Raw genomic sequence first — 144,179 nt, 5'->3', positions numbered from 1 at the left:
TATCTTCCCTTTCTGGAGTGAATACGTTTCTTTTTTCATAATCACTTGCTCAGACTATTAGCTTGAACAGATATCTTCTCTGTGATTCATCATTGTGTGCGTTTGTGCACGTGTTGTCTCATGACGTCACTATATATTGGTGGGCTAAAACCATGCATCATCTGGTTTTTGACCTGTTACTCCCAAAAAGAAAATCCCCAATATATGTTTGATCATTTAATGCGTGTGTGGGTTGACATCAGATTTGTGAGGGCTGAGAACTTCTCTTCTTTATTTTCTTTGTGTGTGTGTGTGTGAGCATGTGTGCGCATGTGTCTGCAGATATTTATTTAAAATATGCCTTTTCATCCTCTCTAAAGCTTTGTTCTTGAAAATCTTAATTACAAATGCCGAATTTCTGGTCATAAAAAAGCTCTTCTTTCCGGGCTCTTCTTGTTGCATGTTCTTGTCTCATATGTGTCTTTGATGATGCCATTGGGAGCTATGAGATGGGTTTCAAAAGGCTGCTTTCCCAAACAGGATATAGATGATGTGTAGGCCCATGATCTCTGAAGCAAGGATCAAATGGTGTTCTTCCACCCCCTGTGGCTCCCTCCATCTCTATAGGGTGGAGTCCGGATGGATGGCCTGAGAAGGAGGAGTGTGCTTTAAGGTCAAATTGTCATAGCTCCATCACCTTTATTTCCTCTGGTTTTCATAATATGTACAGTCATCTGAAAAACAGATGATGAGGTAGTACTGTTAAAAAACAAAGCATACCCTTACTGCTTCCATTGTAAGTTTTAGCCAGATACTGCTCATCAAATGGATTTGATCAACTAATCATCAGCAAGAGTGAGCATGTCTACAAAAACAGAGGTTTGGCAATTTGCAGTGTGAAACATTGAGGTCTATGTAACATAATGTTAAAATATTGATAAAAACTTTACAAATGATCAGAGGTCAGACTGTGCAGTGTTCACAGAATCTGCAAAACACCCAAGAGCTACATGTCAGACTCTACGGACCTCAGCTTACAACTTAAAATGTTAAAGTTCATGACAGTACAGTTAGAAAAAGACTGGTTGAGTAAGGCTTGTTTGGATTGGTTGCCAGGAGAAAGCCTCTTCTCACTGTTTGCATCTGAACAAATGACAAAAGTTTTAGGCTAATGTCCTTTGGATAGATGGGAATCAACTGGAGATGTTTGGTCACAATACACAGCACCATATTTGGTGGAAACCATACACAAGAAACCATACACAGAATTATAGGGGAGGTGATGATTTGGCTTGTTTTGCATCTACACGACCTGGGCACCCTCCCTTCATTGAGTCGACCAGGAACTTTTTATATCAAAGTTTTCAAGAGTCAATTGTGGTGCCATCTTTACAACTGCTAAACTTTTGACCAAAACTAGATCGCGCAACAGCACAATGGTGGCAAGCACGGCAGCAAATCCACAGAATGGCTGAATGAGAAAAGTATTAAGGTGTTGCAATGACCCAGTCAAAAGTCAGGCCTAAACCTGACTGAAATGCTGCACATAAACAAATGACCACGAGGGTCAAAGAACTGAAGCAACTTGACAAAAAAGTAGGCCAAAAATCCACCACAACAATGTGAGAGATTGATAACGTCAAGGTGGTTCTACAAACTGTTCAAACATGGGGTGTACTTAGTTCTCACAGGACTGCATAGATTCCTGTGAAAACTTTCTTTTTCACATGACTATGAAATCCACATTGTCTCATTCCTGATGTTTTTTTAAAGGGAGTGTTCACTCCAAAATTAAATTTACATGCTTTTCCTCTGGCCTATAGCACTGTTTATCTAAACTGCTTGGGTTGCCTAGTGTTGGATATTTTGCCTGTAGGAAGGAAGGAAGTTAAATGACACTTGCTTGTCAAAGTACAGAATTCTTTTTTAATTAAATCAAATTAAATAAAATTAAAAAAACATCTTAAAACCCTTTCAATACCAGGATACTAAAAAAAACTGATTCCATGGATGTAGTTGGTTGGCCAGTTTCAACCAACCTACATTCACCAACCAAAAGAAGTGTGCAGCTTGCTGATGTTACGATGCAGCTGAGAAAAATGGCGTCACTAGCTTGAATGCATGCTTTGTAAATGTGTTAATTTGCAGTCTGACAACTGCAAGATAAGCTGTGTTATTTTAAAGAGAGTGCAGACATCTCCACAGCACATATCCCAAGACTGGGGAAACTCCATTATAATCTAGTTGGATAAATACCACAACAGACCAGACGAAAAACATGAGCAAAACTGATTTTGGGGTGAAATATCTTTGAAACCAAATCATATCATCTTTCTTCATCATTCGGCACCTCGTTTTGACCCCTACACACAGAACTCTTTAATTATTGTCATAGTTGCATATATAATGGTAAATCATGGCTCTGAAGCCATGTTCAGTCAAACTGTGGTGACAAATGCATATTTCTGGTTTGGATTTGGAAGGAGCCCTCCTGTGTCTTTTCTCTGAAGTTCAGAAACGACTTCAAACACAGAAATACATTATTGACATGGATTTCTTTTGTACCGTTTCTTTTCAGCATTTCTTTCCATAAACATGACTGAATCTGAGACATCTGTCTCAGTGTGGACTCATCAGATGGATCTGTCCTCTGCAGTGCACTCAACATGTGTTTCAGCATTTGTGCAGCTATTGCTTAACAGAGGACAGTGGCACTAGAACTGGCACTGACATCAGGAGCCGTAGAGCAAACGCAAAGACTCATTTGGTTCAGACAGATTTCTCTGCCCAGTGTGGTGGCAACACTTTGGGCAAAGCAATTGGATGTGGCTAATAGGAAGGAGACGGGAGGAGGAGGAGTCACTTTTGCATTAGCAGAATCACATTTTGAGATAGATGCAGCATTCCAGGACCTCTTTATTTGATTACTATAATGTCATAAATGCAAGAATGTACTCTGATAAATGGCAAAAGTAGCTGATGAATTAGTTATTCCCGTCAGCAAATACCCACGCTGGCTTGCCCTCCCTGTCCTCATCCCACGGGCCACATTGCCTCCTCAATCTGCAATATGGAGCATAATTATACTAATTTCTCTCTATTGCATTAGCAAGGGCCTGGAGAAAAGAAAGGCTTTCTTTCTAAGCAGGAGTCTTGACTATGCAGTCAGCCTCCTTCCATGCACCTCAGAGAGCAAGTACAGGGGGAGGCAACATGACCTCTGGTCACCCCCCACCCCCCTCCCAACACACATACACATAACCACCCCTTCATTTGCCTGTACTTCCCTTGCTTGCTTCATTCCCCCCAACTCTTGTCTCTTTTCCTCATTCTGTGTTTTGTTCCCACTGACAGCTTCATCTGATGTGAAATGAAACTTTAATACTCAAAACACAAAAGTGTTTCTGGTACTTGTTAAAATAAAAATTTAGTCTTAGTGTGTGTATTTCCGTGTGTGTATGCATTTGATGTTTCCTTTTCTGTCCTTAGAGGAAGAAATATGAAGTTTTAGTGGCTTGTTTTTATATGCCCTTGAAGACCTTTAACTTTTGTTTCAGCTTGTGTTCAAACAGTCCCACTCCATTAGAAATGTGTCCCTGCTCTATCATAGCAAGGCATTATTCCAAACAGCATAAATTCACATAAATTCATAGCAATCATAACATTAAACTCAAAGCTGGAAAATCTTTTTAGCTGTACAGCTGTTAGGGTCAGTTCTGAAAATGTTCTATTACTTTAAAATTGTCAACTACACCCTAGTCTCACATTAGAAACTATATTTTGAATTTAAATTTTGCTTTAGTGGATAGATATTTATACGAGCAAAATATGATTTAAAAAGATTATACAAAGATACAATTCCTTCTTTCTGTGTTTCCTCCTTAAGAAGAACCAGTCCACCATGACCAGGTCACATCAGATCAGCCTGGTGGATGAGGGACTCTGGGGGACAGTGGGGTGCTGGTAGTGGGAACGCTGCCTCAGTTATGAAAGACGCCATTGTCCTATCTGGCTCGCCAACATAGAAAATGAATAAATCAAAGTGGAGAGATCAAGAGTGGAGGAGAAGAGGGGACGGTGAAAGGGGGGGGGGGGGGGGGGGGGGCTATCTGACATCTGCATTTTTAAACTGGGCATTGAGCTCTGGAAGAATGTTGTTATCATCCACCCGCAATTGCTACAATGGTGAAGAATTCTGCATCACATTATAGCATGTTCAGACATCTGAAAAGCTCTAAATCCCCTCTTTGCCTCACACTCCCTACACCCATGAGATGGGGGTTCTACTTATAACCAGACTGGTATCAAAGTAATCCCTGTTTTGTGGTCATGCCTTTGGTTTTAGGCTTTTTGTAAAGAATAGTCAAAAAAAATAAAAAGAAATTTTTTCAAATGTATATTTTTTTGTCCATAGATGCTATGCATTGTGAAATAATGGAATTACTACAAAGTTTGTTAGTGTAAATAGGTTAAAGTGGAGGTGATTTATATCCACGAGTCTGTAATGATCAATCAGATAGGTCAGCCAGGATGGTTGCAACAGATGCTATTTTTGCCTCCATATCAAGCAGTTGCAGTGATGCATGCAGACACAATTCTATTTCTGTTTATTTGATTGAGGGTTTAGATTTGAAATCAAACAGCAGTTTTCACTGATAATGCATTATTTGGCGTTGGTGCTTTTAGTACCACAAATAGATAGCCTTTTCAGCGGATAAAGCTAACAAGACTTGGATTCATCCATTGAGAATCGTGCTAATGCAATCATCAGAACTCAATATAACTGAAAAAATGTGACTTTCTGGTCAAAAGATCAAAGGATGAACATAGTGAAGTAGCAAAGACAATTTCTTTTTTAAACTCTAGGTAGCCATGACTGTAATATATTTCCAATCTAGCTGAAAAATATTACATTTATTCTTTTTTTTTTCAGTCTCATGCCCTACTCACGGCAGTATTTGCATGCCTTTTTTGTGGATTTCCCATATTTAGCTCACTTTAAGCAACATCAGCAGTTGCTGCTAATCCTGGGGTTTGCAGAGCATATGAAATCCTTCCAAGTAAAAAGCAAAGTCCTTGCCGTTAGACATTTATACTGAATTCAAGGTCAAGTTCAAAGGGTTTTTTTTTATTTTTTTATTTTAAAAACTAAAATCCCTTATTTATTGCATGAGTCTACATCTGTGATAGATTCAAATGTGAGTACAGTATATCATTAGATTTGTATGTGTAGCATTTTGGGGGATATATTGGAGAATTGTTCATTTTCTTGTCTTCATTTCTAAGAGGGGGAAAGATTTTATACAATATAAATGGTTACATGTCAGTGAACTGTCACTGTCTGGTCACTCTACTTGTGAGGGGCGCACAGGGCAGCCAGTCAGTCACCCAGCCTCTGCCTGACCTCTCCAGTTGCACAGCCAGTCCAGACCAGTATACTGGTAGATCCCTTTAACAGCAAGACAGCAGCTGGCTTGCTGATTCAATTCAACATTTAACACAGTGGGACTTTGCTACTGCCTTCAGTCCCAGGTGTGTGTGTGTGTGTGTGTGTGTGTGTGTGTGTGTGTATCTGTGCGTGTGCATGTGTGCATAAATGATGACCACACAATGGTCGCCCTGTGTGACCCTGTGCATCTGTGTCTGCCCGGACAAGCTCCACTGTCCTGCCTGCCGCTGCAGTCTCTCTTCAGTGTTGACGGCATGCTACAGGTGCCCCGCACATCTGGTGCTTCACACGACCAAACACATCTGCTGAGGCACTGATAAGTTAAATTAGGATGGCCCTCAAAGGAATACACTATCAAAATCGGCAGGAACATAACAGAATGCTTTCAGTTGCTACTCTAAGACGTGAGAGAAGTTAAGTGACTTTTTTTTTCTTTTGCTGGACCACAAACGGATTCATTATTTGACCAGGCCACAAGTTCATGACCAGACCTCTGCTCATTAATGAAAGACTGTGTTTGGGGCGGGATTTTGAACAGTCATCACACTGTTATTTCATCTAACACCCCCCTCCCCCCCACACCACCACCATCTTTCAGTACCAAACACATTCTGCACATAATCAATGCTCTGTCTAACAGCAACCTCTGTTTGCTAACTCTGGACAGGCAGAAAAGTTTGGTTGAAAGAAGCCATTTATAGATGTTTTTGTACGCTAAGAGAATATTTGTGAATCATTTGGCTGCTTCTGAAACACAGTGGCACCCTACAGTTGTAGCTGCTCATTTGTGCTTCACTCTGCATACTGCTGTTCAACACATCTTGGCTGCAAATTAGAATATAAACCACTCGCTGGTCGCAAAATAAAAAAAAAAGCCCAGCCCAGCCCAGTTATGCAGTAAGCTATGCAAATAAATCATGTAAGTTAGTTTCATATTTCTAACAAATAAATGCAACAGACAGATCATCATCTCTGATGTGTCACACTGAAATGCAGACCAAAGGTTAAGCTGTTCACAGGTGCACTTCCTCCTTCACCTGCATGAATATTTGCATGAATATCCAATGAGGAACCATCATCTGCGCCACCTGTCATAGTGATCAGTGAGCAAAGCTTGTTGCATGCTTGGTGTTTAATCTCTTCCTCATTAACCTGTGGAACAGGTTTCTTTTTTAAGATACCAGAACTGCTCGGAGAGAAACTCTTATCATCATGTTTAAATGATTTGTCCAAGCTCAGATCACTTTAAAGGAAGTTTTTGCAGCATCGGTAACAAAATGTACGTTGTGTTTTAGGTTGTCATGTCGAGGGGGCTAAATATCTTTACAGAGTTACATTATGAGGGTGCTATTTTATGCAGAAGATATATTAAAAGGTATTATTAGGTTAAGATTTCGGTTAGGGTTGGTAAAAGTTAGGGCTAGGCAAGCAGAAGTTATGGTTGAGGTTAGTCGAAGTGTCCAACGAATTCATATCATTCATCATGTCCTGTGAAGTCATGAAAACAAGGCTTTTTATTCGTCTATGTTATTGTAAGTTCCAGGTTTGGTAGGTCAGGTCAAAGGACCTGACAGTTTGCTGGTGGAATACAGCCTCTAAGCTAGTGCAAGCCCCTTCTCACTCTGGGTGGCCTGTGTTTACGAGTTCAAGGAGCAGGTCATCACTGTGCTGAGAACATGGTCTGTGCAAGGGGACTGTTATTGGGTCATACCCGGAGGAGCAACCAGGAATTTTTTTCCTCGCTGTGCACATCTTAATGTGTGTGTGTGCACACTGACTGATGTGTGTTGATTCAGACTTCCTGTGTGCAACAGTGCGGGGGAACTGGAGGTGGGGGGGGGGAGCTGACCCTCGACCCTGACCACATGTCCCAGTCTGTTGGTTGATCATCCACACTTCCGCTGTGCAGAGGCTCTTTGGGCTAAAGAAACCTCCAAACTCATCAGCACCACTGTTATGATAAGGATGATCAGCAGCATTGTGCAAGTTCACACTTCAAAATAGCTAGTGAAATGTTTCATCACACTGAATAAAACTTTAGACTCTAGAGCCAACGTTGACAGTCAAAAAGCAAACTGGTTCACTTTTATGTTTTTTAGCTGTTCTCTTTCAGTATTTCTCCACATATCCATCAGTACTGTTTCCAGTCATTCCTACTACCCAAACAACTATATAGTCACAGATTTATAAATTTAAAAAAAGCACAACAAAATGCAAGTATATGTTTTTATCATCTAAACAATGTAAATGGTGCTGGTGTACAAATTTAATGCAGTTACTTCTGTTGGATCAGGGTGTCGTCCTTTATTATTATTTCCTGCTGTCGTCGGTCTGTGATTGATGACACCAAGTCAATAATGGATGTTTCACAAGACTCTTCAGATGCTTCTTCTCATGGAGTTGTTTGAAACTCAATTGCTGATGTGGCTGATGCAGAGAAAAGTTTGAGTGCTTTACTAAAACTTTCTGGGAATGTTTTTCTAACAGTATAAGTGTAAACGGCATGTTGGATTATGGATTTTCCAAATTACCTCTTAAGAGCTACATATGTAATAGCCATTCCATTTTGTGAAGCCATGTTGAAAATCAAATGTTTATAGTGTTAGAGGTCATGCTTTACAGTCAACTTAAAGGCCCAATGTCGCAGAGAAGCGAGAATGAGAGATTGTCTTTTTAACTCATCTCCCCACAGCTCATGTGAATAAGGTGTGAAAATTAGCTTGACTGGTTCCAAAAGTTAGGCAGTACATAATAAAGCAGCACAGATGTTGGAGGGGAATCTGACAACCTGACACGCAGTTTGGATAGTCCATAAATCCCGCTTATGTTTCAGCTCCCATGGCAGTGCCTGTCTGACAGTTGTGTGTCAGTGCTGTTAGACGGTTTTCCACCAATTTGCATGGTGAGTCACACACACTGTAGCTTGTAGCACAGCATATTTTGTCACTTTTTCTTTGTCACTCCCACATATATATTTTTTACTTTCTTGGGTATTTGTAACTTTAAACTTTATATATTTTAATATTTACCAGCCAGATAGCATAGCAAAGTCATTTGGTGGGTAGTTGGTGTTACAGGTGTTGGACAGATGTTGTTAAAGGAACTGTATTAAAACTGTGTTCAAAACACTTTTGTAATTTTTTTTAGGTGTGTAGTGTGTTTAATGGATGATATCTAGCTTGGGTAAAATGGTGCTACTAATAAAAGTAATGGATTTTTAGACTGTTTTAGAAGATACTCCGAGAGATTTTACAGAAGTTTCCAACATATGCAGACAATTAATAATATACTCGAAGCGCAAGGTGGGTTGGGATCTGCCAAGCGAGTTAGCATAGCTTCCTGGCTAGCTTGATCTATTTCTTTTTAGCTCCTTAAGGTGACAACAATTAATCATACTGTCAAATACAGTAAATGTTTTCCAATAATAGGTCTACGTGTTTATTTTTAATTTTAAAAAAAAGTTTTTTCCATTCTGAACTTTTTATCTGTTTTAGCCATTTTCAAACCCCGTGTTGATTTTTCAAATACGAAGACGTTAATAATCAACCACGATGCTTGATCACTGGAGACCTTTTAGCCCCCCGGTTTCCCTGGGAACATGCTCATTCCTGTGCTCTCACTCACACAGCAGTAGTCACTGGCTCAGGTCAAACCAACCACAAGGCTTCCTTTGACTACGCCTAATGAGAAGACTATGGTACAGGATTGCAACCAACATAGAGAGGTTTACATCCATTACTTTTCTGCTTATTGGCGAGTGAATCACAGATTATCCAATTATGTACATCTCCGCTTTCCAAGGATTATGCCCACTCCCATTAGTGCACACTATTCTATTAATGTAGTTAAATACAGTTAAATTGTGTAATCACAGAGGCTGCAATTAGTGCAGTATGCTTGTCAATAAAGGGCCTAGTATGTCTGCTGGCAGAGTGCGCTCCCCCTACGACATCCCAATTACTGTAATTAAATGTAGGGGTCTGCATTTTAGTTTATTCAATTTATTTCAACTTATTGGCCCTGGCATTGACTGATGGGTGAAACAGCGGTGGTGTTTGGCTTAAACAGAGAGGGATCTAGTACGATGTGTGAGCAAATTGTCCTACAACTGCTAGGACAATCCACCCAGAAGGTCAAAGGGCAACACATATACAATCAAATGTTTCAGACACAAACACCAACGTTCATTTGCTTTCTTTCCTGAATAATATTCCATGTTTTTCCTTCAGAGCCTGAAATTTGCTTATGTGCAAAGCCAACATTTGTAGGTTGTGGGAGTGTGTTTGGAGTGGCATTTACTGTGTTTATTTGGTCAGGGGTGTCAGACAGATTAGCTGGTGTGTTACAGGTGCTATAAAAGTTGTTGCTTTGGACACGGCTCATGAACAGCATAATGACTCCGGGTTCATGTTAATCTCACCCTGCCTGGCTCCATCTTGGGCTGCTGGACAGTTTAGTTGCCAGGCTCAGCCTAAGCTAAGATGACGCATAGAACAGGACAGCGCTACAGCATTACGCCTACTGGCACAGGTTGGGGAAAAGGCCAGAGCGGGAGGGAAAAAAGAAAAGCCTGAACAAGGAAGAAGCTGAATACTATCATCAAGGTCCTTATTTTTTGTAGTTTTTTTTCATCCATTACTGTTCTCCTTTTTGTCATATGCTTTCCTGTCTTTTATTTACAGATGTTGTAGGTTCAGTTTTTTGTTTTTTGAAATAGTTTTAGATTTAAAAAAAAAAAGAGAATGACTTAGCGCAGAGCAAAGGAGAGCACAAGAATATGGAGAAGAAAAGAGTAAAGGAGAGGGTTCAGTTGCTGTTTTCTGCTCGGGGGGAGGTAAGAGTGTTGAAGAGTACATGCTGTTTGTTTTATTGCCCTTTAGGGGGGGAAAGGAACACAACATTTGTGCTGAATACCAGGAAGCAAATGGCTTGTACCTTGTTTGTGGATGATATTCAACTCTTTGAAAGATCATTACAGGTCAAAGATTTGTTTCTTACTGTCACCCTAGTTTTCTGGTGCATCTGTCTTCCTCCTAGCTGGCCACTGCCTCTCACTATAACTTTTGCAATTGCTGTCTGTATTATCTATCTCCAGCTCATTCTTCAGTTACCTTATTCTGTTTCCCCTCTTTTTATAATCTTAATAAATTATAGCATGATGAGAGCATCAGACATGGTTCCCTAGTGAAGTAGGGCTTTCGGCCAGCCAGCACAAAGTTTGAAAACTTAGATGTAGTTTAGAACCACAGCGTTTATGAGGCAAACACTGGTGTAATCCAAGTAATTGTTTATTACAGACCTCAACCTATGTTATAAGTAATTACTTTCGGGTGCCCCTGCTCTGTAAAAATCAGTTTTGTTTCCTGTCTGGCTGCCTTAACACCAAAATCTAAGCTCCTCCTTTCAAAATGAATGTATTTTATTGCGCCTTGAGAATGACATTACATATAATTGTTGGTTTTCTGTTAGCTACACAGTTGTAAAATACATGCATTTGCTATTAGGGATCATTAGAGCTTTGATGGTGCAGAGCAATTCCTCAGTGACACTCCATCACCTGTGCCCATAAAATTCTGTGTGCCAAGTCAGTGGGGGAGGATTTTTAAATGTGGCATAGGGCTCTAATAGCCACTTCCTTGTGTGAACGGCTGGCCAATTTGCAGTCATGAGCAACATGCACGACATAGCTCTTGAAACACGTTAAAGTGAGTTAGCAGGGATAGGGAGCACGTGAGGGAGGATACGAAGGACGGGAGACAGGAGGAGAAGGTTGCTATCACAACCTGTGGTCCTATTAGGCCCTCGCTAGCTCAAATCAGCAAGGCTGATGTCATATTCATGCCACACATGCATGTAAGTACTCCTCTCACATGTATACAGTAGGCATGTGTGCAGGGATAGCCAAACGTGTGCACTGAAACCCACACAAACTGTGATTACAACAATCACACATGCGCGCACACACTCAGCAGGGGGGGCAGATACCGTTCACACTCTGATTCACTCTGTTGTCCTTCTGTGCTATGTGAAACCGACTGCAACAACAAGTGAGCCTTCAAGTTACTGATACCTGTTCGTTTTTTTTCTTCTGTGTTCTGGGCTTAGTTTCCCTTTTTTTCTCTTTCTGCCTTTGTATATTTTCTTTGGCCAGTTTCTTATCTCCTACTCTTTCATGTTCACGAAGTAGCTAATAAACAGTCAGGGAACATTAAATACAGAGAACATCTTGAGTCGCCCTTCCTTTTGTTGAGACACCAGAATTCAAAAGACACACACATACACGGGATCATTCATACACACGCTGATAAAAAAGACTGTATGGATGACTGTGTACAAATACTGTACACAGAAGTGCAAAGACGCATGTGCACGATTCACACAGCTGCACATGCTTAAGCAAAGCCAGCATCTGTCGCAGATACATCCGTCAGTGCCTTCACATCTGTGTGCTCCAGCTCAAACCTTTGGCTCCAGCCCCCACACCCCGCACACGTTCCCCTCAACCGGGTTTGGCCTCGAGCCACCCTTCCTTATTTCTCCAGCTGAGTGATACATACACTAACCTCAGACAGCCTTACAGTCGTGTAGCCTATTTAAAGTATTCCTAACGGGAATGTGATACAGTAAGTTTTATTTGAAACATCTTTTTTAATTAAAGGGGAGACGTGACAATTCCCTATAACTGCAGTTCTAATGGCCCTAACATGGAATGCCTTTTTTCCCCCCACTGTGACACATGTTCAGGGATTTTCTGGCATGCGCACTGAAGTAGCAAATGTTGTCCAGTGAAAAAAGTCCTTCATCTGTCTGAAACTTGACTTTTCTTTGTAGCAGCCTCATGGACGGGCATGAGTTAAATCACTGATACTGGCTCCTGAAGCCATTGTTTAGAGACAGTGACTGACATATCATATGCAAATCCAGAGCAGTTTCAGTTGTGAATCTAATTTGGATAGATTTTCATTTTGAGAACATTTTTGATGTCTTTTCAAATGTTGTTGCTGAGGCATCGACAGAGGCTGGGTTTTGACTCCTGTAATGATGTTATCCCTACCCCGCGATCATCAGTCATGAGAAAGAGGGAGAGGGAAAGATTGCGAACAGTGTAGAGGAAATTGTGCAGAATGGATCCCATTGTCGTAGCCCCACAGGCCAGAGGGTGCTGTCTCATCCAGGAAAGTATCACCATTTGGACTACGCTCGTGGCCAATTGTGTTTTCTTGGGTGTCTGTGCAAGTGTGTGTTTATTTTTCTGTGAATGCTTGCGTGTGTGTGCGTGTTTGGCTACACGTCCATGTACAGTATGTGTTAATGTGTTTCTTCCCAGACATATCACCATGGCAACTGCTCTTTTTGGTTGTTCACATGCGATGTGACACCAGCTGACACCACCACATGAGCATGTGAAGCTTCTTACAAGCTCATTTGTAAACTTGTCTTTCATTATTGTTGCATCTAGAGGTATTTCCATATGTTGGCCGTGCAACCGGGAGCGTATGTGGAATTGCGTATGCGTGTTGGTGGGCGGATGGGTTTGCAAGAGATGGCTAATGTGAATTTATGTACTTGTGGTGAAATTATTACAGATTACCATAATCATATCTGGCTGTGACGTGACATTGATTTCCGGCCAGCTCTTTTTTTTATGCATGTCAGCAAACCCATTCCCTCTTGGCTCGCCCTTTTAAACTGGTGTCCATTGTGTGATCGTACCTGGTTTCAGGATATTTGAGCCAAGGGAAAAATCAGCCTTTAATAAGTAAAGGGAAAGATTTAAACTGCCAACATGGCAGTACACTGTTCAGCTGGCGAGCTGACAGCCAGCGAAAGAAGGATGGGATTAGAACCTAAGCAAAAATAAGAGGGATTTTTCTCCCAGGCCTCCTGTTGACAGCATGTAAGAATGTACATGTGAGAATGTGAAGACGCACTGCACCAACGCAACCTTGCAAAGTATGGAAAACATCCCGATAACAGGCTTCCAGGTCACGTGACCAGTAGCTACATCAGTAGCCACATTAACATTAGGACCCTTACCTATCTTGTTATTCCCCTACACTTTTGCTGCTGTGCTTTACCGGGTGCTAGTAGTTGTATGTTTTGTTGTATGTGAATCACAAGTCTGAGCTGAGTGGAGCTTGGTAGGGAGGAGGCTCCAGCATGTTGGAAAGCACAGAACTAACGGCGCCAACTCCAATGAGAGAAGAATTATAGCTCCAGCTTCCCTGAAATCAAATAAATAATCTTTCCCTTATTTATTTACTCAGACTCTCTTTCTGATTTGTAGCCTCTTAATTATTCTACTTGAGTAATTGACCGTGGTTTTCTTGTCACACTTTGCTTTCCCTCCTTGTACAAACTTCACTGCTGATATTCAGACACACACCTGTCACCTGTTTCTTTCATTTATATCGACGTCTGGATATTTCGTCATTAAATTAATTGCAACCAGCCGGTCTATAGCAATGTAAATTCATTGTTAGGGCATTTATGCAGCAGCAGGCTTTGCTATTCCTACGCATGAGCACCGACAGAGGCAAAAACATTCAGCCAGCCTATAAACACACACACACACACACACACACACACACACACACACACACACACACACACACACACACACACACACATTCACACAGGTCCCAAGTAGCAACAGTGTTGCACCTATCAGAGCCTCTTGGCCATGTGTTGAGTGCAATAATGGTAAAGGCAATGACAGGCTCAGCTCATACTCTCAGTAAGGCTCCCCAAGTGCTAGGTGTGGAAAGGTGTCTGGCAAAACGCCTGACCACAGCACTCAAAGAGCACTTTGTCTGCACACCTCACACCCACCGTACCTGCTCATGTTGGGGTAACAGCCCAATGTTGTCACACAGTTGATTTAATAAAATTGGATCCTCAAAATGAGTCTTCTAGTGTTTCAGGGGCGCAATATTCGTAATGGAAACATATACTCCGCCACCCGTACCCCCACTTTGGCTTTACAGGCACCCTTCCAGAGTAAGAATGAGCAGGGGAGACCCGGGTAAACGGATACTTCCCCACTATGAGCCCAGTAGTCTGGGTATGGCACAAGTAAACCCACATCCATTGCAGGCTCATATCTAGCAACAGTCCTTGGCATTGCTGGAGCTCACAGAGTTGTTAAATGATGATTACTTAAACAGAAAAAGTCCCAAATGAAAATAAAGGTAGCGGCAGTGGAGCTGAGGTGTGGCTGTGGTTTTGTAAGTTGGTTTTGGGATTTTCGGGGAATCTGTTTAGTCTCGCGTAGCTGAGACTAGTGCACAAGCTTTGAGAATGTTTACAGTAATTACATTTTATAATAAGTCCAAAGCCAAGTTTGATTTACTGAATTTATGCATATTTTTCGCCAAAAGCTTGGAATGCAGGAGGATGATCAAATTGCCAAAAGGGTTGGCAGCAGCTGAGCTTGTGAACACAGAGCAGTGTGACATTTCCTGGAAATAAATTTACTTTGATGACGCATTTTTAAATAAGACTTAAACACATGAAAATAAATATGAAATGGAAAATATGTTCTTCATACGCTCTGTGTGAAAAACTTTTTTAAGGTGCAAAGACAAGAAGATGCTACTTTTGTAAGAAAAAAAAATTAGCCTGACTCTGGAGCTCCGAATCAATCAGTGCACATATATGCTATCGTTTATCTGGAAATCTACAATCGCTACTGGGTGTTATTACTCAAAAGGTAATGTATTAAACAAAAACATTATTTTATTTTATTTTTTTAAACTGATGCATTAATGAAATGCTCTTTGAAGAAAATACTAATTGCATTGCTTTTGCATTAACTCATAACATGACCTGAGATGCTCTGTCAGATAATTACCAGGTAACAAGATAAACCTTAGGCTACAGTTTCACACACTAGCACAAATGCCTATCCTAATGAGGACACACACAGAGAATTGTTCTGTTTTAAGTTTTAACACATAGCTGACAGCAGGCCTGAAAACCAGACCAAAGATCCCTTGACAGCTATCACCACGGCAGTTCTGCTGTAGAAAACAAACACAGGTAAAAGTGGAGGCTAGAATGCTACAAGCCTAACATGTTTCCTTTTCTTTGTGTTATGATCCTGCCTGTGCATATGCTTGCAAAGAATCAATCTAGTGCTATCAAGAGTTGGTTTTGGCCTGGACACTGTTTGCACTTTGCGGTTATGTTTTTAATCTTTTGAGCAATAAACATAAAACTATGTCCATAGCTCCAATAGTTTTGGACACTACTTTTCTCCTCCCTGCACAAAAACCAAAATAAGTTGATTGTAACACAAGTGTGTTTGAAACCCTCTCCCCAAAAAAGCATGTTTGATGACTTAAATCATACAGCCAAACAATCAATGAGCATATACAATGGCAAGGCAACCGTTATCTGTCTTTTTCAGTTCAAAGGAGTTCCTTTAAGAGTATTGATCAGATTTTACTGCACATAATGATCACCTAATTGGTTCACCGAAACTGTGCTCAAGGTCACAGTTTCCCTTTTATGGGCATTTTTCTATTGTTTCCTAATTATAACCCTCATCCTCCTGACATAGCTACTAAATAATATTCATTTTAAACCATTTAGCAAAGTCATTAACTTAATATTCTCAATGTTAAATTAGTTTTTTTTTTCCTTGCACAGCATTGTATCCTGTTAGATGAAGATAACGTCCTGTTTGTTACTATCATGGAGAGAGTCATCCTATTCGTTGACGCCAACATTAGAAAGGCTTGAATGGAGCCTTGCTACCAATATAGTCAGAGATATGAAATGCTGATACATTCCTATATTTTCATGGTTTTCTAGCCCTGAAGCCATTTGGAGATGAGCTAGATCTGTGCCATTTTTTTTTTTTCATTTAACCTGTATTTAACCAGGTTATTACCATTGAGATCTAAGATTTCATTAACAAGGGACACCTGGCCAAGAAGGGAGCAACACTGATACACAGAAACACATCATACTCAATTAACAACATTAAAACTCACTCACATAAAACACTTGCACACAGACAAGTTAAACTGTAATGATATCACCAGATCTTTAAACATCTTTACTGTAAGAAGGGCGTGAAGCAAAGTTCAGATTGATATGACAGTCGTGTTGATTTCTCAGCTTCATTTCTCATGTGTGTGCAATATAACAATGTATGAAGTATTTATCTACTTCATACATTACAGTTATCTGTAAACTGCAATGAGCCGGATGAGCTATAGTGTCGTCTACATCCTCTGTTGTTGTTACTGCACCTAATTTAGCGCAGTTTGCATGGCATTTTTCTGTAATCACATTACAGAAAAACATAATGTGACGACAATAACATCTTGTTTTGTAACTTATTACACTGCTTACAATTCAGTCTGCTAATTCAGCAGTAATGGTCCTAAAATGTGGAATAAATTAGGACGCTGCTCAGCATATTTCTGGCCACTGTTAGGATAGGTGGCATTACACATAACAGACTCCCAGTTTCATGTTCTAATAATATAGTGATTTTATCAACAGATGATGATCCATATGTCTTTTCCACGCTATTCTTCTATATATATATATACTGTGTCTTGGAGTGATTTCCTCTCTCTTGGAACACACTTTTGCCAGCAGCCACCCAGCACTTTATATAGCCATTTGCACATTTGACAATGTAACTGCAACATGTTTTTCTTTATCATTTAATCCTTAATGTTACCAGAAATGCCCCTGGTTCCTTCAAGCACTGCTGTGGCTCAGGAGGTAGAGCAGGTTGTTTAATACGGTTCGTGGGTCCATCGCCACCTTGTTTGAGAGAGATCACCTTGTCCATGAGTGCTATAAAATATTTTGGTTATGTTTAGGTTTTTTACACACAGATAAAAAGAGAAAGCACAAAGTTACATTTTTATACAAAGGCCAGTCAATGGAAATGATTGCAGGCAAACAGAAAAGCCACTAGTGGGGTAAACAGTTTTTTACAGCCACCATAAAACATCTAATGTTGTATAATGTTTAATAATGCGTGACATTATTAAAGTTTCATGTGAAAAGTGTCATTTAAATTTGAAGATCTAGAATAATACATACATTGTTACCATCTTAAATTCAGCTCTTTGAGTTTCAGGATTTTGGTTTGTTGCTATTTAATATTCAAAAACAAAGGCAAACGCTGCCACTCATAGATGGCTTCTTTAGGTAAATACACTATGCTTTCTCCCATCTTGTTAAATTGTGCAAAATATTAACACACCCATTTTTTCCCTTCTTCTGTGTATAACAACACTTATTTTTTATTTTCTAGTTTTTCTATTACCGTAATACTAAATATGATAGCAGCATAGGCATTTTAAAAAACTACAATTATTAAGCCATGCAGTCAGATTACTCTCACAGGGTGGGGGTAGCATAATGGTCACTTGGTAAACAGGTAAACACCCTGCTGAAATGTGTATTTGTTTACCCGCCAAGGTGTGTTGACACGCACATATTGCCACAGGGCTCTTAGGAAGGGGTGGGGTGTCACAGGCTTATTTATGCATCCATGTGTGTGGTACGGGGTCGTTAAAAAACACACATTATGGATGGAAAGTGGGTGTAACAGAGACACCTTTTTAAAATGAAGGAAAATGGTCCTTAACTGCTGGAAAGTTTCCTCAAAACAGTGTAATTTCTAAATCAGTTACTTTTAAAAAATGGTCTTAATTTACACATTTTCATTCCAGAAAATTAGGTTGAAGCAGTGAAGAGTCTTTGATCATGTGATTGAGATTAGAAATAACAGGGCTGGCTGTGAGTTTCACACAGCTTGTTCCATAAATGGAAAAACCTTATTCACTCCAGAGCAATTTGCTATCTTTAAATGTGTTCATCTTAAACTTGGTCTCTGTTTTGTGCTTACAGCATGTTCGAATGATGTAGATGGATTTGTGAGGTTAAATCTTGAGGCCTTCAACGTGGAGGTTTACTTCCATAATTACACTTTGCAGGGTTATTCGTGTATTTTATGGGTCTGAACTTGTGACCCTGGATGCATCGTGGAACAATTTATGATTTCTATTTCTTTCCCCCTGTACATGATAAACATCTGCAAACCTCCCCAGAGCTGGCGACGATGACAGCTTACAGAGAAAGAGTTTTGTTTTTTTTTAAATGAGAATAGCAGAAATCTCTCTTTTCCTCTCTACCTCCCTTGTGCCTTCCTTGTCCTCTTATCCCTCTCTTCTTCTTCACTTCCATGTGTTTCTGTAGTCTTTGGAGTCTGGAGACAGAGTGGGGGGACAGATCCTGCTGCACATCTGAAGTTTATTTGGTCTCCCCCTAGGGAGCGTGGTGAATCTCTGCATTTCAAGGAAATTGCCAGCACTTTTTGGTCAGCTTGGCACACTGTCAAACACACAGTACACACACACATTTATATATATATTCTCACTCCCAGTGGCAAAGTTTCTCCAGCTTTGCAGCCCTCAGCATCCAGCCCATATTATTTTAATATACATTCCCGTTGTTTTAACATTTATGTAAACACACGATGCTTGAATTGTAATTTTGATACCTGCATTTTTTGTTTTTTGTTTTAAAGTTGCACTTTTGAAGGTCATAAGTAAACAATATATACATCGAGTAAGCTGGTGTCAAAGCAGATCTAAAAGCTGCACAAAACAAATGAAATTCAGATTGAAAAGATGAGATGGATGCTACCAAACTGCAGTAGATTGCTCATATTCTAATGTACAAATACTGTATAACCACACAATAACATACAGTACCGCTGCCAGCTTGCCACGCTGCCATTTTTCTCATTTTTCTTTGTTTAAATGAGGAACACAATTAGTTGTTTTTTTGTCAGATGGACACGTTGGATTGTTGCCAATGTTTCTACCTCACTCCTACCCTCATTTGTGCTCCAGACTTCCAGCTGGTGGAGGGTGGACACGAAGACAAAAATTATGCCATCTCCCTGCTCAAACACTGACTTCTTCCATTTCCTGCTATCCTCTCTAGATCCAGCACCCATCCCCCCTCTCCCTGCCTCTACTCCCCACCTGGCTGTCATTGAGGTTTCCATCTACGGGTGGTGGGGGCTTCAAATGCAGAGGCAGACAATCAGACGCAGGTGTCTCCTCTAGTGACCCGGATGTACTTATCCCCCGATGCCTGGTGACCCTGACAGGAAGTGATTCGCTGGCCAAGTGACCTCCCCTGGTGGCCCTTCCTGTCCCCGTGTTGCCTCTCAGGAAGGAAGGATGCGGTTTGTTGTCCTCAGGCGCCTCTCTCTCACTCTCCTGTCCTCAGCCTGACGAGAGAAACTCGATTATTGATTCCAGGCTCGTCTCTCCTCGTCCTGTCTTTTTTTTATTCTTCTTTTTCTGTCTGCTCCATTCTTCATCTCTTTCTCTCTTGTCTCAGCACCCACTTTATTTTCTTTTGACATCATGCCTTTCTTCTTTTGTTACTTTTTCCCCGTCCGTACGAGATGTGAGTAAACACTGCGGACACAGGCAAACCACACCGTCCCCGATCCCATTCAATTACACTCAGGGGGCTAACAAGTCTTTTGATTTATAGGCTCCGCTTTATTTTATTTCTGACACTGATTTATTTATTTGTTTTACTGTTATTTTATTGCCCATACATTCACATTAAATATGGCAGTCAATTCATGTGGTGGAGAACTTCCAAGGTCAGGCTTCTGGGTTTAGTCTGCTCTAAAATGAAGTGCATGCACACTGCAGATTAAAGACACCATTTGGTCATATTTAGGACGGGGACTTCCAGGCAGAGACAGAGACAGAGACCTCACTAACAACATCAAACACTGTTTTTGTTGTTCTTGGCTGTAGATTAAGAACAGGAACTTAAACCAACAAGGTGGAAAGGTCATGAAAAATCATTGCCATTGTTTGTTAATCTTGTATCTGTCAAGCAACAATGTCCAGGCCAGGAAAAACCTTATCTCCTGAGGACTTTCACTGCTTTCCAATGTGAGCATAGAGATTAATTTATAATAATTTGTTTGGTGTAACGATGGCGACAAAACCGTTTTTATGTTTTATTATAGTAGAATATTTCTCTTTGTCACTTGTTAATTAACATTTTGTAATTTCTGTCTTCAGCTGTAATAGTTTTATTGTTTTTGGCAATGTGCCTTCAGTATGTTTATGGTTTTAATTATTAAATGCATTAACATCAAAAAATAATAAAGTTAAACCTTTTGTGAGCTTGTCCTAATTGTGTCCTAATTGTGTCTTTTTGTAGTTTTAATATTAAGGGGGGAAAAAAGTAGAAACAGAAAAAGCTAACAGCAGAATATGATTTGTATCAGTTCAGGCAGCTTCAGCTGTAACTTATCATTTATTAGTTAATGCTTCTTTACTTTCTTTAAATACAAATTAAAATATAATTGTCACTCCTGTCATAACAAATACTATAACAACTAACAATTGTCACATAATGAGAATAAATTTGTGTTTCTAAAACATTTGGATCTAATTTTTAAAAAAATGACTGCAAAACCCAGCAAAACTGAATTATGTCTAGTCCATTCTCGTTTTCTTTGTGTTGTTAACGGAGACAATAAATGGATTTAGCTGTTAATGGGGTGCTCGATTCTTTGTTTTCTAAACGGCAACATAACGTGTTCCAAAAGAGACGGGAGAATAACAGGACAGCAGGGAGAGAGTGTGAAGTGAGATGCTGTAGTCCCACAGGTGTTTTTCTCTCCTCTGTAATGTCAGTCTGCAACTTTATTGCCACCTAGTGGGAGTGGATGTTTACTGTTTTTAGACCATGGCGGTTTTAATTCATTTATAGCTGTTAAACGTAGATGGTCTGTTTAAAGTTGAGGTAAAGCAGTGAAATAATTAAGCCCAGAATAAGTGTTCAGATCAGCAGTTTCTTACCATCATTGCCTATGTCAGCAAACTGCTGGTCTGTGACAGTGAATTTTTCCAGCTGAGCTCCTCTGTCAAGTCCTCCAGTAAATCTCCAACCAGTGAGTTCACATCTGGAGTCTGAGTGGGGAGATACACATCAGCGGGCCTTCGGGCGATGAGCTGGGGCTGAGGAGCACATCTCCACAGTTGCAGAGGATCAAGAACACTCAAAATGAATAAATGTCAAAAGGCAGTACTTTTGTAAGAGCGGGGAGGGGAATACACAAAGGAGGGTAAGGGTACAAGGACAGAAAATCCTGTAAAAGCAAGGGAGGATTTATTTGGCTACATTTGTCTAATTGGTTTTACGTTTGTGTCCACTGGCAACTAATGAAGTGTGTAACTGCTGAGTTTTATGTCATTTCTGCATTTTTCCGAGAGACGCAGAATGCAGAACTCAATTGAAAAAAGGAGAGTTAAATCAGCTAATTTAAAACCACACGTAGCACATCCTGCCACTCCTTACTGTATTTAACAGATGTTAGGCAAACTGAATTTGAACCTGTTTCATCCATTTAAAGCTATTTTAGGTTTTCACACTCTAAACGTCAAGCTTACATTTGAAGATTTTTAAAAAATGCTTTCATCTACTTCTTCCATCTTCATACCTATCTTCCATCTCTTTTAACCCTATCAAGTTATAAATGGTCATCCCTCTGACCTTCACCATTCTGTTTTGTACATCTTTCTTCAGCCATAGCTAAGGAGGTATGCAACAACAAAGCTCTGCTGTGGTCAGACGGCATCTGTCCTTTTAATAATCCTGGCTTTATAACTACACATCAAAGCGTTAAAGGCTAACATAATTGAGTTAACGAGTGTGTTTGGTATGTAAACCGATCCATTTTCCCTGTTAGGACTGTGGTCACAGTGTGTTGACCACAGATAGAGACAAACAGAGAGACAGAGAAGGAGTGAGAAGGCCCTAAAGCCTTGCAACAACTGTAGATTCATGCTGTGGGTCTGGCAAGCTCCACAGCACTCTGGGCCAGCACCAAGCTAATGAAAAAACAACACAAGGGTAATGCTGGTGTGGAGTTGGGATCGCAGCACCGCGCACACGGCACAACTGCCCCGGTCTGCACTGGCACTGGCCGCAGCGCCAGTTGTCACGGCCTTAATCCTGCCTGCTGAATGACCTCATCATTGCCTGCCTGCCTTGCTCAAACAGCAATAGAATGACCTCACCGACTCAACACACTCACACAATCACATGCAAAGTAGGCTAATAGGCTGGTGTAATATCCAAAACATGCAAAACCAGAATAGATTAGACTTCTTTTTTCTTTTCTTTTTTTTTTTAGATCATTTTAATGTTCAGCGTGAGAGTTCTACCTCCAGCTGATAAAGTGGAGGTGAATTAGTTTTATTTTGAGTATTTGGGGTAAAATTTATTCATTGTTTTTTATCATTCAATTTAAGCCCATAATAAAGTTTTGGCAGTAAGAAATGTGAACTCATTGAACTAGTAAATGAAACAGGATGAATACATGTTTTTTAAAGATTAGAGATAAAGTGTTGTGAACGAGTGTTTGCCCCCTTCCTTCTTATTTTTCCATTTTTGTCACAGACCATCAACTACATTTTATTAAACAAAGATAACCCGAGAAAATTGAAAATGCACTTTTTAAATGATGATCTTATTTATTTAGAGAAAAACTTTATTCAAGCCTACCTGGCTCTATGTCAGGTAGAAACACATGATGCAAAACACACTCTCCTCTGCAGAATTGTTTTAATTCGGCCACATTGGAGAGATTTTGAGCATGAACAGTCTGTTTAAGGTCATGCCAAAGCATCTCAATTGGATTTAAGTCCAGACTTTGACTTGGCCGGACCAAAACCTTCATTTTGTTTAGCTTTTTTTTTTCAGTTAGCAATTGAGAGACAGACGTGCTGGTGTGTTTCAGCTTATTGTGCTGCTGTACGTCCTGACATTCTCCTTCAGGTACAATTCTTGGTAGAGAGCAGAATTCATGGTTCATCCATTTGGGCAAGTTCAGTCCAGGTGCTAAAGCAGCAAAGCAGCCCCAGACCATCACACTACCACCACCATGTTTGACTGCTTGACTATCGGTGCGATGCCATTTTTATGAAATGTGAGATGGGTTGCTTTTTGAGATCTTTTAGGCTACTTCACTTTCTCAAACAGGTTCTATTTAAGCAGTTTGTTAATTCAACAGGTCTGGCAGTAATCAAGTCTGAGTGCTGCTAGTGAAACTGAATGCACCTTTTCAAAAAGAATGGAGCTAATCACAGGTAAATCATGATTTAACAACAGGGGGCAGTCACTTTCTCACACGGGGCCAGGTAGGTTTGGATAGTTTGCTCCCTTGAAAAATGAAATCATCATTTATGAACTGCATTTTTGATTTAATCTGGTTATCCTGGTCTAATTGTAAAAGTATCTGATGATCTGATATATGGGCAAAAAAATAAGATAAAATAGGACAATCAGAATCATGGCAAATACTTTTTCACAGCACTCTATACTTGTGCAAACTTTTCCTTGAGCGTCCTTGAAAGTGACAAATACGACAAAACACATGATGCAAGTTTACTGCACTCGTATTAAATAAGATCCTGTCCTGCACATACAGCCCAAATGATCATGAACATAGCTATTAACAGACATAAACACAGATGTACCTGCTGTCCATGAACATATATCCACACACAGACACACTTGTCTGTGATGAAAATAAAGAGACACTTGCTCTGTTGGCACCTCCTCCAATCACACAGGCCGCCTCCACTCCTTCATCCCAGCTGTCACAACTGCAAAAACTCTACAAATACACACGCGCACTCTTGCATATTCACACTCACCCACACACACCACTTTTCCTGCTCACACCTTTTCCCGCTCACCATGGCTCTCTCCAGTTGGTGCTCGTGTGCCCACTCTCAGCTGCAGCTTGTATGTAAAGTTTATGTTTGTGTGCATGTGCCATGTCTTTTATTGACGTGGTTCCAGCTGCGTGCAGACACAAAGAACCCACCTCTGCTCCTGAAGCAGTAGAGTGGACAAAGAGTTGCCGCCTTGAAGTTGTGAAAAATTACAGCCACCTAAAAGTCAGTCTGCTCTGTGTCTGAAAGAGGGGAAAGTATTGAAATGGCATCGGGTAATTTTGCATCTCCTTGTTGTGAATCTCTGCTTTTTCTCTGCTTTACACACCCTTATATTTTTGCTCCATGTGTCCAACCTGATACAGCTCACCTACTGAGTTAATTTTGGGCCACTGGATCTTATGATTAGTGCGTGTGAAATCACTCCTGTGCTTACTATGCATGTTTTCGTCTGTGTGTGTGTGAGAGTGAGTAAGTGCAACAACAAATGCTTCCTGTTTGACAGCAACACCATGTGCAAGGTCATAAATCTGATCACCAGAGCAGCAGATACAGTGACAGTGTTGCTCGCAGGAAGCACCCTGGATTAGCAAGGATTTATGGATGGACTTTGGATAACACAACCCATCACTTGTGAATGCACCCAGTATCCTGTTTCTTAAGATGGCAGACTGGGATTTTTGCAAGTGAAAAGAAAAGTGACTTGATACTTCAAATCCACGAAAATAGAAAATGCTCAGACTGAATTCAGCTTTAGTAACTATCTGCAATTGAATAGGGGAACTGAAATAAGGAGCAGATATCTGGGAGGGGAGTTGGGCCTCTGTTAGTGATTATTGCCCATGTGGAGTTTTTTCCATTTTGGTACCCTGGCTCAGACTCTTATGTCTGGATCTTTTAAAGGGTCCAGTGAGGTTTGGGCATGTCTGATTTTCAACACTTCAGAATAAACTTTTCTACAGCTCCCTGAGGCCTTACTAATGCAGGCCCCCTGTTGACTTGCAGCAAAATTGAAAAAGAAAAAAACACAACTGTGAAAACTAGAGGTGGAAATTGCATGTGTGACACTGGGATGATGTGGTGACGTCTTTGGAAAGGTAATAATTATCGTTGTCACCTTCGTTTTTTATGATGCCAAGGAAAGAGAATTAAAACAGTTTCAGGATGACAGGTTTGAAGCGGATGCTTGGCTTAATTTGTTTACCACATTAAAAGAATTGAGGCATTGAAGGACATGATTGTGCCATGGCAATTTCAAGCAGCCTTAGCACATTGTTTCTGCAAAGCACCGTTTCTTTGCAATTTCTCAGCTAAAGTACACAAAGGTTTATAAGTAGAGAAAAGTTAACAAAATGACCTTATGGCTGCAAAGAAACTGCATTAAAATTCAACTGAAATATCAGGATTTCACATTAGATATTCATGGTGTTAGTCAGACTATCCATCTAAAATATTTTCATTTGTAGTGAACCGGGCCAGAATCAGCCCGCCAAAGGCTGTCAAAGTGAAGAAGGGCATGAATTTTAGACTTTTAACTGTATTTTCAAAGGTTTTACAATTTTTTCTACTGATAAAACTAAAACCATTCATGTCACACCAAAGTAAATAACTAATAGATAAACAATGAAATAGCAGAAGGTTCCTGTTTTCTATAATATTATCTAATAAAGAAATGTGTGATTTTTAGAAACAAAGACAAAAAGAGGACATCAACACATCTGTATAATTGCCGGACAGTCAGCACAAATAGATAGTAGAACTTTTTTTTTTTTTTTTACAGTTTAGGCCCAAAGCAGCATTTCTTTCTCATGTAGAAAAACTGAGATGTACTCCTGAAATTGCACTTGTTTTTTATTTTAGAATATGTCTAAACTTATTTGCACTGACATAAAGAGGAGTTTTTCTGACCGTTACAATGCTTTACTCTGTTGGGAAACCTCAGGTCTGTCCTTGGTAATATGCTAACACACACACACACACATAATTATTGCAAACAGTCACAACAGCACTCCCTGATGGCCGGAGCCTCCGCCCTCCTCCAGAAGGGCAATTCACTCCCCCACACAGTGCCCAAACCATTAACCCAGCCTCACTTCAAAACATGATTATGCCAGAACAAGCCTGATCCACAGAGGCTGACACCCCAAAACCCAGGCAGGACCCAAGTGATAAACTTCCAGCTTACTGGTGCCAGAAACCACAGGACATCCTCAGTCGTCCCTGTCCATACTCCAGTGGATCAAAGCTGTTTTCCTGGCATGTGGAAGCGCTCCTGATAGGTGATTTTAATATTGTGGTTTAATGGTCTATGAATTTGAATTTATTTTTGAAAATCAGACAAAGTGTCTTCAATATTTTTTTTAAGAAATCAGAAAAAGAGTCCTAAAATACTGACAGCTAATGGAAACCTGGAACACAGAAAGGATTCATAAGTAATAAATGAAAAAGGTTGGGGAACATCGCTACATAACAGTGTCAAAATAATCCAATAATACCTCTTTTTAATGTGTGTGTCCTGTAAGTATAAAGCTGTTTCCCTCACTAACTTATAACATGTGGCAAATGTCATGGAGTAAAAAGAAGGATAAGACTTATGGAATTATAGTTGAAGTAAAGCATTCCTTGAGTATTTAAATATCTATAATAAAAACTGTTCTGTTCATATTATACTTGTGCACTCTTTCTTAATGTTTTTTATTAAAATATATTTGATATAACCACATACAAACAACTAGCACCCACCCATACTTTTCTCTGAGACACACATATACACTCAGTGTGTTTTTCTCATTTAAGTTGCCTCGGGGAGCGAATAAGTGCCAGGCAGTACCAGTCCACTGTCGGCTGCTCTCGCCAAGGCCTGACAAACAGGGGTTCGGGCTGGCAAGATGCCCCCTGCCCCCTCTTGCAGCACTCAGGCCACAGGCAGCTGACAGAAGAAGCAGCCAAAAGATCAACAGTTGCTGTGACTTTGGTTGAGCGACTGGCCAGGCTGCTGCACGCCACCCAGCACACACTCAGGGCACCTGACCCTGAGTAAACTGACAAATGCCAAACATTTGGGTGTGCCTGCAGAGTGATGTGACCCTGAGGGTTCGATGACCTTACTGCACCAGGTACCCAGACACATACAAAACTACAGGTATTATTTTAACACTTTTTCCCCCTTTTTTGTCTGTCTTTCAAGCTCTCGACCAGCTATATTCCACTTGCAATCTCCCACACAGTAATCATCATGGAGCAAATCTAATGGCCCTTGCACCAGGGAAAGCGTGCTGTAATTTGTGCCTGATTACCATGTTTATGTGACTGGATGCTGTTTTACAGTGCGCGATACTTAAACAAGTGCTTGAAATTAACGTCTGGTTTGTTACTTTCAGCAAAGAAAAAATACACTCGCTTCATTAGGTTTCTCTGAACTGCCTCCACATTTTGTATTCATGGGCCTTGGCACAGAAACTCATAAACATGCACAAGCATATGGCACCCTAACTATACATTATAGCCTCTCGATGTAAAGTACAGTCGTTAGACATATTTAACTTATCTTGACAAGGATGTTAATTTTCCTGAAAGCAGGGATGGATTCCAGTGACCTTCCCTATTGACGTCCCTAATTCCCTCCAAAATGCCCAGCTGTTGCCACAGCAGACAGCTGCTTTGGGGGCAGAAGGAATCTCAGCTGTTGACGGGAGCTGTGCAAAAAGGTTGGTGGATTTTCGGGTTTGTATTCCCCCCAAATCCACTTACTGCCCTGCATGAAGCTGGGTGGAAAAATGCTGACAGACAGCAAACTGAGGGACGGAAAGCAGAGGCTACAGCTGTCCGTGTGTTTACAACCAAACTACTCTGTTTCTACCCCCAGCTCAAAAACGACTGACTTTTGAGTTGGGGGTCAAATTAAGAGACATCCCCAAATAATCTGTGGGATATAATTTGGCTTGATGGGAAATTCAGTATTGGGGATTCAAAAATAAAGAAAGGAAGAGATTAATTTGCCATTTTAGCAGCAAAAGTTTACTACAGTTATGTCAAAACCACTTAGGGATCAGCTAAATTCCAAATGCAGTGATTTCAATACACTGATCCCTCTATACATGTGACTCATAACCTGTTTAATGCTCTGTTGTTTCTTTCTGGGTTGATTTTCAGTTGTAACTTGCATATCTAAAATGTGACTTCCTCTGTGGAAAATTCAGCCTGATATTACAATTACGGACGCACACTGAAAAGCTGAGGGGATAATGAGAGCTCACTTTGACTCCCTGATGTGGGCATCAAATAATGTCTCTGGGCTATGATTGCCATTAATAGACTAATGAGCCTGGACAGTCTGGAAAATGAACGGAAAGAAAACTGCTGCGGAAGTCATGCTGCGGAAGGAAAAACTATTATATGAATTAGAAAGGGCACGGGTTAGTTCAGAGAGGATCAAGTGACCATCATTTACCATTCTTGATTATGGAGGCAACTGAAAAACCTACTGTAGTTTGGACAGAAGCAACCAGTAGTACTGATATATAAGCCAGACTCATGCAACAGTAGCAACTCTTTTTATTTTACTCCTAATAGTGATCTAATATAGTCGTTTCTCAATTTCTAAAACTCACACATTTAAATCAATCATATTCATTTTCTAGAAATCAAAGTATAAAGTGCAACTGTAGGTCTGAGTTTTAAGCTCTATGACTTTGTTTCTTATTGCTATACCGCCCTCTTGCGACGCATTGTTGAAATCACGTTTCAGCTGTTTTTCTTTTGATTATTCATGTATAAGAGAACCTTTTAAAATTATTTGTACTGACCTGCAGCCACACGCCATGTATACACAGAGAGAGAGAGAGAGAGAGAGAGAGAGAGAGAGAGAGAGAGAGAGAGAGAGAGATACATACCAAACAAACAAAAAATCTAAGCTAATCATCAGTATAATACATGGAAATGTTGGCGCACTCACCTTAAAACGGCTTCTGTAACACAAAGTAGGGTAAGCTTATTACTAAAAAAGCAAAACTAGCTGCTTTAAAAGCAGTTCTGTTTTAAAGTATAATGCAAATTATTATGAGGCTTTACAACATATCACCTTTATTACATAAAAATCAGACTGCTGACAGAGAAATATCTGAATGCTCTGTACTTTAGCACACACTGACCCAAAGTCCTGCAAATATCAAGGTTTCATTGAACGCAAAAATTCGTTTTTAGGTGGAAGAATTCCTTGCACACAAATCTGTAGCAAAGCTGTGCCGCTGATATTTTATTTTTTTATTTTTGTTGTTGTTGTTGTTCCTTCTCTTCTTTTTCAGGACCACGGAGAGTGCCCCTGACCCCGTCGATTGGAGGTTATGCGTTTGGAAGTCACGTGATTGTGTTTAAACCTGAAAATCCCCCCTCCTCTCTAAATCGACTTCAGCTCTGCCCCCTTCGGCTTTGCCGTTACTACGCGCAGTGCTGAAGCTGCTGTCCTGGAAAGAGCAACCTATCAAGAGCAGGAAGCGGCAGATCAACAACGGAAGCGACAGCGATTTGCGACAAATTCACTCCTACTTTGAGTGGAAAGGTGTCGAGGAACATGCGTTTAACGCACAGGTGAAAAAAAATCACCTGATTTAACTTCTTCGCTGCTCCAACTTTTCAGCCCTACCTTGCGCAGATTCCGGTTAGATTTGCTTTTTGTTTGTTTGTGTCTGTTGAGAATAGTTTTTTTTTTAAAGAAACAAACAAACTATAAAATCTTGAGACATGTCTCGCAAGAAGGCAGTCAAAGGCAAAGCAGCGACCAGCAGCCCGTCCGCGGGCAGCCCCTCCGGGAAAGGGACCGGGAAATCTGCGAGAGGAAGCCCGGGCATCGTTCAGATGAATGGTGTAGTCCATCCCAGCAGACCGTCCATCAGCAACAGCAGCGAGTTTTATGACATCGCTTTCAAGGTAAAGGTGTCCACCGATGTTACTCAGTCAACCCAAGTCACGCAAAAGTCGACTGTGTTGGAGGACTTTGCATGAAAACATGAAAGGGTGCGGTGGGGTATAATTTGGGAAACAACACACCTACGAAGGTCAAAAACTAAATATCGAGCAAATGATATGCATGCTTTTGTGTATGTGTGTGTATTTTAGGCACGATAAACCCGATTGTAGTCTACTTTATCCCTGCTGCTGCCGTTGTCCTGCCCAGCTTTCATTGTCTTCCGTTTTACCACCACCTTTATCATTTAAACAGCAGCGAACCCGCGATAGCAGCTGTGTCAATAAACAATCGATAACCCGGAGAAGGGGCGCATCGCACTACAACAGCCAACCAACAAATTATTTGCTCCTTCCGTGCAACCGGTTAATAGCACGTTTTCCTCAGAAGCAGGATGAGTTGTTGGTATACACAACCTAGTGTGAGGGTACTGGGTGTGAGCTGCCACTTCACCTCAACACAAACACAGATTTACACCCACAGATTCCCTGTGTGTACTCCCAGCGTAGCTTCAAGGGGCCCTTGCCACCTACTCCGTGTTTTTGAAGCAGCTGTTTGATGTGAGAGGAGAGATGGCTTTGTGTTGCTTTTTTTCCATTTGAAAGAATGGATTGTTCCATGTAAGCCACTTAAATGAAGGGCTTCTACTTCCATATTTTCAAAAGGTTGGATTAACCTGTTTCAGTTTGGGCTCAGATTTCTACTGGTGAAAATCTCTACTGCCTGGGTTTTCTTCAGTAGCATCATATGCTGCCACACTGATTTCCTACAGCTCTGACAAGTGCTTTCGAAATTCTCTCTAATCCTTCTCTTTTGATTTCTTTTGATAATTCAGCACTGGATTATAGTCCAACCTGTAGATTCAAGGTTAGCAGCAGGCTTTTGAGAGATTGCACTGTACCTCTATCTGATCGTGCTCTAAAAAGTGTCATTTGTCGGGCATTTTGCCATGTTCCATGTATTATGGCTCTCTCTGGTCAATAATCACATTAAATATAAGAGAGACAGAGAATCCAAGCACCTTCTCTTACACACTCCTTCAAAGGTCTGAATATGGGTGAAGCTTCTGAGGGAGGGGTCATAAAAGAAACAAGATTTTTAAAGATAAAAAGAAGTGGGAGCAACTCCTTTTTTTTTTTTTTATTCTCCTTCCTGGTTCTTTCGTGTCCTCTCTGCTTCCTCTCTACGGACCCAGGACGCGCTTTTAATTTCCATACTCCAGGTCCCAAAGTGCCTCAGCTAAACTGATAATAGTAATCACATAAAACCTTTAACCCAATCACAGCTCTGAATAAAAAGAGAAATGTACAGCTCGCTTTTCTGCAATAAAGTTAGCCGCGTACGAATACATCATGCACTTACAGAAAGGCTTTAAGGACATCAACTGGCCGCAGCAAGGAGTCACACATTCATCCACGTACACCTTCTTCCGTGGCCAAGCACCAGAATACCAGGACTGATTTAGCCGAATGATTCAGATGCGGCGATGACAAACAATCAGACGCTGATAGTTAATTAAACAAATGAGCAACAGCTCCCTCCTGTTCATGCTAATTATTTCAGTTATTTCTGGCATTTACTTTTTTTGGGGGGGGGGAGGGGGATCATATCCCTCGCATGCCTCTAACTCACTCCTGCTGGAATACCTGTGCAGGTGATGCTGGTTGGAGATTCTGGTGTGGGGAAAACCTGTCTTCTGGTCCGATTCAAAGACGGCGCTTTCCTGGCCGGCAGCTTCATCTCCACTGTGGGCATCGACTTTAGGGTGAGTTTAAATCACGAGAGCCAAACAAAAACGAACATAAACCAATTCCCTGCACACATGCACTTTCATACACACTTTCAGATTGTGTTGTTTCTAAATGGGGCCATATTCTAATGGGATTTTCTTTTTAAAGCTATTTAGTCACTTTACATGTCCCAGAACTCTGACTATCTCCTGTGTGAGATGTCTCACAAGATAAGATATTGATTTCTTAAATTAGTTCGACATGCTTTAGTTTTTTAGTCTCCCTGGGCAATCACAGTGCCTATCATGTGCCAGTTTCATGGTCCCACATGGGCAACTATAGAGAAATTTATCCATGTCTTCATTTGATCACATTCAGATGTCTATGCATGTGACAGAAACAGGTGTTCACTTAGGTGATACTGAGAATCATATTTGCAAAAATGTGCTACTTTTAATCATTAAGTCATAAAATGCTTTGTTCTGTTTGATGCACATAGATTAAAATAAAAGTAGAAACAGCTATATCTTTTTGCTGTATATTCCTTTTCTTGATAGAATCAGACAGATACAGTTGTGGTCAGTTTACTTGTTATCAGAATGATTGTTGTAATAATTTTGGGTGCTTTTAAAAGATTTGAACTGTTCTTTTTCCAGGATGCAATAATTATGCAGCACACATCTTTAATTACTTTTTTAAAAAACAAGAATTGGGTGTGCAATTTGAAATTTTGGGGGGGCTTTTCTCTTCTCCACACACATTTTAAAGTATACATACAGGCTTAAATACACACACTTACTAATTGATGCTGAAGGCAATAAAACATTTTTTAACTTGACAAGGCCCAGGCTTATTAACATCATCGTGATCATGATTGACTGCAACTGGTAGGTTCTCTTTGCCAGCATAAAAGGATTTGTTTGACAGAATTTATTGGACTGATGTACTCAGAACAATGGGAAAGTCCAAGCAACTCAGTGAAGAGCTAAGAAGGAGAATTCTAGCTTTACTTTTGGTCACAATGACGAGATGTATGTTTAAAAGATGATAAAAGTGAGGCTTTCGCCAGCTGTCAAGCAAGGTGGTGGCACTGGATCATTGCACAAGGTGTATGGAATAACGAAAAAAGAGAACTACCTCCAAATTCTTCAATTTCACTTCAAATCAACAGCTAGACAGTTGAAACTTGAGACGATCAATAAGATTATTGAATGGCCATCCTAAAGCTCTGACCTCAACCCTACAGAAACTGAATTTGTGGACTACGCTAAAAATCCAGGACTGTGATGAGAAACCAATTGATTGAAATTGCCCCTACCATTTCTGTCAAGAAGAACATTCATGCCCATGATGAGTGACTGCAAATCAGTTCAAACTCCACATGTAACCGAGAATAACGTAAAAATAAATCTTTACATGTTCATGCTGAGATATTTTTTGCTTGTTTTTGACTAATTAGGTTCACTGGCGATAGTTCAGCAACATGGCTGGGTACAAAAAGCAGTTGTAGGAAAGTTTGGTAAGGTTTGCCGTTGTGTTAAATGTACCCCAAAGCACTTTACACATCCAGTCATCCACCCATTCACACACTGGTGATGGCAAGCTACATTGTAGCCACAGCCACCCTGGGACGCACTGACAGAGGCGAGGCTGCCGGACACTGGCGCCACCGGGCCCTCTAACCACCACCAGTAGGCAATGGGTGAAGCGTCTTGCCCAAGGACACAACGACTGAAACTGTCCAAGCCGGGGCTCGAACCGGCAACCTTCCGATTACAAGGCGAACTCCCAACTCTTGAGCCACAATCGCCCCAGTTTAAAGAGTAAACTGAAATTTGTCGGAGAATTGAGATGTGATTAATGTGACTGCAAGTCATCACTACATCTACAAATTCTTTACCATAGAAAGACACAAATTTATATACTGTAAGCACTTTCCCCAGAAAGTAGTGTCATCAATACTATACTACTGTAAGCACTTTTTTATTATAAGCATGTGCACACACTGCTGATCTACTTGTAGCAGCTGTGTTGCTTTCAGTCTGTATTATGTGTTTAATCTCTTATTTCTCTAAAATTAAAGCTTTTTAGTTTTAGCTTGCTTTGTAAAATCACCGACAGGGTTTAAATGCAATTCTGTTTATGTCACAGGTTGCACGGCTTCCCAACTTTTTTGGGGGAACAGGATTATAATATTACATAAATGTACAGCAGTCTAGTAATTTATGTTTGTGTGTGTCCCTGTGTGTGGTAAACTAAATATCCAACCATTGTATAGTCCCGTGTGGGCTGGACGAGTTTGTGGGTGGGTGAGCGGTTGAATTATTTACTTATGCAATGTCTCTTATGACACTTATAGCACCGTAATGCTGATGCACATTTAGGCCTCTCCAAGTACAGAGGAGGCCTCTGTCTGCTACATTTAATGCTAATGGAGGAAAAAGAACCGGACGCATAAAGTTTAGCACTTACTCAGCTCTTTTGCCTTATTGACTTATTATTTAATCGCAGTGTAGCACAGAGCTGTATTACGTGAATAATGATCTCTCATCAAAGCTCCCTTTGTCTTCTACATGGTTTCACGTTAAGCAGTTCAGTTCTTGAAACAGATCGCCCAGGACTCACGAGGATCGTCTGCAGTTCTATTTCTCTTATTATATTTTGTTGGGGTTTTTAAAAATTTACGTTTAAAACAGATCACCGAATGATTATAATTACATAATCTCTTAAAACTGGACACGGATATCTATGTAAACATGAATGTGAACTTGTTTAAACAGTGACAACAGTGAGCGGCTTATCTGTTTGTTTTTAAGAGAAAGACCAGGACTTTGTTGAGTTGGAGGGAAAACTTGAAGGTCTGTGGTGTTTGTCTTCCCATGGAGAATACACAGAGAAAGGAAGAAGGATGGGGAGTGATTCTTATTTTTAGGACAGACAGTTTTGATCCCCTTTAGTTGGTGGGAAAGAGAGGCAATTTGCTTCGTATGGGGATTTGATCCAGTTCTCACTTCAAAGCTCTCCAGCAAGACGCAATGTTTTCCTTTCCCCTCTTGTTTATTGCATTCTCATCTCATTTAAACCTCAACATGTTCTCGGGATTAGAGTTGCACTAGTACACAGTTTGGCTTAAGATACAGTGAGTGTGAATGCAAAATGTGCTGCATCTCTGCATTTGTGTTTCGCTTCAAAAATCCATGCAGGATGCTTATAAAGGATTAAATTACAGATAAGAGTGAAAGGTTAGACCGTACCTTGCTTACTGTCATAACACAAATGGGAAGCAGACATAGCTCTCTATTTCACACTCATGGCGATGATATGATATCAACCCTACCAGGTTAATAGGGTGAATTCAAGTCTCTAGCTGCCTAATGAATCACACCAAGAAATGTTTGTGTCGCAGATGTATCACTGGATCCAGAAATGCGTAATTCTGTCTTTCAAATGCGTTTCTACTTTCACATCACTGTTTTGCACATGTAAAAGTTTTTAGGAACTAAAATTTTAACCAGAGAAGTTCAGTTTTCAGGGTAATGAACTGTCTCTTGTTATAGTTCAATTGAAATTGAAAATTTGCATAAAAGTGGGACAAGTGATCATCTTCAGAGTCAGTGCGTTGACAGTTAATACAAGTGCTAATGGATCGAGACTTTGCAGGTATTAGTGTGTGTAAATGACTTGTTACCCAAGCAAAAATTAATTATGACAGATATTAAATGATTGTTTTCAGAAATCACACGAAATAAATTTTGATATTTTACTTTCATACACTGTGTTGCTAAAAGTTTTTGTCTACTGTCTGATGTCAGCCCACCCTTTGCTGAAACAGCTTCAACTCTTCTGGGAAGTCTTCTATCAGGTTGTGGTTAGGACTAAACTGTAAAGGCCACTCAAGTTCTTTCAAACTAAACTCATTCATTCATGTCTTTATGGGCCTTGCTTTGTGCACTGGTGCGAAGTCATGTTGGAACAGGAAGAGCTCATCCCCGAACTGTTAGCACAAAGTTGGGAGCATGAAATTTTCCAAAATGTGGTATGCTGAAGCATAGGAGTTCCTTTCACTTGAACTAAGAGGCTAAGATGAACTCCTGAAACACGACCGCACCACAATCCCCCCTGCATCAATCTTTACATTTGGCACAATGCAGTGAGACAGCACAGTTCTCCTGGCAACCTCCAAACTCAGACTCGTCCATCAGATGGCCAGACAGAGACGCGTTATTTGCCACTTCAGAGAATTCGTCTCCGCTGCTCTAGAGTCCAGTGCCGGCATGCTTTCTAGCACTGCATCTGACATTTTGCAGTGTATTTTATGACGTAAGGTTTGGACACAGCCATAGAAACCCTTTCCATGAAGCTCTCTACACACTGTTCTTGAGCTAACCTGGAGGTCACATGACGTTTGGAGATCTGTAATGATTGACTGCGCATCAGCATCCCCTGACCCCCGCTCTACCACTTCCTCACTGAGTTGCTATTGTTTCCTATCGATTCCACTTTGTTACAATGCCACTAACAGTTGACTGTGTGGAATATTTATAAATTTCTCAATGAGAAATTTCACGATTGGACTTGTTACACAATGGCTTTCTAACACAGTACTGCTGAGTGACACATTCTTTCACAAATGTTTGTAGAACCAGTGTGCATGCCTAGGTGCTTGTTTTTATACACCTGTGGCCACGGAAGTTACTAGAATGACTGGAATGGGTGAGTGACAGCTTTTACAATATAGTGTATGTTTGTGATTTACACATTTGCCTAACAAGCAAATGATTCCTGGTTTGATCCTGTGAGAAATTTTGGTGTCGCATCAGAAAGGGCATTTGACATTAAAATCTGCCAAATTAAACAGTCTACCTAACAAGAGGCAAAGCAACTAAGGAAAAAAATCACAGCATAATAACTGGAATATTATTACAAAAAGTCAAAACAATGGACAAACAAAAAAACAGCAAGGTTTTTGTTTCAAATTCTTCTGGAGACGTCTCATCTTTTTCAACTCTCTTATCAATCTCCCTCTGCGCCATCTGTGAAAATCTACTGTCCTGCATTGTTATATCGCTGAAAAGCATGTGAAGCTCCTCTTGGTTGTGACTTGAGCCCAACTAGAATTGCCATGTGCATGTAATATGCCAATATTAGGAGGTGCACAACACCAAAGTGCAGAAGAAAGCATGCACTGTGCACAAGGTTAACAGAAGTGAGCATAAACTACCTGTATTAGTATTAAGTCCATCAATCTATCACCAAACAGTATTTAGCATGTCAGCCTGTACGTCTCTGTCTGTTGCAATGAGATTTTCATGCACTGAGAAACCAATATCAACTGTAATTGTTCACATCCATCATACATTAAGTTTTCCTTCATTTTCCTGTCACTTCCCTCACTGGCATCCCGTTTGGCATTTCATGCATATTCTTGCTAAAAAATAATGTTTTGTTTATCCTTTTAAATGCTGGAGCCTGAAGGGATGCATTTTTTTTTCAGGTTTAACTCAATCCCACAGTTCCAAATAGCAACAGGGAATTTATCTGAATTTAATTCAGTTTTATTTTTATAATGCCAATTTACAACAACAGTTGCCTCAAGGAGCTTTATATTGCAAGGTAAAATCCCTACAATATTAGAGAGAGATCCCCAACATTCAGATAATCCACTATGAGCAAGGACTTGGCAACTGTGGGAAGGAAAAACTCTTTTAACCGGAAGAGCCCACTGCCTTATCGGGCTCAAGAATGGGCAACCATCTGCTGCGACCAGCTGGGGGATAAGTGGAAATTATAAAAGCTAGAGAAAGAAAACAAAAGTTAACAAAATGTATTTATAGCTTAGATAAGAAATGTTGTCTGAATGAAGAAACAAAGGGAAATGATGCCAGAGAGAAAAAGAAACACAAAATGCTCAAAAAGAAGCCATTACTCCAACAAACCTTCCTTTTATGCCTGTACTTGGAAAAACAACCTTTCCTGCTGCTTCTTTTTCACAATGTATTTCATTTAAGGACAACAGAGAGAAGGAATACTTCAATCCTTCATTTGACAGAGTGGTTGAGAGAAGAGCATCACTTCTCACCTCTAGTAAGAGACAAGGGAGCGGCTCTCAGCTGTCAGTTATGTCTGCTGCACCCAAAGTGATAGATCTCTTATGCAACCACAGATTTCGCCTCGGCTGGGCAGTAGTTTCATTTTTCAGCATGTATTTCTATAGTAGTGAAATGAGATATGGGATGTTTATATGAAGTTTATATGGATATAGTTTAATGTTGTATTACCTAACCTGTTCTTCTGTAACTGTGTGCTTGTGTTTCTGTCCTCCCTCACATTCTCCGAACAGCCAAAGCCCAGTTGAAGAATTCATGATTATCTCAATATTTAAAGCTATATGTTGACTCAGTGTGACAGTAATATGTGTGGGAAGAACACAGGTTCAGCAGCCATTGTTTGGACTATGTTTCTCTTATCCCCTTGCACTTACGGTGCTAGAATTAGACAAAAAGGGTTAAACATACTGAGCGGAAACACCTGATCAGTGAAATTGTCATTTTTAAGAAAATGTCTTAAAAAAATATGTCATAAGACCTATATTGCCTATAACTCCTGACTAACGTTTTCTCATTCAATGGGCTTAAAATTAATGTTTCTTTTTCAGTTTGTGGTGATCTGCAAATTGTGCTTTACAGTGTGTGTGAATTTATGAATCATCCTTACCGACTGATATGCATATGTCTGATCTCTGAACAAAATTTCCAAGGGGCTCATCTCGTACTGGCATGTGGGCTAACCAGTATACTGAAAGTTGCCCAGTGAGCTAGGAACAGATCATTTTAACTCTGGGGGTTGGTCATATGGCCTTATGTCACTACATTTCAAAGAAACTTGCAATAATTATATAATTGATGATTTATATTTAAGGCGTCCTTATTGGAGATTGCAACTTGCAGGCATCAGCATCTATAAGTGAGCTGCTGTCACTGATGTCATATTACCTAATTTGAAGTGTGAATCTACTGAGGTGCCAGCAGCTGGAAGGTTATATTGCAGTATTAGTGACGCATTATATACAGCTTAATGCTTTAGTTTAATAGTGACAAAGTTAATGTCAAATGTCATTTGGATCCCCCCTCTCCATCCCCACACACTTGATTGTGACCACAGCTGGCAAATGCTCTAGCAATACTCGATGAGTTATTTGTTGACTTTTGGGGTATCACATCACCAGCTGCTAGCATCCCTTCTTCTTGTGCCTTTGTAGCCTTATTGTAGTTGCTGGTGTGCCTTTTTTCCTTTAAGTAATGAACAGTTGCAAAGAATGTTGCTTTGCTGGAGGTTTTTAAAGTAACCTCCTTTATAGCTAGTAAATTGCCATTGGAGACTGACACCCAGCTCTCGCTCTCAGACATAGCTGGGCTTGGTCATTATTGTGTATGCACGCAGATTTTTGTACAATACAATACAACTTTATTTATATAGCACATTTGAAACTGAAGGTACACGAAAGTGCTTCACAACAAGGTTAAAACATAAATCAGATGGTTCTAACATCACATTTTTCTGCTCTGCTGGAGCACTTAAAGCACTTTAAAGAAGCAGTTTTTTCTATGTATGTATGTATTTGGCATGCAGACTGGAGCAGTCAAGGATCAAACCACTAACCTTCCAATTAGTGTATGACCTGCTCTACCTCTTGAGCTACAGCTACCCCATATAATACTGGTATTTTAATTATACCAGTATTATCGTGGACTTTATGATATGGCACAGCCCTAATAAATATCTTTATTTCTGAGGATTAAATCAGTTACAACTGACCACAGACTACAGCCCAGAACAGATGAAATATCACAACACAGTCTCAGTTCTCCAGTGTTCTAGTAGCGCTCTGTCTAGGAGTGGTCTATAAAATGTCCCTGACACATTTAAGAGACATGGATCACATCTTGAATACTAATTAATGTCTTCCTGCTTGTAGTCTGTATTGTACTTAAGACCTTTTATCAGTGCAGTGCAACTCTAGGCAAGATTCATTCATGCTCTTCAGCTACAATGGATGAGTCCATGGTTATCACTGCGTTATGGGATGCACAAATATCGTTGCAGTAGCCCTGTCCTGGTAAACACTTTAATGCGTGTAAGAGAGTCAACCATGTTTTTTTGTGAGTCATAGAAAACCAACCTCTTTCTGAGCTGGATAAAAGAATGAAATGAATAATAGGTTGTGTTTTTGGTGGGGGGGGTTAAATAACACACCATGTTACATAATGCATTTACTATACTTCAAAATAACTAAAACACAAAGTACTGTCTTTGCCTTCGTAAAGCTGCTTTCAACCGCTTCCTTATTGACAGGGCGTGGCCGAAGCGGGTGGCTCTGCATGTTTGATTTGGCTGGTGTTTATGGCGGATGCTCAAGGAGGATCTCTCGCTTGTTACGCAAATATGTAAACCAGTACACCGTGGAGCCACCTGCCCCTTACTGTATACTAATCATTATTCTTATCTGTAAATGTTCTCTAATATCCTCCTCCACTATCTTTTCCGCTTGCCTACAGACGTCACCTGGCACTTTCTCATTTGTACTAATGAACCTCAGACTCACGTGTGTCAGGATTTTCATACCTCACTGATGACGGAGAAGTATGTAAACATCAAGCTTCCATTTTTAAGTGCAGCAGGCGTGATTCGCACATTCACCAGGGAACAACATTGATTCATATTTCACTTTCCGCTGATGTTATTTGTGGTAGTACTTAATATGTGCAACATATGGGGGTGGGGTCTATGATGCAGGCAAACTGCAGAGACTTCCTACTACTGTTATAAAGACAACGAGAGGTAGGCTCACTTTTATCTAAGTTAATGTGGATAATGGAGACATTTTTGTAATTGAAGGATTTCTTACAAAAGCTGGTATAGTCATTATCTTACACTGTGTCCATTTACCTTCATTTATCTCATGGGAATTGCCCAGTTAATTTTACTGAATTAGTCATCAGCAGCAATTTATTTATAATTTATCTTTTTTCATCTGTGAACAGAGCAGATGTTGAATAATTCAAAGAAGTCTAGTCTTATTATGAAGGTAGTGCTGAGGATTGTCTGTTAAAGTGTGTGCATTTACGTGACAGTGAAGATGGGTGTGTTCCTCCTGCCAATGCAGAAAGCACAGAGATATGACAGAGGCAGCGGCAGCACAGAGAGCTGAGAGAGAAGGTCAGTGGTGTTACAGAGGATTTGAATCAGCTGTAAATTATGTTGTCATCTTGGCACAGGAACAAAACATATCAATGAGTATGAATATGTTACATAATGAGGATGAAATGTAATGATTAATAGGGATTAGAATATTTCTCTGTGCTTTAGTCATTTCGTCTGTGAAATGTCAGAAATATCTATATTTTAAAACAGGACCTTGAATGAAATGCACTGAAACCAAGTCTTATTCGTGTCTTAAAAGCGAGGAGTCTTACCACGATGCAGAGGCCTGAACAGTACATGATTATTTTAAGTTGCTGCCATGGCTCAGACTTGTTTCAGCACATACCATGTCAAAGCAAATATCCTGGTTAGATTTTTTTTTCCCCGGCTCAGACTGTGATTGGTAGGTATTCACTGTTACTGAAAGGATTGCGTTGCTTCTGGTCGAGTCACTTGGCAATAATAATTTGGCCCTTCCAAAAGTCACTCAGGTCAGCACGCCTGCCTATTTTCCTCACTTCCCATGGGCTGAGAATGATAACGACTGTTCTTTTATGTGGTATTCAGACTTGGAAAAAGCACACATTCTGAAGTAGAAGTACAGCTACTAGAATAAAGAAATACTCCAGTAGAAGTTGATAAAAATAATAATAGTAGATGGATGAAAACTTTAGTCATTTTTTAATTCTGATAGTTGTAAACGAAAAACAGAAATGTGTTTTAGAAAAACATCTATAAAACAAAAAAAAATGGCATAAATATTGATTAGGCAAATCTGAGATGGTCTCAGGGACAATCCAGCACATACTGTAACAGCAGTGTGTACAATGCAAGCAGGCAGGGCATAACCAAGTGGCCAGCATAGTGTACAGGAACATGTATGATAAGTATGGCCAGGAAGCCCCATGGTCAAAATGGGATAATAGGGTGGTTGAGAATAACGAGTTAAGATCCAGACATAGTAGTGGTGGACAAGCAGAGGAAGAAGACTGTAGTAGCAGAGGTAGTTACACGAAGTGATAGCAACAAGAGGAAGAAGGAATAAAAGATACTCGAGAAACCCGAGAAGGGAGCCAGAAAAGATGTGGACGGTAAAAGCAATAGTGCTACCCTTAATTATCAGAGTACTTGGAGTAGTGACCCCCAAAATGGGTAAGTCGCTCAAGCAGATTCCAGGAATGACATCTCTGCCCAGAAAAGTGCAGCCCTATAAACATCAAAGATACTGTGCAGGACCCTCAAGCTTGAAGGATAAAGACCACCCACAGGGCGAGTGGGAAATTTTTATATATTTTATATATAGCTACAACAGAACCGAAAGGGAATTTACAATGGAAAATCCCACAGTATCAAAGCCTGAAGGCGGCTCATCAGATCATAAAGTGTGACCACAAGCATGTTAATTGTTTTTTCACCACTGATAGAGCCATGCACCATGAATTTGTCCCCCACAGTCAGACTGTCAATGCAGAGTTGTAGAACGTCCTGAGGCATGTGAAGAACATTTGCCACAAATGACCTGAGATGTGATGCGTGCCCATGTATGCGCCCACTCACTGTTTTGAGCAGTGATCGCAGTGCATAAGATATCAGGTCCTAAAACACATGCTCAGTGCAGCTTTACTACAAAGATGCTGAATGCTTAAAGCGTTGTTTTTTTTTGTTTTTTTTTAACCAGTTCCCTTTTGATTTAAAGTCATTTCATGTCATTGTGACCTTTCTAATTCTTAATGGAACTAGAAGTGTAATAGCTGATTTACTGTCTGACCTCTCACTCCAATAATACTGAGCCAGTCAACACACCTTTATGTGGTTGTCTTCGGTAGTTTGCAGTTGCACTGGAAGGCATATTTTAATCTGTGGTCAGTTGTTTTGATAGCAGCTTTATAGGTAAATGGGACATGCTCAACAGTCGGTTTATCAATCTTAAATTGACATTTTAGTGTGATTATCAGGCAGCGTTATCTTTCCAAGTAGATAATTGTGTTACGGACACACACATATGTACGCAAAATGTACAACAGCAACCTGATAACGATGCTCAATAGGTGTGACGACTGTTAAGGAACCAGGGGAGATAAACGCAGGCAGCAGACTGTGTGTCTTACATCAGTGTTTGCACATACGCTGCAGGTGGGCTGTTCTAAAGCAACATTTTTTTATAAAAAATAGGCTGCAAAGAAAAAAAACGCGCAATATTTTTAGCAAGCTTTAAAAAATGCAAGTGAGATAATAAAGAAAACATTTTTTCAACATTAATCAACATTAGTTCATCTGAAACAGTTTCTTATGACTTCATTAATTGACCTTTTTTCTTTTTCTATTGAATGTGTGAATTTGTCACATTGTAAAATGACACGTTAAGTAACTGCAGAAAGTACATTTTCTTTACTTTTCTTTATATTTTCAAATCTGTTCTATTTTATCCTTTAACTCCACTAAGTTTGAGGATTTAGTATATCATTTTTAAATATAGCTAATAGTAAATTTTACAGATTCGGATAATAAAAAGTATAATAGATGGGATGTGTGGCATCAGCACTAATGCAAATGGTCTGTTTTGAGCAAATAGAGTGCTGACCATGAAGCAATGTTGTTGACTCACCAGTCATTGAATGTTCTTACCCTGATGCAGGGCTATCACAGAGAGACGGACAACCATGGGCAATTTAGATTCACCAGTTAAACTGAAACCAGATCCATTAATATTATAATTAAAAGTAATATATATGATTATTTAAGAACTTCTCAACAAAAATAATTACATCCCTCTGAACACACAACTTTCACATGAATCAACAGACACATTCATGCTCATGGTGTGAGCCACCGTCCTTAACACCGGTGAGTCATGAGCCAGACCATCTCAGCAAAGGCACTCTGAAATAGACTAAATAAGTACAAGTATGATATGAATCATTTTACTTTAATGCTGGATGTGTATGTGTGCGTGTATTTACCCATTATTGACTGCAGGTTGCCTTTGACTTCTGTCGTCAGTGTACACACTTCATAGCTGCTGATTGTTGACCTTACTGAGTGCATTATTATGCACTGCATTTTAAGTGTGTGTGTAATGGCTAAAAACTGTTTTATGCAAAGTAAGATGAGGTCATCATCTTTAGATGGCGTTGGGATGGTGACTCATGCAACAAGTGGATGTTAGTCATCACATCATTACAGCAACTCAGTTGGTCCTCAGGAGAAGTAATAACATATTTTTGATAATAATTTTGCTCCAGTGATGTGAAATACCCCTACTTTCTGTTCTGTTGTGTTTTTGCTGTTGTTTTTCTGGGGGAAAAATACATGTAATTGTTTGCAACTCCTGAATGCATTACACATCTTTACTTGTAATATTTAAGTTCTTTAGATGATTCAAACCTTTTCTAAACTTCTGCTTCTGCTGTTTTCTCAAGTGGTCAGAATTTTGTATAAAATGTGAGAGTCTATTGAAAGAAAGCAATGAAAAGATGAAAGCAAGACAGCAGGGAGAGACGCATCTTTGGCATGTGAGAGGCTGATAACGGACCCATCATAAAAATCAAGCTGTGGCTTGATGATTGCATCTTCTTTTCTGAAAGCTTCCGCTTCTCTTTGATGTATCACCTGTCAGTGTGCATGTCACTGACAGTGCATTGCCTCTCTGATAATGGTCTCTTTGCATCTGTCTGTCAGTAGTTTCCAGCATCTATACTTTTTTTTATTATTTATTTTTGGGTAGTTTGTGTCAAGATGCCTGAGTGATTTCTCCATTATCCACTCTCCCGCCTGCCAGTTTGTCTGCCCGCCTGCCTTTTCTGAGTAGGTGGAATTAAAGTGCCAAGCATAGTCATGCACTGCAAATGGCAGTAATGGGGTTTTTTTCTTTCTGCTTTAAAAATAATTTGAATCAAGATGAACTGGGCCCTAAAATGCATATTTGGACACATTAAAAACGAGAACTAAAACAGAGAACCAATATGCATGAATCTTTATAAGTAAAATTTTGTGCAACTGTTGGCAAAATGTTACCAAAGTTAACTGAGAAGAAGGTTAAGGTTAGTGGAATTCCTTATGTTTTGCATACTTGTAGAGAAGTAAGCAAAGGGCGAAGATCAAAGATTTGGGCACTACAAGAGATTTGATGGCTCAGAAGAGTTTTATAAAGATCACTAACTTAAACTAGAGCTTAGACGACATTTGAGGAGTCACTCTGCAGTCGTGGGTTCCTCTACAAAGCTGCCTAGCATTCGAAATGTATTTGCTGTAACTGACACCCACAAAGCTGGAGAAGACAATTATACAACAAGGAGGTGTTTTTAGCAGTCATAGTGAATCTTAAGTGACTGTTATTAGAAATATTGGAGCTCTGGTGCACTGGGCAGCAACACCTGCACATAGAAGACCGAGTCATGAGAAGAAAAGCTCAATAACAGGAGTTTGCAAATAAATATCTAAATGAGCCTGAAGCTTTTCCTGTATTCAGAAGTTAAAACTGAATTTTCCATCATCATATGTTTGGATATAAAAAGGAAGAAAGCTACACCCCATGGGGGGAATTGATCATTCGTTGTTTGTGTTGCAGCCATTGACGTGAGGTACATTTCACCAACATCTTCTGGAAGCAAATATCACACTGTCTGTATTTTAAAGGTTCTGCTTTTGCCATGGTTTTCACAATCCTGGGACCTAAACGCCATCAAAAAAAATCTGCCGCCAGACATTAGAAGAGTAATACATATGAGAGGCGCCCAAGAATCTAACAGAAGTGCAATGCTTTTGCAGGAAAAGTAGGAAAAAAATCCCCCAAACAAAACTAGAAGTGAAATACTTCTAAATGCTACAAAAAGATTCTCCACGCTGTGATTTTTGCAGAAGGTAGCGCTACTGAGATCTACAAATCTTTTCCTTTTAGGCTTTTTCCCATTTTCTTATTTTGAAACTGTAAAAGACAGAGAGAAAAGTGTTTTGCTCAAAAAGAGCTTTTTTGGAAATCGACTCATTATTCGCACCCTGGGTTGTGACTGTAAATGCGCATGAAAATACCTCTTTGCTTGCTTGTCACTGTTTATGTTGTAGGGCTAAGATATTTAGCTGTGTTTTATATGAGTCCCAGTCCCTGCTAAATGAAAAGTATTGGGCGAGGGTTCACACCTGCCTGGAGATGTTTGTAATTAATGGCAAGCAGCTTTGCCACCTGCTGCCCTAATGTCACTCCGATCTAGAGAGGCGAGCCCTGAGGAGCACGATGAATATTTAATGATGACATGAAAGAGGTGGGGGGTGAATTGTTTGACTGTGGAAGCATCAGTCAACAAGCTATGAGAGACAGAGATTGTTAAGCAAGATAAAGCAAAGGAAGATGGTCATTTTGTTCTATGTCTGTCTGTCTCATTTTTGTGAGTGTGATATTTGTCAAATCTCAAACACCTTGAGGGACCTTCTTGTGGTTTAGTTGAACTCCAGAATGAACTTGTCAGAATTTGTTGTGGTGTCATGTGAAGGTCACGGTGACCTAACAAAACACATTTTTGATCTGCTTTGCAATTCAACGACAGGGGAATTATTATTTGTGTCATCCCAGCATGTGAAAATACCAAGAGATAACCCTGACAGGGGACATGTGTTCAAGTCTGTGTAGATTTGGTGTATTTTTGTATTTTGTTCCATACTGAACTACGTTTTGTTTTTGATGATTTGGTTCATGCAACCAAATCAAGGAGCAACATGGGGAAATCAATATCATTAATAGCAAAGTAGTGATATCACAAATCTAAAAGTTTTCACAAAAATTCTTCTTGTTTTGCCTGAGCAATATAAGCTAAAGATGATGCATCAAGGGCAAAGTATGACTTTTTTTTTCTTTTTTAAATTGGAAAAGTCCTTCTCTTATAAGAGTCCTAGATATGAAATCCTGAGGCTTTACACTTCTTGGAATGCAAATCTAAAAAGTTAGCCAGGAAAAAAAAGTGCCTTAAGTTGATCTACTGGGACTACATGCCTCCATGTCGTGCATTTTAACCAATGCTGTACTGACAAAATTGGAATTTATTCTTTGCCAGATAGATCCCAGGCTCTTTCCTTGATGTATTTTTGTTTTGTTTTGTTCACCTGTGATTTTCCTCAGCACATTGAAGAAGCATACTTAATGGCAGCAGTAATAACAGTTTGCTGCATTTTGCAGGTTTTCATCTGAAATGCCCCCGAGGCCTTCTGCTCTTTCAATTAGTCTCAGTCTCGAACTTCGTCTGGTCACCCAAGTGGAAAAGTCAATAACAGCAAAGGTTCCCGTTAACCCACTGAATATATACAGTCACAGGTGCTTTAACGGGTGGACTTTTTCAATCAAAGTCATGCACAAAAATGTACTTCTTATTTTCAGGCACCTCATGTTACTGCTTCACTGCTTTGCAGACATTTGGAAGCATACAGGTAAAAACATTATTGCCGCAGCAGCTATGGCCTTGCTGTTAATTGTGCAAGGTCAGCAAGTTTAGCCCATCCATGAATGAATCCCATATTGTCTATAAGTTGCACAGTGTTTGTGTGTCTGGTGTAATGTAATTTATTGTGTTTTCTGTGTCTTCAAGAGGTTTTTTTTTCATTGCATTTTAATAAAAAGTCCAATATTTTTGAATTGTATCTTGTGGCTTAAAAATGCTGATCAAGCTCTACTCTGAATGTGGAGGAGAAGAAAGGATCTGTGTGTTCAGTTATGCTTCAATAACATGATATTTATAAAGCATCATTTATTCCCTTAAAAAGTTAAATGTGTGCAGTCAGCCTTAAATAACAGAGCTCTTGCTGTGCCCAATTCACTCACACTCCATTATGATGATTACACTTTACGCTGAGATACTAAGGAGTTACAGATTGGCATAAAGTAAATGTCAACGATGAAAGCTAGCAATGTAAACTTGCCACCAGCTCAGTCCCTATTTTGACTTCTGACTTCAGAGCTGCCTTAATTTTCCGTGGAATAGATTCAACAACACGCTCAAAATATTCCTTAGAGAATTTAATTGAGGTACTGTTATGTAATTTACTGATTAGTTATGTGTGTCAAAGAGCGGCTGAACAGGTGTACCTAATAAAGTGGCTGGTGAGTATGTATCGTCTTTTGGCTAATCCAGTGTGCTGAAATCAAATTTCAATTTGAATGTAATGTTGTGCTACACCGGTTTTAGCTGTATACATCAGTGACTTCTTTGTAGCTTCCACAACACAGATATAACTTCAGATGTGAACTGAAAAAGATGCCGCGATGACATGAAGTCTTCTATTTTACATTCACAAAGGGATAACTAGTTAAATCTTTGCCCTTTTGTAGCGGACAAACTTTTTGGGGGTTGCATGAGGAAAAGTATTCAGTGCAGAATGAGCCACTGTGGTGACCCCCTGTGAAGGAGGAAGAAACCAAAAGTATCTCTTTCTTCTGCTTTCTGTAATAGCAGGACTGGATGTTTTTGTGCAGCATGTGTGAGAACATGCAGCATATCTCTGTCAACATAACTCAGAGAGCTTGACAGCTTGGAGTTGAGTTGACTGTAGAGTCCTGCCTTTCTGTACTGTATGCCAACATGCAGTTTTTAGCTGATTACCCCAGGGATTTTATTTCTGGTGTCTGTTTTGATGGCAGGGGCCCACGTGCATCACATTAAAGAACAGAAAAATATTTGTTTCTGACATTGATGATCTTAACTTGAGTTCCAGTCACCACTGCATTCTACATTGATTTACTCTCTTTTACATATGGGTTGTATCACCTGTCTCATGCGTAACCTTTTTGTAGACATCATGCTCCTGTTAGCAGTCTCATGCTACAGTCATTAATGTTTTATTGGCTCACACTTCAGAAAGCTCCTCATACATTTGTAATTTATGATCCCTGTAAGGTGCTGTTAGTCATTCTGTACTAATGTGTACGTTCTCACTCATGAACCGTTGGGGAAAAGAATACATCCAGCATCTGACTGGTCAAGAGGTTTGCATTTGAAGACGTCCTCTGCTTGGAGGGTGATTGAAGCTGACCTAAAAAGTATAGCAAGCTTCTCAACTTCTCAAGCCTCCTGTGAGCCAATTGTAATTACACAGAGCAGAGCTGTGTCAGGCTGTAAGTTGTAGCTTTAGAAAAGTCTAAAGGATGGTGGAAACTGTGTCTGCCAGAGTGGGATTGACACTCTTTAATCTACAATACCTACATTTTCTGTCCCACAAAATGTGATTCTGTTATATAAGCTGCTCAAATATATTATATTTTATCCAGCTCACTGTTTCATTACATTCTGTTCTGCCTGATTTTCCTATTAACAAATCCAACATAATTATCAGTGCAATCAAGCCTCAAGAGTAACCACCCAAAATACTCAGCCCAGTGTTATCGTGAGTCTTTTTTTATGGGTCACTAAATATTCATGAACCCTCCAAGCACATTACAGATAGTTTTTAGACACAACAACAACAGGGACGTGGTCCTTTGAGACTAATTCCTATCAGAAAACACTTAGAAAGTAGCTTCAAGCTTGAGTTCCCCATGAATATGTATGGCGTTCCTTCTTTGTGACTCTCAGGGAGGTAGATCAACTGAAGACATTAACAAGGACCATATCTATTTCTAAGTGCCCTGCTGGAGGATTAGCAGCATCTAGTCAGGGCTGAATATCTTGGGTTTCTCCTCAGGGATCAGGGAATTAGAAGGTCATCAGCAACTCTCAGAATATCCCAGAGGGGATGATGTTAGGAGGAGGCTTTTCAGCATTGCCACAGCACCGACTGATATAATGCACATTGGCATAGTAGAACAATGAAGGGCATCTTGACCTCCTCTAGCAGACATTAACTCACAGAAAACAGAAATTCAATGTGAAGAAATGCAGTGCTGTGTCCTATGTCTCTTTATATTTTCCTTCCTAGTAGCCTGTCTTTCTTTTCGTTTTTCTTTGGACATTGGCTACTTTTTCAGTTTCAAAATGGTTATTTAATTATTTTTTTTAAAATTCTTTGTTAAACCACTAAACACTGACTTATGAATCATTCAAGCATAAAAAGCACCTAAATTGAAATATTTGCCCCTGTGACCACAGTAACAGTGGTGTTTTAATGCATCTGACACACACACACACACACACACACACACACACACACACACACACACACACACACACACACACACACACACCATATGGCTATTTCTCTGAGGACATTAATGAATGCACTCCTAGGCCACTAACTCTCTGCTAAAACCCACACTGTACCTCACAAAGAGAGCCATATGAGTAAAAAAATTAATGATCACGAAAGCTTCAGATACATATAGGTAACATAAGGGATGACTTACATGTTTAAAATAACAGAATTTTTAGTAACAGGAAATAAAAAAACAGATGGAGTAAGAAGAATTAAAGTAATAAGAAATCATAGAAAGGGTTTGAAGGGAGGCATGATGTAAAGCTAAGTAGGAAATATAAATGAAAGAAAAAGGGATGGAGATGAATAAAAAATGAAGAGAAACATGGAAAAATTTGGAAGGGGAAAAAGAAAGTAATTAAAGAGAGAATAAGTGAAAGAAGAGAAAAGTAAAATGTGGAGATAGATGCAAAACTGAAAGGAAATAAAGTAGGAAAAAGGAAACATTGGAAAAAGTAGGAAAAGTTAATTCCTTGTGTGTGTGTGTGTGTGTGTGTGTGTGTGTGTGTGTGTGTGTGTGTGTGTGTGTGTGTGTGTGTGTGTGTGTGTGTGTGTGATTTCAGTTTTAGGTCATTTCACTACAACTTGTGATTTTAGTTGAAATGTTCACTAACCTTGAACTTCTTTCTGGTGTAGCAGCTGATTTAAGTTTGGGTACTCTCGAGTAATAAAATACGTCACAGATGTCAAGCAGTGTGTTTCAGTGTACAGGGAATTTTTTCATTTGGACTACCTGGTATGAGTTTTTCCCCTTTTTTTGGATCCATCACTTGAGTTTACAAACATTTTTCAGCATTTGGTAAGCTAGCTATAGTTTCAACTGAGGAGCAGTGAATCGAGAGCTAGATTACTTCCTTGTTTCATCTCGGAAAAAATATAGCTGATTTCCTCCAACTTGTACAGACTCTTATTCATTGCATTTAATGTGTTAGATGCCCTGTCGAGTAGCTACAACCTATAATCAGTATAAAGTAAAATCTTTATTTTATTTTTTTGTCATTAACACTGTGAGTTGAGAGTTGTTTTTTGTCTCAGTAGTGCTTCTGTTTTCTAATCTAAAGTAGGGTAATAGCAAGAAAAGACAGACAATAAACAATGTATTTTAATGTTGCTCATATTTATCTTCCTCCATTCAGTGTTTACCAGGTTCAAATGAACTATAAAAGTCGTCTGATCCCTCCAAGCATCTGATCCCTTGTTTTAAAGAAAACTTTGATTTTCCAAAATGTTTCCTACTGTTTGCATTAAGTGACTGAACAGTCAGTGCTTATCATTTTTCTCCAGGTTTCCCAGCACAAAGAGGCTGAGATGAATATTGGCACCTCCATGCCTGAGAAACATGGTCTTTAGGTAACTCATACAGAGTGTGTTACCCACTCTTTATGAGCTACTGCCTTAGGTGGAGGAGTTAGAGTATATCAGGGTTTTGTTAATGTGTGGCAGAAAAGCAATGGGGCATTGACAAATGGATGGTAGCAGCATATTCAGTGACACAAACAATGTACACGTATACAGTGCAGTGAAGAAAAAGCTGAGTGTGTCGGTAATGCCGTCGATTTACCCTTGACCTATGCCCACAATCTGTGGGTAGTGACGGAAAGAATGAGGTCGTGGATCCTTAAAATACAGGGAAGAGCTTCCTCCAGGTTTTGTCGGACCTCACCCTTTGAAATACTTTGTGGGGGGACTTTGTCTTTTAGTAGGGACTCACTGCAGAGCCTTCTGTATAAAAATGAGCCAGCTACTGTTTTGGTTTGTTTTGTTTTTTTTCCTTTTTTTGCATGGAGATTCTGGGGCAGACCAAGGACACCCTTGACTGGCTTGAGAATGCTTCAATTTTTCTGAGAGCTAGAGGAGGTGGGTGAGAAGAGAGAAGTCTGGGCAAAGCTTCCCAGACATACATGGATGGATGGATGATGGGGTGGCAATGGCAGGTGGTCAGTTCTCCTACTAAAGTAGATCTAAAGATCTAGTCTAATGACTAAAGTCACTCAAAATATAGACTGTAGAAATTGTGTCCCATAAGTCTGAGCTTTGTGGTGTTGGTGAAATGTCTTGATGACTACTAGAATAAATGTTGTGACACTTCTTGCTGACTTTTGTTCCTCTCAGGAAGAAAAGTACTAACTCTGGTGAAAAGTATCATTTTTACTAGCTGGTTTTTTTTGGGGGGGGGGTTTGGGTTTTTTTTTTTAAAGTCGATGATTCAACAAGTGTAGATGGTTCACCACCACGTGACTGGTATGAAGTTCTTTTTATGAAATGCTGTTAGTTTTACCAGATATAGCAAAATTTTAACTTTTGTCTCATCAGTCCACAGAATACCTTCCCAAAAGTCTTTGGGATCATCATGATGAGGTTCTTAGGTCAAAATTCATGATTCAACAATAACCTGAACACGATACAACACGACTTAGGCTACGTTCACACTGCAGGCGAAAGCTCATCAAATCCGATTTTTTTTTACCCATATCCGATAGGGCTGAACGATTATGGAAAATAATCTAATTGCGATTTTTTGCCCCAATATTGCGATTGCGATGCGATATGTGATTATTTTTTAAGGTCTTTGTCTTCTGTATTATTAAACAAAGACAAGCAATACATCATATAGTATGGCCAATACTATATTACATTAATTTTAAACTGTTCTTTCCTGGAAGACAGACCTCTGTTATGATGACATGAGGTGATGCATGAATTGATGACTGACATTTTTATTTAACTTCTTCAATCACAACAGTATATTTGAACATACACAATAGTTTATTTTTAGCTTACAAACATCTGAGCATAAAGTGCTGACAAGGAACCCTGGTGTAAACATTAAAATGAAAGTCAGTACAATGTGCAGATTGCAGAAATATACATAAAAAAAATCAGTGGCTTTACCACACTCAGTTTTTCGACATCTGTGAACTACTAGACAGTCATTCAATTAAAAAATAATATTAAATAAATAAAACTAATAAATAAAAAATACACACATCTTACTGATCTCTGCAGTCAGTAACATTACACATAAAGTGCAAACATAATAGCAATTGTATAAACACACACACAAACACGCCTTTAAAATTTAAAGGCGTGAAATTGGACGGTCTAGCCTTCTGATTAGCGTCACCGCTGTCTCGGTGGAGTTTAATAAACTCGGCCGTCTGCTTCTTGCTATCTAAAATATAACCAGACACTGGCGTAAATTCTCGACTGTCTCATACTTCTGTTTAATAAGTTTTCTGTTTGACGTTTAGTCAGCTGTGTGAAAACCAAGGAGGAACCCACCCGGGGGATTAATAAAGTTTTATTTTATCTAATCTAATAACTTTAATCTCAGCCAAACCGATTTACTCACGAACAAACAAAACACTGAAAAAAGCCCAACAATAACATTTTTAGGTTGTCTAAGTGACTTATATATTACGTTTAACCCGAGCAGCGAAACTCCGCGGTGATCTGAAAATGATGTGCCGGGAGTTGTGCCGTTCTCGGCCGCATCAGTAACCCTCGAGCTCCCGGCTAGCTGTCGAGCTGGTGGGTAGCAGACGCCTCTGAAAACGTCGAAGCACTTTTGCAAATATGGGATATCTTGATAAACCGAGCAGATATTTGATGTTTACACAACTACTTTCTCGCCTGAAAATATTTTAAAAGTTTATTTTGTGACCCAGAAAGATTAGTATGAGTAATTTTAAAACTTAGTAGCGGCCGCCATTGTTGGAAACTGGAGTTTGGCTGGGCCGCGCTATGAATTCTGGGATATGGTAGTAATTTGGACAGCCTTCGGCGCGTCGCTGTGACGTAATCGGTCTACAAATGCGGCCTCAGGAGGATGCAGCCCATGAATTTGGACATGTCCAGAGTATAATCGCAGCCTTTGCGGTTAGAAAATTGCACTTGATCATGTCGCGATATTATCGCAAATGCGATATATCGTTCAGCCCTAATATCCGATCATGGTATGACAGTGTGAACGGCACAAACCCGATATTTTCAAATCCAATCTGGGTCACTTTCGTATGTGGTACTGAATCCGATACATATCTGATGTTTTAGAAAGCGACTGCTGTTTGAATGGTCATGTCGCATTAAAGCAGTCTTTTCCGTCACTGGCACAAGACAGACGCTAATTGTCAGCGCCCGATAAGATCGTGAACGCTTCCTGGCCATCCAGTGTAGATGTTAGTAAAACTGTTGGGAAGACATTTTATTTGTACCGTATAATCTGCAGATACTGACAGAAATCTGCAACTATCCTTTGAAGCACCGCTCCTCTCTAAAACAGCAATAAGGATAAATATTAGGCCATATGTAAATAACAAAATAACTTTATAACTTAAAGCAAAATTGTGAAACGTAAAGTCTGAAACAAGTCTTTATATTAAGGGCCATCAGTCAAACAATACTGTTTGACTTCTAAACAGAAGGCGTTGTGTGTGACGTCTTCTTTTGCACATGCGGGCCGCTTTGAGGGTTCACACTACAGCACGTTTGCTGTCCCATTTTATTTGTAGTGTGAACAAGCAGACAAAACAATTGGATTTGATCAAAAAATCAGAATTGAGCATTAAGACCTGCAGTGTGAACGTAGCCTGAGACAAGGTCTGCAGTTCTTTAGATGTTATTGGAATAAGGTTGGTAGGGCAGCCAAGGCCTGTCAAGGACATTGTTTCTTTAGATCATGGTATGACGTGTTCCTTTTTTAGATCTTTTAGCCTAGTTCACTTTGTCCGAATGGTTTTATTTATTACTTTATTTACATGATGATCATGGAAGAAAGCGCGCGGAAAAACTGTGACGTTTACTCTTAGGTCAGGTGGACTACACAGTCCACAGTACGTCCACAGTCAGGTGCACATATGGACTACAGTGACTAGTGTTGATCATTGGGTTAAAAATAAATATTTCTGTAAATGAGTCATGATTTTATTTTATTTTTTATTTTATTTTTTTGAACCAAATCTTTTTTTGTATAATTTTGACAAAACAGAAACCTGATGGAAGGGTGTGAAACCGGCTGTCAAGACCAGGTCAACCTCAAACCTGCCAGGTCCATTTGGCTGAGCATCACTGAGCTGTGTGTTAGAGCAGATTGAATCAGATCAGTGGAGTGTCTCCATAAGATTAATAAAAAAAAAAGGCAGGTAAGGAGAGCAAAGGGGTTAATCCTCTGGAGGAAAAAGGCGAGGCTGCTTCAAAAAGGGGGCAAAGTAAGGTGCACACATGCAATATTGATTGAGTGGAGAGGAGACTGTGGAAGGAAGAGACTAGAGGATGCTCTACACATACACACATCAGGGTGCTTGTGCCATATACAGAAAAATATTGTTGCAAGTTGGAAAACATGCCTAAATTTAGGTACTGTCATTTACATCACTGCTTACCTACATCATTTCTATCTTTCATTTTCAGAATAAAGTGCTGAACATTGATGGAGTCAAGGTGAAGCTCCAGGTAAGAAATCTAATTTATTAAGATAATATTCTAAAAACATAGTCTGGTATATAACCTGTCCCTACAAAGGTGGAGATTATTGACAGACATCTTGAAATGCCATATTTATTTACTGTTAAATAAACACGTTGATAGGTTGAAGTCATTATCATAGGTCTGTCATAGCGAGTAGAAAACATTACTGCCATTGGAGCCAAACTCTGGGGAGATACAGCGCTGATGGGGGAAAAAGACTTAATGAGCCAATTCCACTAAGATTGGAAAACTTAGTATCAGCCAGGTGATTTCTGTTCAGTGTTATGACCCTGACTGAGGTAAAAAAATAAATCTGACAAAAGAAATTTTTACTACTGTATATATCCAATCTATGGTATGAGCTTCAAGCTGCAAATTGGGTAATATTTCTATACTAATGATTATGGACCAAATTACAAATAGAGGTGGTTGCAGTGACCAAAGATGTTTTGGCATCTTTTAGTGAAATGGCCTGTGACTGGTTTGGTTTAACCAATCATATCAATATTTTTACAAACCTTGCTTCCAGCAACAACTTTTGATACTCAGTATAGACAACCTCCCTAGCAACAGATAGAAGACTGATGAAACTGACTAGCTGGTGATAAAATATGAGCTTGAATTGGAATTAATTTACACAGTACCCACATTTTTCCAATGTACAGAAAGTTGACTTTAATTAATACCATCGTTTTTTGTTGTATGTGAAAAGTACAAAGGAAATTATTTGCACACTAGCCAGAACAATTCTGCCGGTGTTATTGAGAGCTACCAGTCCTTTTCAGTGCTGTGTTAGTAAGATAGTTTGAGTCCCATAGATCTAATTACCATATTCTATGCTTATCCAAAATCACAGAGTGAATTGAATGGGTGGTTTCACAGTGAGTGCCTTCCAGCTGAGTGAGCAAACATAAGGCTTATTAAAAAGACTGAAACTTCTTCTTCTATTTCAATGATCACCTCTCTCTCTAATTATCTGCAGATCTGGGACACAGCTGGACAAGAGCGGTTCCGCAGTGTCACTCATGCCTACTACCGTGATGCCCACGGTGAGACACACACAAATACACACTTTAATATCTTTTCCTGATTATTATACTAATGATTTAACTTTGTTCTTGTCAAAATGTGTTATTATATGCAGCTGCCATTCAGCCATTATGCAATGAAAGCCAGTGAATTTGTATGCAAATTGCGAACTTTATTTTTCCTCCCATTACATGAATATTTTGCGACTGGCATTGGATTCGAGTTCATACACTGCACACAATGAAAGGGAGTGTTGATGTTTTCAAAGACAATGCATTGCCATCAAACTAAACTTTTACAGCAGTTGTATTTCACAGCCTTTTTCGTATCAAAGCTTTTGTTCCACACTGCAGAATTGTCAAGCGCTGAAGCTTTATAACACTTCAGCTGAGATAGAAGGGCAGCAATTTCAGGATTCGGGGACTCTCTGATGATATGTAATCAGTCATCACATATGGGTGTGAGTCAGCGTGTGTTTATGTCTACTTTGTATTCATCTTGACGGCATTAGTCACTATGTAAGTTAATTAGAAAGCTCTTAGTTGTGACATTACATTGAGTTATCATGGAGTTGGTAATCATGTTAAAAGTCTTTTTTGGAAGTGTCTTTGATCAAATGTGAATAACCTGGTGCATGATACACTAAATCTGAACAAACATACTCTGATTTCTCAGGCTTTTACCTATCCAGGATCTTATCCTTACTAAATAATGTTCACCAAGGAATTACTAAATAAAAATTACTGTTTAATTCAGATTTCTAAGCAGACCTAACCTGTCTTTGAGTAAGTAAATATCAGCTCTGCTTCTATGTTTTGTTTTGTTTTTTCTGCTTGATATTCACTGAATGTTTCAGTATGTGTTTGTGATTTTGTGCACTTATGTGACTGCATCACTTCCTTTCATCTTATAATCTCTGGTCATTTGGGGATTCTTGTGGGATCAACCATCTGGGTCAGTGTGCCTGTTTAAATCAATTTAAGTTTGTGGAACTTAAGCTGGGGTTTGGTTTGGTGTATGACCAACTATGCATAAATGATAGAACAAAATCATCTGTTTCCGTGTATTATCTATGCTAGGGTTTGGCGGTCAGCCTGCGTAATTACACCAGTTTCACCGAATCGTCTCTGTCTCCTGTAATAAGGGGACCCTAACAGACTTTTAGCAGGGTAAGTTCCAGGCAAGATGCCCTGGGGACATATCTTGTTTTCTCAAAACCACATCACGCATGTCTGGAATGTAGCCTTACTCGTCTTTGTGTCGGAATTCTGTTATTTTTCCATTACTGCCGTGGAGCAAATGAGAGAATGTTCCAACATCCTAATCAACTTTAGGTTCTTTTAATGCCGCTCTAAGAGCGTGTGTGAGACAAGAATTTAATAAAGCCTGAACTGCTATTGGAGAAAAATATCCAGGATGTGATGTGAATATTAAATTTTTTTTGTGGCCACTGCAGCATTAATAAAACTGTGACAGGTTCATTGAAATAGTGTAGACTTTTCTTTGCACAAAACTCTCTTTGTGCCTATTGGCACACACCTTCACACATCGCTTCAAAACTCATGTTGATACCAAGCCTATAAGTGCTGCTGACTGAATCTGTGCAACGTTGTTTAATCTGAACAAACTCCCATTTCAGGACCAGACTGTCAGTCGATTTTTGAAGTCTCTGAAGCGTTGTGCAAAAGGTCTGCTGTAGTGGTTCCCCAGCTTTCCAAAGCTCACACAGTTTGATCTCCCTGTCTGTCTTCATGCTGTGTTCTGTGCTTCCCCCAAAGCCTGCAAACAAACCAAAGTTATTTCCAGCAGTGTAACTTTTTTCTGCTTCTTCATGTAACCAGGCAGCTGTTGCAGGTTTTGTGTTATTTCTGACTGTTTTGAAGCTGCTTTATACGTCTGTCTACGTCAATGTACTGCTAATGCAAAGAGACCTTGGGGCAAGGCTATGACTGAAATGGTACATAAATGTTTAAGTGCTTTACAGCACAAGGCGTTTTATTTTAATTAATTTTGCAACTATATGCAAGCTGTGTACCACAAGATTAAATGTTTATAAAACATGTTCAATTTTCTTTTCCAAATGTTAAATCTTTAAAGTCCTGCATTAAATTGACTCGTCTTTAAGGTGGTATCCATGGGTAGCTTGGCACCACTCCCACAGCTCCTGTGTTTTGGATCACTCTGTGGAATTCTTGTTCTGAAATCTTGCTTACAGACAACAAATATCAACTTTTGTGTCAGATTGGTCCAACCACATTGTTGAAGATCATCACTGAGAAAGAGAACTGCTTCTCTGACTACAACCTAGAGACTAAACCCCAGCCTTCAACTGAAGAGCAGAATTCTCGAGCCCAAAGACAGCGCTCATGCTCTGTATTTATTTCTGCATGCACAGGCACATTCATTGTGAAGTCGTCCACCAGGGTCAGACTTTTAATGTTTTCTTAATGCTTCAGTTCTACTGTAACATCACAAGGCATCATTAATAAAGCAGTTTGAGCCTAACAAACATCATCACTACTCACCAACCTGGCGTCTGTATCATCTTCCTTAAAATGCAGTCATAATATAGATGCAGTCAGAATGGGGTGATCCGAAAACTGCAGCGATGCTTGAAGCGGTCAGCATGTGCACAAGGAGACAAGCAAATTAGATATGAATTTTGGTGGAGTTGCAGATCTTTTTGACCAAACCTTATACTATATCCAATGCCAAAATCCACACAAGAAAATTGTCAAAGTCCCCCAAAAAACTGATCAGACCCACAGGAAACTGTAATTGTTTTATGATTTATTTGTGACATTTTGGCATTTCCATGTATTTCCACTTCATTCAGTTTGGAAAAGTCAAACAATTCCTTCTCCTCCCTGTTTACACTCGGTGGATTTGCACTCCTTCATGAAGCTGAAATGGACAATTATAAATGAAGCCATTTGTCAGTGAAATAATATTTAGGCTATCGGAGTAGAGCTGGAGCCAGGGGCTCCACAGCTAAGGTAGCAACGCAGAGAGAGAAGTGTAGGAGCATAAAGAGACTCTGAATTAGGAATTGTTCTGCAAGAGGACATGGAGAGAACAGCGGGATTATTTTAGATGTTGGTGGATAGGCAGCGTATTTGGTGTGTGGGAGAAAAATGCAGACAGTCATCAGGTTTTTTTTTTTTTTAGCTCAATTCAAAAGAAATCTGTGGTTATTGTTTCAGCACTGGGACATTTCCTGTAGTTAAGTTAAAGCAAGGCATACAAATTTTATCTACACAAGCACTGCATTAAAACCAAGATCAGAACAAGTTATGAATTAAAGACAGACAGACACAGAACAGAAGAGGTGGGCTAAAACAGAAGACTGGTGCATTTCAGTATTAAAAACTTAATTTGTCCAAGCTACATCTCTAAATTATATACAGGCCATTTGGTGTAGAAAAAGGGATTAGTTAATCCAGTTATTTCAGACTGCATAAAAAGTAACTCCTCAGTGGGGAATCACACTTGGAGCTGCCGAACAGACTCTTAAATACACTGATAAGCTCCAAATGCCCTCAGCTGTCTCAGATGGAAGGACACCAATCTTCTGCAACATTTTTACCACTGTCAGATCTATGTATGCCTGTCGTTCACTTTTTTTGCTTTGTGATGGACAATTTTATACCAGCTTTTACAACAAAACCTCCAAAAATGCTCCTATTTGGTCATCTGTCTTTTTTATAATTTATAAATAATGGAACACCTTTTAGAAAAGAGTACAAAGTCATGTACAACCTTTCCCCAAAAACCATTTATTTCTATTACTGAGTCCATCCAGAAATGATGAGTGAGGAAAGAAGTTGTATTTGTATGTGTAGTGAGTCCACAATCTCAAAGCTGGTTTGGACACTGATTCAAGGTGGTGTACTGTTCACTTGGACAAGAAACTAAGTCAATGGGCCATACTGGAACTGAGTCTAAATACACATCAGGGAGTAATGCAAGGTCCGATAGTAATGGGACAGGGAAGAGAATGGATACAAGAAAGAATAACCTTCAAAATATAAGAGGAATCAACAGAAATAAAGAAATTCACCTACACAAACAAGAAGAGCCAGGCAGGCAGAAAAACATCTCAAGGGTAGAGCCAATAAAAGTCTAAAAATACAAATTTTACAGCATAAACTGTGACGTGAAAGTTGTGAGTATGCTTTCATAATAAAGATTCTTCCGTTACCTATTAGTCTACCTCTGTCTTGGAGCCACAGTGATGGGAAGTGGTCCCCTATTTCATCTTAATAGCTTGGCTGTTTTTCTTTAATTGTTGCTTTTTATCAGTTCCCTTCTTCTATCCTCACAATCTCTTCATTTAAAGCTTAGCTTGACTGTGCCATGTGTTCTACAGTGCAAAAACCTTCAGATTTGTGAGGGGAAGATACTAACCAAACACCTGAAGCTGACACCTGCTGGCATTTTAACATTAGTAATAGAAAAAAGCTGGATAAGATGTTGAATTCAGATAGCAGAAAGATATCCAATAAAACAGAGACTTGCAGGTTATGATTTTAATGTGTCCTGACTTCATCCACTTAGTGGTGACCAATTGCAAAGGAGTGAGAAACACCTGCAGCACAAGTCTGGCAGACCTCAGCTTTGTTGCATAGCTGTCAGTCCTCATCGTGTTCATCCCTCCTTGGGCGCTGCCTTTCTCAGCTGCAGTGTCTCTTTTTCTTGAGTATCTTCAGGTAAACTGCTACATAGAGTTAGAACAGCTTAGGGGCTCTCTGTATTTCATTTATATTCATTAGAATCCTTGAAAATATTAAACTTTTATATGTTTTTGTTTGCAAAATTAAGTTTGTACTCACATGAAGTTAATGCATCAAGGTTAAAGACAGTTGTTTTTTTTTAATGCCACAACTTTCTACATGGCATCTTTTGCTTTGTTTCTTTCAGCTCTTCTCTTGCTGTATGACGTCACCAACAAATCATCCTTTGACAACATACAGGTTAGTCATTCTCTTGATTAAATAATTGTGTCCATAAAACAAAATAGTACTCACTTTTATGCAAGTACATAGTATGACTGCATCACATGTCCATTCCAAAATTCACCTTAAAAGTAGTGCATGTAAGTGATCAGAGTCGAGGATGAGAGGAAGCTGCTAGTGAAGATGTCTGGGGTGGGTCTGGGACACGGGTTTCGATGCCTGACGTGTGCTTTTCAGTAGTCTTTAAAAAGTGAAAGGATGTGGCTGGATCAGGGCCACAAATGTCAAAAAATTATCTGCGACATCTCTTACATTATTCATCGTCACTGGAATAAGTGGAAGTACAATCTGACTTTGTAATGCTGAACAACATCATGACCAAATGGCAATCAGGAAAATGGAGATTGATTACTATGTCATTGTAATTTGTGGTGGGGTGGTTGGGGGAAGGCATTATGGAGTTCTTCCCATACTGTCCAGTGGGAAAAGTATGAATGAGGTCTGTGCAAAGGGGAGACTTGAATGAAATAACTAATCGGATCAGGAATATGAAGGAAGACTGAAAGTTAGGGTAGCATGGTTACCTTATTGTCTAAACTTTGTGATATTTCTCAGGAATAAAATTCAGGACGATTTAATTATTAGGTGAAAAATATTTTTTACAAATGTAGTTAACTTAGTTTCTTTTATGAATCACTAGGGGGGCATCTGTCGGCTACACTTGGCCTTATCGTTAGGCATCTAGGCCAGTACCACTAATAATGGCCAGCAGGTCAATATTAGTATTTCTGCAAGGTCATCTTAAAATTCTCTTTTTGTCTACTAGGAAGTAATGGATGCACTCGGACAGCAGGAGCACTCAGAACAGATTAGTTGATGAAGGATTAAATTAATAATAATCACATGACCACTTGTGTATATGAAACCATTTATTATTGTTTGTAATGAGACCAATTCAATCCAGAACTTGTTGTGGGCTTATAGTTTTGCTTAAACACAGCAGTTAGATCCAGTCAGTCTCATATGACACTGTTGAAATCCCAAATTGCAGCATAGTGTTTTCTTCCCTGAACTTTCTGTATTGATTCATAGATTTCAGAACAAAACTGATATTTTCTGTCATATAATAATTATGTTATATACTGCGTTAAAAGAACAAGCAAAACTCTTTCAGTTAGAAATCAAAAAAGAAATGCCAGCAGCACAGCAGGGGAGGACATGAAAAGATGCAAAAGTCTATAAAGAAAACAATTTGTTCCAATATTTAAATGGGAAAAATAGTTTTCACTGATGTTAAGAGCACAGGCTAAACAATTACTCATTCATTATCAAAAATAAATTTAAATTATTTGACAATTTGACACCAGTAAAAGTGAAATAACTGTCAGAAAGGGCTGCAAAATGGCAGCTTTTACAGAAACCTCTATTTCACCATTTACCCTCCTCAGCAACAACAGTTGTCAAAAGAGGTAGAGCTGTGTCAGCTGGTGTCACTTTGTAATCATAGCACTTGTTCCCCTCTGTGTAATAAGTATAACCTGCAGCACAAGGGGACACAATTTGCAATTGCTTTAATTTACAGTGACCAAAAAAGGATTCATTCAGTGCACCAAAGGGCTTGTTAAGGCACGAAGAGCCTGTTTGTTACCAGCCTGTGCTAGAGAAATGTGATGTGCCTATCTGCCCTGTGAGATCACTGAAGCAGGAATGATGCTTTTCAAGTCCAGATTTGAACAACAGCTAAAGTGAGAGTGGGGGTTGGGGGGGTTATGTGAGTGCAGAATCAAGAGAGGAAGGACTGATACGTTGGCAAAATAGTAACACAGGGGAGTACGAGTAGCAAACTGTCAGCTATCTGACACAAAATCTAGCTAGAACAGGCCTCTGGCCCTTGTCTTCATGGTCCAACACACAGTGCTACGGGCTATTTTTTTATATGGAAGTCTTTACTGTCCCAACAATCTTCACCCATGGGTATACCTGCATACTCCTCTAACCTGCTGTGTATCAAATTTGACTTTTTAACCACATATTTACTGTATATATTTCATATATAGATATATTAGCACAAAATAACAAATTGCTAAAGAAATTTCTTAAACCCAGTGTAAGACTTTCTAAATTTATTTAACAAAGATAAAGGACAACACTCAGATTTGAAGACTGCAAACTGATTAGAAAATATTTAAAAGGGAGTGCAGCAGGAGTGTAAAATGGATCTCTGTATTAATTGTGACATTAATTGTGCCAAAAGTTTGCACTTCTTACTGCATTACTTTGAAAAACTAAGCATATATTATTCAGTGAAGTGCATGTACAAACATACCATATTTGAGAACGACTATAAATGAGCCTGGAAGCACTTTATTTTAGTAAACTAAGTGAGACGGGTTGTGTGGACTTATTGTTGTACTGTTGTGAGAGGCTGTGGAGCATTTGTGTGTTTGTTTCGATTATTAGCTTATCATTTACTGTTCGGGCCAACTTGGATCAAATTCCACAGTTTGTGGCCTATGAGCAAATATAAGTTTGAGACCTCTAGCTTAGTGAGCTGCAAACATTATTACATGTATACATTGTAAGCTTGGTGTAAAATGATAGATGAATGGTGTCAGTTCACTTCAGGTAATGGATCTGTGGATGTGTCAGGTTTCATAGCAGCTTGTTAAAAAAACAAATGTGTAAAATTGCCTCAAAAAGGTCAGAGAGATCACCAAAGGCAGTCTGATTTATTCTTTGGAGAGTATGGATATCTGCTTTTTTTTTATGGAGCTACAGTCTGAGTAGAAAACCAGCCCCTTTACGTGATTTAAATATAACTCAACAATTTTCCAAGTTGAACAAATGGAGCAATTCACAGTATGGCCTTCCAAAAATCAAAATCTGCCACTGTTTTCGTCAAGTCTCCCACTTGTTTTTGCTCTTACCTAATTAAAACTCCCTATTTGTCTTGTTCATACGAGACTATTTTTACTTTTTAGAGTTGTAAATTAGGGCTGAACGATTATGGAAAATAATCTAATTGCGATTTTTTGCCCCAATATTGCGATTGCGATGCGATATGCGATTATTTTTTAAGGTATTTGTCTTCTGTATTATTAAACAAAGACAAGCAATACATCATATAGTATGGCCAATACTATATTACATTAATTTTAAACTGTTCTTTCCTGGAAGACAGACCTCTGTTATGATGACATGAGGTGATGCATGAATTGATGACTGACATTTTTATTTAACTTCTTCAATCACAACAGTATATTTGAACATACACAATAGTTTATTTTTAGCTTACAAACATCTGAGCATAAAGTGCTGACAAGGAACCCTGGTGTAAACATTAAAATGAAAGTCAGTACAATGTGCAGATTGCAGAAATATACATAAAAAAAAATCAGTGGCTTTACCACACTCAGTTTTTCGACATCTGTGAACTACTAGACAGTCATTCAATTAAAAAAATATTATTAAATAAATAAAACTAATAAATAAAAAATACACACATCTTACTGATCTCTGTAGTCAGTAACATTACACATAAAGTGCAAACATAATAGCAATTGTATAAACACACACACAAACACGCCTTTAAAGTTTAAAGGCGTGAAATTGGACGGTCTAGTTCTGATTAGCGTCACCGCTGTCTCGGTGGAGTTTAATAAACTCGGCCGTCTGCTTCTTGCTATCTAAAATATAACCAGACACTGGCGTAAATTCTCGACTGTCTCATACTTCTGTTTAATAAGTTTTCTGTTTGACGTTTAGTCAGCTGTGTGAAAACCAAGGAGGAACCCACCCGGGGGATTAATAAAGTTTTATTTTATCCAATCTAATAACTTTAATCTCAGCCAAACCGATTTACTCACGAACAAACAAAACACTGAAAAAAGCCCAACAATAACATTTTTAGGTTGTCTAAGTGACTTATATATTACGTTTAACCCGAGCAGCGAAACTCCGCGGTGATCTGAAAATGATGTGCCGGGAGTTGTGCCGTTCTCGGCCGCATCAGTAACCCTCGAGCTCCCGGCTAGCTGTCGAGCTGGTGGGTAGCAGACGCCTCTGAAAACGTCGAAGCACTTTTGCAAATATGGGATATCTTGATAAACCGAGCAGATATTTGATGTTTACACAACTACTTTCTCGCCTGAAAATATTTTAAAAGTTTATTTTGTGACCCAGAAAGATTAGTATGAGTAATTTTAAAACTTAGTAGCGGCCGCCATTGCTGGAAACTGGAGTTTGGCTGGGCCGCGCTATGAATTCTGGGATATGGTAGTAATTTGGACAGCCTTCGGCGCGTCGCTGTGACGTAATCGGTCTACAAATGCGGCCTCAGGAGGATGCAGCCCATGAATTGTATAATATAATCGCAGTATAATCGCAGCCTTTGCGGTTAGAAAATTGCACTTGATCATGTCGCGATATTATCGCAAATGCGATATATCGTTCAGCCCTATTGTAAATGTAGGCACAAATAGTATGATAAGCAAAGTTAAATGAACAGCTTGACTTTCTGTCTATTTTTGGTTGTTTCACAGCTTGGTGGAGTCCCCCCCACCACCACCGCCCCCGAGATTGTTGACGTTTATTTAATACAGTTATAGTCTCCTACTGATACATTTACACTAATCCTCTGAGGCACAGATTGACAAGTCCTTCCCCACCCTGCTCAGCCTTCTCCCTCCCTGTTTCATATCCTTCCACCACTCTCACACTCAGTCAGTGTCTATTACAGGCAGGAGATATGTTGGCGGTAAGCTGCAGATTCCTGCTGGCATACTGCTGCCTAACGAGCACTAACTCATGTTAATGAACACTAATGGTGATGAATGCCACTCTGAAGGAGAAGCAGAAATGAGATAGGCAAATAGTTCTCCTTTTCTCGTGCCCTCAGAACCACTCCCCTCTGCAGTGTTTCGAGGACACAATTACAGCAGCACATTAACATCATTCGAGCTGTCCATCATCTCTGAGAGAAAGACTCAACATGTAAGGCAATAGAAGTCCAATCAGCTCATCTCATGAATGTTCCAGCCGCTGTCACTTGGATTATGTTTTAAGTGGTTTGAAGATAAAGTCAAATTCATCCACAAATGATTTCTTGTATGTGCGCTGCATCATAAACATCTGGCTGTTTCAGAGTTACTCAGGTGTTTCACGCCGTCCTGGCAAGCGCTATCAATCAGTGGTTTGTTTATATAATACACAGTGGCAAGTAACGCAAGTCTTTATTTTTGCAGAACTACACAACCCATTTAGTAAGATGATGAATGCCTTCTTGTCAGAAGTGGTGCTTCAGGGAGACTATAAAAGTCTATTTAGACCTCTGCCGCAAATTATTTGTCTGGGCTTGTGTTTTAAATAGCAGCCTGGCTCCTGTGGTGCCATCGTTCAGGAGTAAGATCATTTGCTCTTTGTGGGAATTAGAGTGTCCTATCGAAATTATTCACTCCTGTCTGTTTGTCTGTTAACCATCTAGTCATGAGAGATTTCTCCTCATCATTAACATCTGGGGCTAACAAAAAAGTTGGTCTTAAAATAGATATTCAGTTATTATTAGACCATTATAACAGCATGAGGTCAGGGCAAAATCGATTAACATTGGTAGGTTAACATTTATGCTTTTTCTTTTGCAAGTCTATATTTTTATTCTGGGATTCCTCTAAAGAAACTTTGCATAATTCATAGTTTTAAAAAATGTCTCACAGCCTCTCAGTTAATCATCTGTCCTAAACAGAGATGTTTTAACTTCTCTCTCTTAAATGTCCGCTTTCTAAGTAGCTGCAACAGAGGCAAACTAACTGTAAGTGTTCTTAAGACCTATTTTCTCTTTGTTAAAACAAAATCCATACTTGGATTTACACACTGCAGTCGCTTCAACACTTTTTCTACCTGAAGGGAAGCGTCTGTCAGTGAAATAGTTACATGGCTGCTTGGATACATAAAATAAGTAAGTTTACTTAACAGTTATATCTAACATAGCCTCATTAACTTTCTGTTACAGTTACCAGTTTTACACATGTACAGTAAGCTGTGTATTAATTCAAGGAATTTAAAATAAATTTCCTTTACATGGAGCCAATTCACAGCAGCAGTTGCCTCGAAGCACTTTATATTCTAGGATTAAAAGCTCTACAATATTAGAAAGAAACCCTGAAAATCAAAATGAGCAAGCAGTTGGCAACAAAGGGAAAGAAAAACACCCTTTTAACAGGAAAAAACTTTCTGCATAACGATGCTTAGTGTAGCCAAGTACAGGATAGGGTAGGGGAAATTAAAGTAAGATGGAGAGAATGGGCCAATAGCTAGATTCGCAGGAGGGATAAAGGGAGTTGCGTGGAGAAGAATGACTGGAGCCACAGGTAAAGTTGCTATGAATTGTATTAAACTATTTAGCAACAATTTAACAGCATTTTATGAACAGGAATGAAAACATAAAATAAAATACAGTGACAGCAATAATAATAACAGTCAGAATCCTATCTGAGCTCAGATATGTCAGTCTTGCCGGCTTAATAGTCAGTGTTCAGTCAAGTCAAATCCAACAGGTCAAAAGTTTGTGATTGGTGCGATTTCGTCCTACCGCACTGTTGCAATTGTTCGTGAGAGAAGAGCAACCTGCCCTTCTGGGCCAACTCAGAATGGCTGTGGTTCGGTTCGGTTCAAAGGGAAAGGCTCGCCATCTTCCTCGTCAGGAAGAGATCCAGGTCTCACGATCCCATAAAAAAACCTAGCCTGTAAACAACAGGACTATTACTAATTCAGTTCACACTCTAATGATATACATGGCCATATGTAAATAATGTAAGTGCTATAACAAAACAAGCACAAAACATTAATTCTAATTTCTAACTATAGTCTATACAGTGCATCTTAATCATGAATGCACTCTTTAAATCACAATCAGCTTATTCTATCGTCAAGGTGCACATTTCTATCAGAAATCAGAAATAAACCATAAACTATGGTAGATTATTTTTTTACAGTATTGCCCTTTAACTGAATTACAGGAGCATTGCTTTACACTGCATAGCAATGAAGCAATATATTATTTACACTCAATGTACAGAATAAAATTACCAAAAGAATATACAAAAACCCACAGGCTGTAGTTTTACAGTATGTGGTAACGTATCAGCACAGTAAGAATACACACGGACATCTATCCAGTGCCGCTCGAGCATCAAATGTAACAAAATAAAGTAGATTCATGACCTTTAAGATCAACATTAACTTATTCCATCATCTAATTTTAGTGCATTTAATATTCAACAAGTAATACTAGAACATCATCAGCACACAAGCTGAGTGCTCAAAATGGCTGAACTCAGTGAGAAACCCGTGTGTTCTCCCACAGTGAAAACGTGGTCAGCTACAGCTATGAGCATTAGGCTAGTTAGCTTTTCAATTAGCCTGATTCGCCCAGTCCCAGTTTAACTCACCAGCACACTTCTAATGTTCAACTCTCAGAGAGGATCTTGTTCAACTCTCAGAGAGGATCTTGTTCAACTCTCAGAGAGGATCTTGTTCAACTCTCAGAGAGGATCTTGTTCAACTCTCAGAGAGGATCTTGTTCAACTCTCAGAGAGGATCTTGTCCACTTCATCCGCTCCCGCGCAGATCTACAACATTGAAATCGGGCCATTATATTCCCTGTTAACTTCTTGTTAGCTTTTTAGCTTCAAGGTTAGCTTAACAGCTTCTGACTCACCGCGATGGTTTCAAGGTCCGAAATGTTCACAATAAATCAGGTCCGTTTCTCCAAGGTCCATGCAGATCTCCGGTATGGATATTTGCTCAATTTATCAAGTTAATAGTTATTTTCCAGCGAAAAGCTTGGCGGTGAAAATCAGTGATGGTCTCGTGCACCTCCGTCTCTCTCTGTGTCTGAGCACGTGACGGTACAGAGCAGGGGAAGGCGGGGCTTGTTCCTTCCTAACCAGTAGGGGTGTTAAATATACTCTTTGGGTTTTATTCTTATATTTATAGTATTTATCTTTTATTATTGATTTATTTTTGATCAACTCAGTGATTAACAGAGTAATGATAAATCCCAATTAACAATAACATGTTGTAGTGCATTACTGAGTCGTGTAAACTCACTGGGTTACATCAGGGAGGGCCAGCCAGCCACCAAGACTGGTTTAGGATGAGGGGAAGAATGAAGACGAAAGACTCAGTGCATTGTGGGAAATGACCCAGCAGCCTACACCAACTAAAGCGTAACTAAGGGAGGATTCAGGGTCACCTGATCAACCCTAACTATATGCTTTATCTAAAAGGAAAGTTTTAAGACTAATCTTAAAAGTAGAGAGGGTGTCTGTCTCCTGAATCCAAGCTGAGAGCTGGTCCCATGCTAGAGTGACCTCCAGTCACTCTAGGAACCAAAAGTAAGCCAGCACTGTGAGAGCGAAGTGATCTGTGAGGATAATAAGATGCTATGCAGTCTTTAAGATATGACAGGGGCCTGATTATTTAACATTTTGTATGTGACGACGAGAAGGATGTAAAATTCAAGTCAGAATTTAACAAAGGGCCCATAAAGAGCAGCTAAAATGGGAGAAATGTGCTCTCTTTCTAGTCCCTGTCAAAATATGACTTCTGAGATTATTCAAGTATTCTGATCCTGATACTCTCGCTGCAGCATTGTCGATCCACTGAAGGCTTTCAGGCAGCTTTTAGAGCGAGCTGATGGTAATAAATTACTGTAGTCCAACCTAGAAGTAATAAATGTGGGAACTAAGTTTTCAGCATCACTCTGTTTCTATTTTTATTTATTGCACAAATGATACAGGCAGGCCCTGTATACTTGCTTGATGTGCACGCTGAAGGGTATATCCTAAACAAAAAAGACTCAGAGATTCCTCACAGTGGTACTGGCCAAGGTAATGCCATCCAGAGTAAATATCTGGTTAGACACTATGTTTCTAAGAAGCAACCAAAGGGTCACTAGTTTGATTCCAGCCAGAGACACAAATCCCTTCAGGGTTGCATCAAGAAGGGCATCTGGCGTAAAACTCTGTCAAATCAAACATGCAGGGCTATCCACTGTGGCCACCCCTTGTGACAAGGGAGCCTCCGAAAGTGACATTTGAGTTAGACTCAGAAGTCAATGGACTGGAAAGAGAGAGACCAGGTGTATTAACAATCAACATGGCTTGCATTTATTTCATGGGATCTATACCGCTTCTAATCCTGCAGTTTTATTTCAAACTTAAAATATTAAATCCCATAGCTTTCTGATAACCTTAGAATTGATCAGTCCCCTGACAGGGATCAAAATTAATCTCTCCAAAGGCACATGGTGTCTGTTGGGATATTGACTATGCAGATCAGTCGCTCTAGCCTAGATTGAAATTCATTTTCCGCAAATGAAATGTAATGTTTCTTATTGAACAGTCTGGCTTTGGTACTGATCATTGAAAGATTAATTACCATCTAACTGCACTCGCACTGCCGATGTCCAAATGCCTGATCATGCTTACATGTCTGCATTGTAGAAACACAATGAAAGCAACGAGGGGGATTAAACCTTCATCTGTCTGTCTTCATTCATCTCTCTCGTTGCGTCCCCGGGGCATGGATTGGCTTCAAATGAAATGGCCGCCTGCCTACCACATTGCTGTTCACTAAATGTCATGGCACCACTGCACCAGATGGTGATGAGAGAAACTGTCATTAAATAATGCAGTGATGTGAAGTCAAATACCATTCATTTCACAGTCTGTGGAGACTTTTGGCATTTGTGAAACGACCTGTTTCAAGCTTCCAGGTGTTTTATGTTGTTGTGCTTTGAAATCATCCTGATTATTCTGCACAGTCGGTTCCTCTGCAACCTAGTTACCTTGTCGCTCAGACATCACCTTTAAATTGGCGTCCTGCGTGGAACATTATTAGTATGTCAGCTCCATTGCTTCCGCAGATTACTGTAGTCATATATATGATGCAGCCAGTGGACCGTGGATCTGCCAAGGCAAAGCGCCAGAGGAAAAAATGATGTACCATTGTTCAGGCAGCTGCTTTCTGTGGACATTTCCATTTACTTTGATGTCGGCCCCAAAGTGACAAAACAAATGGGGGCACTTACAGTACGTGCACACAAGCAATGTAAGATGAATGAAGACTCAAGATTTAAGTCGCTTGCTATTTGTTGTTGTTGAAGCAATTCCAGAAGAAGTGATATGACCAGAACCCCAGCGGATGGATTTATGTTACAGGTGCCTCGTTAAAATAGCTTCAAAATCAGTGATTCTATAGGCCCTTTTTCTCTTCCTCATCTCACCATTTTTTGTTATATAACACCACATTTGTGCACCAGAAAGCTCCTTTTATGGTCGTCTGAGTGTATTGAAACTCTGCTGAAAGAAGCTCTTTACCTGTGAGGGGGCTGGCAGGTCAAAGGTCAAAGCCGTTTATCATATATTTTCAGAAGAGAAATATGATTCGTTGGCTGCCACTGTCTCTCCTTTAGCTTCCTCAAAAAGCATCATTACCCACTTGGAAGTTAAAGTAAAGAAAACAACTTAGTCATAAATGAAAGTACTCAATTCTCCTGTTATTATATCAACATTAAAGATTGTACAAGAAGTACAGGCATGCCTTTGCTGCATTCACACTTTCCTTGGCATAAAATATCTTCATCTGAAGGGATATATAGTTTATTTAGGATTTGCTTTAAGGAGAAAAGAAAAGAAAGAAAAAACCCAAACAAAGGGTTGAAAAAATTGGGGAAGGTTTTTTTTTTTATATTACATTTTGTGTGAAATGTGTTTGCCCAGGGTGAGTCATGCACTTACCTTACACATTGTTTGTCTGTGTCTGTATCGTTTTATCTTCAGATAATGTCATTTTCTGTCACACTTTTGTCTTTTTTGGAGGGTTGTATCGCTACCCTGCATGAACAAAGGCAGAGGTGTCATTGTGTTTGTTGTGGTTATTCTGGCTTTTTATCACATTGGTGCTGTCCTTTTATCATCCAGACAGAGGGACCTCACACTGTTTGTTTTTCGATTATTTGTTTAAGCAGAAGAGAGCTGTCGTTAAAACACACTCGCACACATACATGAATTTGTGATGACGTGAATTTAGAACAACACTATTAAATCAGTCAAAGCACAAAAACAAACAGCAATCAAAAGGAAATTGTTAGCACTTCACGGGCTGATTATCCGTTGTTTCTGGAACAGCTTGTGGCTCTTGTTTTTAAAAAAGATCTCTTTTTTTTGCACGTTTTTAAAGATACCAGAAAGCAAACACTGGATTCATTTAATACAGCGTTTAAGTAGCTAACATCTTAGTATTCGTGCAAAGAAAAGCAACCCTCATACTATAAGCCAGACATGGAGACACTGTTTTTTCTCGCTTAGAAAATGAAAACAAAATTGCTGAAATTTACACAATAATTTGGTTGACCTGAAAGTTGAAAAATTAATAGAGGATGTATAAAAGAATACCTCTCAAAGGCTTAAAAGAACCAGAAGATTTAAACGTTTAATTACAGTGCTATACGTGTTTGCTACCACCTACAATATGTGTTTACACAACACAGCTTAGATTTCTCTTATTGTCTCATGTGTTAATTAGCCTGCAGCGTGTCAAGGCAGTCGTACCGAATCAAAGATGTTCTGTCTTTAAAACAGAAGTATCTCAGCATAGGCCAAAGTCTTCCCACACAGACTGACCCCATATCAATGTCTCAAAGTCAGCTAAATTTATATGTGGCTTAAGGTGTTTGTGGAGCTTTTCTACACGTTTAACTCTTTGTTTTATCACTTCCTATCAGATCAACTTAAATAAAATATGTCCTTAGATTGTTCTTTATTTTTCATCTCGACTAATAATAAAACTAATTTTGGCCAAAAGTTCAATTTTTAAAGTTGACAATAACTAAACTATGAAAACGGGCACAAAGATAAACCTGATGGAAGACACAGAGGGAAATGGAGATGAAGGCTAAACAACAAGGGAGAAAGGATAACCTGAAGCTCTGAACTATAAGCAATAATAACTAAAAAACAAAAACTAGACTGCAAAAGGTATTAAAACTAAAACTAACAAAACCTTGGAATAAAAAGATGGCAAAACCAACAGGGAATAGCTACTAGAACAACAAACTCCATAAATAATAAGTAAACCAAAAGTCAAGCAGAACAGGCCCTAAAAGTTCATAATATGGCACCCATTCAGTTTTTATATACCATCATGCATGCCATTAAATTTGTTTCTCCTCCACAGACACCTACTCCCTCCCTAACCCTGGTTTTGCCCACAGTTTTCTTTTTCTTTTTCTCCCCACTTCCACAAAGTCTTTCTTATAGGGGTTAATTTTATACTGTAGGGTCTTTACCTTACAGTATAAAGTGCCTTAAAGTGATTATTTATACAGCACCAACTCACAACAACAACAAACTTGAATGTATTCGAATTGAATTGGATAAACAAAAGAAATTGAATTGAACTTAACTGGTGGATTACCGCAAGTCAAATTCCTGTCATGAGGTAATATTAATTCATTGTGATGAAAATCTAGCAAAGTGGCACATTTGCAGATAAATGACTTTTGTTCTTTTTCTATTGCAGCTTTGGGAACCTTAATCCCCTTTGCAGTGAGTCAGTATTTTACTGCCACTTGGCATTTTGAACACTCAATTTCTTTCTCTTCAGAACATACTGAAACCTTAAATTACAGATTTTTCTCTTCGTTAGTCATGCATGCATAATTTGAAGAAACACAGGTCCATTTACAAGACTGGTGCCATCGAGTGCACTGACAGGGTTTAAGAATTGATTTAAATTGCTCCTCCAATAACTTCTTTTTCATAACCAATTGTTCAAATCCGGGTCCTGAGGGGACCAGAGCATACCTCAGCTGTCATACCAGCCGAAGTAGGCTACACCCGGGATAGGTCGCCAGTGTATTGCAAGGCTACAGAGAAACAGAAAACCACTCACATACACACCTACGGCCAATACAGAATCACCACTTAAACTAACAAGCATGGGAGGAAACCTGAGACACAGGCAACAGTGCTAACTACTGCACCACCTTGATTTGAGAATTTGTGTGAACAAATGCAGTAAAACATTATTTGACTTTACCTTTTCTTACTGTGAACTGAACAATCAGCCAATCACAGAGAAGCAAGGGAGTACATATAAACACGTAGACCTGGTAAAGACGACTTAAGTTTAAAACAAGATGGGGCTAAAAGGACTTAAGTGGCATGGATGATTTTGCCAGATGGACTGCTATGAGTATTTCAGATACTGATCTACTGTGATTTTTTTTTCCCCACACAAGCATCTCTAGGCTTTACATAGACTAGTCTGAAAAAGAGGAAATATCCAGCAAACCACAGTTCTCTGGTCAAAAGTGCTTTGTTGATGGTAGAGGTCGGAGGAGAATGGCCAGGCTGCTTTGAGCTTACAGAAAGGCAACGGTAACTCAATTCAGTTCAATTCAGTTTTCTTTCTATAGCGCCAAATGACAACTCTATATTGTATTTTATATTGTAAGGTAAAGACCTTCTCTACACAGATGGTCTCCACAGTCACACAATGTCAATCGAAATACCTTTCTATCCAAAAACCTTGAAACGGAAGATTCGCATCATATAGTTGCTGCAACAAATCTGCAGCGACTGTGTCAATATGAGCCAAAATCTCTTAGGAACATTTCCAGCACCTTGTTGAATCTGAGCTGCAACACATTGAGGCAGTTTGAATGCAAAAGGGGGGTCCAACCCAGTACTAGCACGGTGTTCCTAAAAAGGTGGCCAATGATGAGTGTGTGTTTTTATGCTTGTTGTGCTTACACTTTGAGATCTTGCCGTGAAGAGCAAGAAGCTTTTACTATATGCATTTTCTTTTCTTTCTTTCTTTTTGTTTTTGTTCTAGATCAATAGAACAATTCAGGCAATTCAGAGGAATTTATGTTCTACGTAGAGGGCCAAGCTGAATCCCATAAATGTTCTTAAAGGAGAGATTTAAAAAGTGGAAAGCAAGAGAAAGTAAAAATGTTATATACTTCACTCATATGTCATATACAAGACTTGATGCCCCATTTCCCTGTTAAATTACAGTGTAATCTGGTATATCTCAGAACAGCTATTTATAACTGTAAAATATAAAAGCACCATGCAATATAGAATATAACTTTCAATAAGGATAACACCATGTGTTTGGCTGCCATAATACCATCATATTAGTGTTCCTGCTGTAATCTCCATCTACAGTATATTGTTGGTTGCTTGTACTCATAAAACCTAAACATGAGCAGTCTAATGAGTGTTTGCACTCATCAGCCACACTTCCTCCGGTGACAGCAATATTTTACAACAAGCTTTCAATTTTATTAACTTTGCTCTAAAAAATGTCGTGTGACTTCTCAATGAGATTATATAGTTGATGCTTGTTGACATTTAGTGCTGTTTAACTGGATTCATAAAGAGCAGCACACTGCTGTACATGATTTCAGCTGCAGTTTGGTGCGGTGTATGTCAACTTGGAAACGAAAGAGACAAAAGTTAAGGTCAGCAAATGTGTTTATCGGCTCGAGTGCAAAAACAACTTGGAGGAGAGCGTCACTCTTACTCATGCTCATATTCACTACGACTGCCGCTTTTCAAAGCACATCAGTCATCCCGACATGTCTCACACCCATGTTTGCTGGCAGATGTACACGTCAGCTGCTCTTTTATAAACATGAAAGCCTTTCTCTTCCCTGTCAGGCAACAGACGTCAACTTACAGGCCTGTCGTTGTCAGTGTCTTTTTCTTTCTTTCTTTCTTTCTTTCTTCTTTTTAATTGTCAAGTTTTATAACACACCAGTTGCTTGTTAAATTGGTTTTATTCACTAATCTAAATAGTGTATTCCCTTACAGTCTAAATCTACCGAAGATGGCACATGCAATGAGTTATTCATAAAAGCCAACAATAAATTTCGCCAACAATAAAACCACTTTGTATTATTATTGTTGTTATTATGCATCGCACGTGCATGCAGATTTGTTTCTGCGTGCACGTGTGACAGGATTGCCCCAAGTGTGACAGGATTTCAGTGTGTCCTCCCCGCGTGTCAGGCGGTGCCACAGTGTCACAGCTGCATAAACCTCCTCTCAGGGGAGAAGCCCTATTTTCTCTTTGCGCTCCTGTGGGTTGGTTCATTTTGACTCTGCCTGTTGTTGAGAGCAGATTTCTCCCCTCTCTTGTCTCTTGGTGTTACACTCTGATCAAAGCTTGGCAAGAATAGCGTTGTCACCCATAGCAAATCTGCTTAGACAAAAGTGCAGCAGAGGAAAAGTTGGGTCAAACTTCGAGGCTCCTTGAGGATTGTCACCTTCATTATTATATGCAAAGAGATTCTGCATATTGTATTGGGAGTAACTAATGTGTTATTGGTGTTAATGTATGGTATTTATTACACAGGTTTTGGGGCTTTTATTGTTCCTTTATTTTGGAGCCTCAGTTTAGCATTAGAGCAGTAACTATTTTGTTTATTGAGTCAGAAGTCACCAATCTAAAATGAGAATTTTGTCATCAGTATCCGTAGACCGTGTTAGGGCATCATAACATCACACCTCCTCAACTAAAACACAAAAAACTAATTCAGAACAGTGGGTTTGAATCCACTGGACTTTCTGTGTGGAGTTTGCATGTTCTCTCCAGGTACTTCGTCTTCATTTCACAGTCCAAAGACAACTTTTTATGTAGACTAATAGATCAATAACTCCAAATTTTAGGAATCCTAACTTTAAGTGGTCCGTAAAATGTATGGATTGTATATTCTGAATTTGAGCAGGCTGAGGAATCTTGTGATGAATGCTGATATTGTGAATAAAAATGACATCACCACCCCACACTACTGCAGTTGTAGTTTTTAATGGGTTGGTTTGTTTTTGCTGTAAGACACACAGCTAATCCCACAATATTTTAATACGGCAGTAGCATATGTGCGATTTTATTTCTAAGGAAGAATTCAAATTTCCAATCAGTCTTTCTAAAGAAGAGAGAGAGAGAGAGAATGAACAGCTGACCAGGCTGGTCCAGTATCCTGGAGTAGTACACATACCTGCTGTCTCCTGTGACAACAAAAGAAAAACAGATGCAACATCAGAAGTACCCTCACATACCTCTGCCAGTGACAACTTGTCTTTGCCAATGTCACAACGCAGCCACCAGCAGCTGTGTGCCTGGCTTCATATTTTCCTTCCTCTTTGATATAGATCCTTTGGTGTTTGACTTGTCTTTTACTGTCCTTTTCTCCATCTTTCTAAGAACATCGTTACTGGCTCTTCAATTGTTTGATTAACCCTGACACTTGGCATTGCAGCTGTATGAAATATTTGATGGAAAATAGCAGGTAATAATTTGTTGCCTGGAGCATTTTAGAAACCAGTGGGCATTTTAATTCATTAGAGCTCAAGTGAACAAAAATCAGAGGTGCTATTTATGAAACATGAATCATGTTTCTTGCTCATTTTGACTGGGTTGCTTACAAACAAACAGAAAAGCACAACAAAAACAATAGAATCCAGTTCCATCTGATTTGTCACATAATTTATGGACTTTTTAATGTCAGAAAAACAAAGAGAAAATGTATTACCTCCTCTCGCGCCATGCCACGATCTCACTGACATTTGGTTCCCTAAGCATTTGGCCAGAGATCCTGGTATTAGTCTTGAATAAAAGATGAAGTGAGCCCTGAGACTTCCCCAGCAGCCGCTGACAATATTATTTGGAAGCTGGTATTTATCTGCTTAATATTTAATTAGATAAATAAATGGATTCTTTTCAAAAAACGTTGCACTATCTGCACATATGCCTTGATGCTGGTAAGAACTAATGATAAAAGGTGCTTAATGTATGTAATGTTATTATTTAGTATTTTTTTGATTTAAAAATTGACTTAATTATAGTATAAATTATGTGTGTAGTTACACTTAGAGTGCTTTGTTTGCTGGAAAAGATTAGATTTATTAAAGTATACGAAGCAACAACAGAAAATTTTGTTTTTTCACTTTCTTTTACTTTCAGTTGCTTTCACAGTATCTACCTAAAAAGCTTGTGCTAGTCTTCTTTCTTTTCTATGTTGTGCTATGTCTAATTCCCTTTCATCTCTACAATGAAGGTAAAGCCACTATAGCCACATGAATTTGTTTTATGCCCGGTTAAATTAACTGCTATTGTCCTTTAAGTCTGTTTAATATTTTATTCCTAGCTTTAGCCCCAGGCATTAGCAGACTACTCCTGCTAACTAAAAGTGATTTGGCAATCATAAACTGGAATCCTTTGTAGTTTTTCCAGCTTTATTTTTATTGAGTGATGTGCTGTTACAGTTGTTACACTATTAGTTTTACAGTTAAAAGCTCTTGTTGCATACAGTTAGGACACACTATCTGCCTTGAACGTTGACCTTCTTGTTGTAATGTTTAGCTTCCACTGAGATTTGTGGGTCAGAAAAGCTCAACTTGCCTGTATCCTGTAGCCAGATGCAGTAGGACTTTCTGGTATTCTTGGAATGCATTTCACATACTGGACACTAAATCACATTTTCTGGAATACTAAATGCTATGTTAGTGGGACTAGAAATGCACCTAGAATCTATTGATTTGCCACATTGATTCATTTTGTTTTCTGCTGCATCATTGCATGCATATTTCCTCTGCTGCAACGAAAACACAAAAGAAGACTGCAGTTCTCCAGGATGAAAGTGACAAGTGGCATCATGATCAATGATTACATCCGTGAAATGACCCATGAGGCGATGTGCTATGAACAGCCAAATGATCTAATTACAAGCTATGGTTCATCACCAGTAATCACAGCATATGGAGAGAATCACTCAGAGGCAGGCTGTCAGATTTTATCCTGCAGAGGGTTGCTTGTAGTTGTGGGAGGATGAAAGTTTGCACGGCCGGGAGGTAGATAACAATAACCAAAGGCCAAATGCATGATCCAATATTTTGATAAATATTGTATTGAACAGAGGTTACATCATACAAACATAAGCGACTTTCAAAGGATGCACAGAATTCAAAGATGCTTCATTTTCAGAGACAAGCAGTTGTAGCAGCTGACCTAAGCAATATGTGAAACCTTGACAAAAAAGTTGAATTATGCATGAAGCAAGTGATTAGCTACATGGAAGGTGTTCCTCTGAAACATTTCCCCCCCTCAGTACTATGCTGAAGATCACTGGTGATGCAAATTCAAATCCAGCCCAGTCTTTTTTATCTTTCTTAAAATAGCAAAGGGCTCAGGGCTCTGATTAAAGAATCTTGGAGCCACCATCAGCTTTCTCAAATCACCAGACCTCGCTGACCTCATTAACTCTGAAGCCCATCAAAACACAAATGAGATTCAGCATTGATTTTGAGACAACCCATTAAACTGGTGAGATGACAAAGGCTGTACCGGTGAACAAAGGGAGTCTACTCAGTAGTTTCTTTGTGTACAGATGTAGCTTAAATAGCTTTCACTCAGTTTACCAGTTCCCACAAAACACTATTTGAAATGTAAGACTAATTCTTTTTATGTATGTCCCAAAAGGAGCTGCTTGGCCACGAAGAGCCGTACCATGAAGCTCCTGGCCCACAATCTTCTATTTTTTTTCTTTCTTTCTTTTTTGTGCTGATCTTAGTGCAAGTGGAGTTTTGGAACTGTACAGTTATTGAGTCAACTGAGCTTTGGGGACTTTTACACAGTATACACCTCAGTACTTGTAATCTTACATGGTCTTTCTTTTTGTGGCTGTGTTGCTGTGGTTCCTAAACGTTTCTACTTTGCAATAATACCACTTACAGCTGATCATCTGGGATTAGGGAAGGAAGGGAAGAAATTCCAGAAACAACAAGTCAACATCTGAATTCAAAGATTAAGAAATTTGGTCCGTTTATTATAGCTAAGATATTTTTGGCTTTTGACTCAATGTCAGGATATTCCAGAAAAATGTTGAGTATAGACAGTCGATGTAGAAAAATAGAACAATAGATGTTCTCCTCCCCCTTTTGAGGTGCCTATAGCTCAGGGGAATAAAGCTGGTTATCTACTAATTGAAAGGTTGGTGGTTCAGTTCCTGGCTGCTCCACTTGCCAAAGCTTTCTTGGACAAGATATTGAACCTCAAGTTGCTCTCTGATGTGTTCAGTGGGGTGTAAGATAAGATAAGATAACCTTTATTAGTCCCACACGTGGGAAATTTGTTTTGTCACAGCAGGAAGTGGACAGTGCAAAAGTTATGAGGCAAAAATTAGAATACAATAAGAATAAATACAGTACACAACTGTACAGAATAGAATAAAATAAAATACTATATACAGTAGAATAAAATAAAATAAATATACAATAAGATAAAAATAGAATACAAATACAAATACTATATACAACTGAGTAAAAATACAACGATGTGGATGTTAGTTAGAAAGCTCTTAGGCATTGGGTTGTGTGAATGTGCCAAGCTGTATAAAGCACAAGTGCTCCAGTAGAGTAGAAAAGCTCTATATAAGTCATTTATCATTGACTCATATTAAAAAGTGGACAGTATGGTGGGATGGCAGTAGAGTGAAATCCACATCTTTTTGAATGCAGCTGCGCATGTGAGCCTGGTCATGTTCTATTTCCAGAAGCACGTTGGTCACAAGGTGAGGCAGGCAACTGCTTGGGGCCTTACCCCCAAAGGATGGTAATGTGCAAAGTATCCAATGAGTAGGAGAGACCTGACCTCCCTTAGGGGCTTAGTTTACTTTGACGTTTAATATTTGTTAATTGACCTAACAGAGCAGGCAAGTGTGTTTAGCTCTGCTGGCCATGATGCGACTGAATCTAATGTGGGCATTGCTGGGAGTCAGAGATGAGTAACTGGTTTATTAGCATATCTAACAGGCTGAAATATAATAGAGGGTGGTGGTTACAGTATTAACACTTTTTTAACCAGTATACTTAGTCTTGAGCATTGTTGCTGAAGTAAAATGGTTTCTTCCATTCTTCCAGTCTTACCTGACATTTTGTAGGACTTTTGGCGACAGTGCTGTCATGTTATTTATAATGAGCTCTAGTTAGAAGGCTCCCCCGTGAATTTTCACCACTGTCTGTTTCACTACTGTAGCTTAAACTGATGGGAATAATTATGAGGTATACACTAGAGGGAACGATTCTTAGTTGGCTTCATTCAGTATGATAATCTCACCTTATATAATTTGAAGTTCATTTAATATACTGGATGTAATCTCATTAAATATGATTTGAAGTTCACTTAATATGCTACATGTATCCTCTGTGGGAAAACTACTGTAGCTGCCTTTATTGTGTGCCTTAGTGAGTGAACTCTGTTTAACCCTGTGCCTTAAGAATTGCAAGCCTTATTTGTTGGCCCCAGCACAGTAGACAGGCCTCGGAGGAAGGCTGTCATACAGTCAGTGGGCAGAACACACTGGGAAGCATGCTGAACATATTGGGAGTTCCCAACCCTGATGGGAGCTGTTGTGTAGTTGCCATGCTGAATGCAACAGTAAGGCCGAGTTATGCCTGATTAGTACTCAAATATTGTGAGAGGACCGGTCTACTTATTCCATGGTGGAGGAATTTGGGATCATTTTTGATTTTTTCTAACAATTCATATCATAATAGTCTACAATTCATGTTTGCAGAAGGCTACCCAGATGTATTCTGAATGTCTTGATACAATTTAAAACACATATACTCTGTGTGGTATATATTTTTACGAGACATAAATAACTTAATTCAAATTATTTAATAGACTAGTCGCTACCTGTCCCCTCAGTCATGGCCTCTTCATGCTTATCATTATCAGCAGTGTCAGATGGGTTTATCTGCTGCTCCAAAGCTACCACAAAATTCTATTATAGGGGAGTTATTCAATATCACATAGATCCTACTGGAACCTTTAAATTAAGTTTTTTTTTAACTTAAAATGGTAGGCCATCTGTGATTCATCTCGTACCTACTGGGCTGCGCAAAATAAACTAGGCTAATAACCTCAGTTATATGTATTGGTATTATATCAAACGTTGTACTAGCCTTGTAGCCTAAGCTGATAACACAAAATTTCATCCACATTTCCTCGTTCCCAGCTGCAACTGGGATCTGTCTTCTGGTAAACAGGTCGGTTCACATAGCATATTTGACAGCATCTTCCTCCAACGCCCCTATGAGAAATCGCTCAGATGATAGAATTCATCTGATTTACTATGATGCTGTTAGATGAATGGAGATAGTGGAAAAAATAAAGTAGTTGTCAGAACTAATTTTTCCCACTCATCCGTCTCAAAAGAGAGGTGAACATAAACCAGCCCATCAGCAATCAGCCCGACTGTCCTGATTAGTCAGCTGTCCCTACATATTGTGACTGATTAGGATTCACATATCGTCTGTGCTTGTGTACAATATATTTGTTGTGCTTTTTTTCTTTGTAACAAAGAAATCGGAGCCAGTGGCTCCTGTCTCCCTCTGCCTTTTGCTTGTCCTTCGTCTGTCTCTCACTCACTTTGCTTGCTTAAGGTTTGACGTCCCGGGATCACTTTGTTGTCGCTTTACTGTTCCTTCTGCTTCTTTTCTTAGGTGACTCTGCTTTTATCAGGAGAAGCTCAATAAACTGCATTGCAACAAACTCTGCTTTTCTCCAAAAACCTGAATTTTTGTTTTAGTTGTTTTCCTTTTAAAAGACATCAAAAAAGCTGAATCCAAAACTGGGGAGACAAAGTTTATCGTTTAGGTTCCAGATTTTTGAATAAACAAAACTGTTGCATACCAAGAAGTCACATCAAGGCGACACATACGGTTTATAGTGGATTTACATGAAACCTGCTTATAGTCTCCCTCGGCCATATGCTGGCACACAGAGCCGCTGAGAAATTCCTTTACAAATGCAGTGTCATCAGCAGACTTAACTGTAGTTGTCTAAGTGGGACCACTAAACAAAAAAAGGATTGATCACCTGCAGAAACTTATGCAGAATAACTCGCTGTGGGTACAATTAGGCATTGTGCTGAGACGGCGAGGAATATTTCAGCAGGTGTTTGTTTGAGCTAACTAATTGCTCATTAACAGTGAACGGACGGTTCAGCAGCTGTCGAAGCTCACACAGTAAGAAAGGCTGTTTGTTCCCCTGGATGACTTTCTCTCCCCACGGCACATATTACAGTTAAACCACGATGCAGCTGATTTTAACTGATGATGATATTTTTTACAATCTTACTATACAGTTTGTTAAAATCTTAAAATATTGCGATTCCCCAGATCCTCTGTCCTCTTTCTTTACCCTTTATTTTTGTCACTCTTTGTGATTAGATTTAATGTTTGAGCTTGTCCTTGCGAAGTCCCAGACAGGGTTTGCTTTTTCGGAGTCCTTCCATATGCATACCACACATTTATCCTTGTCTCTTCTTTTCTTGTGTTTATCAGGCATGGCTGACTGAGATCCACGAATACGCCCAACAAGATGTAGTGCTCATGCTGCTTGGAAACAAGGCAAGGCACTGAAATTCTTTCATAGCGGTAACAGTTTTTTACACATGCGTTGCAATACCGAACTTTTCTAGAGATTACCTGAGTGAGCTGCCAGCTCACATGTACAAAACCCATCTGACAGGGATATGATAGTGGCACAGATAATTGCCCTTTGGATACACAGTGAGTGGGCATGTGGAAATACTTTAAACACATGTGTTACATGTTTGAAAGGACAGCTTTGGGCAATAATCTGACCTGATTTGTGCTTAAAGGTACTCAATCTGACACTCACAGAAGTCCCATCATTTTTATACACACCCATTACTGTGGCACCTAATGTAAATTCTTCCACTATCAAGTTAGCACCTGACAATGAAACTGTTGGGTCTTGCCTTTGGTTTAAAGCCTTTAATAGGGCTTGGAAGTGAGGGACAATATAATGCACACTTGATTTTTGAACTGGATTTTGTCTTTTATGGGATTTGTTAATAACGACAAATACCAAAACACACACAAAAAAGTTCTCTAATGTTGCATCTAAGAAAATTCAGAAAAAATAAGTATCGTTGTATTTCTAAGTATCAGTAATAATTTGCTGCTCCAACAGACGCATGCTTAGCATCAACTGATGTCTGTGCTTAAGCACAACTACTTGCTAAAGCTGTTTGAAGCTCAGTCAGTTGATTATTGGTGACATTTGCTTAAAAACCTGTTTTTTTTTTATGTATCCTTTATTTAGCCATGAGGGTCCAGTTGAAATACAACATCTCTTCTGCCAATGAGTCCTGAGTCATTCTGTGTGCGCACACATCTAATAACTGTCAATCAAATTTGCAAATATTAGCGAAACACATTTTCTGGAACTGTCATTCTTTCTAAGCAGAGAACAGATGTCTGTGGCTCAGAGCTCTGTCTACTTTCAGTCACCTAACGTGCCATAACAGCCTTTTAATAGCATCCCGAGACTTCTTAGCTGCCATCGGATCAGAACAAGGCTTATATATGGCAAAAAGCCTGCAATTGGTGAAAGCATATTTGGCGCTGATGCTGATGGTTGCTTGATGCTGGATTGTAACCTTGTTTTTCCTGTCTCATCAGGCTGATGCCACTCATGACAGGGTGGTGAAGAGAGAAGATGGTGAGAGACTTGCTAAGGTGAAGAACTAAGATGCATGGGGATTTGTTTAGCTGTGTCATAGTCTGAAGGTCCACACAATATAAACAGAAATTTTGCCCCAATCTTTTTCTAAACAGTGAAGACATTAATTTTTCTGTATATGTGCTTTTCCAAAGGGATTTATATGGCTGATTGGATTTTTATGGCAAGCATGAGGATTATAAATATTACAGAAATGTGTGATTATCTGGAGATCCGTTTGCATTCTCACTCTAGCTCTTTATCTGAGATTTCCTTCTGCTGTTAGGAAACGGAAGATAAGACTCGGATGTGTTTTCTCCCCCATAGATAATAAAAATGTGATAGTCAGTATTTACTCTGTAGAATTGTGTCTTATGGCTCATCGTGTTTTATGAGCTTCTGCATAACATGTATCGACTGTCAGTCATCCCCAGTTTTATAGCTCTTTCTTCAGTGCGACTGCAAATCCTTGCACTGCCTCAAAACCAAGTGCACTGAAAAAAAAGGTAAACTGCCAAGCAATTCTTTTTAGAAATGGCAGCAATAAAGTGCCAATAAGTAACTCGGGGCTCAGCCTGGAAGGAAAAAGACACATCAGTTATCATCTCTGTTTGCTGATACAAATTTGCCTGCAGAGGGAAAGCATGGAGATGGCACCGAGCTGGATTATCTACAAGTGAACAAGTGTGAAGCTGCTGGGCACTACATTTTTATGCAGTTTTTATCCACCAGTCACAATTTGTTCTTTCAAGCTTAATCCTGCTGTGTTAACTTTTTATACATACACTTATAGGCCATTTCATGAGATTTCTTATTAACGCAAATATCTAATGCAACTCGGTACATTCAGGCATGTAGACATTGTCAAGACAAAGTTCAAACCGAGCATCAGACCGGGAGGTAACTTTGAGGCATGGTTGTTAGTGTGTTTTCAGAAACTGCTGATCTACTGGAATTTTACCACACAGCTCCCTCTCGAGTTTACAGAGAAAGGTGTGAAAAAGAGAAACTATCCAGTGAGCGCTATCTTGGTAAAAATGCCTTGTTTTTGTCAGAGGTCAGAGAAGAATGGCCAGACTGCTTAGAGCTGATAGGAAGGCAACAGTAACTGAAAAAAACACTTGTTAAAACCAAGGTGTGCGGAACAGAATCTCTGAGTGGACGGCATTGCGAAATTTGAAGTAGATGGGCTACACTTGGAATGGGAAACTGAGGCTACAAATTTTACAGGCTGACCAAAATTGGACAGCAGAAGATTGGAAAAAATATTTCCTGGTTTGAGTCTTGATTTCTGCTGCAACATTCATTTGGTAAAAACTAAATGGCTCCTACCTTCTATAACCATTCAGGCGTCTGTTGGTGTAGTAATGGTCCACGGGATATATTTCAGCACATTTTTAATTCATCCATCCATTTGCTTCCGCTTATCCTTTTCAGGGTCGGTGGGGGGCACTGGAGCCTATCCCAGCTGTCTTAGGGCCAGAGGCAGGGTACACCCTGGACAGGTCGCCAGTTTGTCACAGGGCTAACACATAGACAGAGACAACCAATCACACTCACATCTAATTTAGTGCTTCCAATTAACCTAACCCCACTAACTGCATGTCTTTGGACTGTGGGAGGAAGCCAGAGCACCCAGGGAGAACCCATGCAAACTCCACCCTGGCCTGAACTCAGGACCTTCTTGCTGTGAGACAATAGTCCTGACCACCATGCCACCTGTTTTTAATCAAGTCAAGCATTTTTTTTTTTTAAACAGCACAACCTACCTGAGTGTTATTGCTAACCATATCCTGCCCATCTTCTGATGGCTCAGACTGGTTTTTGGAACATGACAATGATTTCACTGTGCTCAAATGGCTTCGAAAGTCACCAGATCTCAATCCAATAGAGCACCTTTGGGATACGGTGGAACAGATGTTTTGCATCAAATCACAAATCAAAATTTAGGAAATTCAGACCTTAGCAATGTTTCAATGCAGCACATGGCTGAATGTTTGCCATAAATGGCAAACAGATTAATGGACAGGTTTGCAGTTTATTATGACTGTAAACATCTTTCTCCAGTGTCTTGAGCTCCTCTGCTCAAAGCTGCTTCTTAAAAAATTAAGAAAGAAAAGATTATTTTTTTGAGGTTTTAGTACAAACATCACAGAGAGCACAAAAAAAGCACTTTGCATTAAGATTCATTGCTTTGGCTCTGCAGGAATTCGGAGTTCCCTTCATGGAGACCAGCGCCAGGTCAGGCCTCAATGTAGAGCTGGCTTTCACTGCTGTGGCCAAGTAAGTATATTTCTCTTTGCAAGTGTCAGGGATTATATAAAGGATGTATGAATATAAAATGTGGTTTTTAATTTAAAACATTTAGTATTTTCATATAAACATGGACGTCAATGTGGAGTCAAAAAGATTTGTTACTCGTGTAAATGCTTCCTTGAAGTTGCAAATGTTTCAATAAAGATCTGAAGTACAGATTTAAATAATAGTTTTCCCTTACTAGTGTTTATTTTTGTCTTTATTTGGCTAAAAGAATGGCAGAAAGTCAGGTGGTTACACAATATTAAATTTTTTGCCTACCTCTGACTTCTGCTTGTTCTCCCCTTTTCTGCACGGGCTTTCTCTCACAGTCCAGTTTTAGTATTTCAGTCTGAGCATTTTCTAATCTGTCCATAGGTATGAATGTGAATCTCCTGTGTTAGTTGACTGACAGCCAATTCAGTCAACTAACACAGGATTTTCAAAAATAGGTTAATGTGTGTAAAGGTCCTTTACCTCAATATCCTCTTCCTTTTCCTCAGGGAGCTGAAGCACAGGTCCATGAAGGATCCCAGTGAGAAGTTTAAGCTCCATGAGTACGTGAACAAGGAAATGAAGGGCACTGGCTGCTGCCGGTCTTAAAAGCCTGCCCCAGTCACTCTTTGGCTCTGTGTGTGTGTGTGTGTGTGTGTGTGTGTGTGTGTGTGTGTGTGTGTGTGTGTGTGTGTGTGTGTGTGTGTGTGTGTGTGTGTGCCACTTATTTCCATACTGTACATGTTCATATCTGGTGTGATCAGAAAGGAGGAGTCAGCTCCAGCGAGGTATAAACCCGTTCGACCTTCTGCTCGTCCATTTTCAGATGTCATTGTGTCAGTACACACAATCTCACTGTTGTCCTCACTAGTCTCGTTGCCTTCCTGCATCATGTGTATGTGCGTCTTGCTTTTCCCCACCCATCTCCTTCTGTAGCTGTAAATGTAGCCCAAGGTTATAATTGGCAAAAGGCAAAGATGGCACACCTCAGTTATTACCCTTTTTCAACTGCAGCTACACAATTATCTTCACCGTTGCCTGGTGTCCTTCTTTTATTTTGAAGGGTCTTTTTTGTTTTGTTTGTTGCAGAGATAAAATGCATGTTTTTAAAGCAGTTTAATTTCTGCATATAATTATTGTGTTAGATGCAACTGTCATTTTCTTCGGATGTTACGGATGAATGTTCAAATAGTAAATGTGTAGTGAAGTGTCCTCTGTACAGTTTGTGGTCAAATCAATGATTCAACAGGCTCCCTGGAGCCGGGTTAGCTCACCAGCATAAATTTAGTCTGTTTCAGCTGTGGATTTGGGGGTGGGGGGGATTTGTATTATTTTAACACAAAAATCTAGTAAAAGCAAATGGGTGTCGCTATTTTGGATACAATGAGCATTAACAGCATTCAGATATGAATCCATATTAATATAATGTTTAAACAAATTTAGACATTTGAGTTTTGAAGAGCTGTAATGCAACCACTGTTCCTGATCTGTATTTTTTGTTAAATTATTAAAAACAGATAGTCAAACACACTGTATGCAATATACAGGAATATAAAATTGGGCTTTTTTTGGTCATTATGGTGTAAATACTACTTTTTTTTTCTGCATGTAAAATAGTTTGGATAGAAGAGAACAGCACTTTAGATAGGAATAAGAGCATGGGAATGAAGTGAGAAATAAAGAGCTATAGAGACCTGAAGTATTGTACATGAAACATCTGTAATTTTTTTTTATTTCTCTGTTTGTTTCTTTTTTGTTTGTTTTTTGAAATCCATGCAAATCATGACAGTGTATTTAAATGCTGAGTTTTGAGCCACCTCTCATTTCTTTATATTTTGCAGGGAAATAGCTGCAGTGATTTATCGAAACGTGCAAACATACATTGAAATACTGTATATAAGTCAAACACAGAGATCATAGAATTCTAACAAGCTGGAAGTCTCTTTAGATAATCATTGGGAATAGTTCTTTAGGGGTCTTGAAGGACATTTGAAGCTCTTCTTTGGATGTTGGATCCCTTTTGTTCTGTTTTTTGTCAAGATGATCCCTCACTGCTTCAGTAAAGTTGACCTCCAGTCTTGGCAGTGTGTTTGGGATCATTTCCATGCTAAAACTTGAAGCCAACACCCCTGACTTATATGCAGCATCAGTGCCAATGACAGAGCCTCCACCATGTTTTACACTTGGCTGTAGATGCTCACTGTTATCTCTTGACCTCCTTAACACATATTAATCAATTTAACCAAAAATTTCAAATTTGCATTCATCACTTCAAACCTGATTTTCAGTCCATTTGTTAGATAATATGATATCACCACCCTGACCTTCAAATACTGTTCATCTGCTTCTTCTTCTAATTGTCCAGTTTCCTCAGTATTTTTAAGGACATCTGCACACTATACTGAGATAAGCTAGGTTTTCAGCTATAGCCCTTGAGAAATCAACTCAATCTTGTTGATGCAAAAATAATATTTTTATGCCCATCTTTGTTTATCTTTGGCATTTTTGGATTCAACTAAAGAAATGGGAACAATTGATGTGTTTTTGCAACAGTAACATCGAAGCTAAAGATACAATTTTTAAAAAAGCCTTTTGCCTTCATCCTTTGAGTTGCATTAGTTTGTGCCTTTTTAAATGCTTCAATAATTTAAATCATTTTTTCTATAGCAAAAAGCAACAAAATGCTATTTTGTGATGTCAGGTACAAGAATTGGACTGAAAATGGGTGAAAATGCAGCCAATCTCCAGAAAACAATAACAGAAAACCTGGAGAACTAATCCTCAAGACCACCTTAAAAACAAGAAAGTCTGGGTCTTTGGAAGTAGATTAAAAGGAAATGACCGATGACTCAAAACCTTTGCACAGTACTGCATGTATGTGTTTTCTGTACATTCGTATATAAATTGGGTATATAGTGCCATGTTTTCTTAACATTTTGAGCAGTATGTCACCTTTAATCAGTTAACAGTATTTAACTTATAATTAATATAAGAATCACAGATGACATTTTATATACTGTTGCTTAGAAAGACTCCATCTCAGTCACAGAAACCACATACTGTACTGCACTTACTGTACATGCCCATGTTTCTTTCTTTTAGCCTTGAAGTTAAGAGTATTGTTTATTTGGTTTACTACTTTTCAGTGTGTAACTTCTTTCTTGTAACTTAAAACTACAATAAAAAAAAATATGTATACATCATATTTCTCTTACACAAATTCTCTTCTTGGACAGTTACACAATACAAAGCATGCAATTACAGATCACTGAGCGCAGCAGAGAGCATGTGCGTGTTCACGCTGATTGACGTCAGCTCTTCAGGTTTGAACAAATTGTGCGACAGTCCAATGACAGTAGTGCTCAAACCTTGTTGTGCCTTTCTCCTAGGGCTGCTTTCACAAATCACTTAAAGTGTAGACCAGCAATCACTGGTTTGATGAAGTTAAGCTGCTGGAGCCTTTTTTAGTCTAAAGCCTTTCCTATGTCTCCCTCTGCTGGATAATAACTCATGACATAAAGGAAATATTTAAATAGTTGTGTATATATAGAAGAAGCAGTAAGGCTAGGCAGTACTTAGTTGTTACATTGATTACATCTGTGCTAACAAAAAAAAAGCAAAAATTGTTTATTCTACCTGTGTGGCACATAGAAAATTAGACAGTTTAAAAAAAATAAATACATTCAGAATTACACATATTTTTACAGAAAGTCTAATATAAAATAATGTATGTATACCACCTTAATGATGTTAACATGCAGTTTGATGTCAGATAAATCTGTTTTGGTCTGCATATAATTGGTCAGAAGTTTGCAGTTCATACATCTGAAATGTAATCTTGTTACTGATGACAGAACACTACACTGAAATCTCGTGAGCAGCAGCCGTTCTAACTCCAAGTTTACAGACACACACACATCTGCACATTCAGTGTAAATGTCCTGTTTCAAGTATGAAAGTAAGTCAGACCACATAGCAGATGAGTTAGCTAACATTCATGGCTCCCCACGAAACGTGTCTGGCACATCATGTAGGTGAGGCTGACGAAGACGACAGGCAGAGACAAAAGGGTAACTGCTGGAATGCCAAATAATCAAAGCTGTGTCACCGTGAGGCTGTTTTCTATGTGAGCCTTCAGTTTTCGTAAGTGCTTCTATTACAAGATGTCAAGGTTTTTTTCTTCTTCCAGCGGCAGTTTCTATATTCCTCACCCTGCACCAAGTTCTTCGTCCTCATCACGGTTTGTGCTTAAAATATGCCTCCACTGTAGAAAAGGAGAAAGAAAATAGAGCCACATGAGTTAAGAAAATAGTGGCACGTTCTTCTATGTATTAAAAAACGATTTACAGTATTGTGCAAAAGTCTTGAGCCACTCCTTATTTCTTTATATTTTGCTTCCAAGGACCCGACTTTGTTTCATTCTTTCTAAAGATCTTCTTTTGACATCAGCTGCTTTTTCACTCACTTTAAGTCCAGGTCTTGTTCTTGACCTGAAGAATATCTTATGTTTTGTTTCGCGAAACCATTCAAGACTAACCTGTTACTCTTTCAAGCATTATAAGGCATTTAGGACATGAGCCGGTGCTGTCTCTGCACATAACAGACTAGAACCAATTTAAAATTTGTTACCATTTCTTTTGTTGAATCTTAACAAATGCCAAAGATAACACAGTTTGACAGGTACAAAATAGTATTTATGTACTAATAAGGTGATTCCCAAAGAGCTTTGAGCTAAAAAGTGTACACAACAGTGTAAGTTTCTACAACCAAGCTCTGTCATGGTTTTCAGCCAGTTGTGTGTCAGATTTTGTCAAAATTGGTGGAAATATGAGCCTTGCATCAGATTGGCGATCTGTCCAGGGTGTACCCTGACTCTTGCCCTATACCTGCTCCAGTCCACCCACAACCCTAATAAGGATGAGCAGAAAAGGATGTTTGGATGGATGGACGATGGAATTATGAACACAGAAAAGTATCTGATTTTGATCCACTGTGCAATACTATCTAGAAATTGTCAGATTGGCAGCAGCTTCATTTTTCACTGCAAGTGCAGTAAAAGCATACCTTTGATAGAAAACACACAATGGGACAGTATCAGCCATGGATTGGCCTCCCCAGAGCCCGGAGGTCAACGTTACTGAATCAGTGTGAGATCATCTCAACAAAGAATGGAACAAAAGCCAGCCAACATCCAAAGAAGAGCTTTGAACATCCTTAAAGAAGCATTGAGAACAATTCCTGATAACTATTTACACAGCACTTTTTTGTATCTTTGCACATTTCCTAGCAAAATATTAAAAAATGAGGGGTGGATCAAGACTTTTGCACAGCACTGTATGTGTTTTGTAATTTTTTTTTATTTTAACCTGCATACTCCTGAGGCAGCATTGGTCTGTTAATAACTGTAAGGAAAGCAGTGATCCATTCTTTCTGCTCCACTTCGGTCTCACATGCAAAGAGGAACTTCCTATCTGGGGTCACTATTGTTATTCCAAATGGCCAATGGTAACCCTGGATAGTGGAAGGGAGGTTGGGAAGCACAATGTAGCCATTTTCCTGACTACCGATGAAGACCTCACCACGTGCATAGGCATCCTACAAGCAGAGAGAGAAGCAGTTTTAATGTATGTAATGTAGTTTTATGTACCTGAATCAAACTTAAATTCAGAAGAGTTAATGGATATGGAAATTGCTTCATTAAAGTATAAAAACACACAAAACGTGTGAATAAAATCAAAGGCGCTGTGCTAAAGGCTACTTGCACAAATTCTGGGTCATGGTCTCTTAAAAACAAGAATTGACTGTAGAGAAACATCACAGCACCATCTGCTGGTCACAGTGTGTAATTAAAATTATTTTCATATGTTTTACTGGTGAAACTTTACTACCAGTGGATCCTTGAAATACAAGAGCCTCCTGTCATCCATCGTAAACCACCTCTTCTTGAAGCCCTCTGTGTGCTGCAGGACAGAAAACAAGACATCGAAGTCATCTTGACGGCATCACTGTGATTTTTTTATTTTATTTTTCTCCTGTGCTATATGATCGGCAATTTATCTACACAAAACAAAATCACCTTTGGACCAGTCTTCTCCATGTAGCCCTCTTTTAGGTAGTTTCTGGTTACCTTTGGCAGCAGCTGCACAAAGAAAAAGAAACATACTCAATCATTTCAGGAAAACGTTTGATTTGTTGTTCGTTTCTTTTTTAACTGTATATGTGCGCATGCTTATATTAAACTGACTACTGGTTTGCAGTTAAACCACATTGAGAAGTTGTTGTGATTTAGTGTTTTACATAAATAAAACTGAATTGAATTGAATTTGACATTTTAGAAATAAATACAGTTTACCGAGCTGTACTGAAGTTAAAAACACCTGCAAAAGGTTTAAATTAAACCTCTACATGAGCTTAAATCATGAGTACAGCAACCAGATTGAAGCACAAAAGATGCCATTATTGTGTGCAATATTACCTTCATAATGACAAGTTCAAAAGAAAAGGAAAAACTTGTCTTCAGCCACCTTAGTTGTAGCTGCCTTCATGCAGGAGCCCATATATGAGAGCACTTACTCACCTCAGAGTTTAGAGCTAGAGGAAAAGCCACCTGCAGGTAGCGCAATCGAGCTGCTCTGATGCCATTGAACCAGTCCACTATTTCCTTAAGAGAAGGACATAAGGAAGTATAATGGCTAAGTTACACATTATCATGTCATTTAAACCATTGGTCCCATCCCCAATTAACTCCACTAACAAGGTAACTTCTTAAAAATGCTTTGTAAGAAAACCATCTGAAACTAAGCTATTGGCAAATATATTGGTCACTATTTTTAATTAAACAGATCCCTGTGATGCTCTTACTAAAGTAAATTTGTTACATGTTGAATTGTAATTGCCAACCTTTTCCTCTAGAGGGACACATTAACTTTCCCAAGCTCACGATTTCCCATCTGAAACACCAAACGGGGCATGTCAACTCACCTTTCCATCCTCGTGGTAAACAAAGACATTCCTAGTGCTGTTGTCCTTTAAGTAGGTTATCTGCAGGCCATGGGCAGTGCCCATTTTGGATGGCTGGAAAGTGGCATTCAAAGTATTGATCTTCATAATCGCTTTAGGCTCTTTGGCCTGCAGAAAGTAAAGACTTTTTGTTAAACATTCTCGCCATTATCAAGGCTGTTTTTGCACATTAATAACCAATTGTAGACTAGGTGATAACCACATTTGCCAAAACACACAGGCTCCTTATTTATACAACTTCATATATTACAAAGAGAAAAATCAGGACATGTATGAAGTGATAGAGTGTAAGCAAAACAGACAGAACTCACGTCATGCTTGTTAAAGTATTTAAGCACACCCTCTCGCTCGGACAGAATAAATTTTCGGCTTAGGTATTGTCCATTGTCTCTGCCACGTTTCCACAGAAACCCTTCTCTGTAGCCTGCCAGGAGGAGAGAAACACAGGTTGGGGGTGAAAGCAAAACAACTTTTATTAATGCTGAAAATCTCAGACACACATCTAAGAAATGTCCACAAATAAACAAACTGTTATTAACTTGATAATCAGATAGATAAATGTGCACTGGGTGATTTAGAGCAAGAAGAAAACTGTCACTTTTAAGGCTGATCCATTTACATTATAAAACAATGATAGCCTCTCTGCATATACTGTAGCATTGGCATTTGTTTTGGACCTTTGTTTCTGACCCTGTTCAGTGTTCAGTTCCCATCGCTTATGTTCATGCTATGTTTCAAATAAAATCTAAAATTATATGGTTTAATTTGCTTTGCCAGGTTAACTCCTACTATTTTGATATATTTAGACAGAAATTGTTCTGAAGAGTTGCAGCAATTGCACAATACACAAAGCTTTTATATCCACTTGCCATTAAAAAAAAAAAAAATTGACTCATGCCGCCTTACACTCATGGCTGACACTTTAATTCCAGAAAGCAAGTACGGAAATCCCTAAACCCACATTGTCTTGCTAAATAGGTTTAAACTAATCCAAATGCTAAAGAAAACATAAGTTATATTATTGCACAACCACGTCTTGTGGTTACTCATCCGGTGAATTAAACGCCTATTACACAATCGCTTGAAGAGCTAACCAGTAACAACATTGGTGGAGGCCACTGAAAGACATACTGATGACCTTGTGCTTGTGTGTGTACCCTTTTAGTATTTGTGACCACTGTTCTAAGAACCTCAGTAATGGCTTTTACTATACATAAATAATTAAGCTTCTACTGATCTACAAGCCTGAAAATGACTGAAACAAATATGCTAGCACACACACTAAGCACGTTTGTTTCATAGCTGTAACTGAACAATCGGGAGCAGTGAATGACTCCACTTATTTTTAGTCATACCTAAATAATCATGTCAATCATTCACCTATTTTCTCCTCCCCACAAACACATAGACACACACACAGTAGTAGATGGTCCTATTCTTGACCATGGCCACACACAAAACCGTAATAACATTATTCTCATACAGACAATTAAAACTGAAACACTAAGGAAATATAAAATGCACCCAAATAACAGAGAGCTAGATCCTGATGCTGAAGTTGATACGAAATCAAAAAACACTTGGGTATTGTTCCTCAGCTGTTACTCTACCAACACTGTGATGCTACAACGCAATCGCCATAGTCACACGTGAACTACAAAGTTTCCCCATTTTTACATGTAGCACTCAAAAGGCTAATTAGGCAGCCAAGTGTTTAAGGGTGCATACTACGTGAGCAAATGGTCTTAATCAAAATTAAATGGAAATCTGACTGGATATGAATAGCTGCATGTGTTCCTAGTAATATATTACATTGATTCGTCAGAAACAACGAAAACTACTTCCCCCGCAAGAAACTGTACCAAAAAAAAAAAAAAAAAAAAAAGCACCTCAGTTAATTGCTGCTGCTGCATGAGGTTAAATACATTGCTATAGAGGCCAGAGGCTTCAAAATAAGAGGAGGATGTGCCAGAAATTTATACAGTAAATTACAGTACCTAGAATTATGGTACACCTGCATCTTTCTTCACTTTCCTACTTAAATATGCATTTTGAGTCACAAATAGAACCTATTGCTGTGGCTGAGCAATAGCTCCCTTTTGCTTGGAAGAGCAAAGGGAGTTTCGGATGGCAGTGTCCGTCTCTCTCCAGATCCTGCACAGATGAATACTGCATGTTTTGGCATAAAATCTATGTGCGCTGTTGTATACAATGCTCATGCACAAAAGAGGGCATTCTTCCTCCACGGCAGGCACGCATATTCACATGCTCTAAACCTCTGCACAGCACAACACAAGGGAGCATTGACAGAGAGACAAAGTTTGACTGTCATGAGACTATGATAACAGGGCTTTATATTCTCTACCTGCAACTGAGAAGACTTTTAGTTTCTGCATGCAAACATCCATATGTGTGCCAGGATCTTAGCCCAGACTCAAATCTGCGGTCTACATTTTAAATATGTTCAGCTGACCTGACTAACACGAGACCAGAGCAATTAGTTACAAACCTTCCTGCTTGCCTTGCACATCTACTCTGCAGCACTAACAATACAACGCACAATACACTTCAGATTGTATATTGGCGCACAACAAAAGCAAATCTTAAGCTTTATGCTAATTTTTAAATGCACGAGGTTCCTCAGAGACACCCAGTGACAACCTCATACGACTTAGTTAAAAGGGAACTGTGTTGATTTTACCCATCACATTCTGCTTCCTCATCATGTGGACTACAGCATGTGAACCTACCATCTGTGATGCTGCCCTACTACAAATTCTAAGACACAATCGCACACACACACCTTCTGAAGGTGTGGTTTTGAGTAACAAAGTATTGTATTATATAATGTACAATTTTTTTTTTAACTGCTTTCTGTCGGGTTGAACAAAATTTAACTTGCCTTGTTTCCTGTTTTCCAAACAGACGTTACCAGGGGAAGCAGTCTTTCAAGCTTGATAGTATGTATGGTTTGTGACCATCATTTCTTATCTGGGTAACATATACACACGTCTGACAGCTTCCCATTTCCTCAGACTTTGCTCAACTCTGAGTAGTTGCTAAAGAGAAGAGTGGATTTCTCAGAACTTAGCAGCATTGTAACATTGTGGGGTAGGCCTATCCTTTATGTGTGGCTCTTTTAAATAAGATCCTATGAATAGGTATGAACACACAACACAAGATCCCCATTGCCCTGAAAAACAAGACAGCCTGCTCTGGAAAAAAAGGTCTAATCACAATAAAAATACTTCAAATTACTCCGTTCTACTAAATCATTTATCTCAAAGAGTGCCGGGTTAACTATTCACACATTAACCTCAACTTTTTGCCCATTTTCAGCACTTATATTCTGTATCTAAACATTTCATACAGTGTCCAAAAAAGTTGTAAATATTAAAATAAATAATAATTTATTGTCATTAATACAACTACGCCTATCTTTTTGGCACCGAGTTTGGTGAAAACCATACATGCACTGTGTATAAAGGTCTTAAAACAATATATAAATAAATAGTTACCAACAGTTCAGACATTGGTTAGAAAGAATAAAGATGTATAAAGATAACAATTGAATAACTGGAGTTTTGTTTTTATATAAATAAAGTTTCTCCTGTCATCGGTGTTAAATATATCATCTGCTTTAAATATCTTAAAGTGCATTTTATTGCTTTTAGCATGGATTCAATTCAAATACATTTTCTGTTTGCTATTTTATTTAGGTTTTGTGAATCGACTGCATACTGCCCTTGCGACTGTAGAAAAAAAGCAATTTTTATGCCATGATTTAAACAGCATAGGGATTTTCTGCTACACACCCAGCGATGCAATGCACCTCATTTTACAATCATGGCCATTGTGCAACTCAACAGACGATACTGACGATATGAAATGAGAACTCTAAATGTAACGTCCACTAATGAGGGTGTGTCCATATTATTCAGAGAAGTGAATAAGAGAAGATTGTTTTGGAAACGCTACATAATCTTCGCATCATAATCTTAGCTGTGTCATACATTCGTGCATGCGAAAATCACAATAGTCATAACAGGCAGACTCATAGTAGTCCAGTCTTGGCATTTGCACACTCATTGCCAGTCAGTGGCAGAGGCGTCCGTTATTGATTAACTGAGTCTGGTTTCCACTGGTGCTTCTTTGTCTCTTATGAGACTGCATTGGGCAATTAGCCAGACGTCCATTATGAAAGGGACATGATTCAGCACAAAAGGCATGGATAAGTGTTCACACATTAAGTTTGAGTTTAGATAAACTAAAATGAGAAAAGGGTGTTTTGGTAATTAGTGAGAAACGAGAATAAAAAGGATCTGTAGGGCAGAAAAAGACCGTTTTCTTCACTTGATGACATACCCTCATTGTCTCTGCAACATAAGCCATGCTGACACACCATCTATCTCTAAACAGCTGAGCTGGGCTATGTAAATGAGCACTGGGTGATGGTGCCTGGTGGACCATGACTATTTATTTCCTATTACACCCTTTGATGCCATTACCAAGTCACATAGTACCTCCTGCAACAACTGCACCTGCCAACATCTCACCAATTAAGCTGATATATCTCATTTCTGTTTTTATGCCCTTCAATTATTTTCTTTATTCCCAAAATCCTGAATTATTACTTGAAGTGGAGGTGGTAAAGTGGCGTGCTTTCTGTCCTCGATCCTTGTTTGGGTTAATAGATGACGCTTTCTCGCTGATTCAATCAACACTGAATGGGTGGTGCAGCGTAAGACGCAGAAATACATCTTCTTTTGGTCATGTAAAAGGGTATAACTATATGCATATAACTGTGCACAGGTATGTTGTATTCTTACCTGCCGAGTAGGGTTCCTGCTTTTCCATGCACAAAAACTCCTTCCTCTCGTACTTGGCTCGGATCCACTGATCCCGCAGGACCCTGCAGAACGGAGGCTGTTAGACACTCAGCTCTGCCTGGGTTTGATGTTTACTTCATGCCTCAGCTAATTTGTTGTAAACATCTCATTAACTTGCGCAGATGCCGACCCTCGTGGATTCATTTTGTGCAAACATCTATCAAATACAACCTCATCATCTTGTAATTATCATTTGTGTCTCCCTTGTCCTGTTTCAAACATAATAACGATTAGATGGTGTGTGATGTTCTTTAGCGTCATATTCTTCTCCTTTTTTCCATTTTCTGTATTTTTTGGTTCCCTTAATAATAATAATCATAATAATTGCACTTGTATGCATCTTCTCAGTATGTTCAAACTGCTGCGGTATTACTGTGTGTGCAGCTCTTCACTGTAGTAAATGGATCTGCCTTTTTCATCCCTATTTTCTTCACTCATCAGTCACCCCTCCAAAACACAACACATGCCCGTTTAGACTTTCTGACATGACAGGTCACTGTGGTGCTGTTCAAAATTGTTATTTATATCGCTGAACAGTTAAGAAGAAACCCTCGTGCTGAATTGCTGCTTCCTGTTCATACTACAGGAACTGGGCATTCTTATCAATGTCATCCTGCCAAACCAAAACCACTTGTTAATGAAGACATCCATTTTCCCAACAGCTGCAGGCTTAAAGGCACCATTGCTAATATTTACTGCATAAAATAACAATTAATTTAGAGCATATATAGAGAGCAATTTACTAGTTTTAATAGTTTTCAATACTTATTACTAAAAACAAAAACAGTTTCTGTCATATCCCACTGCTTTGTGCTTATCCATGTTGCAGTCATAATAAGAAAATGGAAACCTTCTTTCAATTTAAAAGGTTTTACATATCAAGACATAATAAAAAATAATCTGGTCCTTAGCCTGTGTTAAAATGATCATCATCACCCCTTTGTCACTGTGCTCGACTGTTGGTTTGGTGTGTTTGTGCTGAGGTGCTGCGTTTATTTTTTTTACCAAACATAGTTCTTGGCATTATGGCCAGACTTTTGACTTTTGGTTTCATCTGTCCAAAAGGCATTGTTCAGGAAGATTTCTGGTATGCTCAGATGCAACTTTGCAAACATAAGCCATGAAGGCGGCATCAAGGCGACCCTTCTAAAGTGCCATATTTCTTTTGTTTTTCTAATTTTCTACTGTCATGTACTTTAACATTTAACATGGTTGGCAAGAGGTCTTACAATGTTTTCCACTTGTGAAGAATCTTTCTCACTCTAGGAAGATGGACTTGAAATTGTTAGAAAATGACCTCATAACCCTTTCCAGACTAGTGGGCAGCAACAATTGCTTCTATAACATCACTGCAAATGCCTTTCATCTTGGGCATTGTGTCAGTGCGTATCTGAATGATCCAGAACAACAAGCTGCCAAAACTTCTTTGTTTGAGGTGCTCACACTTACTGATGATCAATCAATCAAGTTCATTTGATTAGTAGAACCTGTGTGCTACCTTCCCTCTCAATCCCTAAGGTTATACTTTCACACGGCTTCTGCAATTTGGCTTAATCTTTGTTAAATATACAATGGCACAGTGCAGTATGTCGTGTATTGTAGCTTGTCTGAGGTTGTATTTACCAAATTTCAAGATTTGCTGAGGAACATAATATTTTTTATTATGTACTAATGTGTAAAACCTTCGAAGTGAAAGAGGGTGTACTTTCTTTACATTTTGACTGCGTATTTAGAGGTGACTCAAACATAAAGTGGAACAAAAGAGGATGGATTACTTACGTGCAATCCTTGAAGGTGGGGCAGTAGTAAAAGGCAGGAACTAGCTGTTCATATATGGCTTTGGCAGCATTGTTACCAACAGAGTCCATAAACTGTGGAGGAGGGGAAAAAACATTCACTCTATAAGGAATATCTGTTTGTGTTCACAGCTTTCTGTAGATATTCAAAATGCTGTGCTTGGAGCTCAGTGTTAGTTTGGCTGACTCTTTGCCCAAAGTTTGACTGCTGCACTTTTGTGTCTTCGTATTTAAAATTGAGGATGCTGCTCAGCACGCAGAGAAGTATACACAGACACGCCTTTGCATAAGTACACAAAGAAGCTGGTTGTGTCCGTCAGCTGCTGGCCCATTTCTTTTAGTCCAAGCTTAATTCATATAGATGACCTTTATTATTTTTTCAAGCAGAGATGCAGGGGGAAGTGTGGGAGACAGAAAGATAGCTGCTCATAGATGCTTGAGAGAGATGGGTGCAGATGTGATTTCAAGCCTGATTGCTGATCCCCACTTACTAGAGGATCTCCTACTGGGTTTCTCACCTCCAACTCAGAAGGGGTCCAGGGATCCAGAATAAGAGATTTGACCTTGCTGATCTGAGCAATGTTTCGATGGAGGCCTGAGCAGCTGTGACACACAAACACGCCAAGGGTGTACGATGCCCACTCTGGGCCTGTAATGCAGGATAAAGAGGTATATGACCACACACACACACAAAATATTTTACCTTACGTAACTGCCACACTGAAAAATTCCTGACAGACACTAATGGTTCCAAATAGTAACTGGGAAAAGTGGTTATCACAGGCAAATAGAACAACCATTGCTGTAGTTGATTAAGATTTCAAATAAACACAAATATGTTACAAATGTCGCCTGAGAAAGAACAGAAATCAGCACAGGCAGAAGCATAACAAGATTAAGACAAGCCAACGATAAAAGCTTGGTTGTTTCTCGGTCATTCTGCCTCGTCGTCTTTAACATAAGCAGATGATCAGCGCACAGCATAAATAGATTTCCACATATGCTCACTATAGTATACACAGGAAGTTACTAGTGCGCAATAAGCTTGTTTCTAGGACCTAAATTTAGGCAGCCTAAATCTTCAGTATTTATATCAAGACCCCGTGTTTTTAATAAGCGTCTGTATGCAGGAATAGATACATAAATACACATCACATTCACCTTTAACATGAATGCTTAAGCAAAGGTTTAAAAGTTGAAAAGCAGGGAAAGAAAAAACTTCAGAGTTTTATGTATACCACACACTCTTCTTTTCTTTTTTTTAACTCATGCAGTATGACAAGCTGCACTAAATGTTTTTAAATTTAGTACAGAGAACAAACGCTGAGCAGGGTTATAATACAGTGAAGGTGTGAGGAGATGCAGATATATTTCGAAGTTTAATTTTTAGCGTCATTGCACTGACCAGCGTGAGGCTATATTATACCTGCCATTGTGGTTATTTTGTAACTGAACCGCAGAACTGGGGCAACAAGATTGGTGTCAGCATTCAGCAGCCTTTAAACCGTCTCTGAGGAAGGCAAAGCCGCACACATGCAAGAGAGCATGAGAACAAAGAGCTCGATTACTTCCTCGAGCATAATTTAAAAACTGTGCACATGCGAAACCGTGTATCTGTAACACTGAGACAAGATGCTGCCGCGTGGTTAGCAAGTCCCACGCCGACTCACCCTCTCGGTCTAACACTGAAGTCATTCTACACAGAAAGTGTAATGCACGCAGAGCCTAAAAATATATTTAAAAATGTATGAGTGTGTTCAAAACTTAGAGCTGAAAGAAAGGACTCCAAGAGAACTGCAGCCGTGTTTATTACTGGTATTTTAATATGATGCTCTCATGTGCTTGTCGCCTTCCACACAAGAGAATCTTGAAGGCTGCAGAGTAGATAAGTGAAAGTAAATTTCACAAGCAACACCTTTTTGAAAATGCATGCATGCTCTCATATACTGAGCTGCAGATTTGATTAATGTTAAACAACTAGGTGTGTTCCTCAGGGTGTGTGACCACATGTCTGCAAGCTGAAGAAGAAAACCAACCACGTACATAAACACCCATTTGGCTACTTAGCATGAACAGTAAAAATAATAAAAAAAAATTTTTACTGAAACTACTGAAAACCTCCGACTGACAGTATTGGTTGTTGTTGTGTTTTGTTTTTTTTTATCAGAACTCACAAACGTATTGCATCAGTGTGAAAATCTTCATTGTGTCAACTATCGCACAGGTGTCATAACTGCCCGAGAAGAGAAACTAAAGCAGTTACGTTCGTGTGTCTCAGTTGGGATTGCCACAGAATGTATGAACACTCTTAAAACTGGATGTCCAGCATCTGAGAGTGACTCCACTCCTCCAGCCTACCTGCAGCTCCACAGTCGGCACAGTTCCCATTCCCAGGTTTGTCCAGAAGCGCTTTCACACGCTGTCTGATCATTTCGTGATCGGAGGTCATTTAAGTTTAACCTATTTTGCTCCGACGCCTGATCAACCCCTAAAATCCTCCAGCAGTCTTGCATAGAAAGTAGCCCAGATACTGTGGCCGGACGAACTGAAGTAAATTCGCAGGGCGTCAGAGCGCGCTTGGCCAAACAGGAGCGGTGTCGAATTTAGGTGGTGCCTCGATGAGAAGAAGAAAAAAAATGAAGCACGTTCAGCGTTGTGTAGATGCTTTAACACTGAAACAGCAAATGCAAACACAACTCTTCTTTGTTTATTTGGAGGGAGACCTCCAGTGGTCATAATGGAGACTTACGCAGAGTGGAACCACCCATATTTGACCTCTTCCTCGCTATTTCACTTCACTACAAAATGTAGTCTGCCAGATCAGTCATTCAAATCTACTAACAAACTCGGCAGGACCGGTCACACAGAAAAGAACAATTTAGATCAAGGTTTGATTAATTTAAATATGCTAGGGACAAACTGATTTTAATGTGTATAATAACTGCATTTCTTTTAGATCTGTTCCATTAGACTGTACAGAGGTACATTGTAAGCTGACTCACTGGCAGTTTACTGGACATCCTCATTAATAAAATTCGTTTCACCGCACCATTTCCTGTTAAAGAAGATTAAGACTGCATGAAATTTACTATAATCGTGATAGAAAATTTCATGGGAAAAGGGAAATATGTGAAGAAGGAGCCTATTTTTTACAAACCCATCCAACTATACCAGGAATTATATGCTGAAAGGAGGTAATAAAGGAAGTAATGAGGAAAGTTTCCTCAGTATTTAGAAATTTTGACTTTACAATGTTGTCACATAGATGCTTCTGGGTGATGTCACTCAGGCAGGAACCTCCTAAGCAAAACTGATTATTCCACCACACCCTGAATGTCAGCAAAGGCCTCTTTTTCCTTGTCCCTTTCTCTTTTCCTGTGGCTGTAAGGCCTGTGCTCTTAAAACAGGAACCATTAGGAAATGATCAATAACAGTATGGCACAAGGCCTTTCACATTGTTAAAGTTTTATTTTTCAAAATGTCTAAAAATTCAAGACAAGGTAAAAAGAAGACACGCTCGAAGACTGGTCGATCTGTATGCAGAGCAAGCTCAACCTAAAAAGACACATACTGGTCTAGCTTTCCAAAATAAACTTATACAAAACATGGAAAAAAAATGTTGCACAAAGAGCACTATTAAAGAAATGTCCATGTTGGCTACAATGCAGATGAGTGAATTCTGTTGAGCCCACATGAATACTGAGGAATCAAGAAACGAAGCCGATTCGGCACCATGAGAGATCGCGTACAGTACGAAAACCCGTCTATCGAGAGGAGTTGGAGCTGGAACGAGAGCGGTGACGCCTACGACCGGGAGATCTGGAGCGAGAGCGGCGGCGTGCTGGCGATCGCCTCCTTGGGGAGCGGGACCTGCAAAAACGTAAATCAATAAGTAAGTGTGGAAGGGCATGTAGGCCTGATAAAAAACACAAATGTCAAACACGAATGGAAACAGTAACTGGTCGAATCATTCATAGTACCTTCTCCTCATGCGCGGTGGGCTGCGACGCCACATAGGTGGTGGCGGGGGCATTCTGCGGGGTGGAGATGGTCTACGGGGTGGAGGGCGGACTCGCTGAGGCAGCACAGCACAAGCAGTGATTTCCTGTCCATCAATCTGACCTATTCGTAAGAGTCAACAAAGAGTTACCCAACACGAACGCAAGTCTGTCTAGATTAATCTTCCATGACGAAGCCACAGAACTACCCACATACCTCCGTCCATGTGTTTGAGTGCCTTCTGGGCCTCCTCGGGGGTCTCAAACTCCACATAAGCACAGCCCCTGTGCAGGTGCGGGTGGAGTCTGTCCATTGGCATGTCGACTCCTTTGATTGTCCCATAAGTAGAAAAGATTTCCTGGATATGTTCCTGTTAAACAAAGACATAGCTGTTAACATAAAAACCTTTGTGTTCTAAAAATATAAAATTTAAATTAAAATAATTACATTATGTAGGGAAAGTTTTTATTTTCAATTCCATTTTTGTAATATATCTATATTATGGCTAAAGCAGTTTCTGGATTGATGCAAACTGCATTTTGTTGCCTTGTACTTGTGACATGTGCAATGACAATAAAGTAGAATTCTATTCTATTCTTATTTACATAGCACTAAATTACAACAACAGTTGCCTTAAGGTGCTTTATACTGCAAGGTAAAGACCTTATAAAAATATAGAGAAATAGGATTACCACCTATGAGCAAGCACTTTGGTGACAGCGGGAAAGAAAAACTCCCTTTAAACAGGAAGAAACCTATGGCAGAACTAAGCTCAGGGAAAGACAGACATCTGCCAAAACCAGTTGTGGGTGAGGGGAGGAAGACAGTACAAGAACATGCTGTGGAGGAGAGCAGTTATTTAATAAAAACTAATTACTAAATGTAGAGTTATGTATAAATATCAGGTGGGGGAAAAAGCCAGTGAAGAAGAAACCCAGAGAAGCCTAGGGAAAATAAGAACTAAACCTTATTAGAGAAAAAAGCCGAAATGGGCAGTAAAACATGAGATGCTTTTACCCGGAACAATCTGACAGCTGTAACATTCACACTTAGTGTTCTGATTTTTACATCAGGAATTTTGTCACTAATAAGCGATGCCCCAAAACACCCAAATTTCACTTTTAGGCAACTATCTGTCAGTTAAGCTAAAGTACTGTACTGGTGTGCAGCTGGTATTACAGAGGAATGTAGAAAAATCAGTGACAACATGTTGCCACAGCTTTAAAGCCCAACCAATGTATGATTTGTCAGATCAGTACTGATATTTGGCGATTTAAAATCCTTACTAAGAAAAGTGCAGTCACAAATGTGTTTTACTGTTACAAGTTGTCGCCTGTTTACACTAATGGACTCTAGATCGCCTGGTTAATGTGTTGCAAATAGGAAAGTTGCAGTGTGCCCTCTGGTGGACAAACTATTTAATCCCAACAGTAATAACATGCTTGAAGGATGTTTCCTGTGTCTCCATTTATGTCAAACACCAACACAATATATCAGTATATTTATACTGATATCAATATACCCCCTCTTTAAATCAATATACAGAAGGTCGTCTAATTATTGGGGTTTTCTATCTATTATTGTTAGGCCTTATAATATAAAGTAACTTGAGCCGACTGTAGTTGTAATTTGGTGCTAAATAAATTTAATTTAATGTAATTTCAACCCTTAGCTGCATAGTGTGTTATCGCCTGTTTTCCCCTCCAGTGTGAGTGGTCCTCAGGTCTCCCTTTTGCTATAAAAACCAACCTTGGTGACATTCCTGGTGAGCCTCCCCAAGTAAACTTTAGTTGGTTTAGGTGTTGGGCTTCTTTTCCGGCGTTCCTTGTCATCTCTGGTCTTTTGTGTTTTAGAGCTGGAAAATCACAAGCAAAACACTAAATAACCAAGACTCAAACAAGAGAACATACAACACATCATTGTGCACAATTACCAAGCAGTTGCATTGGATGAAGAGACTTACACAGAGCGGGAGCGGCGACGGTTATCGTGGCGTCTGCGGCTGGGGCTCGGAGAACCCGAGGAGCTGGAAGACGAAGAGGATCGGGAGCTAGAAGAGCCGGAGCGGCTGGAACCAGACGAGCTGGATCCGCTTGAAGAACCTGAGCTGGAACCAGAACTGCTGCTCGAAGAAGAGCTAGATCTGGTGACAATCAATAAAAAAGAGAAATATATGAGGAAAGAGGACAGATTTTTATTTTCAACACTGGGATAAAGGATCCCATTAAGAGGGCAAACCTGCTGCTGCTGCTGCCAGTGGATGCGCTGCGGCGTTTCCTTGCTTTCTCTCGTCCTCTCTCCTTCTCTCCTTCCTTTGTTCCAGGCTTTTCTTTGCCTCTGTCTTTTGTTTTTTCATCCTCCTTCCGCTTTGTAGGTGAGGGTGCCCTTAGATGAGAGGAAAGCCACTGTTATTTTGATATGTTTACGTTAAAAATAGCACAAAGTTTGCTACTTTAAGATTATTTTCACTGCAAATAAATATATTTTTACTAAATGCTTAATTGAAAAGTTGACAGAAAATAGAGCTCAACATATTTCACGGTTCTAAAGATAAAAGCTTTTTAAAACACAAAGGTTTTTGTTAACAGCTATGTCTTTGTTTAACAGGAACATATCCGGGAAATAAATTGTATTTTAGGTCATATGTTTTCTGTTAGGTAGTTACTGTTTCAGAACAAAATAACAATTAACTGTACTGAGGAAATAATACAAGTTTTTCTAAACTTACAATACTTGAACAATTCGTAACGAGCAGCAGCCTCAAATCTCTTGATCTACAATTAGAACATCCTTTTGACATGTTTAAATTTGTATTAATTCGCCCATTTTCTCTACAAGCTTTAATTTTTGCCTCCAACTGCTGGAGCCCATACCAGCTGTTACAGGCCAAAAGGCAGGGTACACCTAGAAAGCCTATCACAGGGCAGAGACAGACACCGATTCATACATTCACATCTATGGCCGATTAAGAAACATCGGCCATGTATGCAAGAAAATGCCTTCCTGTGTTTTTTGGTTGTGGGAGGAACCCACTCAGACATGGGGAGAGAACATGCTAACTTCACACAGCAAGGCCCCAGCCAGCGCATTCAATGGCAGGACTTTAAATGGTAAAATCTTAAATGGCCTGCATTTGTATAGCGCTTTACTCAGTCACTAAGGACCCCAAAGCGTTTTACACTACATTCAGTCATTCACACACACATTCACACACTGGTGATGGCAAGCTACATTGTAGCCACAGCTGCCCTGGGGCGCACTGACAGAGGCGAGGCTGCCGGACACTGGCGCCACCGGGCCCTCTGACCACCACCAGTAGGCAAACTCAAACATGGGGCTAGTATCTTGCCCAAGGATATTTGGCATGCAGCCAGGAGGAAGCCTGGGATCGAACCACCTTCTGACCTGCTCTGCCACCTGAGCTACAGCCACCCTTTAGTTATTGCTTTGAAGTAACAGTGCTAACCACTGCACCTCTGTGCGGCCACTTCTGTGTCCATTTAGTTTTCATTAACAAGTATGGAATTTAATTCTCCCTATACATCTAAGTACTAAGCGGTCTGATATTGGAACCTTTAAATGCTTGGTGTCTATGGATGTCTTCTTTTCTTGAATGTTTTCAGGTTAATGCAGGTTAATGTTATATTACTACCATCAGAGTCATTCAGGTTCTGTATTTTTCATTATGTTTTGCTACTACAGTTTTCTTCAGTTTTTTTTTCGTTTTCCGTTTAATTTAGTTTAGGTTTCCTGGGTATGTCTGCATGTTTAATATACCCATTAATTTAATTTGAGCTTTCTTTATTCTCTTACCGTCTACATGTTCTCCTTCATTACATCTATGAACATTCTTTATGGTCTTACTCTTTTCCTGTCTAATTTTGTTGACCCCGGGGTTTTAAACTCATCCACCATCACTTCCTCTACGTTTTTATAATCTGGCAGGTATTTGTCACGTGCAGATTACATTATTATGATGTAAGCAACATTTTGTGTGTGTGGGTGGGGGGGGAGAATCTCCAATATATATGTAGAACAAAGCCTCTTGCCTTGTATTAACAGAAATTAATGGACATTATTTAAATAGTTTTAGAATTATTTGTCTTCTTATTAGATTTTTATAGTCAACTTTCCATAATAACATTGTTTATCAAGGGAAAATAATCATTAAAGTAAACTAGTTGACTTCACATCTAACATCTTGAGCACGAACGCGCCGCCATTGAATTTCATTCAAACAAGAAGAAAGCGACGCGCGAGCTGCTGTTTCACCCAAAACCGACTTCAACTGCGATTAGAAAATGTCGCATAATTTTCCGCATAAGCCTAAATACGTTTTCGGGTTTAAAAAAAGCTCAACTAAAGATAAATAAAAGGTTAAACTTACATGATTTCCAAAGGAGCTAGGCGCAGTTCGACCACTTGCGGCCTGAGAAAACGTCGCACGGTGATGACGATAAGCGGAAGTTACGTGACCACCTGAGCGCCACTTACAACTCATTTGTTTATTTTACATTTTTTGACGACAAAATGTGAGTTTGTAAGTGAGCGCGTGTGCGACCCAGCGCACTCGTGGAATAACCTTGTTGTTTCGTCGAGCTGCGTGAAATGAAATAACCGAACAGGAAGCATCGATCGAGCTTCCTTCTTCTAGATCAAGTGAGTGCATCACTTTCTAAGGATACTGTGCTAGCTGAGGTGGTTACCCCGCGCAGCTAACACGGAGTTACTGTACAACACTACCTTCGCACTCAGCAATAAAATGCCATTGTTTAAAAAATAATCCTACATAGGGTAATCCTACCCTATGTTTTTCTTCTTGAGGAAATTTTAATTAAATTTAAAAAGCACACAGCTTTGTTCCTAGAAGAACTTACAAAAAGAAGAAATAAATAAAAAACTGTTTCTTATGCGCTGGATTTATAGTTGGTTGTATTTCATATTTATATGATAATGTAAGATATTGGCAGTGTTTTCAGTTTCCTCCGTTTAGCCAGTAAGTTGATCTTTTTGTTATGACAGCCACATTTCCAAAGAAGTTTCCTGATTTTGTAGTTTAGCTTGACATGATGATGTCTTTTATATTAGCAGGAAGAATTCATAATGACATTCAAAGTATCTGAGATGTGAGGTAATCATATCCTCCTCTATAATGGACATTTGTTTTCGATCTATGTCTTTTGACTTATTTGAGTTACCCTACTAAGTTCTAATGTATTAAACCGAGGACATCCTGGGCTTTCCATCGATATCTCACATGTTTGGGTGGCCACTTTTAGCTCCAAAGAGGATAATTACAATTTACTATATTATCATATGTGTATTACATTTGTGCTATGAAGAGTGTTATGACAAAGTATTTGCCCCCTTCCTGATTGTAAGAAATTAGAAAGGAGGCAAATACTTTTTCACAATATGTGGATTTTTAGTTTTTTAATTTCAAAGCTATTGCCAAGGCTGCTATTACCCTACACCTCTAACATTGTTACAGAGATCCCACTTTCCTATATTATTATACATATTATTATTATTAATAATAATATTATTAAAGATACTCTAAATTTCACTTTTTTATGACAGGTCAGAACAGGTGAATTCACCATGGGCCGGCTCGATGATGCTGCAAAGCACAAAGTGGTAGAGCTGCGAAAGGCTGGCCTGAGTTTCCGTAAAATCAAAGCTGTGCTGGAGCTGGAGAACATTAAGGTTTCCGCTCAGGCCATCTACTTGTTCCTGAGAGAGTTCCAGGGGAGGCCGCCAGGGAGGGTGAGACCTGTAGAGCCTGGAAGTAGCACATCACCAGCACAGGTGCAAGCTCAAACTGGAGCAGTACAGCAGAGCTGGAGTAACATTCAAATCCGAAACCTATTACGGGATTCATCTCAACGTCTTGGCTTCCCAGCTGCTGCTGACTTTGCTAAACAGACTCCCACCAGCTCAGAGGGCTCTTCCTCCGGGGAAACCAGTGGAGGCAACAGGAAAGAACAGCAACCTGAAGAACATAAGGATGAAAATGATATCCAGATTGTCAGTGTCACGTCACTTGCACAGCAGAGCCAACAAAGAGCTCCCCAGTCCACTCTACCAAGGTCAGAAACCTGTGCTATGACTTCCACACCAGCAGTGAGGCGGAGAGTCACACCTTCTCCAGCCACTAGTTCAATGCTGGCAGCTCGAAAGAGAATTTTGGATAAAGCATTGTCACACAGATTGAAGGTACCTAAGCATTAGTGTACTGATGTGTACTTAGTGTCATAATCCCAGTTGTACCTCTTATATTTACTCTTCAGGTGCATGGAATCTGTGTAATTTACCATAAACTAGCCTCCAAATATTATTCAGTCTTTCATACGTTGTTTTTCACCAGTTTTCAACAGTGGCATCATTGTTAAGGAGAGATCCATCAAGTGTCCAGGGCACTGACATGAGGAATGCTGTGCCACAGCCACCTGAAACCTACGATCTGACCACTGAAAAGGTGAGATACATTTAGCTTTAGCTAACACTTAGCTTTTGAATCCCTTTTACTAAACAAAGATGTGAGTTTATCACCATCAGAGAGTACCTGTTAAATCATAGGCTTTATTTCTCCTTACACAATTTTAGCTGTCACCTCATGGGAGTGATATGGTCGGGTCTTTAGACTCTTTATCGCCACTTTTATTTCTCTTAAAACATTTCTGTGTTTTGTATTTGGTAAATTTTTTGCTTGACCCAAAAAAAAAAATTGTTATTTTCTGATCTGAGTCTGGGAGCCTGGCCATACAAACATCATCTGTTGTTGAGCTTTTTGTTAGTACGACTGCAATGTGAACACCATTTTAAATGAAATGTTTTCAATGTTACACAGACTGTTACAGGGAATCAGCCTGGAAGTAGCAGCGCTCCTAGACGTTCTCTCACCCAGAGACCAGGGCTATCTGTTCGTTCCCTTCCTCCTCCCCCTCATCCTCCTCCTCGAGTTGGGATTCGTCTTTCTAACCGACCACAAGCACCTTTAACATCTGCGTCTCCCGGGGGCGCTGTTATCCGCATACAGGCCCCCGGGAGTCAGGGTGCTCCTCGTACTGAAGGGAACCCAAGTCCACAGCAGGCAGCCCAGGACGCTGGAGTCAGAAGCGGTTTCCAGGATCAGATTCAGAGTTTGGGCTCTGAAGTGCGCAGCTTGGGCCTGGCAGTGAAGATGCTTGTAGAGCAGCAGTGCCGTCTGGAGAGGGAGCAGTCGCAGCAGACCCAAATTCAGAAGCAGATCCTCAACACTCTACAGACCATTGCAACCAAAATGAGTCATGGTAGCAGTGTTCAAAAGCAGAAAAACAAGACTCCTTCACCCTCTGCTTTGGCAGCAGCTTCTGCCTCTACCTCGTTTAACCAAGACACCTTCAGTTTTAGTCAAGGCACTTACACTCAGTGTAGCCAAACCCAGCCTAGCTACAGCTCTTTAGAAGGTTTAGAAAATGTGGAGGCCTTTAAATTGCCGGGACTCAGTCCTACAACCGTGAATGGGTTTCCACCATGTAGCAATACTGAAAGCCTTCCTCTTACTCACACCCCTTCTCAAACACAACCTTATTCAGCTGCATATATTCAGCAGACCAGTCAACCACTCATGCCTCCCTACACGCAATCATATGTCTCCACATACAGCATACAGTCACATCCTCAGACTTTCAGAGCATTGGAGAGTAAAACATCGGAATTCCAAAGCAGCTGCTCAACAAGGACTTTCCAGGACTGCAGCGTTTCCACTCAACCAGTGCTGAACTCGGACCACTCTTCACAGGACCAGCAGATCAATATTATCAAAGTGGAAGGACCATAGATGGCTTTAGATTCCACACACTGTTTGAGGACCACGAGGGCTTTGATGTACTTTTTTTTAGAGTGACTGTAGCATTATGAACATGTTTTCAAATATAACAATAAACAATGTAGCAAGTTTTTTTTTTTTTTCCCCAAAGGGAGAGGGTACAATCAGCAATAGGATACTACAATCTTTTAGTAAATATTATAATTTGTATTTGCTACAGGCAACAAATAATTCAGACATTTTAAATGACATGTTTATCTTATATCACCATTACTGGCATTATCAACTGTTAATTTTCATACATCTGCGCAAACTGATTATAAAACACAAGGACCTTATTATGATCCAAAGCATGCTTCCATTTCACTATTTTAGAGATGACAAGCCATTCTCATATAAAACTGAGAATGCTTAAATAAAAAACAAAAAGGAAAACGTGATTCTTAAAAGGGGCGATTCAGGACAAAATCACGTGTGTGTATATTTTTTTTCTGTGGTATTTGTATTTATCCATCTAGATTGGTGACGAGTTTTGGGTGTTTGCCTTATTTTGAATATAAAGGAAGAGGACAACACTTTCATTGTTATGCTAAAAGACAAGTAATGGTAATGCTTCTTTCTGTAAAACTTTTTTTTTGTTATACAGAAAAAAAATCTGGTGCTTTTAGCCTTACATGCTGTATACTGTTGTGGGCATAAATGGGTAGTAATTGGGCTTTTAATTATTTCTTTTAAGTGTGTTTTTTTTTTCAGGGTGGAATGATTGTAATGCATACATCTTTAATGACTTTAAAAAAAAAAAAAAAAAAAAAAAACAAGAATTGGTTGCCGTTTGAATTTATCTTGGACTTTCTCTAATCCACACAGGACCAAATGTCTTTTAACTTGACAAGGCCAGCTCCTATTAACTTCTTGCTAGTGATCATGTTTCACTACAACTGGCAGTTTCTTTGTGTAGCAGATAGATGGATAGATGCAGATTCCAAGATTAAATAGTTTAAATAAGTTTAAATAATTGTAAGTTATTCAGATGTGTAACCACTTTGCCAGAGTGAAAGAATACTCAAACTGTCCCCCTCCACATGAGAGAAAATTGGTTAGGATGTTCAGAAACTACAACGGCTCAAGTCTGCCATTAAGTGGAAACTGCTGGAACGCCAGCGTCACCATCCACAATGAAGTGAGGCCCTGGGTTCTAATCTGCCAGCTCGTCAAGACCGTAGGTGTGAATGTGAGTGTAAATCTGTCTCTCTGTGTCGGTCCTGCGACAGACTGGTGACCTGCACAGGGCATACCCTGCCTCTCACCCTATGGCATCTAGAATAGGCTCCAGCCCCTGTAACCCTGAATTAGATGAGGAGAAAAAGATGGAGCAATTTAACCAGTTTAATCATTTAAAGTTACTTCTACCAAAGAAGAGTGGTCAAATAACCAGCCACATTTATGCCAGAATTCTGCTGATGGTGACCATCTGGTCGAAATAGAGCTTCCTGAGGAATATTTAACTAAATATTAGTTGGGTTATATGCATATATTTGACCCCGTGTGCATTAGAGAAAATAGACAATAATTTATAATAATGTATAAACGGAAAGTTTAAAGAAATCCTTAAAACCCGAAATTTACCATGACATTCATCCCCATGATGAGTACATTTCTGACCATAACTGTACATCTCTAGACCAACAGAGAGATACAAATAGCCACCATTACAACTCAGCTGAGGGGAGTGGCATTATAATCTCTTTGATCAGCTAGTACAGGGTCACTAAATCTAGGGCTGTGGCATTTACCTACTGGGCCAATGCAAATATGGGCCCCTCCACTATCTTCACCGTGCGCTCATGTACCTTGTTGAACAGAGTTCGGTGTGTAAAAATTGATTGATACACATGAGGAAACAAAAATCAAAAGGTCAACCTGAAAAGCTAAGAGAGAAAAATTTAATGAAAGTAGAAATAGATGCAGTAAAATGTGTCAAATTAACCAAATATTGTACATATGCTTCCATTTGACCCTGAATGACCTTTCTGAGCTGTACACATAAGATTAGGACTCTGAAGTTAGGACAGTTTTACGTTGCTTCCATCTAACTGCAAACATTATACAGGACAAATACATTGAATACTAGCCTGTGTTCTTACTCCTGCTTTTTTTGTACATTTATTGCATTTTGCTTGATGGTTGTGTGATTTCTGCTGTCTGAACAACAAATTGTCCTTTAGGGATAATAAAAATATCCTTGCTTCTTTATTGAATTCTTGATTTATTGCCAAAAATGTTTCATGAGGTTACAGTGGCTTTAGACCACCAAAATCTAATTAATTCATCCCTGATTCCATGGTGTTTGTAGCCAAATTTTAAAAACTTCACTCAGGGGATTTATGATAGGTGTGTTTAAAAACAGCAAACTTGGTTTTAACAATGACAACAATACCTTTGATAAGAACAAGCAGATCAAACTCCTACAGCTTGTTGTTAGCGTTTTTGTGTAACCAAAATGGTTAAAGAAAAATAGCACTTGTGTGTTCTACACTTTTAATCTTTAAAATCTGCTGATGGCACAGAGCTTATGAGGTAAAGGGGTGAGGGTGAACCCTACAACTGGTGTCAGATCCAGGTCATCTCCAGTCATTCCAGGTGGAGGAGTGAATCGAAAGCGCTGGAGGAGGGAAGCGAAGAAAAGGAAAACCTCCATCTTGGCCAGACTCTCTCCAGCACAAACCCTCGACCCTGCAAGAAATCAGGGAATCGCAAACTGTTAAGCCATCTTAATGTTTGTCTTAGATTTTATGTCTTAGTCTTATATTTCTTTGTGTTAAGAACCCACACACTTACCTAGAGAGAATGGGATAAAGGCCTCTCTCCTTCTAAAATTGCCTTTCTCATCCAGGAAATGGGCTGGATTAAAAGCAGAACTCTTTTCCCAGTTATTCTCATCACAGTGAGCTGATGAAAGCAGACCAATCACTGGGGTTCCCTAAAATATGGAGAAGATTGCTTTCTCATTGTCTTAAGAGCACTCATGAAATAAATTTTACTTAAGTTTCCGAAAATTAACTCATATTGTAAATGACCAAAACAGCAATAATGTGTATGCTGAGCTAATTTCTTCCTTTATATGTATTCATTAACTGTTCATTTCTATATTAGGCAACAAAAAAGTCCTGAGTTTAATTACTTGTTGTACATTTTACATAGTTTTTTTTTTTTTTAAAACAAGAACAAAAAAACATTTATAGCAAGTTGCATTTGTCAGGGGTTTTTCTTGTTATTTTAGCCTCCCCCTGTGTTCCTTTTGTATCTTTTGTGCAGTAATGTTATACAATATATTCATTCCTTATTGTTTTCTTATTGTAACTGTTTATTTCAGTACATTTGTTGTTAAATTAAAAAAATAAAAAAATAACCTATAGGGTAAGCACCCATAGTTTTCAGTGATTTTTTAAGACTAAAATCTTATTTAAAATTTCAACTTGTGATAATTTATGGATATGAAAATAAAAAAAACCCCAAATAAACAGACTAAGATCTACTATAGTTTGAGAACAACGACAGCTTAAACACTGTAAAATGTAATATTGTGTTTAATTAAAAATATTAAATAGGCTGAACTCAGTTTTTATAAATTTGTTATTAGAACTCGATTTAAATAAGTTACCAGTACTTTTTAGGCAAAACCGCTGATAAACTCAATTTATTTGAGTTGTCTTAACTTAGAAAAACTAAGTAAGATGGAAGTTTTGCTTCTCAGTGCGGAAGGATAAAAGATGTGTTTTGAAAATGCCCCGTCACTACCGTCGTCCTCCCTCTCGGATCAGTCCGCATGTTCATGGTGCCAGCATTTGTTATCAGAATCAGAATCGTGTTTATTGGCCAAGTATATGTGCAGACACATACAGGGAATTTGGGTCCGGTAGATGGTGGCTCTCAAGCACAGCAATGTAAATCTCACACACACACACACACACACACACACACACACACACACACACACACGTACGTCTATATATACACATTACACATACATACACAAAGCTGTGTAAACCAACTATAAATAACGAATCTAACTTCTATACATAAAATACAGAAATGAATGACGTGGAATGAATACTACAAAATGTACATAAGGTGCAGTTGCAGTCTGGCAGTGGGAGCAGTGTGACAGGTCAACTGTTAAGAAGGGAGATGGCGAGGGGAAAGAAACTGTTCCTGTGTCGGGTGGTCCTGGTCTGCAGGCTTCTGTACCGTCTGCCAGAGGGCAGCAGATCAAAAAGTCTGTGTGCAGGGTGTGAGGGGTCTATGATGATTTTCACTGCCCGTTTCCTGGTTCTTGAGAGGTACAGATCCTGGATGGAGGGCAGGGGGGTGCCGATGATCCTTTCTGCTGCCCGTTCAGTCCGCTGCAGTCTGCTCCTGTCCTGTTTAGTGGCTGCTCCATACCAGACTGTGATGGAGGAGCACAGGACAGACTCAATGACCGCAGTGTAGAACTGGATCAGCAGCTCCTGTGGAAGACTGTACTTCCCCAGTTGTCTTAGGAAGTACATCCTCTGCTGGGTCTTTTTGAGGATGGAGTTGATGTTGGTCTCCCACTTCAGGTCCTGGGAGATGGTTGTACCCAGGAACTTGAAGGTCTTCACAGTTGACACAGGGCTGTCTGATATGGTGAGGGGGAGCAGAGTTGAGGGATGTCTCCTGAAGTCCACTGTCATCTCTACAGTCTTAAGAGTGTTCCGCTCCAGATTGTGCTGACTGCACCAGAGTACCAGCCGCTCAACTTCTTGCCGGTATGCAGACTCATCACCATCTTGAATGAGGCCAATGACAGTGGTGTCATCTGCAAACTTTAGGAGTTTGACAGCCGAGTTCTTGGAGGTGCAGTCGTTAGTGTAGAGGGAGAACAGTAGTGGTGAGAGGACACATCCTTGAGGGGCACCAATACTGAGGGACCGGGTTTCAGAGGTGATCTCCCCCAGCCTCACTTGTTGCTTTCTGTCTGTCAGGAAGCTGGTGATCCACTGACAGGTAGCTGGTGACACGCTGAGCTGGGAGAGTTTGGAGGAAAGAAGTTCAGGCACAATGGTTTTAAAAGCCGAACTAAAGTCCACAAACAGGACCCTGGCATAAGTTCCCGGGCGGCCAAGGTGTTGCAGGATGTAATGCAGCCCCATGTTCACTGCATCATCCACCGACCTGTTTGCCCGGTAGGCAAACTGCAGAGGGTCCAGCTGGTGGCCTGTAATGTTTTTCAGATGGGCTAACACCAGTCGTTCGAAGGATTTCATGACCACAGACGTCAAGGCGACAGGTCTGTAGTCATTCAGTCCTGTGATGGTGGGTTTCTTGGGAACAGGGATGATGGTGGAGCGTTTGAAGCAGGAGGGAACTTCACACAGCTCCAGGGATCTGTTGAAGATGCGAGTAAAGATGGGAGCCAGCTGTTCAGCACAGGTTTTGAGGCAGGAGGGTGAGACGCCGTCTGGTCCGGGGGCTTTCCTGGGCTTCTGTTTCTGGAATAGTCGGCTCACATCCTGAGTGTGTATTCTGAGTTTCAGGGAGGAGGAAAGGGGGGTGAGAGGTGTGGTGGAGGTCGTTGAGTCTGGATTGGAGAGGGTGGTGGTGGTCGTTGAGTCTGGATTGGGGAGGGTGGGGGTGGTCGTTGAGTTTTGATCGGGGAGGGGCAGGGTGAAGGGGGGAGAGATGGAAGGTGTGTTGGGGGTCAATGTCTGAAGCAATGTCCCTGGGGAGGGGAGGGTGGGGCGTGGGAGTCTGTCCGTCTCAAAAGTGTTTAACTCGTTGGCCAGGTCTTTGTTTGCTTCAATAGTGGGTGGGTGGCGTCTGTAGCTGGTGATTTCCTGCAGGCCCCTCCACACTGACGCAGGGTCGTTGGCTGAGAGCCGTTCTTCCAGCTTCTGGGAGTAGATACTTTTAGCTGCTTTGATCTCCTTGGTCAGTGTGTTCCTGGCTTGCTTGTACAGGACCCTGTCACCACTTCTGTAGGCGTCCTCCTTGGCCTTACGAAGATGTTGGAGTTTAGGAGTGAACCATGGTTTATTGTTGTTGCATGTGCAAAAGGTCTTTGTTGGCACACACACGTCTTCACAGAAACTGATGTATGATGTCACAGTGTCCGTGAGCTCATCTAGGTTCTCAGATGCAGCTTCAAAAACAGTCCAATCAGTGGAGTCAAAACAGTCCTGCAGTTCCTGCTTTGCTGCGTTAGTCCACTTCTTCACAGTTTTAACTACAGGCTTGGCACGTTTGAGTTTTTGCCTATAAACTGGAATAAGATGGACCATGCAGTGATCAGAATGTCCCAAAGCTGCCCGGGGCACAGAGCGATAGGCATCTTTTAGAGTGGTGTAGCAGTGATCCAGTATGATGTTGTCCCTGGTGGGGCAGTCTATATGCTGTCTGTATTTAGGGAGTTCGTAGTTTAGGTTTGCTCTGTTAAAATCCCCAAGAATAATTGTAAAGGAATCCGGGAATTTCCTCTCCAGGGTAGTAATCTGGTCAGCCAGCTCGCACAGTGCGTTGTTCGCGTTGGCCTGTGGAGGGACGTAAACTCCGACCAGCATGAAGGAAGAAAACTCCCGCGGTGAATAAAAAGGTTTACAGTTGATGAAAAAACTTTCCAAGTGTGGGCTGCAGTGTTTCTGTAACACTGTGACATCAGTACACCAACCTTCATTAATGTAGAAGCAGACTCCACCACCCTTTGTTTGCCCTGAGAGCTCTGTTTCGCGGTCCGCCCGGTGAAGTTGGAAGCCCGGCAGATTTAAGACAGCGTCTGGGACTCGCTCACTGAGCCAGGTTTCAGTGAAGCAGAGGGCAGCAGAGCGTGCAAAGTCCTTGTTAGTCCGGTTATGGAATATGTTGAGCAAACCTGGAGAAGCGTCAGCTCAAGATATTATTGTTTTCATTGCTGTGAATCTTTACCTGATACACTGACTTGGTGAGTAAACGTTTACTCTTATTCAAACTGATTTTGTGGCTTCTCTTAGTTTAGCACCAGGTTTATAATCTTGCTAGCTAGTTAGTGTTAGCCTAGCGTTGCTGCTGCGGCTGGGCTCATGTTACTTAAAAACCTTACATAAAAATATGTCTGAAATTTTCTGTTGATTGTTTGAAATAAAAAAGTGAGATAAGAGCCCAGACGAAATTCTTCGGGAGGTGCAGCCGTTAGGGGTGGGGTGTGGGGTCGCTAGCCCCGGGACGTCGGGCTAGCGATTTTGCGAGCCCTGTATCTGATTGAGGAATCACTCATCTTTGGAAAAGAGTTTATTACAGAGAAATGGCTCTTTCCAAAATAAAAGCTATACTATACGCTTCTTCTGGGCTATATTCTCAGCAGCATATTGTAGCGGGTCAGGGCTGTTCGGGGTTCTGTTTTTTTTTACAGTTGTGTTTTGTTTATGTTGCCATAGTGACGGGTGACGCCCTCTCGCTGCGACGGTGTGTCCTTCCGGGGTCAGAGGGCGCCCTGTGTGTTGTTGTTGCTGTGCGGTTGCTGCGCTGAGCAGTTAGCTAGCGGCAGCGTTCTCCTGCAGATGTCAATAAACGACTGTGCTCCCTGGCTAGCTCACGGGAAGCAAGACCAAACGACACCTCCGTCTCCTCGCTGTCTGAGCTCGCCACATTGGTGTCAGAAGTGGGATGATGGTGGCACCCCATGTTCTGACCCGAGTGACTTTTCCCCCGCCGGTTGTGACCGGCCGGTGCGCCAAAAGAAGGCACCTGGACATTTGCAGGACTTTGTGTGGGGTAATGGGGTCGTCGGGGACGACTGACCCCTTAGGTGGGGGCTATGTAGCGGGTCAGGGCTGTTCGGGGTTCTGTTTTTTTACAGTTGTGTTTTGTTTATGTTGCCATAGTGACGGGTGACGCCCTCTCGCTGCGACGGTGTGTCCTTCCGGGGTCAGAGGGCGCCCTGTGTGTTGTTGTTGTTGCTGTTGCCGCGCTGAGCAGTTAGCTAGCGGCAGTGTTCTTCTGCAGATGTCAATAAACGGCTGTGCTCCCTGGCTAGCTCACGGGAAGCAAGACCAAACGACACCTCCCTCTCCACCTTGTCTGAGCTCGCCACAATATCAAACATATCAGGTCCCCATAAGGAGAATCATGTGCTAACGGTTGTCTAAATGACTCGGGTAAAGTTTGTAGCATGCATGCTTGTTGTTTTTGTCTGCTTCCACTTGTCTTTGCACTAGGGTGATGTCAGCATAAATGTGTAGTCATATTCGTTGTGTTCCCACTAGTGCTGTCAGCGTTAATCTCGTTGAAATGACGTTAACGCCACAACAAGGCAATCTCACGGCAATCTCCTTTAACGAGCTACCCCTGATCGCCCTGTGCGTGGGGCTAGACGGCCAACACGTTAACGAGCTAACTGTGCTAACACACTAGTTCCCACCCATGTAATTGAGCATTACGTGGCACATCCAACATACTGTTTTACTTTAGTCCATGACACGCTTACCTTCAGGGTCATACGTCACATGAAAACCAAAATAATTCCAAACGCCAGATCTAAATGAGGGTGGGGGAGGTTCAATTTGCTATGTTGCAAGGAGAGCTTAACTTCTGTCTCGCTGGCTTGCCCTGCGCTCTTCCTTCTGACTATGCTGTCTGTGTTGAGCGCTCAGTGGATCTGTGCTCGACAGTGCAGCCTAGGCGGAGTAGTCGAACACAGATTCACTGAGCGCTGAACACAGACAGCATCGTCAGAAGGAAAGTTGATCAAATAAATTACAAATTTTGTATTGTTTGATACATATGCGTACCGAACCGAAAGCACTGTATCGAACGGTTCAATATCAATACGAATATCGTCGCACCCCTAATATATAGATATAGATATATAGATATCTATACATCTATCTCTATATAGATATCTATCTCTATCTATAGATAGAGATATAGATATATATCAATATCATGTTTAACCTGAGTAGCAAAAGACCGCAGGGGGGGGTTGAAAACAATATGCCAGGAGTTAGCTTTGCTCGCGGACTCTATCAAGCCTTGACCTCCCGGTCAGCTTTTGCTCTGGTGGATAACAGAGCTCTCCGAAAACTTGGAAGCATTTTTGCAAATATGTGATATTTTGATAAATTAAGTAGATATTTGAGCATTACACAGCTACATTCTCAGCTGAATATATCTTAAAGGTTATTTTGTGACCCAGAAAGGGTAGTCTGGGGAAAAGGCAGATCGCATTTGTTGGCCACGGTTGCGAGGCAATGGCGGAGGAGCACGGCTAAAAAACGTATTTTTTCTGGGTCACAAAATAAACTTTTGAGATATTTTCAGGCGAGAATGTAGCTGTGTAAAGTTCAAATATCTGCTCAATTTATCAAGACATCACATATTTGCAAAAATGCTCAGACGTTTTCGGAGACGTCCATTTTTTTTCATGCTTTGTGGCAGCTTTTGAACATCTGTGGCATCTATTAATGTGAAATCTAGACTTTATTTAACAACATAAGCAAACTCTATGTTACAATGATTGCACAGCCATTAAGGATCAAATCAGTTTCTGAAAAATGTTCTGCTTTTTCTCCCTCTTGCTTCTTACTGTCTTTGAGGCTTGGGACCAGCACTCTTGTTGTTGGACAGAAAGACATCAACTCAGTGGTAAGCATTTTGGTTTTCCAATATATTAGCAACTGTCAGTGACATTTATATTAATCAGGCTGGACTTAAATCATACTTTAGATCAACCTGTTTTACTTATTGTTTTATTTGTGCTTTGGTTTGGGGAAGTTGATTCTGTACTGATCTTTTCATGTCTTCTGTTATTAGACTTGAGATATGACTGCACTATGCTGTTGCTGGTGACTCCAGTTAATTCTACAAGACATGCTGTGTAAGTAAACAAACAGTTTGGTCTGCATTTCTTGAAAGATCACATCCCCCAAACTTAGTTTAGAGGGTCTACACTGTTGTGATGGCAGCAGCCACACAGGGGTAAATTAGTCCATTTTTCACTTTATTATTTTGCTTTGCAGTATTCTTCATTAATATAATTCATTAATCATTTGGTTAAACCTAACACTGGTATTATGAGGCGCGCACATAGTAGCATTGTATGGTTTTTCTAAAATGTTTTGTTATATTAATTATGTTTCTCTTTCTTTGAGTTACCTGGGTTTGGGCGGTGGCTGTTTCCTGTCTGGGCAAAAGGTGTGGCTGAGGACTCTGGGGACAAAATGCCTGCTCAGCAGGACCAACCATGGGCTTACCAGGAGCAGGGGTGTTTTAGGTTTAGTTAGGTTATTCTGTGCTTAGTTAATATTAGTGTGTGTTTTTGTTTTCCCCCCTATTGTGTTCAAATGGTTTGGCCAAATCATTATAAAAGCTACCCTCATGTGTCTTTGTAATTAGGTCAGTTTGTGAGTTAAGTTGTGTCTCACTTTGTTTTGTTTAAGTTTCTGGAAATTACTTTTTGTAGAGTTATATTTAGTTGACCTGTTTTATGGGCCTGCTAAGTATGGTTTTGAATTTTGTTAATTTTGGACTTTTTGAGGGTTAAAATAAAGAAAACCCTTTTTGAAGATATTTTTTTGCCTGTGTCCTCTTTGCTTTGGCTGCTTGGTCCCTCACAACTGTATATAGTGAAGTCTGCAAGTTTTCTAACAGCAACATTTGTTTTGTGCTCAAATCATTTTGCACATCATTAGAATTAAAGTTATTGGCCATGTTTGCATAGCCCTTTTTAAAATGATGCTTTCATGACATTATTGTATGTTGGGTGGTGGTCACGGCTATCCAGACTGACAATTGGGACATTGAATGTCACCTCTCCGGTGGGGAGGGAGCCTGAGATTGTCCAAATCTGAGTCTGTTTTATACCAAATGCAGAAAAAAATGTTTTAAGAAAACAATTAAGTTCATGTTCCAAAAAATATGATTGTTTGCTTGCAGGACAACAGGAGAGATGAGTCCTCCGTCACAGATGGTGTGGTCAGTGAAGATGGTTGCCTGCAGGTTCAAGCTCATTGCATCTCCAACCCACATCCACTGTACTTAAGGGAAGTTAAAGACTTTCTTCTGCACCTTACATTTGGATCACCTCGATCCATGATAGTCATTCAGGCCTGGACTGGAAACAAGCCATCCTTAAAATAATACAACATTCCAGCTCATGTGTTGGAATGCAAAACAAATGTGTTGTTTAAATTAGAGACTGCATTTGTGACAGAACAACAAATATTTTATTTTGATTATATAAGTAATGTAAGTAAAAAAAACAAACTTGTGGTAGGCCTAAACTTATTTTCAGAATAATTAAATCTGAGACTTTGTTTCATTGTGAGATTATAACAGTGATGGCAATATAATTGTTTGTTGTTCAGCAGAACAGTGTCCAGTATGTTGGCTGTTATACTTTGTTATGTTTGAAAATAAAACTTCATTTTAACATCATCACAAAAAGTGTTGTTAATTATTTTTAATCATATTCATGGTACCACAAATTGTTTTTTCATTTAGTTGAACTTGAAATGTTTGTCAGTAGGTAAACAATTAGTATTGTACAGTCAGAAATATCAAGTTATTCTTAATACTGCAGACTTGCAATGTATAAGTTGTCCTAACAGTCATCTTAAGTAAGCTTTACTTAGTTTTTTGAGGCAACGAGTTTCCTTAATTTTATTGAGTTCTGGGAACTAACAAGGCTGTACAGTGTACTCAAAATGAGTCATCTTAAGTAAACTTGATCCAATTTTTTGAGTTCTGGGAACAAATGAGCTTGTACAGAGTACTCAAAATAAATAAGTTGTCCTAATTTAGTCATTTTTAGCTAAGCTTTACTCAATTTTTTTGAGGCAACGGGTTTCCTTAATGCTTTTGAGTTCTGGGAACTAATTAGATTTTACAGTGAAGTCTGAACAAAAGTCATTATCCTACATAGTAGCCTGTACGTCTTGGTGAGGGTCCTATAGAGCCCAGTGTGTTAGTTTCATGTTACTCTTGATGCTGTTTGTTCTGCACTCACGTGTCATTTTTAAAAAAAATAAAAATGTAGACGTGTACAGTGTCACTAATTGGTTCAGAACTGGGACTGTTTGACTTTTGTTTTACCTTCTTGATGAAGTAGGACTGAAAGGTGACATCTTGTGAAACGCAACGTACAATAAAAGGCGTAGTATTAATCACTCTTTGTATTTCATGGATGACAGCGTCAGTGAACGGCAGGCTCTTTCTGTCTCCCACTCGGACCTGGCGATTTTCTACTACCTGATCCAGTTCCTCCTGGACTTTGTCTACAAAAAGAACAAAAAAACAAACCAAGTAATGATTGAAACTGTAGTAGTGTTGTTACACAAATTATTCTATTTAAGAGCAATTTATTAATTTGCTGTTAGGTTTGAATTCATATTTATATCTGCAGTATTCTGCACACTGCTGGAGCTAAGTAAAAGGGACATCTAGCAAACCTATGTTAGTCAGAATAGCAATGACTAATGGTCGAACAAAAATTCAGATTTTGGACAAATTATATCCAAATGTGATCGTATAAGTTTTTGGAAGTCATGAGATTTAGTTCTTTCATAAATAAAATGAAGAACATACTTTAAAAGAGAAACAGTTGATTATGTTTTATATGCTTCAATTTCTTGATTGCTAATATATCCTCACAATATACAGTGAACTCCTTCCCGGTGAAGCCATGGCAAGCCTACTGTGGTTTGTTATTGGTTTTGTGTTTGGTATTGTTTTTTCCGACCTTCTTTATCTGCCACCATCTTATTCTTACCCAGTAGTAGGTAGTAATCTAATAAGTAAATAGACCAGGGAGTGGAAATGATGAGTATTGCCAGAGAGCCAGTTTGACAGTATTCTGGGTTACTAGACAATGGCTGTTTGCCCATGGGTAGGACTGTGTTTTTGTTCTAAATCATTTCTCACATTTGCTTTTTATTTGACGTAAGTGGTTCTCACCATCTTTTCTTCCCCTGTTAGAAAAAGCTGCATAACCCGGTCTAAATTTTATGAAAATGTTGTTTTTTGATTTTTCTTTCTTTTCACTTAAAATACCTTTGTTTCATTTCCACATTGCCCAGATATCTGGTGAATGAAGCATCACCAGTAAATAAGTGTATTATATTTCTTACCTTGTATTTCAGGGTACTTGGCCATGAGCATTAAGCCATATCTTATAGTAATAGATGTAGATTCTGAGCCAGCAGTAAATAGGTTGACAACAGTAATCAGTAGGTTGTCTTCGTGATAGTGAGAACTTATATTTTTATCTATATTTCCAGATGCCTTACAAGTAGAAAAAAGGGAAGAAATGAGTCTCAGTAATAAGATTACTTTGGAAAGGTATTTAATCAAATTTAGGTCTTACCTCAAGCTGAATCTTCCGAGCGAGAAATGAATCCACCAAACTTCTGCACATCTGTGGATCAAGGGTGTCCTCTAAACCTTTGATCAATGCTGCGATCTGTCTTCTATTAGCAAAGGCATTCTCTATCAGCTCTTTGCGGGCTTTAACCCAACTGAACAGCATTGGAAAGTAGTTATACAACTGTTGAATAAACAAGAAAGTTAGATTCACCACACATTACCAGTTTAACAAATACATTGTATTTATATGTTTAATTATAGAAAACTGCATAACTGGACATGATATCCTGTTGCTATTAATCTTCGATTTAGATAAGAGAACCTCAAATCCTGTTCGTGGCAGGGCATGGATGACATGGTTATGATTTTGCAGATACTTTGTAATGACTAAATACTATTGGCCTTAATGTCTTCTTTTAACATTCTGAATTTACACTAAAACTGCATTTTGACTAAAGGTAAATAGTAATGCTGATCTACTGAACTTAGAGCACAGGAGACAAGAGCAAGACAAAATCTACATTTTTAATCAAAGGTTAATCAGGCTCATGAGGTCAGCAGTCGGAAAGGCAAACAGGCAGACAATAAGAAGGGTTCTAAAACCATTCCAACAGGTTATAAGCAATGGAAACTAGACTAGGTACTAGAAAGAAGACAAAAAACAAAACAAAAAGACAAATAATTACAAACATGTAAAGGAGTAGTAGTAAGTAGCAGTGAGCAGCAAAATAACCTGACAAGTGACAGGGGAGTGAGGATGTGAAGAACTGTTTCTGTCAGATTGTTATCATACCTGCACTGAAGCAGAGCCCAGGAGTTGAGTATTCCTAATAGCTCGACTCACCATCACTCTGAACTCTGGGTCATCATATTCAAATCTTTTACCATAAACAATCGAACAGATGATATTGGAAACAGCAGCATTCACAGCCTCAGCACTGTCAAAGGCTTTACCTGACAGAAAAAGGAAGGTGTTTTTATTTAAGGACCAACACAGTAAGAACTAGAAGCCTCAGGTAATAAACGTTCACAAAGGCAGGATGCAGGAACAAGTTTGTTTTGTGTGTTACAACACAGCCCTTCCTGATATGTTTGCTCAAGGTCTCCAACCAGGGATGAATGTATAACTACCATTTTATGAAAGCGCTAAGTTGGGACTATGAGTAAAATGAAAATAACAAAATAAATGCAGTCATGCATTTTGCAGTCATTCAGTCACACAATCTTAATTGCTGTGAATTACAAATCACATTTCATTAAACTGAAATTCTTTTCAATGTTGTTTATAAACATATTTGTCTTGAATTTCATATATATATATATATATATGTGTATGTTCTTCCTCTACCCTCACCCCCCCCCCATTTTTGCACATGTCGAGGAGCGTGTCAGGCTACATTACACTGTGTGTTATACTTGTATAACTATGCATGTGACAAATAAAGAACCTTGAACCTTGAATTTAAAGCCAACAACCTGTTCAAATAAGTTAAAGTGTACAAGTTTGAAGAGCAAAATGTGTACCAACATCCCTGGTTAATGACTAATTTGCCTGAGAAAATCTAGTTAAATAAATCGGGATCTGGTGCCTCTGTTACCCAGTGTCGGGTATTGCATAAAGGGAAGGGTCATAAGTCAAGACGCTTTTCTTTTGAAGCTCCTTAGACTATCGGGGAATGTTACAGAATGTGGTTGCACAATGCGAGTGCTGAGTTACATAGTACGTAAAAATCATTAAAAATGCTAGTTATTGCCCTGTGCCGACTCAATAAGTACAGAGTTCCAAACTTCATAACGGCATTAACACCAGCACAAAAGTGTGCGCTGGGAGTTTCATGGCATGAGTTTCAATGGCCAAGCTGTTCCTGTAGCTGCAATGTGTTGATTAAATGGTAATTGCTAGTGTCACAGAAATGGCTTATGTATAAAGATGTTTAATAGATGGTTCCAGCAGTTAAAATGTTCTTGCTTGTACATTTCTGTGGACAATATTGTAAAGGTGCGTTTTCTTGTACAAGAGACATGTTTATCTTGTCACAAAGAACAAGTTTTTGTTACACCGCTATTATCGCGAGGTTTTGCGTGATAATATAGGCTGTGAGCCCACATTTAATAATTGCACTAAGGAGTTCAGCGAGCTATCTGCAAAAGCCTGGTTAGTCTACCAGCTGTTCAAGATATTTTCATATAATTGTATTGTCCATCCATCCATCCATCTTCATCCGCTTTATCTGAGGCCGGGTTTCGGGGGCAGCAGCCTAAGCAAAGAGGCCCAGACCTCCCTCTCCCCAGCCACCTCCTCCAGCTTATCCGGGGGAACACCAAGGCGTTCCCAGGCCAGCCAAGAGATATAATCTCTCCAGCGTGTCCTGGGTCTGCCCTGGGGCCTCCTCCCGGTGGGACATGCCTGGAACACCTCACCCAGGAGGCGCCCAGGGGGCATCCTTGTCAGATGCCCGAACCACCTCAGCTGGCTCCTTTCGATGTGGAGCAGCAGCTGCTCTACTCTGAGCCCCTCCCGGATGGCCGAACTTCTCACCCTATCTCTAAGGAAGAGGCCAGCCACCCTTCGGAGGAAGCTCATTTCTGCCGCTTGTATCCGCGATCTCGTTCTTTCGGTCACTACCCACAGCTCGTGGCCATAGGTGAGGGTAGGGACGTAGATCGACCGGTAAATTGAGAGCTTTGCTTTTACACTCAGCTCCCTCTTCACCACGACGGACCGATGCAGCGTCTGCATTACTGCAGCTGCAGCCCCAATCCATCTGTCGATCTCCGGCTCCCTTCTCCCATCACTCGCGAACAAGACCCCGAGATACTTGAACTCGTCCACTTGGGGCAGGAACTCATCCCCGACCCAGAGTGGGCACTCCACCCTTTTCCGGCTGAGAACCATGGCCTCAGATTTGGAGGTGCTGATCCTCATTCCCGCTGCTTCACACTCGGCTGCGAACCGTTCCAGTGTGAGCTGGAGGCCCTCACCCGATGAAGCCAACAGAACCACATCATCCGCAAAAATCAGAGATGAGATTCTGAGGCCACCAAAGCGAAAGCCCTCCGCCACTTGGCTGCGCCTAGAAATCCTGTCCATAAAAATTATGAACAGAACCGGAGACAAAGGGCAGCCCTGGCGGAGCCCATCACCCACCGGGAACGAGTCCGACTTATTGCTGGCAATGCGAACCAAGCTCTTACAACGGTTGTATAGGGATCGAATGGCCCGTAGCAATGGGCCAGACACCCCATATTCCCGCAACACCTCCCAAAGGACACCCCGAGGGACACGGTCGAATGCCTTCTCCAAGTCCACAAAACATATGTAGACTGGTTGGGCAAACTCCCATGCACCCTCAAGTATCCTCGAGAGGATAAAGAGCTGGTCCAGTGTTCCGCGACCAGGATGAAAACCGCATTGTTCCTCCTGTATCCGAGGTTCGACTAGCAGACGAACTCTCCTTTCCAGCACCCTGGCATAGACTTTCCCAGGGAGGCTGAGGAGTGTGATCCCCCTGTAGTTGGAACACACCCTCCGGTCCCCCTTCTTAAAGATGGGGACCACCACCCCGGTCTGCCAGTCCACAGGTACTGCCCCTGATCTCCACGCAACATTGCAGAGGCGTGTCAACCAGGACAGCCCTACAACATCCAGAGCCTTCAGGAACTCGGGGCGGACCTCATCAACACCAGGGGCTCTGCCACCAAGGAGTTGTTTAACTGCCTCAGTGACCTCGCCCCCGGAAATTGGCGGGTCATTCCCCTCATCCCCAGACTCTGCTTCCTCCTCGGAAGACGTGTCAGTGGGATTAAGGAGGTCCTTGAAGTATTCCTTCCACCGCCTGACAATTTTCTCAGTCTTCGTCAGCAGCGCTCCGCCAGCATTATACACAGTGCAGGTAGAGCACCACTTTCTCCTCCTGAGACGCCTGACGGTTTGCCAGAATCTCTTCGAGGCAGTCCGAAAGTCTTTTTCCATGGCCTCTCCGAACTCCTCCCTGTCACGATCTGGTACAGGGATTCAAACGCAGAGCGGTAAGGTATCTCCAAGGTGTAGTTTATTTACAGTGCCAGTGCAATATATGTACAGTGAAGGGATCCAAAACTCCGGGGGAATCACAGGGTAACTCGCTCACGTCTTCTTCGCTCACACTCACACACGTTCCCGCAGCAATGAGGTCGCAGGTCCCGGGGGGGGGGGGGGGGGGGGGGGGGGGAGATCTGAGGCAGACGAGAAGGCAGGTCACCAACTAATCACAAATCACGAATATGAAGCACAAGAGCTGTGAGAACACTAACGTTAGGGGTACAATCATCCAGCGACGAGAGGATCTGTGTTCCAGCCTCAAATAGTGCTCCCGGTGATGATGGGTGAGTGTTGTCAGGTGTGTGTGTGGGCCAAGGGCGGGAGCCCACAGTGAGCTCCGCCCAGGCAGAGAGGGAGAGAACAGAAACAGCAATTGTAGCCTTGTGGGGCCGACCGGGCAGGCACGGAGACCATGACACTCCCACACCCGAGTTTTTGCTTCAGCCACTGCCCGAGCCGCATTCCGCTTGGCCTGTCGATACCTGTCAGCTGCCTCAGGAGTCCCACAGGCTAACCAAGCCCGATAGGACTCCTTCTTCAGCCTGGTGGCCCCCTTCCCCTCTGGTGTCCACCATTTGGTTCGGGGATTACCACCACGGCAGGCACCAACCACCTTGCGGCCACAGCTCAATGCAGCAGCTTCGGCAATGGAGACGCTGAACATGGTCCATTCGGACTCAATGTCCCCAGTCTCCCCTTTTTTCTCAGAAAAGTCAGAATTCTGAGATTAAAGTCAGAATTCTGAAATTAAAGTCAGAATTCTGACTTTTTTCTCAGATTTTTTTTCCAGTGGCCCTTAGAAGTGGCAGATGGCCACAAGGTAATTTTTTTTGTTGTTAAAACACAAGTGTTACTTTTGATAGACTGAAGCGCTTAAAGCCTTTGTGTTTTTTCACGGCATTCAATAAATGCAACGAAGCGCCCGTCTTGAAGAAGCCGTGCCTGTGTTGTCATTTCGGAGTTACAATTACAATTTTAAATGAATGAATACAAATTTAAGACTGATTTGTAAAAACAGAGCTATTAGCAAAAGTTAATGTGTCAAAAGGTGTGTTACCTTTTTTTTCTTCAAATACTTCAATCAGGCACTCAGACTCCTCTATGATTTTTTCTTCGATTGCCGTCTTTCCCATTCCAAACTCTTTTAAGTTTGTTAATGCAAAATGCCTCATCTCTCTCCATGAATCTCCACTGGCAAAAACAATTCCTAGAGAATTTTTCAAGTACCAGAAGAAAAGCAAATATTAAAAAGAAACCTCAATATACACACACAGAAAAACATTTTTTCCACCCACCATGAGTTAATTTTAAGTCACTAATAATTGGAAGTATTTCTTTGTCTGAAAAGGCATCAACATTCAGCAGAGCTTGCTTGATCGTCTTGTAACCTGCCAGCACCACTGTCTTTTTGGGCCCCAAATGGACAGTGAATACTGGGCCATACTTCTTGGACAGCTGAAGTGAGTAAAACACAAGGAGACAAAAGTTTTTAAGTTTCTCCACATCTGAGTGGAAATAAATTGTAGCATTTAATAATAAATCTGTTTGCCTTTGCCAACAAACACTGCGTCAAACAAAAAAACTTTATGTCGTGAATTTTTTTAAATTTTAGAAGTCTGTCAAAAACTTGTTTAAAACTTAGAATTCAATTGTTATTTATTAGGCAAATTCAATTCAAAGTTTTATACCAAAATTTGAGCGGGCACACTGGACTCCTCGGAGAAGTAAGAAATTGTTCAAAGAGAACTTTCAACCGCACAAACATTTTTTGTTCAGGAATTCAAGTAAATAATCGTAAATTAGCATCTGCTTTAAAAAATATATAATAAATTATAGTTTAGCATGGAATGTCAGTTTAATTACAGAAACATTCAAAAAAGATTTTGGTAATAGCCAATGCTGTTATTTTAGAGCAGTTGAAGTATAATCTTTACATTGTATGGTGGCTTAATAATTTTGTCAAGCACTGTATTTGATTTTTTGCATACCTCATAGAGCGCAATGTGAAGCGGCTGACGATTCAACTGTAGCAAATTGCCAAACAGCGGCAGTGACGTGGGACCTGGAGGGTAGTTTCTCTCAGAAGCAAGTTTGGTGCATATTAGATAGAAAGCAAGTAAGATCACAACTGTGATGAGCAGAGATGTTACATTCGGAGTATGTAGTAAAAAATCTTCCATTGCAGCCATACTGACCTAGAAACAAGAGTAGTCTGCCTTACACTTGTGTTTCAACAGACTTTATGGTTATTGTCAAACCGATATTAAACATTAACAACACAGACATGCCTTGTTTGGATAACAGCCAGTCAGACTCTGGCCTACTGAGACTATTGCTATTTACACACAGGCCCAGCCCCAGCCACTGGGGCCATAGGAATGCTGAGTGATCAGAGGGCAGTTTAGGTGAGCTCAGTCTGAACTTGTTTGGATCAGATTCAGAGCATGGGGTTTGAGGTTTGCAGCATGGATCCAGCAGTGACAATTCTTGTAGAGCACAGGTGTCGAACTCTAGACCTCGAGGGCCAGTGTCCTGCAGGTTTTTAGATGTGTCCTTGATCCATCACAGCTGATTTGAATGGCAAAATTACCTCCTCAACAAGTTCTCCAGAGGCCTGGTAATGAACTAATCATTTGACTCAGGTGTTTTGACCCAGGGTGAGATCTAAAACCTGCAGGACACTGGCTCTCGAGTTCGACACCCCTTTTGTAGAGCATCTGTGCCTGCAGAGGGTGCCATCACTGCAGGGCCTGCCAGCATACAGTGCCATGCATCCTATATTTGACTCATTGTCTTGAACAAAAGACTCCCGCTTCCTGCCACTGGTATGTCAGGTTGCTGGGCAGAATTTGATTAATTTTTCCAACATGTGTATTTTGATTATTGTGTGTTTTCATTTATTTCATTATCTAATTTCACTTTAAATGCATTGCCTTAGTTCAGTCATGAAATATTTGATTTGGTAAAATTATAATGAAGGCAGGATTGTGAAAAAGACTGAAAACTAGATATGACATTGATTCAGTTTGCATAGTAAAAATACAATACTTAATTTATTTAGCTGAAGACAGGGCCAACACACAATTACTGAGCTACTAGTTTAACATTTTTAACACATCCTTTAAGAGTATAGTAACCAGAGTGCAAAAGTGATGATTAATGCCAGAATCAAACATTGTTTTATTTAAATTAAAGCATTCTTTGAGAATCATGAGTTACATGGACCACAATCACAATATTGCCTACTGTAGCCACACAGTTTAGCCTGTGCTTAACACCTTTAATGAACATGAACGTATTTATTTTCACAGTCATCTGAAACTATGAATTAATTGGATAACCTCAGGAACACTTCATGTACATGTGGCAGGATGAATGTTATTCCTTGGTTCAACCCACTTTCAGCCTGGCGCATTAGGGGGCGCTAGTATAAATAGTGGCCATCTGAGCATTCCTGGATCGCTTACCTGTGATCTCCTTTTTGGTCACCTGACTTCCCTTTGGTGTTGCAGAAATCATTCTGAAGCCTCCATCGCGGCTGGTCATAGCTGTAGAAGCCTCCTATGAGCCACTCTGCTCATGTTTCATGACGCGCTTTACTCGGAAGTGTGGGCCTTAGTTTTACGCAACGCCACGCTAAGTGAAGTGCTGCTGCTTTGCTTTGCTTTGCTTTTACCGTCTGTTGCCCTCAGACGTTGGTGTGTTGGTGGTCCTTGTCGTCTGGGGCTGGGCGCTCATGTATGTACCGGCTCACTCCTGGTGGCCGATTGGCGGGGCCGGGCGCCTGTGGCCCGGCTGGGCTCCTTCCGGGGGGTGGGATGCCCTCAGGCCTCTGGGCCTGAAGCTCGGTCCTCTCTGGCACAGCTGGCTGCTGGCAGAGCCCGCGGGCACACCACTGCAACGGGGCTATGGCTCCCCACACTCCCTAGCAGATCGTTACATGGAGAAACCTTTGGAATACAAGCATGCTGATCCACACAGGTGTGCACACAGGTGTACACACGGGTGTTCACAGACGCGGACTACAGCTTTCTTGGCTGCTGCCTCAAAGCACATTGTGCGCTGTCTATCTTGCGTGCTGCACAATATCGTTTATTATTTAGTATCTACTGTTATCTACTGCTAGCTAGTTTATTGTGATGGTGCTGTTTTTTTTATTATGTTGCTCTTTGTTGTTTGCTTTCTCTTCTGTTTTTTTTCTCCATACAGGTGACCCAGGTGTTTTGTTTGTTTTTCTTTTTTCTTTTTTTCTTTCTTTTTCTTTCTTCCCCCCCTTCTCACCGTCTCTTCTCCCCTTTGGTTTTCTTTCTCTCCCTCTCTTTCTTTCATTCTTTCTCCCTGTCCTATCCCCCAGTCATCTCTGTCCCGTTTGCAGCAACTGAAAATAAAATAAATTCATAATTATAATACAGATCAATCAAATGGACCAATATGGCAAGGCCATGATGATCCACTTGGTAAAATAAATCCGCTTGGCATCTTTCTTGGCCTCAAGACAACAATTCTGATGGCTAAAGATCCAAACGGGACACAAAAGAAAAAAGGGGAAAAAAAACCAAGGTGCAAAATAACTGCCCATGAACTGAGAAAAGTCAAGCGTGCAGCTGCCAAGATGCCACTTGCCACCAGTTTGGCCATATTTCAGAGCTGCAACATCACTGGAGTGTCCAAAAGCACAACGTGTGCAATACTCAGAGACATGGCCAAGGTAAGAAAAGCTGAAAGACGACCACCACTGAACAAGACACACAAGCTGAAACGTCAAGACTGGGCCAAGAAATATCTCAAGACTGATTTTTCTAAGATTTTATGGACTGATGAAATGAGAGTGAGTCTTGATGGGCCAGATGGATGGGCCCGTGGCTGGATTGGTAAAGGGCAGAGAGCTCCAGTCCGACTCAGACGCCAGCAAGGTGGAGGTGGAGTACTGGTTTGGGCTGGTATCATCAAAGATGAGCTTGTGGGGCCTTTTCGGGTTGAGGATGGAGTCAAGCTCAACTCCCAGTCCTACTGCCAGTTTCTGGAAGACACCTTCTTCAAGCAGTGGTACAGGAAGAAGTCTGCACCCTTCAAGAAAAACATGATTTTCATGCAGGACAATGCTCCATCACACGCGTCCAAGTACTCCACAGCGTGGCTGGCAAGAAAGGGTATAAAAGAAGAAAAACTAATGACATGGCCACCTTGTTCACCTGATCTGAACCCCATTGAGAACCTGTGGTCCATCATCAAATGTGAGATTTACAAGGAGGGACAACAGTACACCTCTCTGAACAGTGTCTGGGAGGCTGTGGTTGCTGCTGCATGCAATGTTGATGGTGAACAGATCAAAACACTGACAGAATCCATGGATGGCAGGCTTTTGAGTGTCCTTGCAAAGAAAGGTGGCTATATTGGTCGCTGATTTGTTTTTGTTTTGTTTTTGAATGTCAGAAATGTATATTTGTGAATGTGGAGATGTTATATTGGTTTCACTGGTAAAAATAAATAATTGAAATGGGTATATATTTGTTTTTTGTTAAGTTGCCTAATAATTATGCACAGTAATAGTCACCTGCACACACAGATATCCCCCTAAAATAGCTAAAACTAAAAACAAACTAAAAACTACTTCCAAAAACATTCAGCTTTGATATTAATGAGTTTTTTGGGTTCACTGAGAACATGGTTGTTGTTCAATAATAAAATTATTCCTCAAAAATACAACTTGCCTAATAATTCTGCACTCCCTGTAGTAAAAGAGACTTTAGTCTGTGGCTTACATGTTATTATGTTATTAAGTAAGCGAACGCTGTAACAAGGACTGATACAGTTTAAATGTCCGAACTCTGAATTAGTGTGGTCTCCATTCTGCTTGTTGGATTGGAGTTAAAGTCATGAGAAAAACATGGTCAGGGCTCTGTAATTTAAGTAAACAATGGCAGGGGAACTTCTGCAGACACAGGTAGGGCCCCAGCTGAAATGTGCTGATTTTAGCAATAATAGGCTGCTATTCTGTAACTGTGTAGTAACCTTTGGCCTAAATCAGAGGCTTGATGCAATCTTTCAGCAATATTGCCATGGTAACATTTCTGCATAACCTGTTTCTGCAAAATATCATTCAATAGTTAAACACAGAAACTGTGTATGTGTTAGCATGAATTTACTTTATTTACAATACAAACATAAGCGTAGATATATTGAGACCAATAAAAAGACTGCTGTTTTGAAAGCAGTAGTCTTTTTATTGGTCTTAATTTGTCTTTAGAAAGGATTAATCAAGGAGGATATGTAGACTAAAGTAGATGTCAGTGCATAGAATACCATCACTGTGCATTAGATTTACAGGTACTTCACTCTATAGACTAATGCTAATTCATAAGAAAAACACACAGTTATCAAAAATTTCTGGTTCTTTTTCATTGGCATCTGACAGCACACAGCTTCTGAGGTGAAGGAGAGAGTGTGAAGCCCACAACTGGTGTCAGGTCCAGTTCATCCTCTGAAACTCCAGGAGGGGGCGTGAATCGAAAGTGCTGAAGGAGAGACGTGAAGAACAGGAAGATCTCCATTCTGGCCAGACCTTCTCCGAGACACACCCTGCGCCCTGCAAGGACAGAGGTGAAAATAGTCTTAGGTATATGCAAGCGTAACATATTTGTTTATTTGGGTTTTTTTTAATGGCACCTGCAGAAAATGGCATGAAGGCATCTCTCCTGACAAATTTACCCTCCTGATCAAGGAAATGAGAAGGGGTAAAAGTAAACGGGTTCTCCCATTCACTCTCATCGTATAGGACTGAAGTGAGAAGGGGAAATACAGTAGTTCCCTGTAGCAGAAGTAAAGCATAATGTTCAAAATGTAAGTTAATATATAACAAAGAAAGAAAAACAAATTTGTGTTCACTGGAATAAATGTTAGCAGCAAACCTCTTTGATAAAATAGCCATGAAGGGAAACATCTCTGCTGGTTCTGTGAGGAATAGCCATGGGAACAAGGTTGCAAAGTCTTTGTGACTCATGGATAACAGCATCAGTGTACGGCAGGTTCTTTCTGTCCTCGACACAAACTTGTCGACTTCCAACCACCCTGTTCAGCTCTTCCAGAACCTGGTCTGCATGTAAATGAAATATAAATCAAATTTAACAATATGTGACCTTTTTTTAAGTTCATGTAAATTGAAACAAGCCTGGCGAGGAATTTCTGCACCTTGGATATGAGGGTACTTGGCCATGTACAGCAGACACCACTGAAGTGTATTTCCTGTGGTATCGGTTCCAGCTGCAAACAGATTTATCACACTGTAGAGCAGGTTATCATCATGATAGTGTGAATCCTTGATTTCAGACTTCTAGCACGACATATGGAGAAGAGTAAATGCCGTTAATGAACAACATTAACAGTATAGGACTGGAGTGACCGCTGATACCTCACCTCCAGTTTTTGCCTATGAATCAGAAACGCATCAACAAAGCATCTGCACATCTCAGGGTTGAAAGTCTCTTTAAGGTTTCCTATGATCCTTTTCATCTCCGCCTTGTTGTCTTCAATATTTTTCATCAAATCCCTCCAGTCTTTAAGAAATGGACCCAGCCACGGAACTATGTTGTATATCTGTTAGAGTGACCAATACAAATAAATTATAGCCAGAAAACATAACTATGAAAATCATGAGCCCCAGTTGAGCCTCATTTACTTATTATTGTTTGAACATGGGTTTCAAATTTTGACATATTCATCCTGATGCTGATAATCTTGGAATATTTGCCATTTTCGTTATGTTTGAAGAGGTGTAATGATGCTTTTCTACACATTGTTGTGCTATTAATTGAACATGTTTGTCTTGTTAACATTTAAATGAATTCATTAGACAAATAAGGAACATCTTACAATTTCTAATTTCAGAAGAGATGTATATCTGTACTGATTTTCCATGTCAGCATTAAATTATATAAGCACCAGAAGGGAAGCTGAGCCCGTCAGACGGATGGACTCATTGTCTCTTTCCACCATAGCTTGGAAGACAGGATCTTTGTATTCAAACCTCTTTCCAAACATTATAGCTGATATAATGTTTGAAGCAGCATAAACTAGTGTCTGCCTATTGTTGAAGGCTTTCCCTGTAATAAAAAATAGTTAGAAATAATTAGATATAAAATATATAATGAACTGCCACACATTATAAATACCTCAGTTTAGGCTCACTTTGAGATAATGTAGCATTAATGTCATACTGGCTGTTCTGACTCAGTGTTAAGGTTACTTTTTTTTTTTTCAACTAAAGTAGGATTATTGTGAAGTGTTAGACATCATAACCCAAAAATGTAAATGTATTGTTAGTTGAGCAAAATAATGTTAATATCCACTCACTGACCATTTTATTGGGCACACCTGTTCAACTGCTTGTCAACACAACAATCTCACTGTCATTTAAGCATGTAGACATGGTCAAGAAGACCTGCTGAGGTTCAAAATGAGCATCAGAATGAGGATGAATGATTACGTTTTTACTCTGATTTTCCAGCAAAATCTACTCAAGGGTTTACAAAAAAATTGTCAAAAAAAAGAAAATATCCAGCAAACAACAGTTCTCAAACTGCTAAGAGGTGGGCAATGGTAACTCACAAAGCCACGTGTTGCAAACAAGGTATGCAGAAGAGCATCTCTGAATGCACAACATGTTGAACATTGAAGCAGATGGGCTAACAGCGAGAGATGGGCACACAAGGTGTCACTCCTGTCAGATAAGAACAGGAAAGTAAGGCTACAGATTGCACAGACAGTTTGAGTACAGTTCCCTGTACTCAAATGCTCTTCACAGTCAACAGATCAAAGTCCAATAGAGAGTGCCTTTGGGATGTAGTGGGATGTGGGATTTAAATCCACAATGTGAAGCTGGCAAATCTACAACAGTGAACCGTTAATGACCAAAATCTGTGAAATGTTTCCAGCACCTTGTTGAATCTGTGCCATGATGAGTTAAACCACTTCTGAGCCCAAAATCGTCTCTAACCCAGTACGAGCATAGTGTACCTAATGAAATGGCCATGGGTATATTTATATTCCTCTCTGCTAAGGTTACTAAGTATTTTCTTTATTGAGTCACTTGTTTAACCAATGTGATTGTGTTTGAACTTGTCAAATTGTTCAGTAGAGCTCATGTTACCTTGATGCTGTTTAAATTCTTGGATCAGATAGTGACATTCATCAATGATTTTTCCCTCACTAATCCTCTTGCCCATTCCAAAATCTTTCAGGGTACTTAAAGCAAAGCGCCTCATTTCCTTCCACGAGTCACCATTGGAAAATAGTATTCCTGGAAGCAGATAAAACTGTCTTTTTAACAAGAAGAAAATGAGAAAATAAATAAAGTCACTAACTCAAAGAGGATTTTCTTACCATGTCCTTTGTTAAAGTCATAGAAGACGGGCATGACTTCTCTGTTTCCAAACTCTTCAGCATGGTTTACTAGAGCCTCTTTGACTGCCCTGTAACCTGCTATGACTATGACCTTCTTTAGTCCAAAGTAGACTGTAAACACTGGTCCATATGTTTTAGACAGCTGAACAGAAATCATGTGCACATAGGTGAGATTCATAATCCGAAACAACAATGACAAAATTGTATTGTCTAAGTTTTTTTTTTTTAAAGTTTCTCACATCAAAGAGAGATTTGTCGAGCCTCTTGGGATCGACCTGCAGCAGGTTACCGAGCAGAAGAAAAGGTCTGGGTCCTGGAGGCTCTCTCCTTTCTTTAGAGCTGAAGCTGGATAAAAGAATCTGAATGATCAACAGGCCAATGATGACCCCCAAAAGCAAAACGGAAGTGGAGGACTTAAAAAGCTCTTCAAGCATGATCCTGGAAGCTTCCTTTTCTGCTTTTCAGAAATAAACACTTTCACAAGTGTTCTAACACTGAGTGTAAAGCACTCCCCACTGAAATGCCAGGCAGCAAGTCGGCATGTCAGAACAAGAATTTCCTGTTTTGCAAATTTTGCCCCACACTTATGGAGTGCCAGGACTGCCATAATGAATTAATTAAATACACCATTAAATAATTAATTAAATGTGGCAATAATTAATTAAAATTGGAATTAATTAATTAAATAAATAGTTATGACACATGTAATTAATTAATTATTGACACATTTAATTAATTATTTATGTATTTCACATTTTAATTAATTATTGACACATTTAATTAATTATTTAATGATATATTTATTTATTTCATTTTGGCAGTCCTGACGCCTGGCTCTCATCTTGAAATAATTTTATCTGTCAGCCTCACCCATCAAACTCAGGGGGCGGGGTTAACGCTGCCCATGCAGCTTCTCTAACATTTGATTGGTTGCCGTGCAAAGTAAGTCAAAACAGGTCGATCCAAGATAATCGATTGCTTGTGTAGACTTGGGGCAGCCAGGTATCCCAGAATGCAGATCAAATCACAGGCAGCGATGGTGGTGGTGTAGTTTTAAAATACCCCGTTTTTCTGTCACCAGCTACACTTTTAACAGTGTTTTAGCCGCGACTGTCGCGACGTATGTCTGGTCAGGTTGTCAACATAGAACATGTTTGCAAAAGTGCTCAGATGTTTTCAGAGATTTCACTAGCTCTGCTAACAATTAGCATGCAGAGTGCACCCAGGGGGTTACGTTAACCGGTTTGTTTACATATTCCACTCTCCGTGTTCCACATGTTGCATTCGCAGATTCTCATTTTCACCGAACGATCGTCTCTTTCCGCCTGGTCTTGTGTCTCTGTGCTTCTGTAACATAAAGAACGAGCTGACATTTTTCTCACGAAGCAGCGATCAGCTCAACAGACCCTCAGTTTACCTGCATGCATCCTCCTCCTCATCAGTCAGCTGTTTAACACCTGCTGCTAATTCAAGAAACACGCCTAGTTACCTGGTGATAGTCACAGTTTAACTGGGCAGCCGGTGCTCGATATAAAGCAATGTCAGCGCATTTTTCTGCACAAGATAAGTAAATATAGTGTTTTCCCAGAGCGCAGAGCTGCTGGAGCTTGTTTCCTTACAGAGCACTTTATAGGCGAACCAGCTTCATCAGCGGCTGATGTCCAATCACCGGCACACAGCTTTGAAACCTCAGCTGAGTTTTAGCTCTCAGTGGTTAAACGCTGGACTTCATTCACTCAGGTTCTGTCTGTCGGGTCACGTTTACTTCGCTGTTTTATTTACAACTGAGCAAATCGGTTTGGCTGAGGTTAAAGTTACGTTTCATAACTGCATAGTTTCACAGACGTTTAATGGTTCACTGGCACATGTGTTAGACTGAACTATCATCTAAATATCATCTGTTTTTTAATAGTTATTCAACTGTATTCTAAGCACCAGCTGTCTGTTAGAATGTGATTTTTTTCTCTCTCTCTGTTGGCAGAGGTATAAAAATGCGCAGGAAAATCTGACGTGCATGGCGAACTTCACCGACGATATTTAGGGAGGAATAAACACATCAAACATAAATGAACCATTTGTCTGTCTCCATAATTGAGAGCATTTTCTCTTCTTATGTCAACACTCTCTCCCTCTTTTTTTTTTCTTTTTTTTTTCTTTTTTTTTTTTGCTTTTTCGGTCATGTTATGTTTACCTGTCAAAGGCTTGTTACAAACTATGAAACACATCGTGCAGACTTCTGGATGTTAGAAGAAAACTAATACTGCTCATGAATGAGACTAAAGGCAGGAAGGTGTCCTTTAAAACTAAACATGTTAATAGGACCTCCCTATTTATATCATAGTTTATGATATAGCACATGTATTTCAGTAATAGCCTACTGATTTCAGTGTAGTGGTGAACAGTCGCACAGCTCACGTAGGTGTTATCTGTGATACTCCTTAACTATAATTTATCCAAGTTAACTTCAGTTAACCATTCAGACAGTTCTTTTGCAATGAAAAACATAAACACCCATGCTGCCGGGAGGTTTCCTCAGTGCCAGCTGTTAACATTATAGCTGCTTATGCAGTAACCATGGTAACCACGGACTCTGAGCGGCTGGATCGACGGAGGTCAGACAACAATTTTACATGTATGATCTTAAAACAGGACACAGCCACTATACAGTGGGGCAAAAAAGTATTTAGTCAGCCACTGATTGTGCAAGTTCCCCCACTTAAAATGATGACAGAGGTCAGTAATTTGCACCAGAGGTACACTTCAACTGTGAGAGACAGAATGTGAAAAAAAAAAAATCCATGAATCCACATGGTAGGATTTGTAAAGAATTTATTCGTAAATCAGGGTGGAAAACAAGTATTTGGTCAATAACAAAAATACAACTCAATACTTTGTAACATAACCTTTGTTGGCAATAACAGAGGTCAAACGTTTACTATAGGTCTTTACCAGGTTTGCACACACAGTAGCTGGTATTTTGGCCCATTCCTCCATGCAGATCTTCTCGAGAGCAGTGATGTTTTGGGGCTGTCGCCGAGCAACACGGACTTTCAACTCCCGCCACAGATTTTCTATGGGGTTGAGGTCTGGAGACTGGCTAGGCCACTCCAGGACTTTCAAATGCTTCTTACGGAGCCACTCCTTTGTTGCCCGGGCGGTGTGTTTTGGATCATTGTCATGTTGGAAGACCCAGCCTCGTTTCATCTTCAAAGTTCTCACTGATGGAAGGAGGTTTTGGCTCAAAATCTCACGATACATGGCCCCATTCATTCTGTCCTTAACACGGATCAGTCGTCCTGTCCCCTTGGCAGAAAAACAGCCCCATAGCATGATGTTTCCACCCCCATGCTTCACAGTAGGTATGGTGTTCTTGGGATGCAACTCAGTATTCTTCTTCCTCCAAACACGACGAGTTGAGTTTATACCAAAAAGTTCTACTTTGGTTTCATCTGACCACATGACATTCTCCCAATCCTCTGCTGTATCATCCATGTGCTCTCTGGCAAACTTCAGACGGGCCTGGACATGCACTGGCTTCAGCAGCGGAACACGTCTGGCACTGCCGGATTTGATTCCCTGCCGTTGTAGTGTGTTACTGATGGTGACCTTTGTTACTTTGGTCCCAGCTCTCTGCAGGTCATTCACCAGGTCCCCCCGTGTGGTTCTGGGATCTTTGCTCACCGTTCTCATGATCATTTTGACCCCACGGGATGAGATCTTGCGTGGAGCCCCAGATCGAGGGAGATTATCAGTGGTCTTGTATGTCTTCCATTTTCTGATGATTGCTCCCACAGTTGATTTTTTCACACCAAGCTGCTTGCCTATTGTAGATTCACTCTTCCCAGTCTGGTGCAGGTCTACAATACTTTTCCAGGTGTCCTTCGAAAGCTCTTTGGTCTTGGCCATGGCGGAGTTTGGAGTCTGACTGTTTGAGGCTGTGGACAGGTGTCTTTTATACAGATGATGAGTTCAAACAGGTGCCATTCATACAGGTAACGAGTGGGGGACAGAAAAGCTTCTTACAGAAGACGTTACAGGTCTGTGAGAGCCAGAGATCTTCCATGTTTGAGGTGACCAAATACTTATTTTCCACCCTGATTTACGAATAAATTCTTTACAAATCCTACCATGTGAATTCATGGATTTTTTTTTCACATTCTGTCTCTCACAGTTGAAGTGTACCTCTGGTGCAAATTACTGACCTCTGTCATCATTTTAAGTGGGGGAACT

The 144,179-nt window shown here is 39.9% G+C and overlaps 6 protein-coding genes and 1 long non-coding RNA gene across 8 annotated transcripts; 2 read left to right on the top strand and 5 right to left on the bottom strand.

The window, feature by feature from the left end:
• The first annotated feature begins 29,615 nt into the window (after window positions 1-29,615).
• On the top strand, window positions 29,616-88,703 carry LOC146671673 (ras-related protein Rab-26-like). Its single transcript, XM_085404025.1, has 10 exons — window positions 29,616-30,120; window positions 31,812-31,922; window positions 55,666-55,707; window positions 56,705-56,771; window positions 61,672-61,724; window positions 84,128-84,193; window positions 85,274-85,330; window positions 87,520-87,596; window positions 88,112-88,260; window positions 88,323-88,703. Exons 1-9 carry the CDS (start codon window positions 29,935-29,937, stop codon window positions 88,209-88,211), a joined length of 759 nt encoding a protein of 252 aa, XP_085260151.1. The 5' UTR covers window positions 29,616-29,934; the 3' UTR covers window positions 88,212-88,260; window positions 88,323-88,703.
• LOC146671674 (uncharacterized) lies at window positions 65,605-69,816 on the bottom strand. Its single transcript, XR_014911487.1, has 3 exons — window positions 69,421-69,816; window positions 69,152-69,331; window positions 65,605-68,444 (listed from the first exon to the last, which is right to left on the bottom strand). It is a non-coding gene; the product is annotated as an uncharacterized LOC146671674 (long non-coding RNA).
• Window positions 88,704-90,456: 1,753 nt separating the features above from the next.
• LOC146671672 (arf-GAP with dual PH domain-containing protein 1-like) lies at window positions 90,457-104,609 on the bottom strand. Its single transcript, XM_085404022.1, has 11 exons — window positions 103,666-104,609; window positions 101,826-101,956; window positions 101,291-101,382; window positions 99,452-99,534; window positions 94,934-95,046; window positions 94,584-94,730; window positions 94,180-94,263; window positions 93,679-93,741; window positions 93,491-93,562; window positions 92,969-93,197; window positions 90,457-91,866 (listed from the first exon to the last, which is right to left on the bottom strand). Exons 1-11 carry the CDS (start codon window positions 103,754-103,756, stop codon window positions 91,838-91,840), a joined length of 1,134 nt encoding a protein of 377 aa, XP_085260148.1. The 5' UTR covers window positions 103,757-104,609; the 3' UTR covers window positions 90,457-91,837.
• A 146-nt stretch (window positions 104,610-104,755) lies between these two features.
• On the bottom strand, window positions 104,756-109,831 carry rnps1 (RNA binding protein S1, serine-rich domain). Its single transcript, XM_085404024.1, has 7 exons — window positions 109,694-109,831; window positions 107,545-107,691; window positions 107,270-107,449; window positions 107,056-107,161; window positions 105,523-105,676; window positions 105,288-105,429; window positions 104,756-105,177 (listed from the first exon to the last, which is right to left on the bottom strand). Coding segments are annotated over exons 1-7 (837 nt in total). The 5' UTR covers window positions 109,696-109,831; the 3' UTR covers window positions 104,756-105,071.
• LOC146671670 (uncharacterized) lies at window positions 109,816-113,287 on the top strand. The gene is made up of 4 exons (XM_085404020.1): window positions 109,816-109,965; window positions 110,887-111,522; window positions 111,674-111,784; window positions 112,157-113,287. The coding sequence occupies exons 2-4, from the start codon at window positions 110,908-110,910 to the stop codon at window positions 113,126-113,128; spliced, it is 1,698 nt and encodes a 565-aa protein (XP_085260146.1). The 5' UTR covers window positions 109,816-109,965; window positions 110,887-110,907; the 3' UTR covers window positions 113,129-113,287.
• Window positions 113,288-113,888: 601 nt separating this feature from the next.
• On the bottom strand, window positions 113,889-132,776 carry LOC146671669 (cytochrome P450 2K1-like). Its single transcript, XM_085404021.1, has 9 exons — window positions 132,539-132,776; window positions 131,846-132,005; window positions 131,608-131,757; window positions 127,263-127,423; window positions 126,471-126,650; window positions 126,235-126,388; window positions 125,201-125,382; window positions 115,955-116,096; window positions 113,889-115,849 (listed from the first exon to the last, which is right to left on the bottom strand). The coding sequence occupies exons 1-9, from the start codon at window positions 132,737-132,739 to the stop codon at window positions 115,662-115,664; spliced, it is 1,518 nt and encodes a 505-aa protein (XP_085260147.1). The 5' UTR covers window positions 132,740-132,776; the 3' UTR covers window positions 113,889-115,661.
• A 3,910-nt stretch (window positions 132,777-136,686) lies between these two features.
• Window positions 136,687-140,469, bottom strand: LOC146671668 (cytochrome P450 2K1-like). 2 transcript variants are annotated; one of them, XM_085404016.1, is made up of 9 exons: window positions 140,189-140,469; window positions 139,929-140,091; window positions 139,696-139,845; window positions 138,489-138,649; window positions 137,964-138,143; window positions 137,739-137,880; window positions 137,459-137,643; window positions 137,217-137,358; window positions 136,687-137,136 (listed from the first exon to the last, which is right to left on the bottom strand). In XM_085404016.1, exons 1-9 carry the CDS (start codon window positions 140,381-140,383, stop codon window positions 136,949-136,951), a joined length of 1,506 nt encoding a protein of 501 aa, XP_085260142.1. In that variant the 5' UTR covers window positions 140,384-140,469; the 3' UTR covers window positions 136,687-136,948. The 2 variants fall into 2 exon arrangements, with proteins under 2 accessions (XP_085260142.1, XP_085260144.1); XM_085404018.1 differs by lacking the exons at window positions 137,964-138,143; window positions 138,489-138,649 and having other exon boundaries at window positions 137,739-137,810.
• Between the last annotated feature and the right edge of the window lie 3,710 nt (window positions 140,470-144,179).

This window comes from Rhamphochromis longiceps, linkage group LG4 (assembly GCF_057381845.1).
Source record: "Rhamphochromis longiceps isolate RC_006_pf linkage group LG4, R_longiceps_female_GT1.1, whole genome shotgun sequence".
NCBI classification, from domain to species: domain Eukaryota; kingdom Metazoa; phylum Chordata; class Actinopteri; order Cichliformes; family Cichlidae; genus Rhamphochromis; species Rhamphochromis longiceps.
The sequence above is the reverse complement of the archived record's forward strand: the minus strand, read 5'-3'. Positions and strand labels throughout refer to the sequence as shown.

What these genes read in the sequence shown, in the direction of transcription:
- LOC146671670 (XM_085404020.1), top strand. Translation starts at nt 110,908, where the DNA reads ATGGGCCGGCTCGATGATGCTGCAAAGCACAAAGTGGTAGAGCTGCGA. An exon ending in CATTGTCACACAGATTGAAG is followed by an intron (nt 111,523 to 111,673) that starts GTACCTAAGCAT and finishes GTTTTTCACCAG; the next exon opens with TTTTCAACAGTGGCATCATT. An exon ending in ACGATCTGACCACTGAAAAG is followed by an intron (nt 111,785 to 112,156) that starts GTGAGATACATT and finishes AATGTTACACAG; the next exon opens with ACTGTTACAGGGAATCAGCC.
- LOC146671669 (XM_085404021.1), bottom strand. Translation starts at nt 132,739, where the DNA reads ATGGCTGCAATGGAAGATTTTTTACTACATACTCCGAATGTAACATCT. An exon ending in TTCACATTGCGCTCTATGAG is followed by an intron (nt 132,006 to 132,538) that starts GTATGCAAAAAA and finishes TACTCACTTCAG; the next exon opens with CTGTCCAAGAAGTATGGCCC. An exon ending in CTTTATCCCATTCTCTCTAG is followed by an intron (nt 115,850 to 115,954) that starts GTAAGTGTGTGG and finishes GATTTCTTGCAG; the next exon opens with GGTCGAGGGTTTGTGCTGGA.
- LOC146671672 (XM_085404022.1), bottom strand. Translation starts at nt 103,756, where the DNA reads ATGACCTCCGATCACGAAATGATCAGACAGCGTGTGAAAGCGCTTCTG. An exon ending in TGTATTTCAAGGATCCACTG is followed by an intron (nt 93,198 to 93,490) that starts GTAGTAAAGTTT and finishes CTCTGCTTGTAG; the next exon opens with GATGCCTATGCACGTGGTGA. An exon ending in GCTGCCTCAGGAGTATGCAG is followed by an intron (nt 91,867 to 92,968) that starts GTTAAAATAAAA and finishes CCTTTTCTACAG; the next exon opens with TGGAGGCATATTTTAAGCAC.
- rnps1 (XM_085404024.1), bottom strand. An exon ending in CGTCGCCGCTCCCGCTCTGT is followed by an intron (nt 107,162 to 107,269) that starts GTAAGTCTCTTC and finishes GTGATTTTCCAG; the next exon opens with CTCTAAAACACAAAAGACCA. An exon ending in TCACCAGGAATGTCACCAAG is followed by an intron (nt 105,677 to 107,055) that starts GTTGGTTTTTAT and finishes TTTGTTTAACAG; the next exon opens with GAACATATCCAGGAAATCTT.
- LOC146671673 (XM_085404025.1), top strand. Translation starts at nt 29,935, where the DNA reads ATGTCTCGCAAGAAGGCAGTCAAAGGCAAAGCAGCGACCAGCAGCCCG. An exon ending in TTTATGACATCGCTTTCAAG is followed by an intron (nt 30,121 to 31,811) that starts GTAAAGGTGTCC and finishes ATACCTGTGCAG; the next exon opens with GTGATGCTGGTTGGAGATTC. An exon ending in GAGTCAAGGTGAAGCTCCAG is followed by an intron (nt 55,708 to 56,704) that starts GTAAGAAATCTA and finishes AATTATCTGCAG; the next exon opens with ATCTGGGACACAGCTGGACA.
- LOC146671668 (XM_085404016.1), bottom strand. Translation starts at nt 140,383, where the DNA reads ATGCTTGAAGAGCTTTTTAAGTCCTCCACTTCCGTTTTGCTTTTGGGG. An exon ending in TCGACAAATCTCTCTTTGAT is followed by an intron (nt 140,092 to 140,188) that starts GTGAGAAACTTT and finishes ATTTCTGTTCAG; the next exon opens with CTGTCTAAAACATATGGACC. An exon ending in TTCATAGGCAAAAACTGGAG is followed by an intron (nt 137,881 to 137,963) that starts GTGAGGTATCAG and finishes ATGTCGTGCTAG; the next exon opens with AAGTCTGAAATCAAGGATTC.